This window comes from Falco cherrug, chromosome 3, assembly GCF_023634085.1.
Source record: "Falco cherrug isolate bFalChe1 chromosome 3, bFalChe1.pri, whole genome shotgun sequence".
NCBI lineage: Eukaryota > Metazoa > Chordata > Aves > Falconiformes > Falconidae > Falco > Falco cherrug.
In genome coordinates, this window is record NC_073699.1 from 69,968,660 (window position 1) to 70,112,838 (window position 144,179).

At 42.5% G+C, this 144,179-nt stretch overlaps 1 protein-coding gene across 4 annotated transcripts; it reads right to left on the reverse strand.

Annotated features, from left to right (window-relative positions):
• Positions 1–1,059: 1,059 nt before the first annotated feature.
• Positions 1,060–115,309, reverse strand: ZNF516 (zinc finger protein 516). Of its 4 annotated transcripts, none has more exons than XM_055704632.1 (6): positions 115,141–115,309; positions 68,477–70,503; positions 25,362–26,840; positions 20,422–20,526; positions 19,440–19,507; positions 1,060–1,149 (listed from the first exon to the last, which is right to left on the reverse strand). In XM_055704632.1, exons 2-6 carry the CDS (start codon positions 70,380–70,382, stop codon positions 1,075–1,077), a joined length of 3,633 nt encoding a protein of 1,210 aa, XP_055560607.1. In that variant the 5' UTR covers positions 70,383–70,503; positions 115,141–115,309; the 3' UTR covers positions 1,060–1,074. The 4 variants fall into 4 exon arrangements, with proteins under 4 accessions (XP_055560607.1, XP_055560605.1, XP_055560606.1 ...); XM_055704633.1 differs by lacking the exon at positions 1,060–1,149 and adding an exon at positions 12,677–12,874 and having other exon boundaries at positions 115,141–115,308; XM_055704630.1 differs by lacking the exons at positions 1,060–1,149; positions 19,440–19,507 and adding an exon at positions 11,888–12,874.
• Positions 115,310–144,179: the final 28,870 nt, after the last annotated feature.

Here is a 144,179-nt window from a genome sequence, read left to right on the forward strand (position 1 = left end):
ACAATTTTCCAACACTCCCAGAGCATGCCTGAAACCAGAAACTCACTAAAAAAAACAACTGGTGGGAGCTACACCTCTGCAACAAGGAGACAGGCACAGGCAAAAGCAAACAGCAGGGTGAAGTTGTGACCTTCACACCTGCAGGACATCAGTGCCTGAGAACTCAACCCTGCTATGCTCTTTACTGGTATCGGCTATACAATAAGGGTAAAGATGCATTTACCCCTTTCCCTAGGTGGCTCTGAGATGTTGTTTCTTCCACGTGGAAATCACTTACTCAAAGTGATCTCTGCATCCATGATTGTCAGGCTTAATTACTGCCAGTGCACCATATGCCAGGAGTGAATCCCAAATTTAAAAAGCCTCCATGCCTAGTGCAATATGCAGTAGTCCCTCAACTAAATAAAATCAAGGAACATATATCCCTGCAACATCCCAGCCAGCTCCCACCAAACGCTCTTCAGAATCGGTTTCCAAAATTTGCAAGTAGTGAGAACGATCAAATGTCAGGACCTACCTCTCCTCTCATAACCAAGAGCTGCATGTCTTCATGATTATGTGCATGGGAGTCTATAACTGTGTACCACGGAGGAAGAAAATGAGACACTTCTTTATGACTAATTCAAGATGATGGAGCCCTCATCTATCAGCCCAAAAAGTAACGGCACAAAGGACAAAACCAAAGTCTCCTCTGTTTTCCTCATCATACCATTCATTGCAAAGCACAATAATGCTGGGGCAAGTGTGTGTATTTTTACTTCTTTTGTAAGGATTCAGCTGGCACCTTTCTTAAGCAAGGCAGTTAGCATGAGTAGCCAAACATAGTACCATTTCCCCACAATTATTCATTTTTAAGGACATTGTTTTTGAAACAAAAAGAGAATGAAACTATATGGCATACGCTCCCAGTCTCAGATTGGGTGTGGAAGAAAATAATGGCCACACACTGCTATACAATTAGGTCTGTCTTGGAAAGGAATTATACTGATGTTTTTCTAAGCAATGCCAGGTGGTTTATTCACCAAATAATGAGACACTAAATGGATCTAAAGATTCTTGGCAACTGGTAAATGCTTACCTTGGACTCCCTATTCCTCTCTTCAAGAAACGGTTTGCTTTTCCCAAGAGTTTTCTTAAGCGGCTCCTCAGCTGTGATTAAAAGCAAATAACAGTGGACTGAAGGTTGGTTAACTTATACTTATTTAATGATACAGCTCAGGGAACTGTGAGTGCACATCAGATGTCTCTCACTGATTTAGTAAACAGCTTCAGCCATCAGAAGACTGTGTTTTCAAAGTCCATAATTCTCTTTTAAAAAAAACCAAACACAAATATCCTACTTAAGAAAATAATTAAATTTTGGCTACATTATTAGCAACAGCACAAAACCCATGCAATCCTTCCTCCCTGCGCTGCCGGAGGCGGGCAGACAGCCTCAGCAGCAGAGCACACCTGGGCGCAGGAGGTGGCTGTGTGGGTGCCCGCGGGCAGCAGCACAGCGAGGGCTGGCGGTGCCCATAGCCCAGCACGGAAGACCAGGGAAGCCAGGCTCCAACCTGCCTCCAAAGCTGAACAAGAAAAGGAAAGGCCGTATCTCCATGGGCTTACAGCAGCCTCCCCGCTCCATGTCAACTGTGAAGCGAATCTGCTCCATGTGGGTAAGAAGAAGGACTCTGAGTGGACCCAGCTCCAACGTCTGCCCAAGCGCCACTCATGGTGGGGCAGCCAAGGGCATTGTGGAAACTCTCAGGGTCACCCCATCCCCCCGGGCCCAGAGGATCACCAGCTGAACTATCCCTTTGATCACTGGGAAACACGATGTTTCAACAGCAGCTCTTGTCCCCCTGTATGTCCCCCCACCCTGTGCAGCTCCATCATTGAGAACTGGAAAGCAACCCTCTAGATCCAAAGAAAACCAACCTGGCAACGGTGCACCTCCCGTATATATACAAAGCAACATAACCCATAAACCCGGGGCTGATGAAGTCAGGCTTAAGTGCAGGTTTCTCCGTTTCCCCCACTGCTGCAGACAAGCACCCTGCAATGGCAGGGGTGGACAAGGCCTCGTGGGCTGGGGCAGATCCCAGGGTTGGGAGAAGCACCAGCATGCAGCAGGCAACAGCAGCTGGATGTCACTCAGGGGAAAGGCTTTGCAGAAATGCGCCGTTTTGTAACTACCAGCAGATAGCAAATTGATTAGCCGACAGATTTTTGCTTCCCTTTCTCTTTGTCAATTTAGGGAGCAAAGCACATTATTAAAAAAATTAATGATGTGAAAAAAAAAAATCCTGTGAATAATTCTTCACTTACGGCTTCTCCTCCAAATATTTGGTATTTAGAATTAGTATTGCTTTGGCCATCTCTGTCCACAGATCGCACCCATTTCAAGAGATGACTGTTCACAGCCAGCAATTCAGAATTTCATTTATGTGATTACAAATCAGTATCTATGTAAAATCCTACATCTCAAGTACATCTACTTAAAAGTAATTTCCTAGAATATTTCAAAAAACTCTAAACATACTGAACATTGCAAGGCTTCCCAAGAAGAACTAATTACAATGCCCAAATTAATATTTGAAGAAAATCTTGAAGCAATGGCTCTGTTCTCATTTAAATATGTGACTACTGCCTTTATAATGTGCAAAGCATTATAACCATTTATATATGTTCCAAGTGATATATTACCAAGTTGAACCTAGTTTCCCCTTCTTTTGTTCTGGGTTCATAACCTTGCTGTATTATCTTCCATAACTACAGCCTGCTAATGCATAATTCAAGCCTCTCCTATTGACAAAAGGCGACAGAAAGAAAGAATATTTCAATGCCACTTTCCCACGTAGATAGTATTGCTTTCACTTCAACTGGTATCATTTCCATACTAAAGCCAAATCATTTAAAGTATATTAAGTATCATTTTCACTGCTTCTTTGCAATTGATTTACTGGGACAACTACACCTGTTTACCTCCATCTTCTGAGACTGCTTTATTGCAAGTTTTTTGTTGGGGTTTTTTTGGTGGTTTTTTTTTTTAATAAGATGGGGGATTTTTTGCCAAAACAAGTAACTTCAGTTAAAAACATTATGAGCTCACGTATGACATCAGCTTCACACTAATCTCTTCATTTAGCTAAAGCCTGGCTTTAGGACGGGTGTCAGTTTCCCCAGATGTGGGTAGGGAGCAGGACCGTTTTGCAATCGTCCTGCAGTCCCTGTTCTAACCCCTTCCCTTCATAAAATAACTATGTAAATAGGCCTATATCAAATTTCCGTGCAGTGCATCATAGACTGGAAAACAAATGTGTCCTTACAATCAGCCATGCATCTATGCAAAAATCCCCTTGAAGTTAATGCTGTTGCTTCAAATACATGCAGGTGGGGAGAAGATAGTTTGCCCTTTTTAAACGTTGGCAAAGGATGGAGAACTCCAAAGGCTTTCAGTCTCTTCCCAGAAACAGCTTGCATCCTTCCAACAGTACAGAAGTGATATGGACTCACAGATAGACAAGAATAATTAAAAACCACCATTAAAGGCTCTATAGAAACAGCAAAGTATCAAACTTTCCACATTTACCTGGGCCAGTTAAGATTGTCAAGTTCTTGTGCCTCCACAGACCCCCACTCAGCCCAACATCCTCCTGTTAGAGCATCTTTTGGAAGGATACAAAGGACACAACTTACAAGTGCCTGTAGGGCAGTGAGCAGCTACTCTTCCTTTGTACCAGCCCAGTGGAGAGATTGTCACCGCACCCCTCAGGCACTGCTGTGGCCCAGCACACCGCACTATGCGGAGCTGTGCGGGCTGAGGCTCCTCCATAGCTTCCCACACACCTATGCGTTTAACTGGGCTGTGGAATCCTGCTCTCTCACATCTAACTTGCCCTGGTAGGCGGCCTAGGCTCAGCCCGAAGCCAGACTGCCTACACATCCTACCTGCCCTTGTGGCAAGCAATGTCCACCACCTAGCCAGCACCGCTTGTTTCGTATCTTGGTTGCAGTAAGAGCAGAAGTTCAGGGCAGATTGACTAAAACCCAAGAGTGCCTGGGCCCATCCCCGTGGCAGGTAATGACTTTAGAGCACTGTGTGTGTCCCCTGTGCATTGCACCTCACTTCTCAAAGCAGCAATTCGTTTGCCAGGCGGCATAAAGGCATTCAACCAGTTAAATGAGGTGAGCAGAGAGTGAATTTGCCCTCAAGCCCAGCTCAGAGTCACTTCTGCATGGCAACCCACGTGCAGCTTCTGCATTGCAAAATACCTCTTACCATAACACACCGAGCACCGACAGACACCTACCTAAGAGGCCCTTTATATAATAAAGGAAACTGTAATCTTACAAAAAAAATCTTCCAAAAGCAGTATGAAAAAATATCAGAGGCCCTACAAGCCACCTGTACACCCTGGAGCCACATTTACCAAACCAGCCATAACATGGCCGAGTCAACACCCAGCCAGGTTTACAGACTTGGTGCTTCTTCCCCTGCCACCTCAGTGCTCACCTGTTTCTTGCAAGTTTAAATTCCTGAAGCGCTTTACTCTGGCTACAGTCAAAATCATTTCTCTAACCCCAAGAGCTTGTTTTTTTCTTTTCTAAAAACTCCCAAAGACTCGTTTTCTGCAAAATACTCAGAAAATACAACTTGAGAAACAAAATTAAGGTGGGTTTAATGGCGCCTCCAGCTGTGCCCCATTTTAAAGTCACTGTTAATTTAACAGAACCAATGCAAAGGAGAACATACTCAGTTACCCAATAATTTAAAGTCATGCTCTGAAAAATAGCATTTAGGACAGCAACACTTCTGCCGCTTGGACTATTCCCCCTTCTACTTGCCTCACCTTACAAGACAAGTAATTTCTCCTATCATGTGCTGTCAGAGGAGACAAAATGAAAATAACTTAAGTAACTTTGCAGGGAATTCCTTAGACATTTCTAACCCTGAAAGTGCTAAAACTTCCAGGGGCAGTGCAGGAAATGGAGCAGCCCATAAACAGTGTGTCAGCCTCGCCAGCAGAGAGTGAAAAGCCTATGTCATTTCTGACACTCGCTCACTACCTGTCCTTCCCCTACCCTCAACACTAACTGGCAAATTGCTTTGTCAAACATCACATACAACACTGGGCAAAGAACTAGGTCTATAAAATCACCCATCAGGCCATCTTCAGCAATAACAAATGGTGAATCCACTGGAATTTCATTTGGGTCTGCTTGATTTAACCCTAGTGCTGCACTCAGCCTAGCCCAGGAAGCTCCCACAGGCTCCCTGCAGGCCACTTCTGCCCATCGATGACCCCTGGCCAGTGTCGGGGAGCCCTTACTTGCCCCGGGCGAAGGCAAGAGCTGCAGTGAGCCTTTCCAGAAGTCACTGCCCAGAGCTTCAGTTGCTCATCACGCGCAGGGTCCCCCAGTGAGGCCTGGAACACTTCCCCAGGTAAAGAAGCTTGGGGCCGCTCCTGGGCTGCTCCCATTGTATGCTTGGCACAAAACACAGAAAACCAAAATGTAGCTGTGGCAAAGCAGAGACACCCTCCTCAATGGCAGGGCTCCAGCTAGTCCCGATCCCTTTCAGGGCTCTGTCTTGTGGATGCAGCTCATGGGACATGAGCGAGCTGAGCTTCCCTCTGCTTGCTGGCTGTGAGCTGGGAAAGCAAGCGGGTCAGGGAAGGGAGCCCAAGGAAGACCCATGCCCACGTGTCTCTGCTGGAGAAGCAGCAAGTGCACGGTCCCCAGCACCAGCGCAGGGCCAGTGGCAGCAGGCTGCCTTGTGCCCTCAAGGCAGGGATGGTGAGCAACAACAGACCGAGCACCTGAGCAAATTTCCACGTCATTCCACCTTCTAGTTAGAAATTGCCACAAATCTGCCACTGCAAAAAGCCCCTAGAGCAGGGGTCCTCAAACTATGGCCCCCCAGGGTCCTCAATCCGGCCCCTGGTATTTACAGAACCCCCCCCTCCCCCAACCCCCCCGGCCGGGGTTGAGGGGGGAAACCCAGCAGCCGCAGATGACTGCCTGCCACTGCATCCACGCACCGGCCCCCTGTTTAAAAAGTTTGAGGACCCCTGACCTAGAGCCTGCCAGTAGATCTATTATTCCTGCAGGTACAAAATGCACTTAATACTGCGTCTGCACTAGGCTTCCTCCAGACTGTCTCTCTAACAATGCAGTCCAGGGATGCTCTGTACTCTGTCAGTGAAAAAAAAGTGGGAAAAAGCAATCATTCCCATGTCCACAGCAAGCTTCTGTGCATTTCTGGGAGCATGGCCACACAACAACTGATTTGCCATCTGACAGGAGAGGCAACGAAGAAACCCCAGCAAGAGGGGACGGGATTCTTGGCAAACACCTGATGTGGACTTCTTACTGGCAGAAACTCTTCCCACCACTGCTCTGCAGATGTCACCTACTCCATGATGCAAGCATCCACCTGCATCTGTGTTCTCTAAGGATGGAGAGGAACACATGAAGAAGAAAAGTTTGAGAAAGCAGTAGACAGCAGACTGGTTACCGTTTAAGTCCACGGTCCTCCATGGGTGAGCTGATCTCACTGACGTCCCACCACTGGCTCCCATCTGGAAGAACAGACCCAGACCCAGCGTCCCTGCACCACCAGCATGACTCATGAAAGCTTGTGGTAAAAGCCAGAAATGGTTCAGTTCTCAATCTACCATCAAGGGCGGTCCCTAGCAGAAGCAGGTTTATCAGAGCACTGCTCCAGTGCTCTGTGGCAAGCCGTAGGTTTCAGAAACCACTAGTGGCTCGTTAATTGTCTCAAGCAAGGCACAACACTGCCCTTTCCCAGAAAAGTAAGTTGCATTCTGGAAGTAAGATCAACTGGAGGGCCAGCGTCCCTTTTATTTTATGTCATACCAGAATAAGAAATATTTAGAAAATAAATAGTCATTTTTCTCTGCCTTGACAAATCTTCTAAGATTCCTGTGGTACTTCGGTTGATGATGATGAAGTATGACATGCAAAGATTTTCACTTACAGAACAGGAACATGGGTACCTCACATTTTCTAAACTCTTGACAAGTAACTCACCTTTGTAGATAACACTGATGACACAGGAACAAACAAATCCAGCCATCTGCACTGATCTTACATGAACCCCAACTTAGATTTGAGATACAAAGGATTTCACAAAGGAGACAGCCAAGTGTCTGAAGCCATTTTAATACCGGACATTTTTTCTTAACAGCTTTGAGCATCCCCAGCTCTTTTATCCAATATACTATGAGGCATCTTAAAATATTCTGTATTAGAGAACGCTATCTGAATGTACCCTCTAGCATCCTCAAAGGATTGCTCCAGTTCAGCATCTGCTTAAAACACTGCGCCTTCTTGCCTGCCTTGTGGTTTTTCCCTTTTTCCCTCCTGCTTGGGGCTGATCAGTCTGCTTGTTTCTTGAAAAGAGCAGTATGTTTTTCAAAATGCCCTGGGTATTGGAGAGACCCTTCAGTCCAGCCTCAGCTGGACTCACAATTATAGTCCTATCTCTGGTTCATCCATCAGTCAAGAGAGTAAAGATCCAAAAGGGCATTCCTGTATTTTCTGTCAGAACATCATTCAGGCTCATACCACAAAAGGACATTTTTGCAGCAAAAGATGATCCACTGAGTTTAAATTCTGTGCTTATTTACTGATGTTTCCAATCCATCTCCCCAGACACTGCCTCCGTATTCCTCCCCTCCCCTTCATCCAAATGGAAGCCCTTTGCAATGGGCACAGACCTCTTTTGGTTAGGTTTCAGAGTTTCTGCTCCATCTCCACATCCTTCTGATCTCTCACAATGTTGACTTTGCACATTTTGGCAATGCTTCCACTCTGGCAAGTCTCCTCTAAACTTCTCGCTCCGGTCCTGGCTTCGCCTTGGTCCTGGCCTCAGCTGTGGCCTTTCTCAGACACTGCCTTCTGTCTCCTTACTTGAATTTCAGAGGGTCAAAACAGCCTCTTACTGATCTTTCACGTGCTTTCTCCATCTCCTTTTCTTATGGCCCTATGGGCAACATCCACTTCAGTATTCAAACCTATACAGCTGGGTCATGTTAATGCTCTTGATCCCTCTACCCAAGGCACAATGAAACAATCGCCCGTTCTGCGCCTGCTTCCTAATCCCAACACATCATCTTTTTCTCTCTCAATAGCAAGAGTCCCTCATTTTGACTAGTAACAGGTAACCAGTTTGGAAATACTTGTTTATACCCAACACACAGGGATTTTTTTTTTCTTCCCATCTACAGATTGCCCTTCGTCCACCAGCCTCAAATTAAGGGCAATTTTTTTCTGGGGTTTAGGGTTGTTTTTTGTTCTTTTGGTCTTTCTTCCTTTCTCTCAAAGGCAGTGCTAATGAAGTTGAAGAAAAAAAGATAAATAAATTTTCAACAGCTACTGTCTACCTTGACAGCTAAGGACATCAACACATGGTTGTAGTTCCTCTCGAGAACGCTAGCACACATGCAGCCCCACAGAAAGCAGCTAATAGGGGAGTATGTCTATGCTTTCACTGATCTTCAACTGTTTTACAACCCGAGCTGCTCCACAAACGATCACTTCATAATTTATAATGAAAAACTGAAGTGGAAAGAATTTTTGTATATATTAACATACTCTATTTCATTTGAGCTACTCTCTAAATATTGGGATCAAGCAGGCTTTCCTTACCTACAAGCTCCCAGTGAATCCCCATGAGATTTGCCTCTGAACATTGGACTGCCCTGAAGTATGGGGCTGTCAAACACAGTGAAATAGAAAGGAGAGAGCACAAGGGAAAAGGACTCTATGCAATTCAGTGCTCTCCACAGAACTGCTGGCTTAAAAATACTGGCTTGCAGCAGGAGCGGGAAATTTGACTTGACATAAAATGCAACCTTTCCTACTTTTAACCCAACACATTTTACGTAGCAAGAACTTAATAAAAAAGTTACCTCCTGCTTTGTTCCAACTCTTCTTGCAACAAGATTGCTTTTTTGGGAAAGCCCCAAATATATCAATGAATTCTAGCAATCCTGTTGGAGCTGCCTGAGATACATACAGTTTAAGTAGCCCAGCATCGGAATACTGCAAGGAAGGAGAACAAAACCGAACACAGGCCTGGTCACAAACCTTTTGAGCATGAAAAAAGGAAACAGGGGGATCCACTCCCACTAGTTTTGTACACAATTTTGTACAATGGCTCAAAACGTCACGCACACTCTGATGTGCTGGGCACGACAAACATATGTATGGCCTCCACCACATGCAGTACCCCAAAGCACTAGAAGGCAGCAACACATCTACAGGGATTACCACAAAACATGCATGATGCCAACACCTGAAAATCCCTCCAGTGACAGATTTTTTATCTGACAGTTAATAGTGGAACACGTTTTTGCACCAACAAGAAGATGCCATTTCCCAAAGGATAATTTTCTTAACTAGTAGTTCTCATACAAGCAGAGTCTTCCATAGGATGGGGGCTGCAATTTGCACTAAGGCTTTTCAGTAAGGACTTTAAGTGGTTTTGAAATACAAAACTAAAAACTGTTTTGGCTTTCTAATTTGCTTTCCATTTTGCAGTATGTACTGTTTTATTCATAGCATTTCTGACAGAAGGAATTTCAAGAATTCCAACAGCACGATGGCAATGTAGTAGCTGATTAGCTCCATGGAAAAAGTTTCTCCAAGTTCGACTTTCGGTCAGTGCACACCATTCAGGATACAAAACCACTCTGGCAAGGAAGTCTTTCTTTCACTTTAGCTATAATAAAGAAGATCTTCTACACTCCAGCTATAATAAACCACACAAAAACCAGAGAGAGGGAGAGAGAAAGACAGAGAGAGATGGCAGATACACTGAGAATCTGCAGCGTAGATAATCAAACCCTTTATTGTCTAAGTTACATTAGACTTGCAACACCATAAAAACCTGTTAAGAAGAAGAAACAGTAGATTGGTAGAGGTAGTAGAAAGTCCCTGTAACAGTCATAAAAGGGCTTTACAGGAGCGTGTCATGCCAAAAAAAGTTATCACATTGCTTAAAAGAGCTGATCAAAGCCCACTGACTAAATAAATAAGGAACACAACTCATTTTAAATACTATGGCCTAACTAAAATAACAAATCAATACAATACAGTGATAAAGAAGAAAACAGAAATCATGGGATTCGCTTCTGAAACGGTCTTTAAGGTTGGCTTTCCCCCACCCACTCTTATTTCTTGTTTAATTGAAAACCTCATTTCTGTGCTATACGCAGCATATAATTATTTAAACTGATTTCCCCTACTGTTGTTCTTCATGGACCTAAATTATGATTGTAAACTTTGCTGATTAGTACCCTGGTAATGGCAGTGACAGCACTAGCTTCTCTGTCAAGAGATTCTGGAAGAAAAGTTCCAGAAAGAAGCTTTTGGCTCTAAATATTAACTCGGACTTTCTAGATCAGCTTCCCAAAAAAATACAATTAAAAAAAAAAGAAATTACAAATGTACACTACACTTTCGTGCCATTTTGGGTACATAGGCGTTTTTAATAACTAAAACACAAACAAGTAGGCTAAGCAACTAGCTTTTGTGCATTCCTGAACTGTCACCATTACTTTCACTCATGGAAAATATGACTCAGAAAAGCAACAAAACAAAAGTGAAACAAAAAAACAAAACAAAACAAACAAACCAAGAAAGCTAGTGCAAACCCAAAATAATAATCATTAAGCAACACAGCAAAATATTTCATTTTTTCTTTTTTTTCTTTTTTTTCTCCTTTTTTCTTTTTTTTTTTTTTTTTTTTGGTGTACAATGGAATGTGTCTATGCGACCTCCCTCAAAATAACTTCACAGAACAGTTAATTACAGTCACTTTTAAGTACTTGCACAGACATTCCTAACTACACCGAGACTTACAGAGATTTCTGGTATACATCTGGTGTAATAGCATAAGGAAAAAACTAGTTTAAAAAAAAATACATAAGAAAGTTAATTTGCATTGTTGCAAGTGTTGCAAAGTAACAAAACCTGTCAAGTATTTAAAACAAGTAACAAGTAGTATCCAGAACCAATTACTGACTAGATTTTTAAAAAAAGCAACCCCCCCACCCACCAAAACTGTTAGAACAGAAAGATCACGCTTCAAGGTTTTTTCTGCTTTTTTTTTTAAAAACAAATCTTTGTGTCAGAAGCCCATTTCTACAAAAACAGCACTATTCCATTATTGTATTAAGTAAACTGTTGCTCTCACCTGTATTAAAGGTTAGCATCATTTCTGTACATGTAAAATTATTGCTTTTTTGAAAAATATATTTAGCATGCTAGGTTTTTTTTTTTAATCCATTTCCTGCCTTTACAAAATGTTACAATTTAAAAAAAAAAAAAAAACAAACTAGTAAAGCTTTTGCAAAAATTTTCACAGAACATTTTCTTTCAAGGCAGCAGTAACTTTTGATAATGCATAAAATTATATGTGCAAAATCTGAACCTCTCAGAAATATTACCATCACACATAGTGTCACAGCAATAAGAAAAGAAAATATTTATATCTGTGGAATACATTTTTAATTGCTTGCACTGCATGGTTTAAGAACCTGTTATGTGCCACAACCCCACCTTGAAAACTTGCAGTTAAAGAGTTACTGTAGAAGAGGTATATAAAGCTTTTTTTTTTTCTTTTTTTTCCTAACACCACCAGTGATCACCAAGTACAAGACACGACACATTTATATGAACATTAACCTGCCACCACAAAAGAAGTTCCTTGTCTTTCCAAAACGTCACTGGGCTCAAGGAGGAGCAGTAGCTGGCTTGCTGAACCAAACACAGGAGCAGAGAGTACCTTACAGGCCCAGAGCTCCCTGAACTTGTTCAGTGACACTGTTTCTCTTCTAAACATACAGATCAGCGGCGTTAAGACAGCTGAGCATTTTCTTTTTTTTTCTTTTTTTTTTTTTTTTTTTGAAACGTGAAGACTTCCTTTGTGATCAGGTTGAAGAAAGTAGCCCTGTTACAAAAAAAGGTCCTGAGAGTAAAACACAGAAGCCTGATTTTTTCTTAGTGTTCGACTAGCTTTTCTTTTCCAAAGCAGAATAGAAGCTTTTCTCTGGAAGTGTTTCAATTTCCATATTCACATACTATTAATGGTGCGCAGTCAAGAGCAAGAGCACTAGAAATGCAAGTGGTCCCCAAACTGTAATGAAACAAACCATTGCAGAATGACGGTCTTTCTCTTCAGTCCCTTTAATCCTTCATCAAGCATTGCTTTCTCAGCACCGAATGCCACCTTTTTCCTGCACCCCCCATTCTTCCTCTCTCTGGTTTTGTTTTTTTCTAATTTGCTTTTCAGCATGACAGGCAGTGGCAGTTTCATTAATTAATACTTCTTCAGCTCTCAAATCCTCTGCTGTTTTTCAAATGTATCAAATAGTCATTGTGAGCATCAGGGAGGTTTTTGTTACAGTGCTTAACTTCTTCATGCTGTCCAAATCACATAAAGTTTAATTTTTCCAGTGTCTCAAACTTCTTCTTGATTAATATAGATGCCTTGTGCTGCCACAGTGCTTGCCAACTCCACTGTTTATTATAAAGGAAATAAGGAACCATGGGACTGATTAGTACGTCAATTTATATATATCTTGTGTAGCATCTTCATTTATTTTAAAATGATTAACAGCGCAGAGGCACCCCCCTCCTTGCAGAGCGCTGGTTTCAGTCTCGCGCAGCAGCTCCGGGTGAGGCGATGGCTGGCGGCGAGGCTGCTCCGCAGCTGCCGGAGCAGGGGGTGGCTGCGCGGGGGACTGCTGGTGCTGCCCGTCGGGGTGGGGGCCACTGGCGCGGGGGCTCCTCCGCTGGGGCTTTAGGTTCCCTTCCGGAGATGCATGTGGGTGACCTCCGCAACACCGTGGTCGCCCCCCTGCAAGAAGCATGACACAAGGAAAAGCTCATTCCCTCTGCTCCCATGCGCAAACCCTCCAGCAAGTCCTGCTGGCGTTCGTTACCCTTTATTAGCATGACATACATTAATTTTGGCCCACCACATCAGAAGTTTGGGGATTTTTTGTAAGCATCTCCAGCAAGAGCAAAGTGTGTCAGGCCCACATAAAGTCCCTGATGGACTAGAAGAGCAAGTAAGAGCGTCTGACGGAGCAGTGCAAAAAAGGTTGAGAACAAGGAGGGGAAGAAGAAACCCCCAAAAAGCAGAATTTTGTGGTAGCCAAAAGGGATTCCTAACTAGATCAGCATTTTAAAAAGGCTGAAGCTTGAGGTCACAGAGGCAGCTAAAAGAATAAAAACTGAATTCTTGTGCAGGTCTGCCAAATGCTAAGGCAGCTTTCCCCCCACCCCCCGCCTTGTCATCTTCCTTTTTATTTTTTTAGCCAATTTTCATGAATAATTACCACGTTGAACAAAAAAGCAGGGATATTCTAAAATCAAGTGAAATTAAAGATAACATCATTAATAAGTTGGAGCCTGCAGCTCCCAAGAAAAGCTTTAAAATGACATTTAGAACATCACTGTCAGAACAATGCAGTTTACAATCCTGATCCTAAAACAACATGGCAAGATTAATCTTACATAAATGCATTATCCTTAAGCTAAAGTCTTGATGAAGTGAAACAGACCATTTTAAATTAATGCAACATAAAATACGGCACCCATGTAAAATCCAAGCAAGTTTCAAGCTGTGCCTATGGCAGCCCTCGAAATAGCTAAAGAAAGCCCAGCTCTGGTTGACATAATGTATTAAGTGCATCTCTTTTGTTAATAGATTTAGAAAATTCCTAATTAAACCTGGCCCGAGATTCATGACATTTACCAGTCAAAGTTTGCTTTAAGTCGGAAAGATTTGCAACAAAATTAAAGAAAAAAAAAGCTGCTGTACAGACCACAGTATATTTGAAATGTAGGAAACAGTAACTGAATGAGAGATGTGATAAAACTTCCTTAGTTGGATGCTGAATTTCCTGCAGTAAACCAAGAAAGATGCTTTACATTTTTGCACGGCTGCATCATGCCTGAGAGACAGAGCCACAATTCCAGGAGGAGGCATTCATCATTAAAACGTCTCGTATCGAACCAGCTCTACATACACGGGGGAGTGCAGCAGGGTTTTGCCGAGCCAGGGCAGGAGGGAGGGAGGGGAGGGGATGGCAGGCGCCTTGGCCCGGTTTCCCTGGGTAAGAACTGAAGAAAGGGGTGTAAAGAGCAGCACTTTCGGGGGATGGATAGCCTGGGCAGTGGAGGGATGCCCTGTGAGTCTGGGCACCACCGGCCCACGGACCACGCAGCACAAGGGACCTGTAAAACAGCTAAACCATCCTCCTGCCTGGCAGGAAGGCAGAGATGGGCGGCTGGTGGTGGTGGGTGGGTGGGTGGGTGGGTGGTGGTGGTGGGTGGACCCCTCTGATCCACGGCTGTCCTCCCAGTTTCACTGGGAAACAGCACCTAAGCTCCACATGTGCCAAAGCCCAGCCAGTAGCTCACCCCCTTGTACTCACACCAGCTCAAGGGGCAGTCAGATTCTGAACCAGCTGATACGTAGCTGGATTGAATCCTTCCTAAAGCGAAACCTTTACCATTTTAAAAAGCAGGTTTTCTTCACTTTCAGCATTTTAAAGGGGAAAACCAGCAGATCTTTAAGTGAAACCTATAGCTTCCATGCCAAAAGCTGCTTTCATACCAACTTCTAGGGCTTTTCACCACTTAACAGGAAAAAAAATCAGTTTATGTGCATGTTAATATATTGCAGACAGATTACTGCGTGATGTTGAAATAAATTGCAATGACCAGTTTGGAGCACAGATACTGCTCCGGTTTGCTGGCAAGGGGAAAGTGTTGGGACAAGAACTACAGCTGCTAATCCTATCTATAATGCTCAAACTAACGGACATACAGTACATGTGCATTACTCAGATGCCAATATAGCAGCCTCTGCGGTTCCTTGATTGTTTGCATTATAATCTCCATATGTATGAACGAGATAAATTAGGTTGCCATTTATTTGTTCATTATCTATTATTTTGATTAATGGAATTCTTGTTCTCAGAATAACTATTTAAAAATAACGTTTGCAATAATGAGGACTGAACTATTAATCATGATCTTAAGAAGAAACTCTGCAAGGAACTGGGGCAAGACATTTCATACGAACAAATGTCATAATTAGGACTTCTAACAGACAGTGCTAAAATTTCAAGTAAAAAAAAAAAACAACCCCAAAAACAAAAATAAACCAACTGAACTCAGAAACCAATGGTTTAAATAAACTTCTAACCTGGTTGGTTTGTTGGGGTTTTTTGCGCTCCTCCCTTCTCTCCAAAGTTGCCCTCAGCCTTTCCCCCAAGCTCCTTTACATTATACACGCGCGCGTGTGTGTATGTATGTGTATATATATAATAGTGTTCTCTTGATGGCTCTTTTCCAATCTGTCTATCCCCCAAATTCTGACTATTCACATTTGCGCTATCTCAAGTATTGAACATTGCAAGAAATATTTTAAAATACTTACAGTGGAGAAAATTAAGGCTTATGAAAGAATTTTACCCCTGTCACGCAGGAGCTACATTGCATGCCTCTCTTTCCAGTGAATGAAGCCTAAGAACTGTGGTGTCCACAGGTCTTTCACAGAAAAGACCATCGCTGCCTTCTGGCACAGGGAAAGCTTCAGCCAGAGATACCCACGATACCAACAGTTCCATTTTTTTTCTGGACTGTAACTTTTAATTTATTTTCTGTGAGTAAAAGGGTGTTTTTCCAGAGAAGGAAAAGGTTGGAGTTTGGAGGTTTCACTTGTTTCACTTGCACAAAAGGCAGAGAACTTGGTGTCTCTGCCTCCAGCACTGAAAATATGCTTCACACACATATACTCGCAATTAGACGGAACTCCTCCTTCATTGCTGACCACCAAATCATACCTTTTGAACACCCAATTACTTGGCCCTTAAAATTTCTAGAGCATAATGTTTGACACAGCATGGAGAGAAGATAAACTATATTCCTAAAGCGGGCCAAGTTTTTATGTTTTTAAAAATGCAGCAGCAGAAGTTAAATGCAAGGCATATGTACTAGAGATCGCTACCGCTGCTGTCACCATTTTGCAAAAGCAGGCTACAGACTGACTCCTGGGCTACTGAACACACTTGGGAATTGGCCTTCCGGCTGCAATGCTGCAGCATCAGGAGGCAGTGTCCCTGCAGTGACCCTGTGCTTTAGGAAAACTTTGCTTTGAGAGCTGCAGCGGCTTGGAGATACACCCAGTTGCAGGGACCCCTCTGAAGGGGAGACAGCTTTTGTCTTGCCATGTATAAGCAACCGGAGTACACTCCCCGAATTCATACCTACTAAATCAGGTCTTTGGATGCTGCTTAGTGTATTCCAAATTAAGATACATATTCATTTTGGATAAGCAAGCTTAATTATGTATATATTGGGATATTTAGCATTTATAAGAATATTCAGAATATTCAGTAAGTTTAACATGGCAGCATTTCAAGAGACTCTACATGACTTTGCACAGATTGTATTGACTTGGGGTATGTAATGAGCATTTTTTGTCCTTTACACAAAGAAGAGTAGGAAATATTCCAAAGTTCATGGGAAATTCATTTGATGTAAAAACATCCTCCTTTTTTTAAAAAAAGCATTCAGGTAGAAGTAAGAAACCACAATAAATAATGTTATGAAGGAAATGAACATCTTATTCCCTACGATTTGTTTATATTCCATTGGTGCTGACAACAAAGCATGAAACACAGCCCAGTGCCAATATTATCAAAACTGGGGGTGTATGATCTTCTTTACACACCCCTATAGGTGGCCTATTTTTCAGTGACGCTGAAACCTGCTTCTCCTGTTGGTGGTTCACTACCCTAAAGTAGGTTTCCTATTTAGACACCTAAATATAGATTTAGCTGGCTCATTTTTGAAAAAGTCTGGATGCAGAACCTATTTTTAACATGTGGAATTAGAATTATTCTGTGAGAAAACTACTTTATAATGTAGCACTGTTGTAAGCTACTGTGCTGGGGGACTTTAAAAGCCCTATCTAACATTCGTTCATAGAGAAAGCCTTTAGAGATGATCTTCTGGTTGACTACAGAAGGCAATGGGGGAACTGTGAAATACTAATGTTAATATTTTTATTCTTTAGCAGACTACTCGGGGGAAGATATTTTACCTGTGAGGAAGAAACGTCATGTCAAATGAATCACTTAACATTTAAAAAAAAAACATCTTCCATTCTCAAGCTACTGTACATTCGCAACTATTGTTTCTTGCTCGGAGCATGTGCATGGCACTTCTGTAACTTGAACTGACTGTACACCATAAACTTTCATGAATAGATCTGTCCCCAATTAAGAAACGAAATGAAGACACGAGTGACAATGCTTAAAGTGGGAAATCATAATGTTACCAGAATGCTGCAGGCATCGTTCTCAGTGCAAGCTCGTTTCAGTGCTGCTAAAGGCCCCTACAGCTGCAGGTAGAAATGAGCACATTCCCTCTCCAACACCCAGGGACTGTGCAGGTGGAGTCTTCCGGGGGAACGCAAAGCCTCCTTGTGATGGGAACAAGCAGAACAGCAGACAACTGAATAATCCTATCCGACACAGATGCTGACAACCTGAGACAAAGGCTGATACTGAAGAGCAAATAAGACAAAAGGAAGGGAACCATCTCCTGGAGAAGTGATCACACCACAGCTTCTGTGGAAGAAATACTAACTGGCAAGGGACGAAATGATTCATGAAGCTAACCCCTACCCAGTATTCTGCTGTATTACGAGATGCTGTAACTTCATTAACTACTCTGAAGACAGACTGACATGCACTGACACTGCAAGAGCAACGTACAATTGCCATCCAAGAAGTTAGCCAATAAAATCTTGCACGGCAATAGTTCACAAAGACAAGATTATAAGAAAATTTATTGTGCAGTAATATAACTGGAATTACAAAATTAGTCCAGATGTGGACTGAGCTGCCACATCTCTTTCTGGATAGGTACAGCCATTTCAGAATTTTTTGAAAGGTACTTCCAACTTTAACCTTACATTGTCTTTTCGAGGAAAAAAGCACAGATGCCTTCAGAATCCAATCTCAACTACATGAGACTAAATCATGAGCATGAAAAGATGGAAGAGCATTTTAAAGGTGCTTAGGCTTCTTAAACCTACATTACTAAACTGATGAGAACTAAACATTAGTTGAGCTAGTTTGCAGAGCTGCAGCGTTTCACTGTAACATACTTCTACTCAGAAGTATGTCTTTGCACAGTTTTATTAGATAAGCATCATAAGGACAGCGCTTTCTTCTACTTCTCCAACCTTAGCGTAACTTTGCTGCTACTGTCCCACAAAAGCAAAGCAAACATTGCCTGCAACTACTGAAGTGTTATGCCATCTTGAAAACTTTATGAGGAGAGTTGTTGGCCACTCCTATGGTCTGACAGCAACTCAAGATACTCCTGTGGCAGCAGCTGGGTTCCCCATATAGACTTTGGGCCAGAAAGACGCAAGTGCAACAAAGAAAGTGCTAAGAGTCTCCACGAAGGGAGCTGCACATGAACTCTGTGATGTGGTGGTGCCTGGTGAGGATGTTTACTGAGCAAGTAGAAACCAACTCCTAAACTTCACAAAGGCGGGACTAACATTGGGATGCATTCTTTAAGCATGGCTGAAACCACACACCATCGTTCAGTGAAAGACAGGACAGGGAAAGTGCTGCAGTCAAAATTAAACTAAAGATGTGGATGAAAGGAAAAGTCAGTGACGCTGGAGGCAGTTTCACAATAGAAGAAAAACGCCCATGAGAAAGTGTGCCCTGAAACCCACTTGCCAAACTGGAAGATGGAGTGGGAAGGTCCGGGTTATGACACTGGTCTCCAAAGATAGAAGATACACAAAACAAACTCACTTTAATGGTTTTCTATGTAACATCTTTGTCATGTATAATTCAGAGTGCTGAGAAGTGTTTGTTAAGACAGGAAACTGTATACTAGAAACAGGAAAGCGCACCGTCACACAGTCCACAGAACTGGAGGATGAGAGCTTTTCAAAGGGCAGATACTGGGTATCAGGGTACAAATACTCTTCAGAAAAAGACAGACTAAACATTAATTGTATTGTTACAGCAGAAAACATCTTAGATGTAAAAGCAAATTATTTCTAGGAATTCCTCATGTACTACCTCACTATTACATTATCACTGCGCGTTACAGAGTTACCTATCCCTCCCAGTCCCCAGTAAGACAGTAACACGTTTATTTAAACACTAACTACCTGCCTTACAATTAACTGACTCTCTATATAAGAGACTTTGATAAAACACTTAAAAAATTTAAGAGCTAAAAATCAAGCAACACCACTATAATTTATGTGTGTTATAAAACGGTCCGTGCTTTAGTGATGAGTACTACTGTGCAACTTTTTCCCAGCTACCACATTAAAAACCAAACATCCAATTAATTGTAAAACATACTTGTTTTGGGGCGTCTGTGGAGGTGGTGTGAACTTCAGTACCTCGGAGTCCATTAGACTCAAATACCACTGTGGGAACAAGGGGGCTTGTTAACAGATGAACATTCAAGCTTCGTTAGTGTGTGTACATTATTTGAGACCATTACAGATTAACCACGTTCAAAAAAAAGACACCAGCTACTAGCCTGTGGCCGGAAAATACCAATTTACAGTAACACTTAGTGTAAGAGAGTGTGCTAATGGCAGCCCAGGGCCACTGCCCTTTTTAATTCAGACTTCAGCACTGAAGAAAGCAATCACTGACAACATTAATTATCAGTGTATGTGTAAAGGGACCCTCTTCTTGCATTACTTACCATTTGGCCTCTGTCATTTTGCATCAGACTGGCTTATGTATGCATCATTCACACTTTTCAGGAGGAACCCGCTAGTCTCACTGTCTCATGCAATGCTCAGGAGGTCTGTCGACACTGGTGGCTTTAGCTTTAGCCTCCTACAGTCTCAACCACACACCGCGCCAGGTGAAAAACGGCTGGTAGGGATTTCCCATTTTAGGGCTGACCGGTCTGTGGAAAAATCTCGTTTCCTGCAAAAATGTTCCTGTCAACAGCAACAATGAGGCAAAACAAAGCCTTATGTTGTGCTGAAAGGGGTACTTTGATTTCAATTTGTGCTGGTGGCAAAAGAATTCATTAGCATATTCATTTCTGAGTACCCTACTCTCTAATTAAAATAAAACATTTGCAAACAGACTTATCTTAAATGCATTGCAATTTTATGGAGTTCGGGCGGGGATCAGGTAAGCAATATCCGGAGAACAAGAGCAATAGTCGTAAAAATAAAAAACCTGTCTATTAGATTTAGGAACTGGAATTACTTAGGGTAACATGGTATGTGAAATGTAATTCTTGGCATTTTGTTAGCCGAATCCGAAAGCACGGAAGTGGGAAAGGGAGAAAGCAAGAGCGAGCGTGAAAAGGTACCTGTGTGGGACCTCTGGTGAGTCCTGAGGTGACTGGGTTGGGTAAAGCATTTTCCACATTCTCTGCAGACGCAGTCTCCTTGGCGTGTTTGTGTCCTGAGCATCCCTGTAGTCAGGAGGGAGGGAGGGAGGAGGGGGTGGGGGGGAGAGGAGAGAGGAAAGTTGAGAAGAAAACATTATGCCAGAAGAAAACATCATTAGTATGTCTAATGTGTCATTATGTGAGGCTACCTTCAGGCCCTGGATGACAACTGTCAGCCTTCATCTAGGCACTGGCTGACAGGCCAGGCACACACAGGACTGCAAGAATGCATAAATTACATTGAATTAAAAAATGCTCCCCATGATGTGCCCGCACCAGGACTGGCATGTCAGGTGTGCGCTTTTCAGAGCAGCTGGATCCACTTCTCAGCCATCACCCAGCTTTGTCAAGCAGTACATCAGGCAAATCAAAGTGACTCCAGCGTGGCGGAGACAAGTCACATGGATAATAGGAAGTGAGTAGGACCAGAGCCCGACTGTCCCCCCCAGGCGGCAATACCTCAGAGACAAATGCAGAGCGAGCGGAGCCATCCATCGCAGACTGATCAAACCTTTCACCCCTGCCTACCTGCCTGCCGGTGCTGCTTTGACCCCAGACCTCTGAGGCACAGACGAAAGACATCTGTGAATGAAAGTGTCATTCCGGACATTTTGAGCTGATAGCAGCACAGCAGCCTTCCCCCAGCCCTGGGTAAACATGTTTTCTAGGCCATTAGCATTTGTGGAAAACCGCTCAAACCTCTCCTTTTTCTCCAAAGGTCAGTTTACAGCATCTGACTTAAAGGGCTGGTCTTTGTCTTTTTGCTGCTGATCAAAAAAGACACATTTGACTTTTATTGGGCTTTTTTATTACTAAAAAAAAAATAAAGTATGTTTGAACATCATCTTTTCTATTTTGGTAAAACGGCCTCCTCAGAAGCAAAGAGTTGATGTTTCCATTTGCCAGTGGAATACTTTGACTTTTGAAGAAATTCTCAGATGGTTGTGAGTGGAAGCAAAGTTTCAGCTTTTCTTTCATTTTTTCCCCCCATTACAGCATTTAAAAAGAATAAAATTGTGAACAAAAAAAGGTGGCAACAAAAAACCTCCCCAGAATTGAAAAAAATCAACTGCTGGATGCCAGAGGGCTTATGTGAAATACAGATGCTGTACCTGAAAATGAATGGAAAAGACGACAAGTTGCTGTTTACTCGGCTGGTATGGCACCCAGTGTCCTGCAATGATTTTCACCACAGCATCTACTGGAATGACTGGCTGCAAAAAAACCCCAACCCACTCACAAAATGTTATAAGCAGCGAAATTTTCTCTTTTTATAACAGCACTTCCTGCAGATGGCAGCACAGTCTGTATAATGCAGCTGAACACAGTCCCAGCAATTAAGTTCCTGGCAGTCAAACACAAGATCATGATTTAGGGACAAAACCAGATCACACATACACCCCCCTCAAAGGAACACCACCACCCCACCCACCCCAAATCACATAAATTTCATTGAGAGCCTCACCGTACTATAATGACACCGATTTGCCTTGTACGGCAGTCAAGTTTAAAGCAGATTTTTTGGTCTTTTACTAGTATTTTCCCCTCACTGGCCAGAACTACATCTGCCAACTTGAAAGCAAAGCTGCGTGAAGCGTGTTGACGGACCAGACGGCCTTTGCTGGACCACCATGCCAACTGCTGGGACATGCAGGGACAGGCAGAGCACAGCTCCGCTACCCGCAGTGCGGCTCCCATGGAGCCCAGGAGACCTGGGTTCCTCAGGTGTTTTTTCTGCCACCTCTGGAAAGACATTTAACCTCTCCAGACCCCAGGTCTCTCCCTGTGAAAGGTGAATACATTTGTCTCAGCAGTCATCAAGGGCCCGATCTGACAGCCTGCATGGAAGCACTGCTCCCACTTGAGCTGTGCACGAGGGAAGGTTTAGGATTCTGTTGCAAGCCAACATACCCTGTACAAACACCAAAGGTGAGCGGGTTAAGACTTTCATCTAACCCCTCCCTGGCACTCACTTCACAGTAGTTATTTAAAAAGCAGGTGGGAGGAATGGATTGCTTCCAGGTATATTTGCCATTGTTGCATTTCCTAAGGAGCACCATAAGGCTGTTGATAGTTCAGAGGTTTCGGTGATGGGCATCATTGCCGCAAGACAATAACCCTATGAGTCATCTCTCAGGTTATCCTACATGTGAGCAAAAGAGGGTGGATGACTACAGGTGTTAGCAAGTTCAGGTAAATGAACGTGACTATCTGTATGGGAGCTCCTGCAAAAGTGATGCTCAAAGCTGGTCTCAAAGAAGCCCCAGGGGAAGAGTACATCTGCTGCCATAACCCATCCTTTCCTAATATGGCGATCACAAATAAAATAACCACTATTAAATATAACAGTAAGATCCTCTCTACGAGCATTTGAGAAGACTGGGCAGTGTAAAACAAACCTAGCCTAAGTGTAGTAAGCTTTGTGTTTGCAGCTGCGTGACAGTAGTACGTACAACTAACACAAATGTAAAAGGAAGGATCCCAGAAATAAATCCAGTCTCTCTAAAGTTGAACACTGCACTACCACACGCTAAAATACTCTAATGTGATCCAAGATGAGGTTGTTTACCAAACACCCAAGTCTTTTGGGGAAAAAAAATGTGACAAATAGTATACTGGAGTGGGATTTTTACTTGTCCTTTATGTCATGACTGTTATATTAAGACTAAATTGTTTGATGCATACTGATGCAAAGGGCTCAGTCTAGGGCTGCATTATTTCAGACAAAGTTCATTTACCCTCCTCTGTCTGCAGTAGGTAGGATCTCGTTCCTTCTGCCCGCAGCAGGTTTTTGTTTTAGTACTACGAAAAAGAGCCATCACGCCAATTGGTTTGGAGAACCATCAACAACCTGGAAGTTGTATATAAAATGAAGACAAGCTACATTAAAAAAGAGGTTTCAGATTCCGAAAATTTGATTGCTGTAAAACACCTGGAATGAAAGAAGAGATTTCAAAGCAGAGATGGGCACTAAATAACTTCCAGTTAAAGTGTCTCTGGAAATCACTGCCTGGAAAAAGCATTTTGGCAATAAAATCCCTCTTTTAAAAAGCAAGCAAATAGAGACCTCCTTGGAAACCCTGCCCCTACTTTACTTTGCCCCAACATTTCTCATGGTTTTCCCGGTGCCTGAATTCACTAAGCAAGCATCTAGTTCCTGGCTTTTACTGCTTCCCTCCAGCCCACTGGATCAGTAAGATTTCTCCGAGCAGGCCAACACAGTGTACTATTAAGTAACATCAAGGAGGGCACCCATGTGAATGTACCCCAAGTTAACGGTGGAACAATCAACTGGTATTTAGAGCAGGAAGTGGGCAGGGATTTTAGATAACATTCCTAGGCGCCAGGATGGCAAAAGCCAAGTCAGCTGAACAAAGAGAGGAACACGGACTCCGCAGTTTCAGAAACTAGGCACGTCCTCCTCAGCCTCGTAACAAAAACCAGGAGCCTGATGTTAAGTTACTATCATCACGCAGCCTCTAACCACCTGTGAAATGATCTACTCAATAAAAAAGTCAGCTCCTACACAGCATTACTTTTTAAATGATTGAGCAAAACTGACAATGGAGTGGCTGAAAGGTACACTTCATGGACTATTTCAGACAGATCTTGCCTTCCTGTTTTCTCCCTAAGGTCTTTCACCAAGACCTGACCAAACGCTATGGCTTATTCCTTGCCTCACAGCTGCCAGAGCAGTCAACTTGCACACACCTCCCGGACACTAGACCATAGCTGTCCTTAGACTACCAGCTTCCCAATGTCCTGGGTTTCATCCCACTTGCAAAATGGGGTCACAAGCTCCATTTCACACATGCTTGTGACAAAACAGAGAGCATTATGTTTGGTGAGGACACTACAACGCTGGTCTGGAATGCGTGCTCTTTCCACGTGGGGTTCAGTTCTTGCACAACTTCTACAAAGTGAAGACGCGTACAAATAAACAGGATACTTTACAAATGGTGGGAGGTGGAACTATGGCTCCCATTCTCCCACCCTACACCCCTGCCCCATCTCAACAGCAATAGATTAGTGTGATTTTCAGTTTCCACCGAGACAAACTATTTCTGGCAAATGATCAGAAGAATATGGTTTCAAATGCAAATACATAGGTTTCTTTTTTTTTTCTTTCTTTTTACACGGCAGTTGACTGTCAAGACACAGAAAGAAAGCTCCGATACTTCTTTAGTCCCTGAACGTTTAAACTGGCTATTTGCACAACTGCCTTTCCTGCCTCTGTGAATTAGCAGGCACATATTCGGCCCTACCTCTTTTTAATTATAAACATACAAAAAGATCAAAAGAATAATTTGAAAAATATGACAGCACTCTTTTTGATATGGACAAGGAAGATCTTAAGACTTTTGTCATGAAAGACAAAGGATACTGACAAATTATTATCTCTTGCTGTTGTTGGAAGATTTGTTTGCAGATGAAATTGAACAAAACCTCCAAAATAACATCACAGAGAAGCCCCAGAGGATGTTTACTTTGCCCGAAGCAAAAAGATGATGATGTGTGCCAGCACCAGCATATCAGGGGGATCTTTGTGTGACAGCACATCTGTGTAACTTTAGCCTGCTTGAAGCGAGGGGACAAAGGAACAGTAATACTCCAAGTGGAACCAGATACATTTAACCTGCAACAGAAATGTGACACAGTGCACAAGGGGGGATGCTGCAATGTCAGAGATCAGTAAACAAACCTATTCAAGCCTATCCAGAAATGATAAAAACAATGAACTTGTAATCCCAACTGTTAAAGGGAGAGAAGGAAGAAACTGTGAAACTGTATTGTGGCTCTGAAAAAAGCAGGAACAAGCAAGCTGCGTCCTCAGATATGGAGGCTTATGAAAATCTTACCTGCGTGATCCAGGACAGGGCTGTTGGCACCGCAGGTTTGGTACAACGAAGCAAGGTCCTTTGGAATGTATGTTTTAAAAATATTTAAAATGTCCAAACGTTTCTCATGCCCATCTGATCCCAGATCCTGTTTGCTGGAGTGTAAAGCCGGAGAAACTCCCGCGGTGCTAGGCTGGGGCTGGAGCAGTGGACTTGCTCGTGCTACTGCTGTGCAGTTTGCCAATGTCCTCATCTCACTCCCAGCCTTCACGTGAGACTCCCTCTGAGGCACCAGTGGCTCTTCATGTTTAGTGTACTGCTCACTTTTACACAGAGGATGATACTGTGGTGGTGGGTTGAATTTGGCCTTCATGGAATCAGACACACAGTGCTTACCTGGAGGGGCAAAACTAGTACTTCCTTGGGGAACCACATACTTCTCCACTTGCTTACTGTTGGTGGGCTGCGTGCTAGGCCTGGATATGACCGTTTGAGTAGGTGTTACACTTCTGCTACAGGCTCCCATTTGCATAAGTTTGGAATTTGCTTCATATTTACTTTTTTGTTGTGCTGCTATGCTGTACTGCTCCTGGGAATGGTTTAACTTGGGCTGTCTGTACCCATCCAGACCTGGTAAGCGTGGACCACAGTGGCTGAAGGCATGACCGTCCTTTGACTGATGTGTACTTCCAGACTTGGCAGTCATCCCAACAGAAAGAGAGCTGCTTTTGGACCCTGGCAATGCACTTGGCACTTGAGTGCGCGTAAATCTGGCAATGGGCAAAGGCTGGCACTCCTTACCACCAAGAACAGGAGGGGGGCCGGTACGCCCACTCCTTGCCAGAAAGACCAGGCTGTTTTTAATACTCTTGAAGCCATTCTGTTGAACCCAAGGGGGTACCATTGAGTTACAGCTGATTTTGTGCAAAATTCTTTTGTGCATCCATAAGACTTCAGGGTAGTAGGTCTTGTGACTGCAGAAAGGACATGGGTAGACCATTAAAGCAGCCTGCAAAGATGTGTTCAAATTCTTATTGCATGAATTATCCCTTGTTGATTTTTCACTCAAATCGAGTGGAGCTACCTCTTGAGCTTCAGCACCTTTTTCTATCAGAGGATGTTCCCTGTGCAAGTCTAGCAAATTTTCTCTAGCACGACTAGCCTGCACTTCAAGTGATGTTTTCAAGTCCATGACGATGTTTGAGGATGTCTGGCCCACACCCAAAGCAAAGCTAGCAATGCGACTGGAGCAAGGAAGCCCTTGGCTGTGGTGAAATGCTGGCATCTTCCTGTCAGCAGAACCTTTCAGATCTTGGTATTTCAGAAAGGGCTCCTTGATGACACTCTCCAGTGCTGACACCAAGGCAGGGACCTCTGGTTTAGATTCCCTGGCTTCATTTTCTCTGACATTGCGGCTTCCCAGCTTCGGGAATTCATCCAACTGAGATGTTACCATTGGAGCCTCCTCTTCAGAGAACTTGCAGTGGTATGGCTTTTCATCTGAATGGGACAAACAAACAAACAAACAACATTCCTTGTCATTTTATGCAAAAAGGTGCCAAAAAACCAGAGCAGAATTCAAGACTAGAATAAACTAGCAGGAGAAAAAACAAACTTTGGTATTAGTATCATAATGACACGCTACAGACTAAATGTACTGTATAAGCAAGAAAATCTTGAAATACGACATAACAGTTCAATTTACTTTTAAAGATGACTGCAAAATCTGGATAAACTCTCTAATGCTGCACATTCATGACATTTTGAAGAAAGAACAATTCAATAATATACCCACGCTGAAATTCTGGGACTGTGAGGAAAATAAACCAAGATAATGGAGGCAGATAAGACTGACCTAGTTAAAGGTCTGTCAGTGCTTCCATTACAAACCCCTATTTTCAAAGAGTTTTATAACTCAGCAATAAAAATTGGCTCCATGCAGAAAACAAGCACATAAGCAGGTACAGCAAACTGAATAAATTGCTCACTTAAGAGGGACTTATTCAGTGGCCAAGTATAAAAGATGAGTTACAGAGGATGCAAATTTTGAAAATTTTGTCCATCAATTTAAAGTAGATATACTTGGTTTTTAACATACGTCTACATTTGAGTCCAACTTCAGGAAAATTTTGACCACTTGATTCACTGAGAGATAAGAAAGTAAACATTCTCAAGCCATTTAGATTACAGAATTCAAACCAGACTTTTGAATCTTCTCATTTTCTTCTGAGCTTCTCAGCTCTCCAGAGTAAATTTATCTATTTAACACGTGTTCTGGAAAGGGAACACACTGGGCAGTAATTAAGGCTGTTAGGGTGAAAGAGGAGAACAGTAGGATTTGCTTTGCTGGGAGCATGGCTACTTCTGCCAGCTCTCCTGATGCCAATCTCTCAGAGCCACTGATGAAGCCGTTGAATCCCTCCAAATCAGTTCACAACTCAACTCCACAGAGATTTTCATCACAGCAGTAATGCTTACTGCACTGAATCCATTTAACATGTAACTGAATTGAATCATCTGACAAACTTTCAGTTTCAATTAGCATGCAGTTAATGAGCCACTGCCAGGCAAGTGTAAGGAGACTATGCTCCATCTAAAGTGTCACCAGTTGAAAGTGATCACCACATCTGCAGGAGGGGTGAGAATGGGAAAGGAGTGAACTGCTCTAGAGCTGCATATCCTCTTGCATCAACTCATAAAAGCCAGTGCTTCAGAAAATCACGCGCCGTTCTCGTTAGCTCAGCGTAGTGCCACAGGCATTATTCTGCACGGCACAATGGAAGAAGCATGTCTTCAGCTGGAGTTTCACTGCAAATGAAGTCTACTTAGCCTCGCCTTCATTTCAAGCAAAAAATTCTTAAGCTTTTGTTTAATTTGAGGTAATTAGGTTAAAAATAACCCCGTAGATTTGCAGCCTTGCAGAGCTGAGTGCGCACTCTGCTAAGAGCATTTTCCTTTCAAACCCTCTAAGGGGGGAAATTCAGGGGGGGAAAGCCCCCACAACCCAGAAACTTGTTTTTCCCGTGTTTCAGGAGGCAAGGTTTTGGGAAAGCACATGCCCAGCACTACTAGCCAAATTTACAGTTTGAAACAAAGACACTGCATGCAGCAGTGAAATCTGACACTGCACATCTGTGTTATTTTCAAAGCACATCTGTCAAAGCCCAAAATATTTGTGCTCTTAAATAAGATTTTCAGGCTTCTCTTTATGATCACAAGGAGTGGCTCCTTTGATCACTGCAGTAAATAATACAGCAAAGCAAAAACAAATCAGTTGGTTGTAGGAGTACTCGGCAGAGACTGAACCAACCTACAGGCTACGCTGAGCAGAGCGGGCAGAGGAGGGAGGTGGGGGACCACCACCAGCCCCGCTTTTGTGGCCCTCAGAGCCCCGAGGCTCCGGCCACTCCTTAGTCCATCTGTACAGCCGTGATGAAGGGGTGCATCAGCAGACACCGTTATCCCAGGTTGCTGCGTACCTCTGACACTCCTTGATGATTTCTGACTTGGTCAAAATTTTCATACTGCAATGTTACAGCAAAGAGGACAAAGTTGTACAGCCTGTGAGGTGGCACAGGTTAGGTCTGGGCTTGGTCTTTAGGTCTGGACTTGGGAAGCGGGGGAGGAGGACTAAGCAGAGAGTCAGACCACAGTCCTCAGCAGTCACCAGTATAAAGCCTGGGACTGCAAACCTCGCGGTGGCTACAGGTCTTTTAGCCCTATTGCTTTAGTGCAGCCATCAAAGGAGAAGGGATTTTCCAGGCAGGAAGTGTAGCACAGAGCAGGAAAACTATGAAGACATTTCTCAGGTGTATCTCGGCCTGCAGTTGCCACAGTGCTGAAGGCACACAGTCAGTACAGCGTATGAAAATTTGTAAGGTTATTACAAAACACAGCTTCTAAAACCTCTTCGCAGCATCTTGCTGTATTTAATTCCTCTGATGTCTCACACGAACAGTATTGAACATACTAGGAATAATTTTAAAAGCTTAGATCAGAAGCCTCAATAGCAATATTTGTATTAACTGCTCAAGCTGCACTTCTAGCAAAAAAAAAAAAAAAAAACAAAAAAAAACAAAACACAAACACACACACCCCAAAAAAAACCCCAAACCAAAACACAAAAAAAAAACCCCAAAGCCATACCCCTATCCCCTTCCCTCGAGATTTGGACAGACTTTTCACCTGCAGGCCAACTCACACTTCTTCACCAGCACAAAGCACAGCTTAAGCTTTCCCCTAGCCCTATCCTGCCCTCCACCCAGGACCTGACACTCCAGATATCAATCAACACCCAAGCTGAAACGCTGCCACGTGCCATCCTCCCTGTCATGGGTGGTGGTCCAGGCTGGGCTGCGAGCAGGTAGCAAAAGCCAAGGAAGACGAGGGGATGCAGGCAAGAGCAGGAGGAGATGGTATGCAACCCAATAATACAGGCAGCACCTTTTTAGAAAAATAGGTTAAATTTATTTCTGCATGCTTCCAGCCGCTTGCCCCAGCTGAAAAGGGGTATTAACAATCCTTTTAAATTACTGGTATAAAATATTGCTCTAACCAGTGCAACACAGGCATTACTGTCACCAGAAACTTTCAAGATTTTATTATGGCCACGTCGAAGCAAAAAGCCATGAATGGGACGCCTTTTGCATGATCTCCAGGGACTATAACTCACATTACCCATTGAAAGAGTTCTTGGCTAAGCATGTTCTCACTTTTTATCCTACAGTCCTCATGTTTGTCTCAATTCTTTTGTTTCTTACCCAAAACAGCCATTTACCTCTTTACCGGAGAGTGAGAAAGGTCCTTTTACCTCATCCCTGAAGTGTTACAGTTTTTCTGTGGCATGGATACCTGGCCAACAGCTGAGGCAGAGGAATTGTACAAGGTGCCTAGCTAGGTGGTGACTGCTGACCCCATCTCGTGCCTTCAGTTTGGCCATAGCTTCAAATATTGATGGCATTGCCCATGGGAGAGCAAAGCTGGACAGCATGGAACCCTTACCTGTATGGGAAGCCATGGTCTAGACACACAGGAACATTCAGGGATTCAACCAGTTCTTCAGAAATATATGTAACTGCCATCACTCAGTTACATATCTTACACAGTCAGATGAAGTGACTCCCCTTCCCCATGCACACCTGTCTCTTCGCTCTCTTCCCTCCCCTCACATGTATAAACTCCATTTGTTTCCTCCCTAGATCTGTTTTTCCACAAAACCAAATTTCAGAATGGGCTGCACAGCTGTTTTATTTCATGAGGCTTCCTATAAAGTAAACCAGGCTACAAGCCTGAGGACAATGAAACCATGATTTCTATTCAGAAGTGTAGAACTGGCTAGAAATTGGCCCCTTTTCTGGCTAGCATTAATAGCACTAAGAGTCGATAGGAAAGGAGCAGATGTGATGTGTTTGATTCTTAGTAAACATTTGATAGTGATTTGCACTTTGAGATGAATGCTGTAGCTCGATTTGAAAACTGGCTGCAAATAAATCATGATAAAAGCAAAGGATAACAATGAAAGAAGGTGCAATGTTGCAAAGACCTGTATTAGGTCCTATTTCACTTGGTATTTTCTCTAATGATCCAGAAGAGACTCTAGACAGCACGGTAACTTAAATCGCCAGGAAACATTGCATTTGGCGGAGCTGCAAAAATAACGGGACAACGAAATAATGCACAGGGACTTGGAGAGAATAGAAATGCAGTCTGAAAATAATCAAATGAGATTCATTCTGGGAAAAAAAGCAGGCTAAGACAAGTGAAGGGAAACGATCCAAAAAACCCCATGCAGTGGGAGGGCGAAATCTGGGAAGCAGCAATGTTGAAAATAACAGATGTTACAAGAGATGGCAAGTTAAATATGAGTGTACTACGTGAGGTTCTTCAGCTTAGCTTTCACAAATAAATGTACAATTTATAAAAATAAAATTAAAACTATCCCTCAGAAGACAACACATGATGGCCATGCTGGTCACTTTATTTTTTATGTATATAGAGAGATATATAGATACATATAAACCAAAATACGTATACCATAGCAATAGGCAGTATGTAAGAGCCCAGAATATGCACAATACAATGGGGTATGGCAGGGGGAAAAAATAAAGGTATTTTATCCTTTGAAAGGAAAGTCCAAGAAAAATACTCCATGTCCCCAGAATGTGTGTGCAGATCTGCAAATATGGACAAGTCAGAAGGAGTTCAGAGAACTGCAACAGAAAAGTAACCAGCCAGAAAATAAATATGAAGAGTTAAATGTCCCTGACATGGCTGAGGGAAGACGGGAGGGTGACAGGCCAATGCCTGCAGCCTCCTCAGGAGCGCCAAGCTCCAAAAAGAATTATGTCATCCTGAGCACTGGAGTCTATCACAACAATCAGATATAATTGCACATAAGAAAACTCACAATGAACAGAAAAAAACCCACACTATTATGTGTGTTTGCAGCTTGTGGAATAAATGTCAAGGGCAGAGGTGGAACAGCACTTGGACTGTAAAACCTGTATGGACAAAACACGGATTATCAACACATGATAAAAATTCATTCTTTTCACAGGGAGGCAGAAAGCATGACTTACTCCTTGCCTTCACTCTACCAGCACAGCAAACCAAAACCCCTCATAAGCTGATATCCATACACTACAACAGCATTGTAGACATATGCCAAAACCAGACTTCCTTTTGTACTAATTTCCTATGTGCTTAGCTAAGGCAAGGACTGCTGGAGCATTCAGTGGTGAGCCTGTGAGTCTCCTTAGCAGCAGGTTTATCATCTGAGCATAGGTCAGGCTGTCCAAAGAGACCCAGTATCTGTTTTGCAGAGGATGATTTGTCTTACACCAGCCATGGCCCCTGTTCTAGCTGCCCGCATGTCTAGTTTTCATACTCCACATGCTACCTGCCATCTCCCCTGCTTTCCGCTCTGGCTGCATCACTCGGCATATCCCCAGCGTGGTGGCAAAAGTGGCTGTAAGGTGAGAGACAACTCCTACAAACCCTCTTAGGTCATCTTACAGCCCAAGGCCACGTGCCGCATCTTTATACTTTGTTAGATGTTTTTAGAGGCAGCTATGCCAGCTCCCCAATAATTCCGAAAAAGAGATGACCAAGGATTAGACTGGAGTACTCAGTACTGCAGAACAGGTCAGACTGGCAGGTAAGAGGGTGATACTGAAGGGTAGAAAGCACACGATCAACTAATACCCCTGCTTTCTCTTGGACTAATTTTAGAACTGATGGTATTTTTGCCTGAGGTTTGAGGTTTTTAACAGGGCAGCAACCCAACACAGCTCCTTGAGACACTGGTCGATGCAGGCAGTTCATCAGTCAGCCTGCTCAGCCCTCCCCACAGAGGTTTCACTTCGGCTGTGCCAGGGCAAAAGGGAAGCGATGCCATCCTGCACCACAGCCCGGGAGCACACAGAAAACAAGTCCCAGGAGCCCCAGGAAATCCTGCCTTCACCACATTATCAGCAAGATGTTTCTTCTTTACACCACACTGCTTTTCCTTATTACTTCCCAGCATTTTTTTCCTCTATTTTTGTTGTGGCTAGATGTTGGGGAGTTGCCTTTTCACTTCCAATCAATCAGCTATAGATTTTTAACAACACTACACTTTCATCCTTAGCAAATAAACCCAGACCATGCATTTAGGAAATAAACCCAAATCATGGACTTACCAATCAGAACTAGCAGCCCTGTGGTCTAGTTTGCATTCATAGTCTCCATTCTCCTTTTCTACATCTAAACCTTATAGTTCCTAAAATGACTTCTCATTGACTTTTCAAACTCACAGCCAACAATTCCAGGCCAAGGACGCAAGAGAGCAACTGTCAGCTTTCAACCAAGTATTTGTTGGGAAAGGATGCTCACTACAAAGAAGCATGATCTCACAAGTAGAGAGAGAACTGCAGTTTTGTATCTCTGTGTTTTGGGAGTGGGTCCAGGGAGGGGAAATTATTATCTGACCAATGCAATTTTAATTCTTTTAGGCACCCCAGAGTAATGAAATTTAGCGCTTCCCCCCGCCCGCCCCCCCCCACACACACTTTTCTTCCCAAATGGTACTACCACTGCAGCCACAATGATTAAATGACTAATGCTTGGAGCCCTCAATTCAACCTTTTTTATGATCATGCTATTTTTCAGCTGTTTCTCTTGTACACTTGTTTTCAGGCTTTCCTCTATTGCTGGAACAACGTATGGATTTGTTCCCAAGTCCCGTCTGCTTCATTTCACTAACTTTACCCTCTGCAATTTCCAACTTTACCTGCAAGGTATTTTTTACCCTCACTGTTGAATGCTTAGAACATCCAACTGCCATGCCATGAGTGTGCAAACAGCTGAAGGGCCCCATTATATTTTTTGCCTCCCTTCCCTCTGCAGAACTGGAGGACACCGCAGGGGATGAAAGTGGGACAGGCCAGCCAAGCCCACCACTCCTAATGCTCCCTGGTCGCCATTTGACTAATCTCTCCAGTACTGTCTGGGAGGACATCAGCTGCTTGTGGAAACAAAACCCACTGAGCTCTTACATTATTATCTCTATTATCATCAGAGATATTGATTTCATTCATTTTGCATTTTGGAAAGAATTGGAAAGGTCACTGACATGACTGGGGAAAAAGCAAAAATTTTAGCTGATTAAATTTGAACCTTAACCTTTTAAGATGAATGAAATCTGTGTCTGACAACAGTTATGGTATAGGACATGAAAGACCCCTTTCTACAAGGTATTCCCTAGCTCAGTAAAATTACAAATTCCTTTACACAGCAGAAATGCTTTCGAGTTATGTCACACTTCAAGGAATAGGGTCTTTTAAAAAAAAAAAAAATATTTTTTTTTTTTTTTAAAAAAGGGAGGCCTGAAACCATCCTCCATTGGAACAGCCACAGATGCACATGTCAGCAAGGTTACTGGAATTTCAAGCACAATCAGAAAATAGGCACCAACAAAGTAACTGGGGAACTAGTAGCGAAAGGGTATTGGGTCCAAAATCTGTCAGGCTGAAGTACACGTTGTTAGATACTGGAGGCATGATGGAAAAACAAGTCTGAAAGTTCACAATTAACTTTTCGACTCCAGCTACTTGCATGCAGTTTTTCCTTGAAGGATATTTGGCTTTGTTGTTATCTAGGATACCCATCCTACAAGCCTCCCAAAGGCCCACTGGCTGCAAGAGCAGCTCCATGTGCAAATTATTCACCCCTCACATAGTATCCTTTCATCACCCTCAGCTTCACACAGGTGCACATCAAGTGCAAAAAGCTTTCTGCTGAAGCCCAATCACAAACTCTCTTCTAGGGCCAGGTGCTTTGGGATCTGTCTCCCAGCTATCAGTATCAACCCTTCCAGAGTAATCACAGGCTGCACTTGAAGGTGAGGGAAGGAAAGCATCCACAGCAGAGCAGAGCACGTAACAAAGTGAAAGTGCACGTGTGGGTAAAATGGCTGCTGCTGGCAGTGTGCCACTGTCATGACATTTCCAGTGTTCATCACATCTCTCTGCACCTCCTCAGTGTGATTTTTTTGTAAGGTATTATATATACGGTGCACAGAATTCTGGACAGCAGCAGAGCTAGCAACAACCTACCAATCCTTTCACCTTGGTATTTCTCACAGAGGTCCATGAGAGTAATCTCTGCCCAGCAGCAGGGGAAAAGCCCCATGAAATAACGTGTACTTATCTGCAGGTGAAGCTGTAGCTCCTGTTATCAATAGTGCTTCCAAGTACCTTTTTCACCCTTCACCCACACTAGCTTGACTCAAGGATAGTTAAGACTTCAGTGGGGCTTTTGCTGGTTAAGAAGAAAGCTTTAAAGACCTGAGAAGAGGTGATACCGGCCCGTCCAGCCTCACCCAGCAAGGCTGCAGCTACGCATCCGATCCCCATGTTGTTGACACATCCTGCTCGCATCCCCAGCATGGTCCCTTCTGGGACTGGTCTTCCCAGCCATGCCCCACAGCCCCTCTTTGCCCTGTGAGCTTCCAGAGCATCCCCATGGCTTCCCACCTCACATAGGGCTGCTCCAGCTACAGCTGGGCAAAGCATGGTGCCGAGAAACCAAAGTCAGTTGTCCACATCACACATGGCTTTTTGCAACTGTGCCCCCAGCTCACAGAACTTCAAACCTGCCTTTCTTTCTTTAGGAACGTAACACTAAAGTGCGTAAGTGGATGCAGAGGAAAGGGTCCATCACTCCCACTGACCGACTAAACCAGAGCAAAGGCAGTATTATCAGCTTAAAATGTACAGACACCTTCACAGCTCCACATCACTGTCTGGATCCTGGAAAGTGCTCACCTATAAATTACAGGTAAAATAGAAGGAGAGATGAATACATACATAGGACCAATATGAAAACATTTGCAAGGACTGCTTGCCAAAATGAAAACTGTACAATTTGGCATTGCCTCAAATGTTGCTGCTCATAATATACTTAAAGAAAATTATGGGATATAAAACCCCTGGAATGCTCTGCAAAATTAGGAAGTGATTAGGCCAGATGATAGCAATTTGACTCGTAATACAGCTTTGTCACAATTCCAGAGTTAATAGCAATACAGTATGAACTGGTCCAAAACCTAAGCGGAGCACATCCAGTATGCTCTGTAGCTGCTAGGCATTTCTCCCTGTGTGGCCCTGCCTGTGAAGTTTGGTGCAGGTAGAAGGAAGAAAAAGAAAGGGTGCAAGACCATTAACACAGCAGGATACATAATAACATTTGAGAGGGCTGGATCTGGGCAGAGGCTGTTGTGTTTTCTTAGGTTTTGATTCTTTTATTTACTTCCCCCCCCCCCCCCCCTCTTTTTTTAGTCTAAGGCACAGAAAGGTAAGTGCAATTGGTTTTGATCGATCAGAACTACTTGCAGAGGAGATGGAAAATTATGACTCAGATTTTTAAATATTACTTTTTTTTTTTTTTTTTTAAAGCAAGTGGCAGCCCGCCTGTACATCCACTCCAAACATAGACCCAAACAGTTGTAAATCTTCCTGGAAATTTTCCCTTTCGTTCCAACAGTCGGACTTGCCACAATGTCTGCTCCAGAGCATATTCTTGACCGCCACCTGTTCCTCTTCCTTCAAATGCATTAAGGAGAAAGAGGCTTTCCAGGCCAGGACTGCAGACTGGCAGCCACTCCATATAGCTTAACATTCCTCATCCAGTATTTCATTTCCCCTATCATTTGTTAAGTGTGGGTAGCATATTGCCATACATCATAAAGCTCTTTACTAGAGCTGCTCAGTCTAAAAACAGAGGGTACAGCTGTGCTGTAGGCTAGCATTCTGCAGAAATACCTAAGCTACAGCCAGCAAGCCCAGCATGGTAACTGTGCTACCCCTGTTATGGAAACAAGGAGCTCTGCATGACCTAATTTACCTTGTTTCTCCTGCTGAAGGCCACGCTACCAACTAAGTTCACAGGCTTAAGGCAGTTAAGGACCACTACTGTGCATGTCAGTCACATCAAATACAGTGGCACATCATGGAAAGGTGAACTTAGATTATAAGTATTTCAAGTATGTAAAGTATGCACTTATACTGTACTTGGACAGAAAATCTACTTCCTCGTGTTAGCAATTTTTTTCAGGCCTTCAGAGGAAAGAGGGCTTTGGAAAGAGAATGGAAGAAAATAGGGCTGGAATAGGAAAAGCAAGTCAGATCAAATCTAAGACATATGCTATACAAACTGAACTATCATCACTGGAAACTGGATGCCCTTGGTGAGGGGTGACATTGCTGGATCATAGTTGCCTCCACTATGTGGTGTCACAAGGATGCGGCAGGGCAGATGAGGGGCTGAGCCCAGCAGGATGTGGGACATGCAGAGTTTCCTCAAGGTATAGGAAGGCTCTAAGCTACTGATAGATCAAAGGTTGATTTGAACAGCTCTGCCCTGGATGGACCAAAGGGAACCGGAGCTCCCAGGGAGGATGGGACTGCATGCACAAGGGCAGCCTCTGGCCACTTGGCCAAGGCCACTGACTCGGTCCCAGCTGCAGCTGAACTGCACTAAACGTGCTGTGTGCACACCACACAACCTACAGCCCTGAGCCAGAGGCCTCGAGAGAAGATACTCGGGTCCTGCCTGCCAGACCCAGCTCCCCTCCACCCAGCCGCTGGCTCCTACTGACCACGCATGGCAGGGGTATTTGCAGGTTAGCTAATTGCTAGGTGAGTAGCCTTTCCTTTCCCCTTCCTTTTCTTTCCTGTGTCCTCCCTTGCTCCTTTGTGTAGGAACAGAGGAAACGGTAACAATAACTATGGGAGGCACTTCCAGCAAAGTAAAAGGCCTTTCAGACCTGGCTTGAAACAACTCTGTGACAGCCTTACGCAGATCACTAAAGACATCAGCCATTTACTGGCAACTTCCATAATCCCCTTGAAGAGCTAACAGACAAAGCAGGCTGGAACCTACTGCCACCAGCACAGCGGCAGAAAGGGCAGCTGCCTGCAGGCAAAATGCACTCTAAAAGGGATCTGGAGTTTAAGCATTTTTCGTGACACTTTTCCTTTTATACTGAGAGATAAACTTGAGAGCTCACAAGAGCACCAAAGTTCCGGGCTCACTTAAATTCTTGTTTTTTGAAGTCTCACTAATCTGGAAAAAAACGTAAAGGGAAAAAAATCCCAACTTTTAAGATGTAATTTAAAAGACAAATAAATAAATTTCAGCATCTATTCATCGCTGGTGTATAGGCTTCCCATTTCATAAAAGAGGAAGCCTTCTGTTTGGAAAGGAAGTCAGATGAGAATCATCCCACGGTGCACGATGTAGCTCAGAAAGGTCAGGAAACAAGGGAATGTCTCAAAAACGTGTTGAAAAAGGAAGAACCAGCTGCAAATGTGTTTTAATGAATCTTTCAAATAATACAAACATTGTTATGCTAAAGGAGGATGGGGGAAGAAATCAAATCCATTTGAAAAATGGCAACAGCAACCTTAAAATAAGCTTCATAAACAACAAAATAGTAATTCTGCACCTGTGAGTCTTGATTATTTATATCACAAACTCATTTTAATAAATAAAGAGCTTTGTTTTAATGCTAAAACGTTATTAAATACTGAAATTAACTATTGCATATAGCACATGGCAAGCCTGCCAACTTTTCCAATTAGCACTAAGGCTTAAGCTTTAAATGCAACAGAAGCAAAAGAAATGCTGAAAAACACTGCCACAGGCTGGCTTAATTTGGAATTTCTCCTTTTCAAAAGGATTAAAACACACACACACACACACATCCAGAAGGGCTGGAGAGTACTTCAGCTTTTTCTCCTTTCCCCAGCCCTCATTCTGTTATGCACCTTACAACCAAGCAGGAAAGTATGCTTAAGGGCAACTTACAAACTTGAGTTTGCTGGATAAGAACTTCTACATGTGTACCTGCAGCAGCCTGCAAACACCATTTTGGGCGAGAGGCTCAGTGAACTTCACTGACGTCTCTTGCCTCCATATTGAGAGCAAGCCCCTAGAAAGCAGCATAAAAAATCCCTGCGCCTGCCGCAGGATTAACAAAGGAAGATTTTAAAGTGTCGGTGATCGGCTATCTATATGAGGTGTCCTTAAACAGAAAGATGCCTGCCGCTTCGGTGCAAAGCTCAGACACGCAAACCTGGCAGGCTGGAGGAGCACACTGCTGGGAACAAGGAACAAGCTGCGTCAGTTCTTGGGTGAGGGCTGGGGCCTGGTGTATTTTTGCTGGAAGCAGTACTGACACCTCCCCTCAGGAGCTTAAGTGTTAATTATTCCCCAGCGGTCAGGTCTTATGGGGACCCAATTTTCTGGAAACTCAGGAAGGCCATCTGCTTTCCCAGCAGCACACACAGGTCTGGTCAGAGACACTCCAGCAGGGCTAAACAATGCAATGGGGACGGATAAAGGGAACTGAGATAACCAAAGCACCTCCCCACCCCACCGCCCGAGACCTGTATCAGTTGCAGGGTCTGTTATGCATGTTAAACTCCACAGGAAAAAAAAAAAAAGAAAGAGGAAAAAACAAAAAAAAAAAAGGAGGAGAATTAAGATACCAATAAAGGCAGAGCCCCTCAGATCACCTATATCAATTACTCGCCATTTTTCCACACTCTCCTGCCACAAAAGGCAGGACACCCACCATCCCAACCACAGCTGACTCCTTAAGACTGCTTCCAGACAAAAATAAGACTTGCCTAAAGGAGAATGGGTTTAAGACATTAATCTGGTTAATTCAGATTCTTACATAGCTGAGAATCATACAGAAAACCAGATGTTTGTGCAGGTATTTCCAAAACGAGAGATAAACAATTACACGGTGTGTGCATATGCATGTATCCCCAGTAGCATCACACACAAAAGTACTTACTGCCACAATTACTCTGGCAAAGAGATTAGGCCAACGTCAGGGGAAAAAAAAGTGTTTTCAAAATCCTCTTCAAAGTCAGAATCATTTTAAATCTATTCACTAAGACACATTTAATCCATTACTTAATCCACTCGCACACCTGACTACACACAAAGTCCAGGTGATAATTAGTCTTTACTGCACAGACATTGCATCAAGCCAATTTCAGTTTTCATTCTTTCATTAAAACACACAGCTTCCGACGTGACTCCGAGGAGTTACAAGAGAGGTTACGGGGCTAAGGGAATCACCTATCCCCATGAATTAAGGAATACACTCAGCACTACTAAGGCATACTTCACCTTGGCACCTTCACCTGCATACAGGTAATGCTTTCAGTTAAAATCCCACCCTACAAATTTATCACCCTGTGCAGCACATTTGACATCTTCCTGCCACGAACACACCGTTGCCCGCTGTCGTGTCCCCAAGAGCACAGTTAAACCAGATTTTCAACAGTACACCGCCTACGAGAAAACTGGTATTTTCACCGTCACGGAGAGCGCTGTTATTTTCCCTGCGTGCGCGTGTCAGCCCCTGGCTCGGCAGCAAGCAGGCACCGGGCAGCCGCGGACTGCAGGGCTGGCGGGCAGGCGGAGGAGGAGGGGCAAGGGGGAGCACCCGGCGCCGCCGCTCCGCCCGCCGCCGCCAGGTGGCGCCGCCGCCCAGCGGATGAGCCGCCGCCGCCGCCCGCTCCCCCCGGCGCTGCTGCCGCCGCAGGGGCCGGGCCGCCGCGGGCTGGAGCCGCTCGCCAAGCCACCGCCACACACCTTGCAAAACCGCCTTGTCGCCTTTGCGTTGGGCTACTCCGGGTGCTGCCCGGGCCTCTTGCTCCAAAACCCTACCCGCAGCGCAAACGCACCCCCAAACTAACAAAACCCCAAACAAAACAACAAGAAGAACAAAAAATGCCCACCAAAATACCCCCCAGGTGACAGCGCCCCCACCAGCGGCTGCCCTGGGCCACCAGCCCCAGGCACGGTTTAACGCAGCAGGTGGAACCTCCCTCCCCTCCGTGTGCACGAAGCCACCAGCACCCGGGGCCTCAGCTGGGCCCTGTGCACCGGGGGCCGCTGCCAAAGCTCGGGGGGGGGGGGGGGGGGGGGAATAAAGTAAAACAGAACAAAACAAAAAGCCATCGAACACACCAACCAAACCAAAAATAAGGGCTTACCCCGCAGAAGCGTCCCCAGGCAACAGCAGTGCCACGCAGGACACAGCTCCCAGGAGAGGCAGCGGGTCTCGTCTCCAGGGGGATTCCTCCCTGCTCCACCACCTGCTCGGGCAGCCCTGTTCCTGCACTGAACGTGAGCGGGGTACATGAGCCGTGCCAAGGCACTGTCACACACGTGAGTGCTCACCACCACACTTCCGAAGGACAGGGATGGGACCACCTTGCAGCACTGGAAGAGAACTAGCCATGGGACCAGGAAGGGGCAGCCAGCATCCCACAGATCTTCCCATTACACCTACCACCATCGCTGAACTTGGGAAACCTGGTCCCCTCTCCAGGGAAGTCTCTGAGCTGAGCTCCCCGCCATCCACAACCAAAACCATGCATGCTGTTAGCTGCTGTGTGAGGGGGATGCAAGTCACCCAGTGTCACCCAGCTTGCCAGTGCTGCGGGGTGGGGGGCAGCTCCATCCTCTCCAACAGCAAACGCTTCCTGCAGGACTGAGCTGTGCCAACACATTTAACAATGACAAACCACTCGCCCTAGGTAAACGTGTTTGTGACCACCAAGAAAACAGAGAAAGTAAAAACCTCCTCACAGCTGAAGCTGTGTCTGGTCCAGTGATGTGGGGTGTAATTACAGAAACACCCAGCACAGAGACAGAAAGCATGGTATTTTGATGGGGTCTTCTACATAATGTACTGTATTGTACCTTTTTTCTTTATTTTTTTTTCAAACAAAAAACTCCCTTGAAATGAATAGCCCCCAATAGGCTAATACAGGTTACTTTACAGGAAGCACCATGTTTGCACATGGTAGAAAAGCATCCATTTTGAGGAAAACAAAATCTCCAACACAGAGGTTTTGTCTTTTGTTCAGTGCTCCTGCTATGCAGAAAGATCTCTGTCAAAACAGGTCAGAGTTTGGGCAGTCAGCAGCAGGATAAGGTAATGCCAACCCCTTTCTTTTCAGGGACTCCTTCTCGATGCATGGTAAGCGGTTAGCCTACACGCACCTCTGCAGGCAAGGATTGGCTCAACCTTCCTAACGCAGCCACTGGGGGAAACACAGAACCATGGCAGAAGAAAATACAAAGGCCTCACAAACGCAAAAACCTTTGCCTGCCGAGTGCTGAGAGAAAATACTTGCAGATTTTAAAAGTTCTATAGGAGTGGAAGCACCTTCACTTACATACAACTCATCGGAAAATAAATCAATAAGCAGTAACATGCACAAGAAAACCGTTATCTGTGGAGATGGTATTCAACATTTGCAACCAGGTCAGTTTTTAACTACTCTGGACTGCTGGTTTATGGTCCGAGACAGACAAGCTAAGATGCTGCAGCAACACATTATTAAATTTAAAATATTTGGCGAGAGCGTGTGAACAAAAAAACTTCAGATGTTGTCAAATGTAGTGAGAAAAAGAAAAAAGGATATTTTTATGTTCTGAAAATTCAATTTCAAGCCCAAGACAAAGACCAGGAGTAAGATAAATGGAGCCAACCCTTTACTATCAGGAAAAAAAAAAAAAGAAAAAGAAAAAAAAGGGGTTGGGGGAGGAGTCTCCGATACAAAGGCCTAGGTTAGTTAAAGCAATGAAGGATTTTGGGTACTCCTGTTTTTTAGCACATACTTCATATGCTTTCCTTCACTGGGCATAGCTTTCAGCAGGAAAGTATATTTCATCATGTTCTGCAAAACGTGGAAACACAACCTGTCTCCAGGCACCCAGGTGCATTTGGTATTATGATTGGCATCTATTTTCCATTTCAGCCTACTGAGGAACAAGAGCAAACCATGGACTCTTCCCTGATGCCGCACTTTTCCGTCTGATTATTAGGGAATGGAGAGCAACATTAGCAAAGTCAGAACATGTAATTTAAGGATGTTTTATGAAAGCTTAACAAAAAGCAGTGCTTCCAAAGTAAATTATAAAAAAAGTTGCCTGGTTTAAAGATTTAGGTTTAATTCACATAATAATACTTCCATTATTTCAGAATGGAAGTTCCCTGCAAAATATCATCATAAATGAGCACAGAGCTTACCAGGGACTTTCCAAGGCTCTGTCTTAATTTTGTGTATTTGTTGATGAAATACTGGCTTTCCCAAGCTCTCTGTTGACAATTATCTCCCCCCCACCTCTTTTTAAAAAAAAAAATAAAAAGCCTTTAAAGTTTTCTTTTGCCTATAATTAAGAAATTCTATGCTATGAGGTACCTCTTTTCATCTCGTTTGGGGTTTGCAGGCAGGCTTCCCATGAGAAGGGAATCCTTAGCATGGTTTCTAGACTGTAGTGATCTGTCACAAGCGTGAAAGCCACCCTCCACAGCAGCATGCAGAACTCAGCAGTAAGTGCCCTCTGCTCACCAAGAAGCTGAGTCAATCTTTCAGTCTCTGCTGGGTTCCCACAAAAGGACTTTACCCGAACACTTTTCTCCTTTGCCTTTCCTGTTTGAATCCTCCTATCTTTCTGTATTATCCAGCCTACAAAAAAGTTAATTGTATCTAGTTTTGCCTTAGTCAAAACCATAGATATGCCTCTTGGAGCCCTTTCCCCCACACCCTTCCAGCATCTTGAGAACACATCGTTCTTGCTACTCATCAGTACACTTTCTCTGTCCTTCTGCCTTGCTGCATCCTCTGCTTCACAAGAAAAAAACATTATCTCAGAGGGTGGATGGTTTTGTAGTTAAAGGCATCCCAAGACATTCCAAGTTAAGAGTTTTTGGTTTTACCACATAGTTTAGTCCCATAAAAAACTGTGAGAACGTTGTTGAATCCCTCTGAGATTAAAGCTGTCTATCCTCTAGAAGAGGAGAACTGTTACTTAGAAGCGAGTGTCTATTAGTTCCAACTAACTGAGATTTGTCCTCTACCTGACTCAACTCTCCACATAAGAGTCTCTGTTCAGTTGTGGTCCCTTGATGACCTGCCCTAGCCAGAACAGGGAACTTAATAAGCTGGTGCACTGCCAGTTTTTGGAGATGTAACGCACTGAGAACAGCCATACTGTTCATAACTCGAGTCTTTGTTATCTAGTACAACTGCGTATTTAAATTAGAGTTTGTAGTCTGGTTATTCCTTCTTTCCACTGAAGTTACCCAGTTGCAGTGAAACTCTTAAGTAATTATGTAAGGCAAAAAAAAGTCCCAGCCATTATGAAATAAAAGGTAAATTTAAAATAAACAGCACTTTACACTCTCTTCGCCCTTGTCCTCCCCCTAATATCTCTGAACCCCACTCAGTTTTCCCCATCATTCTTTACACTTTCAGTGTGTTATATCTGTGGTTATGTAAAGTTGAAAAACCTCCTTTAGGCAGTAACTCTTGCTGAATAAATTCATGCTCCCTGATCCTGAACATAAAATTCAGACTTTAATTAAACTACCAGGAATTTCATATAGCTGTATATTACCAGCACTTGCATTGTGCTAGATGTCTTCTTGCTGCTTAGTGCTGGACTTCAAAGTGAAGCAGAGTTTTACCCTAGAAATATTCTCAACAGAAACAACTTAAAACATTTAAGAGTACAGAGTACTTTTAATGTTGTGGTAAAATACAAACCTTGTTTTCAAACAAATCAAAAGTGCAAGTACCATAGCAGCTCTTCTAAAAAACTCTTCATGCTGTTTACCTAAAAAATGCATTTACTGCACTGTTGTACTCCTGTATTTACAATGAGAAGTGCCTTTAAAATGGAGCTGAATTTTTTATGTGTACCCTATTTTGGTTCAAAATTGATCCACTGCTATTGGTAGCAAATCTAAGCTGTAATGTTAAGAACATAAAACTACACTTTTAATAGGAACTGTTTCTATGTAACCTAATTAGCCAGGTTACTATCTGAGTCATCTTGTTACTAGGCTGAAAACCCACGAAAAACAAAGCAATACTTTGTCTAACAACAACATTACTGAATCACAAGAAATTAATTATTTTCTGTGGAAAGCAGTGATTTAAACATTATAATATCACACTGCTACAAACAGTACTTCTAAAATATGCATATTTGGATCTTCACTCATTTTAAGTAGCTTTCATGAAATTTTTCTAGCCTTCATTTTGAAATTAAGTATGAGAAATTTCATGTATCATCATAAGCTCACTTAAAGTTGCTTTCAAGTTCTAGACTGACGGGTTATACAATCCAAGCTGAAATGCACCAGGAGGGGTTGTGAAGAACTTCTCTACCCCTCTGCCAGTCTTCTCAAACCCAAATCCTTCCTGATTTAGTTTTCTCCATCCCGCAGACTCCCTCTGTGAGAGATGGCTGCACCCTCAAAATGGAGATCCACCACTGAACAAGTCTCACCTCTCTTTGAAACACCCTCTGAGGAGGCTTTCCATTCCCCCAAGGCCAGAAACTCACTATCAACAGCCTCTTTTACTGTGATTGTCTTATTGAGGGTGGGTGCCAACCTACCTCCTCTACCAAGCTCCTTCCTGCATCTAAGAGGATCTAAGAAATCCCTTATTTGGTGTGGCCTGTCCTCTAAGACACGAAGACTCGGGGTGATAATGGGTCAATACAATCTAAAGATAGATCAGCCTGCTTTAACAGCTTAAGAGCTGTTACAGGGAGCTGTGGCACGTAAGGCAAAGAACAACTCAGCTCCTGCAAGGTGCTGCTCGGAGTGGCAATTCCCAGCCTGGCCAAGAAATAAATAAGTAGAATAAAAATAAATAAATCTGAAAGAAACGAATACACATACAACTTGTGCTCATCACTATTTTACTACTCGTCACAAAGTTGACCTCAGAGCTGATGACCGTAACTGCACATCCCAGATGCAAAGCCCACGTTTACTAGGTGATGCTGGCCAGAGATAGAAAGGATAAACCACCTCTGCCTACTTGCTCACCGAACTCACTAATTGCTGGCAATGGATGCCATCTCCACCGCATCTCCTGATCATCAGTTTAAAGGGAAAATAGGAAAGCTGTTGGACTGGCAGCTCTTCCCCCTTCCCTTGCTGAACTCCAGCACCGGATCACCAGCTTGGCAGACTGTTACAGGTCTTCACCCAGTCTTAACCTACGTGCCTATCAAGCACTGCCAAGGAAGAGCCCTGACACCACACTGCAGCCTCGGGATACACGGTTTGGAAGAATGCAGAAGCTCGACCTTCTTAATTAGTTAATTCCCCAGAAGGAGTTCTTTCCATGAACATCTGCTCTTGCAGGGAATGTCAAGTTTTGCTGGAAGAACCAAAAGCAGTAACAAATCCACAGTACCCATAGGACTGACATTTTTAAATAAAACTGGCATGATAGTTACAATAAGGGCATTTTTCTTTAAGTGACCTTGTCGCAGCCCATCAGTTTAAGACCCCAGAGGCGGCCCACCTCTCTTACCCGAGGTTGCTAAATCGTCGCTCCTGCATGCCGTTTGCAGATCTGAAAAATCTTTAGGTTTGTATTTTGCAGGGAAAAGGTAATAAAGAACAGGCTATTGCAGGCATATCTAAAAAAACAACCAACCAAACGCAAAACCTGAAAAGTGCTAGTACTGCTAGATCACTGCAGATATTTGGTTCCAACTTCTTTCCGTATTAAAAAATATGATGATATTTTGGACCTGATAGCAAATAATCAAAATTGCTACAGTTCTTCTCTTGTGAGCAAAACAAGTCAGGAATAGAAATGTATGAGCCACTGCCCCATGTGTTCCAGTGGTACTTTGAGGCGCATCAGACTGTACTGAGCAGCGAAGCATCCCTGAAGCACTGTAACTCCAGTTAGAACTCGTAATTCAGAAATCTCCCAGTGACCCCATTATCAGTGTAGCATAGAGAAAACAGAGCTGGTCTCGGTATATGAAGGCAATGACTATTCAGGGAGCTTTAATCAGAAAGAATTTAACTGAACAAACAGCCATGGCTCCCAGAGAAGGGCTCAGTACTTATAAAAATTGAAAGTAGCTGACCGTACGCTTTAGAACAATAAGATAAAATTATTACGCTAAACCCCTTTAATTAATGCATGCGACAGAAGCTGTGATTTTTAAACCCTAATCTCCCTGTCATTTCAGTTTTTAAGAAATAGTAAGAAGCACCCATCTGCTCAAGCTGCCACATGAGGCCCAAAGTTCTGTTCTCACACCAGTTTTGTGCCGGATGTCTCAATAAATTTACTGCTTATTTACATCAGCCAAAACGAAGAAAGCTGCTGATCTCCCAAGTTTGCCCTCCTGCAAAAACGGCCGAAATACATTTTGCTGTTACACACACCATTTTCCCCCCAAAAGCAGGGCCTTGTTCCCCCTCCAAAGAAAAAACCCACAGGGCATTCTGAAAACCCTGACAGATGTTTAATTATAGGCACTAGCAGGCATTATTTTGAGAAGCTCAAACACAGAATGACTGTAGCTGACGACCAAATGGCTAAAGTGTCTGCTGTACCATAGTAAAGCAAAAACTCTGCTAATCCACATTTTGCTAACTCAAACACCTAATAATTCACATGCAAGCAAAAGGCTGCTGGTAGCACAACACGTCTGAATAACCATTTAATAGCAGGAATCTGTGGTGTGATCTCATGTTACTAGGGGTGTATGATTAAATACAGCAAACAGCAGTCAGTGTTATGTTATGAAATATCAAACCCAACTCTTACTCTCATCACCCAAGAACAAAGTACCTTTTGTAATGCAGGTGTCCCCTCTCTTCCCCCCGCCCCCCCCCCAATTCATGAAGTTCATTCATTTAAATAGGTCCTTTAGTCACTGATGTAAATGAACAGGGATCTACAGAACATCTGTGGGCTGTGTGGCAGGAAGAGAATAGAGATGGCACTGCCTTCTCCACTGTGATTTCCAGCTGTTTCTTACAAATTTCTCACTGCTCGCCTGAAAGTTCCCACACTAGCTTCCAATTAAAGAACTTTCTTTTATTCTGAAAGTTAGAAAAACCTATTTTGACTTATTACCAAAAAAACCAAAATAAAACAAAATCTGAAAATACAGACACCTGAACTTGTGACTAAAATTTCTTGGATTTGCCTCTAATGCAGCGAGACCTGCCCCTTCTTTGCCGAGTCAAATACAGTAGCAATTAATCTTCATCCCTCATCCACCTTCACAGCTGAGAGTGAGGTGTACCGCGCTTTGCCATGCTGTTGAATCGTGTACTGAGCACGCAGCAACATGAAATATTGTCTTAACAGATTTAAGTATGCCTCAAAGCACATTGTTCTGACAGCGCCTGGGTCTCCGTCATCACTCTCGTAACTATCAATGATTCTGGTTAATTTTACAATCACAAGAGGTACAAGCCTCCATCTGGTTAGTCTACATATTATTGCAGAGTTGGAATCATACTGATCAACAAAATATGTCGTCCAGTAACGCTCCGTTAAGGTGGACTGGTGAGTGGAGAACAGCCCTACTTTCAGCTATGCTGAAGACCCACGGTGAATACAAGGGAGCAGAGCACAAGGACTCGTGCTGTCCTGGGAGAGGCGCCTGGTGCTCCACTTCTGCCTGGGGAGGCACAGCACAGCAGCTGGATTAGGATTCAGGTGTGCTGGCAGGCCAGCATGGCAACCTAACACATCAGGTTCAGTCTCCTCCATGCCTGCAGCATATACGGCAAAAAGCTGCCACAGTTCCCTCCCTGGAATGAAGCTGAAGGAAAGAGATTTCCTGGTTTAATGCCTGTGACTGAAGTGACCTTGTGAGCACCGGTGGCCTGGTTTCCAAACACTTTTTGTTCCCTGCTTGCACAAATGCCAAGTAAACAGCACCCTTGCCCACAATGGAGTCGTGGCATAGCTGTTACTACAACGCAAGCCACCGCCAATGCCTGTCACCCCTCACCAAGAAGCCCTGTCTCATAGGTCTGATGGGGAGAGCAGCCACAGTGTCACTGCAAGAATCCTCACACCAAGAGTTCCAAGGCTACATCTGTGCCAGAAGCCAAAACCAGACACCCACAGGACTGTCGGCACGGATGCAGGTATCCCGGCAAGGCTGATGTTTGTGTTGTTACACCCAAAACCTCCTTCCTCTACACAAAACCCAGTTCAAAAGTGCCACTTGGCTGACACTGTTGCATGTGCACCAGGTGTCCCTTCCACTAGACCTATACTGATGACACTGCTATAAAAGCTAGCACAGACAATTCTGCTGGCAGAGCCTCCAACACAGAGTGCATCTAGGTCTCCTGCAGAAGAGATATTTCTTGCTCATCTTCCAATTTCAGGTTACTTTTGGCTGTTGTCACAGATCAGGACTCCCCTCCATCCCCTTCTTTCAGTACAGGGGCCAGTGTTGATTTCTCCAAAGTCTGGCTGAATTTTATTCTTACCTTCTAAATATGTCCTTCATGTGAACTGGTAAGCAGCATGTTCAACTGCAGAACTACATTTGTGCACATTTGTAGCTACAACACATTCTCAAATCAGCAAAAACCCAAATTACTGTGCTTATAAGCAATGTACTCCATAAGCAAAACAAATACAAAATTAAAGAGCCTTTTCTCATTTTGGACTTCAGAAAACACTTCTCCAGTAGGACACCGAGTAAACTGATTTAAATGTTCTTTAAACTCTAGCTTATTCTGTAATGCTAAATTTGCATCTGAGGCTCTTCACAGCCCAGTATACACAACATAAGATTATACAATGGAACTCCCTTATGCATATAGTCAGGAAGCAAAACACCTCAACCCTCGCCATTGTTTCAATCTGGGTTTTTTGTATTAATGAACCAGGCAAACAGAAACAGGCAATGAGCAAAAGGCAAGCACCCCTTTTTTTCTCTCCTTTTGTGGAGAACTCCCGCACAGCTCTACTCACATCTACTCACCACCAGCCACAGTACAGAATTCCCCAACCGTATTTTATTTCATTCACCTAATATTACTCTAAATGTCTGTAAGAAGCTTGTTATGATCCCACTGAAGTCACTGATGATACAACTATTAACCTCAAAGGAAGGAGAACTGGTCCAAAGAATATAAACAGGTAATAAGCAATAAATTCAGAGCCTCTCCCAGCTCTGGACAGCTGGAGTTTTTAAAAACCCAGTGGCTTCATGGCATAGGCAATGAAAACCAGGTTATAGAACTCAGCAACAGGAATTAATAAAAATGACCAAAGGTCATCTGTAGCCTATCAATCACTGTATCATTTACAGTTCATATTACAGTAGAAAGGTACGAATGTTGTCAGTGTCGTACACTGGCTACTCAGATCTATCATGAATAATTGATAGAGGTTATCCATTTGAGTCCCAGCCTATTATTCAAAATTCTAATCCTGCCGTTCACCAACAGTAAAGAGCACTGCAGATGACGGATGGAGGGGCACTATAGGGAACTATTTTCAATGATGCAAGCAGTGATGAGGGAATGCAGGTTATCTGAAAACAAAAGCTGAATTTTTCTGAAACCGAAGGCACTACCCTTTGTGAAGCAGCAAAAGCAGCATTTCATGTCTACCTATTTTGCAAAAATTTGCTGTCAATAATAAAATACGTCAGCTAAATCTGAACCCGAGGTTTCAGTTTTAAATCTCTTAAAAGCTTGGTTGTTTGAGTTGAAGGCTGGGAAGCGCATTTGCCTCACATTCCCTTATGTATTTTGCATTGAGCATCTAGTATGCATCTTACTAATAAAATGACTTTGACCTACAATCAAGGAATAAAGAGCCTTACTGTTACAGACCAAGGTTTTGATGTAACTTTTTAAGTAAGTAAATAATAAACCAGGAATAGCTATATTTACAAAGCACAGTGGATACCTGAGGAGCTAAGACTTGCAGCACAACCCACACTGTATTAACCCTAACACAGCCATTACCCAAGTAACTTTCTCCATGACAGCATTAATTCCAACAGTAGCAAATGGCAGCATACCTCTGAAATCTGGAGCAAGTTTAATACACAAAATAAGAATCTACTACCTGCTAACAGTCCTGCTAACTAAGCCTTGTAAGATAGGGCAATTTATTTACAGTTCACCGTGACTGAAGAACCACCATCTTGGACTCCCCAAGTCCATCCTGCAGGGTGCTAAAATTTCGTCTTAGATTTAAGGTCAAGCTCACTGAGCTGCCTCTGTATGGTTTACAATGTCAGAACAATCCTTTACTGCAATGACAGCCTGAGACATGGAATGGGATTGTCTAAAAAACAGCAGCCCCACTGTTTACTCCTTACAGCAGCAGCTCAGCAGCAGCATTGGAACAAGCCAAAATACAGTTACATCCTTTGACAAGCACCACCTGAAACGCCTTCCTTATCTTCACACATCGCAGGACCCCAGGACCCAACAGAAATGTAACATTTTTCCATTAAATGAGAGGCAAGTAGTCAAAAGAAAGACTTCTATGAAAATTCAGGGACACCAGAGCCTGCTTTTAATTCCCACTGCTGAAACACAAGGCCCTGTCTAGACACCAGCCTTAAGGCGCTCTCTTTGCATATAAGGCAAGCCAGGGTATACTGGAAGCGTGAGGATTGTCAAAAAACCTGTTTGGGCTTTGGCAAATTAGTAGTATATATTCTGTAGACAGCACAGTTCTTAGGCTTATGTCTGACAAGCAAAAAAATGCTACAGTCTTTTTGACAAACTTAAACCACCCTTGCCAAAAACTATCCTCTCTCCAGCTCACCCTGCTAGGAAACTAGGCTGAAGAAGGCTTTGTTCCAATCTCCACTTTTTCCTACCCAGAGATAAAACTCCTTTTATTTTGACTGAGTTTTGGAGCCTGCATACTTTGGTCTTGTGGACTCCAAGGTCAGTAACACTGGTTTTGTACCTGACTTCTTACAACCTCCCATTTATCATTTACACCAATTCCATGCTGCCACTTTTTGACTAGAAATGAATTAACATCCTGCCTGAACAGGACAGCAGCACCCACTCTTTCATGCTTCCTGTAAATCGCAGAAGCAATCCCACTCCCATCTTCACTTTAAAACATTTTTCTCACACCAAGTTCTTGTACAACAGCTTGCATATAGTGGTCAGGATGTAGACACCTTACACATGTACAGTTGGTGGTTGCTTTTGATGGGTCAGATTCTCAGCTACTCCAGTCCTGAGGCTTATGGATACAGAATTCCAGGCAAGCGGATGAACCCGGTCTGAAACACCACTTTGGTGACAGGATAGTTGAAGAGACTGAACAGTTTTCACTAAGAAATTCACAGCTGAATTGGCTGAGCCCTTGGTACGGTGGCAGGGTGGGGAGAAGGGAAGACGGAGAGGGAAACAGATTTGATCGCACACAAATGATTTACCACTAACTTAACTCTGTTGCTTCCACATAATTCCTCAGCTAGTTACAAAGTCAAAAGGCCCATGCAATATTTGACATGGACAGGCAAATACAAACAGCAACATCTAGTGCATCAGTTGTGAAGATTGCCTTTGCCTTGCGACATCTGAGCAAAACGCAGTATCTAAAGGCCAAATCAACTTCCTAACGTTGGAAAAAACTAACTGCACTTAAAATGAAGCCTAGTAAAATTACTGCATAATCAGAAGGCAGTCATTTATTAATATGTGACGATCGTATATTTCTGGGTTTTTTTTAGTTAGGGTTAGATCTGAAATATGAGCCTTATATGGAAAGAAGCTTTGATGATTGTCATTTATTTGGGAAAGCTTTTCCAGCCTTTTTTGTTCCATGCAAATGATCTGAACGTTTAAAGCATTTAAAGAATTTCATATCTAGGTACTAATAAAGAGATGTTATCTTTTCCATTTTTTATATTTTTATTAAGCTTTTAGTGAAAATGTGGCTTCTGAATTATAAGTGATTCAAAAATAATACATATACAAGCAAGAAGCCATTTTCACAGTCTGGCAAGCAACACATTTCCATAAATAACAAAACATACAGGGTCATAATATCAGCTGTTCAGCAATTTTTAAAAGTCTTAATGCATCTAATTTTGCAGTAACTATTTGCCAGACTGTTTTTATTTATGGTTTGAAACTGAATTTAGAAATGCTTTCCCTGCACTTTAAACACTATGCTTCCAACTGACTGGCTTTCTCTCTGTTTTCTCTCTCGGCTTCTATGTATCTGTGTCCACACTGAGTGGATGATACTGGCCCAGAAGCTGGGCTTACAAAGGTTTGTGAACATCTGAACCTGCTTCCCATGCATTTGTACGTGCAGACTGCATACACATGGGCTTATTTGTTTGCATACATGGTCAGCTGAGCTGCCCTTACCTGGCTGTTCAGATGCATAACATTAATTGCATTGTACATCAGCTTTAGATAATTAGACACAGCTGTATGTCTGAAAATAGTAACACGCAGTGGGAAATCCTGCTGGAAGATTCTGGTCATAAACACTTTCATAGTTCTCAGATACACCATTATCTACTCCTTATCTCCCTCTTTTGATCTCTATTTAAATTTTTCTTTTAGTTTTCCCTTGGGGACTTTAACAAGCATTCCACTTGAAAACGATCTTGTGACACTGTCACTCACCTTCTTTCTAATAGAAAAAATCATTTATCATATATATGTATATGTAAAATTCTGTGAAAATGGAAGCTGTTTCCTTAAAAGAACCAAGGAAAAAGGGGGAAAAAAAAGCCCAGCCAACAGTATTTTTAATCAACTGATTAAAAGAGCTGATGGACAAGAAAAGGTTGGGGTTTGTGGGGGTTTTTTTCTTTTAAATTACATGCATTTCACTTATTTCTCCCTCCCAAAAAAACCCTGACAATTTTTCCAGAAAAAGACCGGAAGCTCCTCTTCTGGGGTGGAACACCAACAGAAACACCACAACAAACACCAAAATTCTCCCAAATCTGCTCAATTAATCTTCTTCCACAAATGTAAATTACAAGTCATGTTAGCTTAGAAGCCGATTTCGACAGTCTCATCACCTCATAATTCAGGGTGACTAAAAAAAAAATTCCATGTTACATTTGTTCATGAAAATTATGAGACTATCTGTGTTACTTCTCATCTGAACATACAAGTCACGTCTCGGACAGCTTGGAAGAATGGCTTTTTTCATTTTGTTGTACTGGCGAGAGTGTTTAAAAATAAAGGGGAAAAAGATTATACTGGCGATCACGAAAGCATGAGAAGTCAATGGGCACAAAGGCATACACAGAAATAAATACAGTAAAATAAAAATAAACATGTTTATCCAATCTGACTGCTTATCTGGCACCCCATAACCAGAGTACAGTATTAGTTTAAGAGCATAATCAAGTGATTTCTTCATTGGTTTCAGGAGTCCAGATACAGAAGACTCTATGAGAAGAGCTGTGATAACACATGTTAACCCCAGAAGTTAATGCAGAGAATATCCCTTTAACTGTGATGAGCCAAGATATTTTTTTTCTTCCTTTTTTCTAACTGCCACTAACGTTATTTCTGGTCTTCTGCTTCAAGTGAGCACCAAGCTACTAGGGGATTTCCTAAGTGGGATTACCCACGTTTCTTCAGTTCCTGCTAGCTGCTTACAGTTGCACCTGTGACAATTGAACAGAGTTGGCTGTCAACAACCAGCAGCCAAAGGTGAGGAAGTAGCAGAGCGATTTAAGCTCTCTCAGAAGCAAAGCACGTGGATGAAATGTACCCTCAGGGTGGGATTTCTTCTTTTGGCTGAAATTGGTAAGGACTTCCAATTCCTAAAAAAGAACAGAAAATCTAAGCTAGCCTAAAAACTTCCACCTTTTTGTCAAAAGAATCTTGGTTTTCTGTTCAGCTTTTGCTGAGGTACAGTTACAGTACAGAATATAATTAACCCCTGAGTAAGGGAAGAATGGGAAAATGGTTTTCCTTTTCTTCTCAGGAAAAGTCTTTTGGGGTGGGGGTGGGCGTCAAAACAGAACAGCACCACAAAGTAAAGAGAGGAGTAATTAAGCTTTCATAGAACATCTGTATTACATTTGCACATGCACTCACTTCCAGGGAAGAGACAGACATCAAAACTAATGGAGAACATCCCAACTCTCCGAATGTGGGAAGAATGCTGTAGCCTTCCCAGCTGCAGTCCCGAGACTGTAAAACAAGAGATCGGCAAAGGAGCCCATTTCTTCCCATATTGCTTTTACTGTTGTTTTTTGGCCAGGTATTGTTACAAAGTTCTTAAACAGATTCATCCTACTGCTCCATGTACGAGAGACTTATGTACACCAGGACTACTGGAAAACAACAGCTACAGAATAAGCTTCATCATCTTCTGGTTGTTATGCACAGTAATTGGTTCCAGGGTCAACACTGTGATGCCACAACAAAGGGCTATAGCTTAAGGGTAAAGAATCAACAGCAGGAGTTAATGGAAGTTCTGTTACTATATAAATGTCCCCAAAATGAAAGAAAGGCAGGAAAAAAAATGTTCTGTATACACAAAACTGATCATAAATCCAACATGCAACCTTAGCTCTCAACAAGCTGTTAATTTCATTAAAGGAAAGAAACATAGCAAGTACTTTCAAGTATCTGTAACAAAAAACAACACGTTAAGATTTTGAAGCTGGTTTGACAAACAGTGCTTGCCATGGGTGTCAATTTATTTGTGTGAAAAAGATAAGCAAAAAAAGGTGTCTGGAATTACAGTATTATTCATAAAATACCCATTACTAGGGTATAGGCAACTTTGTTCAGAACATACTGATTGCTCCACTAAGCCTAAACATCTGGGGCAAGTTATGTATCTAGCTTTAGTGCCTTTGAAACATCATGCTATGTTTAAGCCAAGAGGTCCAGCCACACCAGTTTTAACAGTCATGTTTTCAAAGTCCAGCACTTTATCATTTTGAATCTTCCCATTCAATGACACTTCCGATAAAAATAAAAATATTCTTTTTCCCCACACACCAGGAAAGTGAAACAGACATAGAAGAATTGCAAATACCTTCTTTCAAGGTATTTCTCCCAATGTATCAATTCTCTCCCAACACTCAAGCACTCAGATGAAAAGGCACAAAGGAGTAATTCAGTCATCCTTGTGATATCCAAGGTAAAACATTAAGACATGCAACATATCAAAACGGAATCGCTCACTTGTACACTTTGCTGTTATCATTTCCCCTTCTTCCCTTTTCGGTTTCTGATGTTCTCAGGATCCAAAAGAAACTTTTACCTGTTTTCCTTTCACCTGCTTTGCCACCATGCCCAGCTTTCAGCACTGGGACTGCTCATGCAGGGTTGTGGCAGGGGCACCATGTAACCTCCTGCCCTGATGCACTCTTACACCCCAGCCCGAACAGGATGACACTCAGCTACGGCACCTCCTTCCTCAGTGCTCCACTTTCTCTCCACATGCACTCTGCGGTCACTCGTTTCCTTCCTTGAAACAATACTCGTTTTTTGAGCACCAACTGCGCCCGCACAGGCTGACTCCCCACAGCATGCCAGCCCTCCCTGGCACGGGCTGCTCCAGGCCTCAGCCGTCCTGCTGGCCCTTCTCCCACTAGTAAGCTAACACCATGACACCACTTAAGCAAACACAGCACGCTTACCTCCAGCTTATTTCCTTATGCCATTGATTCAGCTTTTTTCCAAGGCTGTTCCTAAGGCTCCCATTTGCTACCATTCCTACATAAGCCACTGATGGTTTGCAGCCCTCAAGAGCCTGAATCCAGACTAAACCCTTCAAGATAAACTCTTCCACTGCTTCCTCTGATGCGCAACTGCCTGATCACTGCAATGAGCTGGATCAAATGGCAATGCCCCCAGCCAGGTCCCACCTACCACCCCACAGCCCCCAGCTCTCGGCAGGGCCAGCCTGAATGCCCGGTTCACCCACACCACCGCTGAGGTACATTGGGAAATGGCACTTTGTCTCACTCTAAATTCAGACCCTCAACAAAAGAAATTTAGATCAGTTATCTTACAATGTATATGCTGTGTGATACTTTTGATACTCTGCATCAGACCAAACATAATCAACATCAGAATGCAAATTCACAGACAGGGCAGTTTTTTCAGAAGACCACATTTCTGGCTTGCGCTTTTGCATGCCCCTGCTCCCCACTCCAGCGGGGATCTCTGGAAAGCTGTCAGCATCAGACGACTGCCTGGAAGTATCAATGAGCTTCCGGAAGAAGTTGTTTACATCATTTGGATGCATCTCTAATAATAAAACATCAGCTCTTTCCCATTTTTATGTATTAGTCTATAGTGGCTACATACACTCACACACTTTCTGAATTTCTGTCTTGCCTTTCTCAAACCTTTTTCAGCTTGATGGAGTTTTTAATTACACTTTTGGCCCATTCCAACCTTCACCTCCCTTGGTATCATGTTTCTTTCCTTTTGGCTTCTGAAGGCTTCAAAGAAAGTTGCAAAACTGGAATTTGAGTAAATACCGTATAAAGAGTACTTTTTCCATGATGCCTTGGTTGACTGAACTCAGTATTTCAGCTTACTAAATATATCCAAAGAGGGTTTTTTAAAAAAATATATCTTGCACTAATGTAACTGACCAAGAAGGGTCAATCTGGCAGAAAATGTTACTAGCACATAAAATTTCATTATGCATTAATAACACTTCATTTCCATTACAAGCCTTAATATTAGGCACTTGCATGCTGATAACACCAGGAATAAAAAAAGCTAACAGCTTCACTTACAAAATAAAGTAAGTATGTTGGAATTAGAATATGTCACATCTGTATGAAAAAAACAACTCTGCATTTCCACACAAATAACTGAATTGAGGCTTCCTTGTCAAACATATTTAGCACTACAGTAGGAAGTAGTTGATCCTCACTTACATGCACCCATTTTTCTGTCCCAAAACAATCCAAGTAAAGATTAATTTTTTCCTGTTACAACTTTACTTGCCATTCCGTGTTTCACTTTTTTTTAAGGCTTCTCCAGGCTTCAACAGTACTTAAGGTTAAGATGTTTCTGGGAAATTGCTGTGCATGTGGATACAGGCATGTGCAAGGACAAGAAACTTCTGCAAAGTATTATAAGGGGTTTACGATTAATGTGTTCCATGTGCAGTGTAAGCTGTACTTCCCGGATTCTCTTTTAAGGGAAGAGAAGGATCTATTTGCTTCATTATCTAGTAAAAAAGGCTTTGCTACCTACTGAATAAAGGCTAAATCACAGAAAACTGAACACACCTTTGGTACAATGGTGCTACATACCTAGCAAAAGATGGAAAAGGCAATGACCAAATGCAGCACCTGCTCCACTACCTTGGGGTACAGCAGAGATGGGAAGAGATGAAGTCTTTCACATCCCACTATCATCCTGATTCATTGCACTCAGTCTTTCACCATCACAACACTGGCATGCAACCTCTATTGTTAAAACACACAGAAAATGTTTCAATGAGGGGATAAAGAAAAAAGCCATTCAGACCTGAGGTTCACATTTCTGAAAGAAATCATATATTTCCCTTGTGGTTGTGCCCCACCCCCCCAAATATTTAGGTTTTGCTGACAACAGCTTGCCTCAAATGCTATTTAAGCAGTAAGACATCATAAGACATATGCTATCCTGAGATAACACACACCTCTGAAGTGCTGTTAGGTGTAGCTGATGCCTTGAACTGCCTGATGAATTTGTTATCTCAAAGAAACATAAGGTTTGGGTGTGTCTTATATTACAAACTAAACCCAAATTTAGTCTTAAGAGGAAAAAAAAAATGAGTGATTTTGTATCCGAGAGAGAGATCTGACTTGGAGTAACTACCTCTAACTTATGGCTTGCAAAAAAAAAGAATAAAATTACAGCTGTGGTATGACCAAAAAGTCATTATAGTGGCTATGTATTTTTCTGTTATTTGAACTAACAGAGATAATGAAGTTTGAGATTACCAAACTGGAAAACACAGTTCTAAAAAGTAGGAGGGCAAATCTTCCCCCATGGGTTCTGTATGCACAAGCAGTATCTCATACTATAAAATCCATGTCAGGCAAGCACCCATATCCAAGTTACAATAAGCATCCACTGAGAGAGTACTTTTGTCTTTCACATGGACACTTTCTCAAAGCGATTCTGCACTTTAAAAGGATAGTGTTGGATTTTTGCCCTTAGCATTACTGAAGCGTAACCAAATCCATTAACAGAGTATCCACAAAAGACAATTCTAAGACTTGCTCCTCCCCTAGTCTTATCCTGTGTAAAGTTTGCATACTACAGAACATTTCAGGATATGCAATTTACACTGGCATCAATTACTGAGAAGAAAGATTTCTCTATTCTTCTCTAACCTCAAGCCATTAGGTGCCATGTGGATCAACAAAGTAGTTAACAATGTCTCCAACCTGACTGCTCACATACTTAAAATCGAGCCAGCAGTTATGAGTATCACTGGATCAGGGCCAAAGCATTCAGCAATTTGCCAGTTCAAACCCATGCTGTCTATAAAGAAGGAAAACAAATTCACCATGAAAGTTAAGTTGCCTACACATTTACAAATCCATTCCAGCCACTGAAAATCATGTCTAGAGATGGGTCACAAAATACGGCACAGTAGCAGTCACACGCCGACTGCAACAAGGATCCAAAAGTCTCATTCAAGAACTAGGGCATTAAAAATTATAATTAAAAATGCAAAAGTTTTCCTCCACAGTTTCCATAAAATTCACTATATGCTTTTCATCTCCCTAAAAAACCAGGCTTGCTGCTCATAAATCTTGTAGGCAATGAAAAGAAAACTAAGAGTAAAAAATTTACTGATGCTTCCATTGTAAAGGGTTCCCTTGAATGCAGCCAAGCTGGTCTTGACTTTTACTGGTATGCCTGGTACCACAGTCAGGCCCATTCAAGTTAAAGCAATCCAGTGCCTGGCATGAGACTACTGGGTTAAAAAGTAATGAAGTGAAGTCAAGTGAGACCTAGTAAAACTTGTATTTGTAAAATGCACCTGCAGAAAACAAATTATCTGCCAACACTAGGCTAAACCACGCATTATTTTTATACCCCGTGCTGCCCTGGGACTCCCCCAGGTTTCAGGTCCCACAGAATTTATCCCACCATATCCACTGAGAGCATCTACTGCCAAATCTAACCTGTTTAACAAAGAAAACCTGACTCTCAATTTAAGATGGATGAAGGGCAAACTGTGAACCATAATGTTAAAAGCAGCAAAAAGATTTAACATCAAAGACATCTACACAAGCCCCTCGTTAGCAGTCATTTACAGATCAGTAGAATCCCACTAAACACAGCCACAGCACTACTGAAATACTTGGAAATCAGATTGAAAACACTACCATTGCAATTTTCATTGCCTGACTCATTTTAGTAGCTGGGAGGAAGGGAGTCCTTGATCACTAATCAGAAACTGCTAGAAAATAAAATCACTACACAATATGATCTTATGACTGTGAATGTCACAAAGCAGTATTTCACACGCTATAGCTTGATGTAATAGAAACATCCAGTACTAAGAAATACCAGAATTGCTAAACTGGCTTTAACAAGGCAGCAAGGCCAGGGTAGGTGTCAAGAAGTGAGGATTTTGAGAAAGCTGAGTTACTGTGCAGCTGGATTCCCAAGTGCATGTCCCTATATGCAGATGTTTATAATACTTGCTGAAGAGCTAAAAGCCTACTATGAAAACTGAACCCCTGCACAACTGACTTAAACATAAAGGGGTATTTTTGAATGCACAAACTGAAACCAAGATGGCTAATAGCTTTCCACCCCCTTGGAAATATTTTTTTAAAAATGCCTGTGCTTGGTAAGCATGGAATGGAGATTGTCAATTCAGGAAGGACTAAACATAGACACAAAAAATCCTTAGAAGCAGCTGTTACAACATTTCCAAGTGCTCTGGAAGAAGTATGAAAAACTAAATCTTGTTTTGGGCAGCTTACATAAGTTTCACAGCAAAGCTCATCCTACTATTACCTACCTCTAAGAAAACACACCCACTTCCTTCTTTCTAACAGGTAAAATAAAGGCTGGGTAAACTTATCTCTTCCTTAACATCTTGGTACAGACTTTCTTCCAAGCTGAGACGTGCTTTGCTTTGGTTGCTTGTACCACAGACCTACAGCTACAATAAACTGTCTAAACAATACTTCTGTCTAATTGTGTCTCCTGTTATTGCATATAGTAACTTGCAAAAAAGGAACACTAAGAATTAAAGCTAAACATAGTAGAAGTATCTTTGACATACTGTATCAAAACGCCTGGCACAAAATTATTCAGTACTTAAACAAGACCCCCACTGAAAAGTTTGCAAGGAATAAAAGCAGTGCAACAGCAGCTGGATTAGTAACTTCAAAATGCTGCAAAATAACTTCTCTTTGAGCAACAACAAAGGCCATCTCTGTTGTGAGAAGTCATTCATCTACTAAAGTACCTCAAGCTCAGCCAGCAAGCCTTAGTTCTGACTCGAGCTGACTGCATGTTATCTGTTCCTCATCACCCTGCCCCGTTAAGAGAGGAACTTGAATTACTGTTTAATACTCTTGCTGGCCACCCACATTACATGAGACTGAGTAAAACAGGACCTAGTAACGCAGAGCATGGCAATCGGGAACAGAGTGGAAATTACCCAAGATGCCTACAGGGCAATCATTAAACATTCCTTAGGTGGTATGATGTCAGGGTAACATAGAGCATTAAAGGGTACAGACTGCATTATCTCAAAGCACTGCTGCCTTATTCCAGTCAAATACTTTTTGCATGAGCTTCCTGAAGCACAGCTCCCACTATCAGCCTGAAATAAAGAAGGCCCAAGTAACATCACGTGTGAGGTGCATGTGCCAAGGGCAGTTTTAACCACACTGTTCCATGTTCTATGGCTCTTCTGTCTTCCTCTCCCCTTGATACACACACTTCAGTGATTCCAGCTGCCAGAATTTTTCTTGTTACCCATTTCCTTGGGACCATCAGTGTAATTTCTCTTTTGTTCTGTTCTCTCAGTTCTTCCTCCCATTCATGTTAACCCACAGTTAAACAAAAGCAAAAAGCTATTGCTAATGGCAGCACCACAGGAATATATATACTCACATGTAAGAGAGAGATCCTCTGCAGTCCTGAGGAGCATACAAGAGTTCAAAGGGGAGGGAAGATAACAAAGTGCCACTGTGGTCAAAAACGATGCTTCAACCTGCAGTGCTTTGCAGAGAAACTTCAGATCATGAGAAAATACCACATCACAAGTGGCTTTGCTACCCACATCAGGATTGGTCTGTGTGACTTACAGCAAGGCAGATATAAAAGAGAAATTTCTGAATGGCATCATTAGACGCGTTCAAACTAGGTAATTGATCTAGTCCTGATCCCCCAAATTTTGTTTAAGGAACAGTTTGAACTTTCTAAAGTCCCAAACAAGATCTAATGGATCTTAAGTACAGGGTCCTTGCCTCTGCCTAACTTCTACGATCTGAATCATCAACTTGCTGTATTTTAAAGTCCAGCATTAATCCCGCTGGTGTTAACAAGCAAAACAATTAGTTTGGGTAGTAACTTTGAGGGGGTTTTATATCCCAACAGCCACTCCTCGGCAATGCTAAAATTAACTGGTAAAGTGTGCAATCACAGTGTAACGTTTTTATCTTTGTGGTACAGATCTAATCGAAGCCACCAAGACATCGTTCTTCCTTGAAACTGCCTCATTTCTTGGAAGCTTGATGCAGTAGTTACCAATTGTCCAGCACTCAGACATTCTCCAATTTATTGTATGCTTATTCTACAAAACAAATATGCTAAGTAACTTCAACATACTTAAGACTGTGCATACAGAACAAGATCTTCATTTAGCGTAAAATGCCCCAACAGCACTGCCCTCAGTGGCACGATACCGTGGGATTTACAGTAAAGTGAGTCTGGCACGAGAAGCATCTAAAGTGTAGTTATTTGATTAAGATATATAGTAAGAATGTTTGATTTTTAAATAGTGGAGAGGACTTGCCTTGCACACAGAGGAACCATTTCTTCATATGAAGCAGAACAATGAAATCCTGGTACTGGATACTGGCAGCTATGTTTCATGCAATCACTTTGGCAGCAGAAAAAAACATTTACTAGGACTATCTTCTTCTCTTCTTTGGAGTTACTATACATTTTTATTTTTCTATTTTCACTTACTTAACTGTTTTACTCTTACTGTTCCACTCCTCCCCCAAATTACAGCCTTGCCATTTTACTGGAAACCTAAAGCAACTCTGGACAGTTTTTACTTTTATCTTAAATCAAAAGCCTTACAAAAGTAGGCACTTTCTGTTGAAGTTCCAGCTCTTGGTTTTGTTGTAATTTATAACTGAGCAAAACAAAGTCCAAATTTATGCTTCATAAATCCCCTCCTACTCTTCTTTCACAAAACTTCCTAATGTTGTTATGTTTCTGTTCAAACATTCCAATTTACATATGGGATTTTCTTCTAACAGGCCTAGGATAAATGGAATGTGTTACGTTCCCCTGTTTGTATAATGTGTAAGCAATTCACAGGCAGCAGTCTCTTCTTCAATTTACTAATAAAGACACTAAATCAGTGTCTGGCTGTGAATTTCTGAAGGGTTTTTAAAATGTAACAAATGCAAACAAAGAGCTCCAAAAACAGGCACTGCCTTTTTTTTTTTTTTTTTTTTTTGGCTTAACTTAAAACTAAGGAAGGAGCTAGGAGTTCGGTCAATTAGCAGATTGCTAACAAGCCAGCGGGTCCCCTGGCTGGTGTGGACAATGCAAGCTCCTTTGCTGTCTCCCACTGGTGTGACTACTCCAGATTTGGTTTTCACATGGAAATCCTGTTGGAGTTACCAGCCTCTGAGTGTGGGGCATCACAAGGCCTCACGGCTTCAGTGCAGGACACCTAGCACCCCGGCACTGCCTTGGAGGGTTGGAACCCAACACCATCCCACAGCTCTTGTCAGCCTTCCCTCCTCTGTGAAACCTCATCGCACAGCACAGCTCCCCTCACCAAGGTCCTTCTCTCTGTCCTCTATTCCCCTTTTTCTCCTCCCTGCACCCTACTCCATCTCTTGTCTCGCCCCTTCAGGGAGTTCATCTTCTCCTGAGTCCCACCACACCACCACCAACACAAACCAAATGCAGCCACACACCAGTTTTGCATTCATTGTTTGGGTTGTTTGTAGGGGTTTTTTTGTATCCTGTGCAATCCTGCCTCTTGTGCCGACCTCATCTAGCCAGACTATGAGCTCCCAGGGCCTAAAGCTATGTCTGTATGGGGCCTAGCGTGCCATTTCTCACTCACCATCAGCCCCTTCCCACATTAGCCAACCTAATAAAAACAGCATGTGTTGAGTAAGGGTGAATCAGTCCCTCCTTAAAGCATTTCAAAAATCCAGGAGTCCAACAGAATGAAGAAAAAAAAAAAAGAAAAGAAAAGGGACAGAAGAGGCAAGAGATACAGGAAACAAAATGGACAAGATGGTTTTCACTGGAAGTGGCATTCCAAGGTGCAGCACCCTCTCCTTTCCCTGCCATGCTACCCTGACAAGGTCAGGCTAGAAGTAGCATTCCTCTCCTTTATTCCTATATAACACTCCTTTTCTTTTTCTTCCCCTGCCTAGATTACTTTCAACATTTACTTTCTGCCCTATCTGGCGCTTACATGCAGAGAGAAGTACCTTCATGGCACTCCCTTACTGATGGGGCTCAGCAAAGGCCTGTGATATACCCCAAGTGGTACTTAAATCGTTTTTACTTCTTCATCTTCCCACCTGCCAGCAGCAGTTACAGCCTCAAAAATTATACTTCCTTCTTCATTTCAGGACTGGAATAGTTCATAGTGCCTAATGCAACAAACTGTAACACCATCACTGCTAAACACAGCATGGCAACGAAAGGGACCCACACCAAGCCGTAAAAATACTCATCACCGAATTCAGCATGCAGGCTGAATTATTACTTTGGCGTTCCTAAAACTAAATTTTAGTTGAGAAGCTGGAAGATTTAAAAAAAAAAAAAAAAACCCAACACAATCCTGTTTTCCCTCCCTCTTTTATCAACCTCTACTCCCTCAGTCATACCTCCAGGGTACTTTTTAGTTCAAAATGAAAATCACACACACCCCAAGAAAAAGCCTCAAGCTGGGGAAATGCTGAGCAACAACTCACAGGTGCTTCAAACAGAGCTGGATGCAACTCAGTGGAAATCCAGGTACAGTTTGCTAGTGGCTTGATGCCAAATAAAAATGAAGATTCATCTGAGGCAGGAAGACCTCAGGAATGTTCAGACTCTGCTCCTAACAGCAAATGTGCTCTGAGCTACCACTTCCCACATGGCTGTCACACAAAGCACATACACCGTACACATATATCTCTGTATGTAAGGTATCACACATTACACCACGTGTGACTCTAGAAAACTAATTTTTACCCTCCTCCCAACAAGATGGAAAGAACCTTGTAACCAGCTAGCTTACGTCCTAGCAGCTCATAAGCAGGGTTTGCAAACACTACCCCCATGCCTGAGAAATCTGTACATAGACAGCAGTGACAAATTACCTATGTGTTAGGAGCAAAGAAGTGTCTACCCTAGAGGCTCTCAACCCCATTTCACATGTAAAGTGCAACTCTTGCTCTTCTCCAAATGAGCCCTACCAGTGCTACCCAGACCCTTTCACCCTCAGCCCCAACATCTGTTGGCCCCCTGTGACTACAGAGGTGCACTGCCAGTTTCCCTGCTGCAAGACACTGTGCGTCAACAGGACTACTCAGTTTATTCCGAATTAAACACACAAAAATGTACTTTCATCTGAGTCAAGGCCACAACAGTCAACCATGCCTGGTAGTCTCAAGGCCCTTTTCTGACCCGGGATAACATAGTAATGTGTCAATCAGGGGAAAACCAGTAAAAATAAGAAGGGGGGGGGGGCGGGAAAACAAACCCACAAACAAACTCAGATATTATATAACCTTACGAGCAGCACAAGATTTTCCTGACCATAGCCTGAGTAAAAACAATACCACAGAAGGCACGTAGGAACAGGAACAGAAGGCTGCTTCCCACCTCTGCTGCAGAGGTATACTGTCCGTGGGGCTGGAGCATGGCTCTTGATGGAAAAGCTTCACCTGCAAGAATATCTACAAAAAGCTGCAGCAGAGGATAGCAAACCACAGCACTTCTAGGACAAAATGTGCTTCAAAGCCATACCAGAACACCTGATTTTAGCAGGGGTGTGCATGAGGGCAGAATTTGGCCTACATTCTGTACACCTTAAGTTTCTCTCTGTAGTGGAGGGAAAGAAAGCCTCTCAAGTTAAAGCAGCAGTCTACAGAAGCGTAAAACTAATCCTACAGCTTGCTGGATATCAGTCCCTTAGAAGACAATATAAAGGCAGTGTTAGTAAATCTGCATACCAAAAAGAGAAAACTGAGAAACTTAAGTCTTGAAAATTGACCTATGAAAGTCCCTAAAAAAAAAAAAAAAAAAAAAAAAACCAAAAAGCCAACCAACGCCAACTCTCTCAAATCCAAAAAATCTTTGTCATGTGTAAAAAACGTTCACTTCATTGACACAATGATTTTACTTAAATAAACTCTAAGAAGCAAGGGTAACATGTCTCTTGGTTGTAAGGTAAAAATGTTGCTTATTAGCCAGTTAAATACTTGATAAGCTCTTCAGCTGTGATGTTAGCAAATATAAAACGCAACAGCCACCCTCTAAGCCCACCAATACAAACACACTCCTTTTCCAGGATATGCCTTTATTTAGGCCCATCAGTCTGCTGCTGCTTTACAGTTAAAGAAGGACCAATTTGGCACCTAAACAAACAAGTTTCCAGGTGTTGACTAGTGACACTGGCTAACCCAGTCACCTTAATTCCTGTAAGAGAAACTGCTGTGTGACTTTCAACTCTCACCTTCCACTCCTACAACAAGAGCTCAAAGCTTGAGTTGAGGCAAGAAGCAGGATGGGTAAAGAGATGAGATGGCTCCTCTTCTTAGAAATAAAGTGCTTAGTACAGACAGTGCGTAAGAACAGCTTTCCTATTTGAACATCAAGCAAAAAAGTTCTTCTGTGTTTTCAGCCCGTCTCCAGAAAGACTGTTTTCTATCACAGCAGTTTCTATAAGGGCTCTGTACATTACAATGGTAAAACATGGCAGCCCCATTTAACTCCAGACAAATCTACAGTTTTATCACTACATCTTGTGTCAACTACACCGAGGTGTTTCGGGCGGCAGCTGATGGATTTTCACACAACGTTAAGTATGTATGCTCCCATAAAGAACTCTGTTTAAAGTGTCCCAAAATCCAACGGCAGACGGGAAAGCCACATTTTGAGTCTTTTAATTGGGCAAGTAATCACAGTGAAAATGTTTAAGTCAGCTTGTCGCTAGGCCTTTTTGGAATTGTGGTTTATGGAAAGGGCAAGAAAGTATTAAAAAAAAAAAAGGGGAGTTCTTGGTTTAATTTACATTTCTGTTCTAGTGTGCACCCAATTTGTCCACTGGGGACTTGATCCAAGTTGTAGCAAAATCAAGTTCAGGACCGTCTTGTAAGTTTAAGGACAAACAGATGGGGTTAATTTTTTACAATTTCAATCCTTTGGAGCTCACTTCACTCTATGCCTTACATTTTGAAAGTTATATTGCCAAGCAGTGTTGGCCCCAACTTCAGTTGTCCTAAAGACATGGAACTTTCAAGAAAGAAGTGCAATGACAGAAAAAAAATAAATATAACTAACATTGCTTCAAAACTTTATGAAAAACATGTAACGATACACAATTCTGGAAAATGTTGCTTTGCTGCTGTGGGGTCTGTAGCCAGGAGAAAGCACAACATTATGTAAAATCCTGAAAGAACACAGCTAATTGAATAAACCCGCCCTCTTCCACAATGGTGCAGATTACTTCATCTGTGACGGTCTTGAAAATGTGTTTAAAACTCTACAGATAACTATGTTCTTCACAACAAAAGGAATGAAAATGAGAGGACAATGTTATTGTTCACCAAACAGAAAACAAAAAATCTGTGCAAGGCTAGTAAGGAAAGAATGGTTAATCTCACATTTCTAAAAGGGTATTATAAACAAAGAATGGTGAACAACAAAAATAAAATATAAAAAAAAAAAAGGATACAAAAGTGCTTAATGGTGTTCTTTTAAATATTTACTTTGCTGCTATTTGGAGAATAATTTGTTCCATTTAGCAGTGTTGGACTCAAAGGACTGCATTAATCCAGAGAGATTAATTATAGCCTTTGGAGTTATAAACACAATTTGGAAAGTGAAGCAGAGAAGAGGAGAGAGACACCTCTCACGCTGGCAATTAACAACTTCACATGCTTCAGGGCTGCACCACACACTCTGTGCCCCTACTACACCTGCACGCTACAAGCAGAACAGTGTACAGGACACCCAGAAACTGGGGAAAAAAAGCCAGAGACATCCAGGGAAGACATTACCCTACCCTACAGTGTTGCTATAGGCAACTAAAATCCTTCTCAGGTGTCATTCACCAAAATACAAGTCCACTTGCACCTTATGAAGATGTCCTCTGATCTTGCTTTTATTACCTGCACCAGAAACAAAAAGTCATCATGTCGAGACAAGCAGCAGTGCTCAGCAGACACGGGACCCCATCTGCACTGCCTTTAAACCTCTCATGTGCTTTCACGCATCTCTCCCTCTGCTCATCACCATGTCCCACTCTGGGAGACACAGGGACCAGTGACAGTGAGCAGGACAAGGCTGGGAGTGATCTTACCTAGTGAAGGGTTGGCTGCTCCCTCCTCCGAGCTCTCCTCAGCCCCCTCCTCCCCCAAGCCAGAGGTGGCCGAGTCCTCCGGGGCGGATGCAGAGCCAGGGGTGCTGGGCCCGCTGACAGACCCCGAGTCTCCTTCCTCGCTGCTGGAGCCGTAGCGGTCGGGCTGGGGGGCTGTCCCGCCCTCGCTGCAGCTCCTTCGCTCCTTGCGGTGCACCCGGGAGTGCAGCACCATTTGGTGGTAGGTGCGGAAGATCTTCCCACACTCGAAGCACTCGGTGGACTTGTTCTGAGTGGCCCGCCGGCTCTGCCGTGAGGCGGGGCGGTAGTCCAGGTCCCCCTGGGCAAGAGGGCAGCTCTCCGCTGGCGGGGCACCACCAGCTTTCTCCGGGCGCCCACTGGTGCAGCTCTTCTTCTTAGGGTTGCTGGAAGAGCTGGGCAAGTCCTGGTCTCGCTTGCGCTTCTCCTGGTTGACGAGGATATACTCTCTCTTATCCTTGTCATAAGTCACGTCTGCATCCGCCAGGGCCTCATCCCATCCCACATACTTCACATACTCTGAGGGCTCTACTACTTTTCCTTTGGTGGCCAGCTGCCAAGCTTGGTAGCTACTGACCGGATCCAGCTCAGCTACTCTTTTCCCAGGCTGTTCTCTTGTAACTCTATCCAGCCCTACAGATGGCCTTAGACTGAGACACTGCAAGAAAAACTGCTTCGTTACCGAAGAGCTTAGGCTCCCATCAATTAAGCCCTCGGCTTTATCCCCAGCACTGCCCCGCTGTGCCCGGTAGTGAACAGCATTATGCGCTTTCAGGCTTTCCATATTTGTAAACAGATTTCCACACTTGGTGCAAACTTCGTACAGAGACAGGCCGGTCACAATCATCTCCTCCTGTATCACGTCATTGATAGTGGCTATGAGCTCCAAATCATTTTTTGGTTTGTTTTTGCTCCCGGTCTTGGGGCCATGCGACTTCATATGGTTTTTGAGAAACCAGGGTTCTTTGAATCTCCTGCCACAAATGTGGCAGCCGTGATCAAATGACCCCCTGTGCTTTTTCATGTGAGCTTTCAGGAACCAGGTTTGACTAAAGGTCTGACCACAGACCTCACACGGAAACTCGCCTGTGCTCAGCTCACTCTTGCAGTTTTCGGCATAGGCCTCCCCATTTGGGACCTGAGCTGTTATATGGTCCTTCTCTATGTGGTTTAACAGCGTCTCCTCCCTCAGGGTCATGTAGCTACACAGCCTGCACTTGAACGGTTTGTGGACCTGGTGCAGGTGCTGCTCCAGGTCCTTCTTCCTTTCAAATTTGTTTTTGCAGAAGGTGCATTGATAAGAGGTCAGCTTGCCATCCTCCTCAGCTGGCGCCACCTCTATGACCTCCTTCTTGCTGCTTCTCAACAAGATCTTGCTGCTATCTACCTGAGCAGTACCATTCAAGATCTTGTTGCAGGCGGACGTACTTTTAGTGGGGCTGGTGCACCCACCGAGGCCCTCCGAAACGCCCATCTCCCCCAGCTGCCCTTCTCCCATCTCTGCCTCGTGCCCCTGACTTAAAGTGCCTGTTCTGTGACTACGGATGTGGATCTTCAGGTTGCCCTTTTGGGAAGCTCTGTGATCACAGTATGGGCATTTGTAGGGCTTCTCACCCGTGTGCTTCCTCATGTGCTGTGATAAAGAGCTCTGAAAAGGGAAACTTTTACCGCAGATGCAGCAGCTGTGGCACATGGTCTTATCAGTATCCATGTCATTCTTGCTTAGCTTGCCTGGGCTGGAGGATCTCCGTAACTCCATTTCTGCCCCTCTACTATGATCCATCTGTATCACTGCAACATCAGGTGAGTGCGGCAGGACGACAAAAGCATGTCCGGCAGCAGAGGAGGGCTGGACCACGTTTTCAATCATACGGTTCTGCAGGGAGATGTTTTATTGCTTCATTCTCAGAGTAATGTTTCTCCTTTCAGCTGCTGGAGTCCGAAGCACCAATTTATTTCTGTGTGCTCTGTAAGCAGATGGCATAGATCACCTGAAATAAGAACAAAATCAGACAAAGGTACAGAAATTGCATAAGCATGTTCTTAAATATGTTTAAACCTCTTCATATTTTTAATAGAACAGCTTCTATCACTCACCCCACATTCAGAAGCACGCAATACTACAATTTACTGCACCAAAAAGCAGCAGCTTCTCCTTTTGCTGATATTCTAGACTTCAACAGCAAGCATCATTAATAAGCAAGTAAAATCCAAAAAAGAGCAAACAGCAAACATTCATTTACATACACTGACATCACAGTGTCTTTAAAAAAGGGCAAACTCTAAAAATATTTTTTATTTTAAAACCAGGCAGAAGTGGCTAAAAATACACCTTAAATGAGGAAAACATTTCTTGAGGGAGTTATTACACTTTAAATCTGTGGCTTTACCATCATGTGTAATTTCATGTAAAATACTTACTTGCCAAAGATAAAAGGCTTTTCTAGAGACTTTAGCAAGTATCATATTCCTGCTGGCAACTGCATTACTTTGTGTCTCAGACAGCTCTGCTGTGCCTGATGTGGCATGCACAGAGCAGGCGCAGAGGCTGACGACGCTCAGTACTTTGATTAGAGAGAAAACAAGAATCCAGAGCCTGACACAAGCATTCAGAAAAAAACTATTTCCTGACGGACAATGAAGAAAAAAAAAAAAACACCTCAAAGTGTAATATTTAGTCTCAATCTAACAAAGTCAACTGATAATGTGTGTATGTATCAAATGATCTTAAAAGTGAACAATTTATGTCAACAAGACACACAGGAGACCACAGCACCTCAGTGAAACAGAATCTTAACCATAAGCAAACAAACAAAACAAGAAACAGCTTTGATTAACAAAACAGATTAACAGAAGTCTAAAAGCTTTTGTATCTTGTCATGATTAAATGCAAGCATCAATATCTGCCTCAGCAATGCCAGCTGCAACACACCAGCAACTCTCTACCTTGTATATGCAAGAACCCACGGTTAAGATCTCCATAGATTGCTTCATTTCCCATTACCACACTGTAAAACAAAAACCTTGCCCCCTTCCTATCCTCATTAAATACTACAAACACCACATGGCTAAGATCAAAGGATACTATATTCTCTAGTAAATAGGGAACCAACCCATTACTACATTAAGAAAACATCAGTTTCTTAAAACATCGCTAAAAATGCACCGAGCAATAAAAGGACTCTATAGTCACACATCCATCACTCGACATCTATGACAATAAAGAGCTACAGATCTACAGCTGCAAATTTTAAAGTTTCTCATTGTATTCACCTCTGAGCCTCTTCGATATGTAAATAGTCTAACCCCATCACCAGCAAGAGCCTAACAAAAAGCAAGGTAAAACTGACGCAATACTCATCTCAGTTACATTATAGAGTAACTTCATTGTGTTTAAGTTAATCTAGCCCTTTTATATGCTGCAAGACCATTTGTTTCTGAGTTTGATTTTCTGTGTATCTAGTATCTATTCAGTGCGTGAGGAGTTATCAACAGCACCTACCCAAACTACTTTTTCCTCAGAAAGCTGACAGTAGTAAGTAAGGGACATGTTACAAATGCAATTTCCCGAATGAAGAAATTTTATATATGAATGATTTATTATGACTGAAAAAAAAAAAAAAAAGAGCAGATCAGATCACACTAATTCGGAAGTCCATATGAGCAGGCGGTTCAGAAGCAAGTGTATCTAAATTAATCTCTGAAATTAGCCACTTAAAACCAAACTGAGGGGCAGCCTCAGAAGAAACTCCCTGGGTATATAAAGGATGAAAGCCACTGGAAGTTGTGGTGAACCTGCCAAACAGCACATACAAATGCAGAATGCAGTTTACACAGCAAATTTATGGATGAAACAATTCAGAGTTACACCTTACTTATCTGACCCATAATCTAAATCTGCCAAGTAACAAGCCATATTGTCTTATAATCAAAGAATTAACCTAAAACTCACTAAATCCTGAAAAGAAACACCAGGGTAACTTCTTGAATTTAACATGATTGCAAACTTGAACAAGCAACAGCTTCTTCTGAAATGTTCTGCACCACTGCAGAAAAAAAGATGGCAAGCTTCAGGGACAGATTTTCCCAGGGATTTTATACAATATTTTCTACATCATGCATTTTCTATACTTTATACCAGTGAGAACACTGCTTATTGGTAGGCTGAGTTTTTGACTAGTGACCTTAGTTTGGGGGTTGGGTTTTTTTTTTTTTGTTTTAAATGTAGATCCCATTTTAACCAAACTTTCTACAGTGTTTCCTGTCTGAAAGTTCAAAAGAGCTTCAAAAGCCAAACTTAGACAAGAATGCTGTATGCAGCAGTTCAGGGGCATGTAAATCCAGAGCTTCAGAGTCCCTCTGTTTACTTGGCCACAGCTTCCCTGCACCTAGTCTTGACATATTTCACTTTAATTATTTAGAGTATTTTCATTAATGAAACTGAGCTATGAAAATGAGGATATGAAGAAGGCACTACTTGTAAGATGGATATTAGCCCACTCACAGCTCACAGGAGATCCCTCTAACCCTATATTAAATGGGGGGGGGGGGGGGATTATTTTATTATTCTAAAATACTTAATGGAAGCATTATCATCTTCAATATATCAAAAAATCAACCAAAATATTCTCAGAAAATTGTCTCATTTTCATTACTTTAGCTTAGCCAATAAACTGCAATTTATAACTTTAAAAGTTGAAAGACAGTATTCCTACATTTTAATTATCTGAATTCATACACATTAACAGAAGTCACAAAATTTCAAGCTTGATCTTCCACAGACAGAAATTCCAGGGGGAAGACAGATGTTCATCCAATCTAAGTTGCACTGTGTGGAGATTTTTTATCCTTTAGGCCTTGGTAAATCGATGGACACAAACATATACAAACAACTTACAATTCCCCTCTCACATCATTTGAGTACCACTTAAAAGGAATTCTTTTAGAGGGGCTCTTTCCAGAACAACAAAGCCAGCATTCATTGGAAAGAAGGAGCAAAAAACAAAATAAAACCTACAACTTTCGAAAAAAAGCTTCAAATCAGAAGACTGAACTTAGAAAATGAGGAAAAGACCATTTGTAAAGAACCCTACTCAATAGAAAATAACATTATGGCCTAGTAATTTCCACCTTATCGTTAATTACTAAGCAATTATTTCAACATCAAAGATGGCATGGGGATGAAAGACATCAACTGGTAAATCAAATTACACTGATCACTCTTCTGCTGCCAGTAAGATTTTGCCATAGCTATTTCTGTTTCTTTCTAGCTGACTGCAATGATAACAATTATTTGTATTTTGAAATAATTAAAAACCTGAAAGTGCTGTGAAATAATTCTCTTTCAGCACACGTGGAATATGGCCACCTCCAGCTACCCTAAGGCTACTAAAAATGTTTCAACTCTCAGTGTTTTCAGGTAGTAACCAGTAACCTTTCATTGCTTTGGTCCAAGTTCACCCTGCAGTTCCTTAGCACCGGCTTGTCACACAGAATCCATAGTGGAGCCAAATCCAGCCAACAGATTTCGCCCAGACTGTCACAGCACGGAGATCCCCCACTAGCACAGAGGCAAGCCATAGGGAAATGCAAGTGAATGTGAACTGTAAATTCATATATAGTCTTTTAAATATTTTGTGTGTTTTAATGGCATTGCAGCCCATGGCAAATGCCATACAACTCCTTGAGCTGGGGGTTGATACTCTAAGGGGCATATAAACTAGATTCACTTCTTTTTGTTGAACTAGGGATCAGCAGTCCACAAAAGAAGTGGCTGGCCAGTGTCGGGGAGGCATTTTCATCCCCTTTAAAATACACTGAGGCACTTAACGTCATCGCTTGTTTACATGCAGGTTTGGTATATAAAGCAAGGTGGAAGAGAAACACAAAGACCCAACAACAGGAGGTTGCGGCATGCCAGAAACGTTTTTGCTCAGCCAAATATTTTAGTTACAAGGCTTGTTCCTGCACCCACTGCCTCACAGAGAGTCTTTGCCTTGACCCACATGGGAGCAAATAAAAATAAGACTTTTTTTTTTTATCCTCCCACCCTCTGAAAGGAAAACAAGTTTTCCTACAAGCTTGAGCCACGTATTGTCAGACTCAACTCTATTTCAAATGTCTAGGCATCAAAACTTCTCTAAAACTAACTCAGAGTTCTTGGCTTGAGAGAAAATACATTTGGCCAAAGCAACCTGCTCTCACTAGGGAGCCTGGGTGACTTTGCCAGCATCAGCCACGACCTCCCCAGCAAGGCCATGGTAGTCCATCCCGGCTGGCAGAGTGGCAGATACACTGGTGCATAGTTGCATCGTCCTCACAGCTCCTACAAGACTCTCACATAGTCTTGACGTGAAGCATGCATAAAAATACAGAGGAAGATCACTTTAAATGAAACAGAAGCACTCTGAAATACCTATTCTCTTCATGCCACCTGCACATCCTGGAAAAGGACCAGGTACACTGTGAGGACTCCCCGCAGGGCAAGACAGACCCCTTTAGGGACCTTTTATGCCTCTTGGAAAGAAATTGGAAATAAACAACACAAGGAAATTGAAAAACAGAATGCAAGATACCATACTGAAAAAGTAATTGCAAGTTCATTTCTTACATACAAATAACCTGTGAAGTGCAGACAGAGGAAACATGAAAGAAAATTCCTGTTCCAACATACAGAAGGCTATACATTCTTTTTTAAATTCTCTATTAAACCTAACTTTAAAAATTATATTGCATGGGCTGTAGTGGCAAGAAGGGAAAACTCTTCAGTAAGTAATAAATAAGAACATAAAATCTGGGAAGCTACACAGACCTATTCAAACAGCACAGTGAATATTTTAAAACAAACTGCGTTCAGTTTGGGTGTGAGTATTCCAAGTCTCATGTGAAAGATAAATGCACTAGAGAAATATCACCCCTCTAATCTCCAAGATGTTTAAATATACACTGCAATCACTCCACCGTGTTCCCGTGCCAAAAGAAACAATGACTTTTTAAAAAAAAAAAAAATAGACCAACACTGTGAGGCATGATCTTGTGGAAAAAATATCTTACTGAAATTCCTTCTAGATGATGAAATGATAGGACATAACATGTAAACATCGCAGTGAATTTGAGAAAGTTGTATCTTTCAAAGAACAGCAGCCTGGACAGCTGATCTCTCCTGATTTGAGAAGGCTCAGGTTGCCCCAGAGCCAAACTCTGCTGTTCAGAGTGAAGAGGCCAGAAGAGAGTTAAGTGCAGGGAAAGAGTGGATGAAAGACAGAATGTTTTACAAGTGCGACACCAGCCTTCGTGCTCACTGGACCACAGAGACCTTTCTCCCCCTCCCTGTCTTCTCCCCAGGCTGCAGAAACACGGTCCTTCACACACATCAGCCTTGCACTACCTGAACACCCTCCTCCTCATTTTGTGGTCGTGGCTTCTTCTGAACACCCAGATCCCATGAGGGTCATCAGTCCACCACCCTGATTAAAGGCTCCATCCTGCCATCCTCATTTAGGCACCAGTCCTACTGAAATGCCTCTTACAGACCATGTCACTAGCCTAAAGACCCTTTACTGCCTCAAGCATCCTTCAGACTACACCAGAGGGTAGAAAAGTGAGCATATGTTTAAATAGTAAGCCATACCTGAATTTGCAGGAAATCCTGGCATTCTGCAACCTACAGACTAAACTTGCCCTTAGGTAAAAGGCAGCATACTCTGAATTGATTTTCTGAGAGTAATCCAAACTAACCCAATAAAAAGCTATCCAAAAATCTTGTGCCAGCTGTAGAAGGCTCTCAAATTTTCAAATTTCTTCAATTATTAAGAGCAGCAATCTTGACAACAGACCTCCTGAAGTTTGTTTAAGCTTGCCAAAACTGACACAAGATTGGAAAGGAAACATAAAAAGCTCCTGGAAAAACAAACAAGGAATTTCTATTAGTCCACTTCCACTTAGGCTTTATAAAAACCTTCAGCAACATTTTGCAATACTTTTTTAATTATTTTAAATCAGCCTTCCCCTGCAGCTGGGGAAGCTCTTCCCACTTGAGAAGTTTGCTGTCTGAACCCTGAGATATTATTTTGAGCTTCACTAAATACATCATGTGTTTTTGTGTCTTTCTCCCTCCATGAGCTAATGACATTTTGCAGCAGGCTTCAGAGCAGCAGCCAGGGCTGCAAAAGCAGAGTCGGGCCTTTCTCAACCAACACCACACCCTTCGCAGAGGAAAGAATACACTGAAATAAAGATAAAAACATCAATGCTGGAAAAGCTGGAGGTAGGCATTTGCAGCAAGGTGATCTCTCCCAAAATAAAGTCAGCAAAACCTCTGCAACCCAGATTTTTTGTGGCTCCTCAAGAAGCAATTGAGGAGTGAGAGGGGTGAGCGCTTTTGCACTGGAACAGGGTATGTTGAGAAACACAGGGCTGTCACCCACTCAGTACATATTTTGTGTTTTAGTATACTGTGCGTGTTTGTCTTCTGGGAGACAAAGAAATGTACTTTATTAGTTACACTGTAGTATTCTAAGCAATGAATTGAAATATATCATTAACATCCAGGACAAGCTTTATCTTGCTACCAAAACAATGGGACTATTCTTTGAACAAATTGAGGGGGAAAATCCCATAATGACAATGAAGAGTTCCTCTCCCTAAAAACTGCGCTGCACAAGAGTAACAATTACGGGCTTATATTCTACAGACTGGGGTTGCGAATAGCTGCATGAAGTGATGCATTCACTATTGGGAGAGTAAGTACCATTGATGACAAGGCCTTGGGGCTTCTGCTGTTCGCAGACCAATCAATAATCCATTATGAACAAAATACATTTCCCCTCTAATATGAAGAAATGAATAAAAGGGAACCAGTATCACTAGTACTTTCATGGAAAAAAACAACAATACAGAAATCACAAAATGCCATCACAAGACTTAAAACCAGTGGTGATGTCTAACACTGACAGACCTACCCACAATAACCCTTTATTTTACAGCAGTTGCTGGAGACCACTACACTATAGTCCACAATTAAAAAAAAAAAAAAAAAAAACAAACCAAAAAAAACCCACACACAAAAAAAACCCACAACCAAAAATCACACACACACCCCAAACAAAAACCACACAAACAAAACCCCAAAAAACCCAACATCTTTTAAAGACAAAATTCTTTCAAGACTACTTATTCTGGCTGTAGGACAAAACAAAAAAGCAACATTAATCTTTCAAGGCAAGAAGATAAAACCAACTTCACCCAAGTATCTACCAGTTTGCTGCAAACTATTTTCTAACGCAAGGTAAAAACTTCTAATTAAAAATAACTGTCCAAATGTGATTGGTCAACCATAACAAGACTTTATTGCAGCAGCTGTGTTACCATCCAGACACAGGGCCCTGAAATTGTTCTCCCATTGTCACTGTCACATGCTTCGATACAATCAAGAGAGGATGCATTTAAATAGCACAACCATAGCAAAACTCAGCATCCTCAGTCCAATTCCTACCTAGACCTCTCAACACAGCACCAGAAGGATGAAGAGGAGAAAAGCTGTCCTGAAAAATGACAGATGAAGTATTTAAATTTTAAAAAAACAAAACAAAAAAAAAAACCAAAAAAACCCAAACACAAAAAAAAACCCACCAAAGCAAACAAAAAAAACCCCACCCTGATTTTTTTTGATGGGTAACAGTAAATTACATCCAAAGGAAACATTAAGGTCAATATTACTAATGCATAAGGCAGTCTATGTCCTTTTTCTGAAATATAAAGACTAGTAGTTAAAGTTGACCTCACAGGGTGGGGGGCTAGGGGGAATGAATACACAATGTGATTATTGATCAGCCCTAGAAAAGCCAAGAACGGCACTCGTGCAGATGTGATTTTTTTTTTTTCTAGGGTCATTAATGATATATGTTGGAAAGTCAAAGGCTCTTATTTTGACGTGCTGTAACAGCATCACTAATTCTGAATATAAGCATCATCTTAGATTCAAAAAATTCTTTTAAAAAGCAAACAAAAAAAGCTTTCCATTTTACTTCAATGTAACAATATTGTGTTCCTATTTGGCCACACCCACTGAGCGAGTTACTTTAATGTCTTCATATTCTCAAGTACTGTAAAATAAAAGTTGAAACAGCCACAATTCTGATAGTAGGAAACCAAACTATGTCAGTTACAAATACAAGCAAAGTCACCTCAATACTGTGTATTACCTCCTTACTCAAATCAATGGCATTGATGCTGTCTATTCATGCATGTCTATAGAGATGCACATATACATGGGCAGCACAGCATTTTCCCAGTGTCCAACAGCACTTTTATATTTAATGATCTTGTTAGGGTTCCCACTGCAAAGCAATCTACCCAGACTTGTAACATGGCCATTTTAAATCTTCAGCATGGCAGCTGATTTCAAACTGTATGGGCAAGGTATTTTCCTGCCAGTATACTGTTACGTGCTCAGTTTGTATGGTAAAAAGGGGGTGGGGGGGTGGGGAAGTATCTTGGTTTTATTTGCAGCATCATGACAAGGAAAAAGTTAGTTTTATTTTTACATTATCTGCAGAAGGACAGGGACTGGATCATCAGCTGGAAGAAAATGCAGGACTGCAGTACATCGCACACACATACACACATACCCCTTCTTGCTACCCCTCTCATCTGCCCCATCAATGCAAGCTACACACAAACCACATCCTCAGCTGCCGTAAGTGCACACAGTGCCATGAAATCAATTTGTATCAAATGAGAAGCTATACCACTAGCTAAAACCAGAATGCCTTTGTGCTGTCTCAATCAAGACCTGAATGCAAGAAAAACATAAGCATAATTAAAAGTAAACATTTTGAATTGTTGATTTCCTACCCTAGCAAAAGTTAACATGAATCAATGTTGCCGTAAGTGCCCAAATTCCTCCCTGTCACAAACTAACAAATACACCAGTAAGGAACAAACTTCAGTGTTTTAGTACATTCATACAGCACTAGTGTAATGACTTGCCCATAGCAGACCTCAAACTTAAAAACCTGTATGTTTAACACCAAGCAAATTTACTAGCTCCAGCTATGTGTTCAGCAGGTCAATGGAAGGTAAAGATTATTTCTAGGGTGCGTTGCTATGAAATAAGCTGTGTGGAGAATTAAGAAATTCAAGGTAATAAATTAGTTTCTCTTATACCTAATATATCCTACTGCTCCAATTCCTGCAGTAAAATCATTACCTTATAAATAGAAGTGTTGCCAAGCGTTAACCTGTTAACAGATTTAGAATTATAACAGTGTTGTTTGATTAACTATTAAAGCCCTACTGTAACAAAAAATTATTCCCAAGTAACACCGGCAAGTTGTTTGTCTACTTCCCACCCACCAGTATTATAAAGGAATTGTAAAGCACTGAACCAAGCTTTTTGGCTAGACTTCTCTCTTCCCAAAATCCCATTTTACAGAGTAAAAAGATTGCAGGGGTGGGGGGTGGGGAGGAACAGAAGGAGAAAAGAAAGGGCAGAGGGGAAAGGGAGAGAAACAGTGCCCTGAAATACAAGAAATAATCATACGCAATAAGTCATAAAAGCATTCTGTTAAACATTACCTTCTGAGACAGCACTGTTTAGCACTGAGAAGCAACGCAAAACTCACAAAACACACACTGCCAGAACCTCATTTTCCGTTGTTAGGTTACTTATTTTTATTTATTTATTTATATATATATATATATTAAAAAAGTATTTCCCTGTAAGCTCTTGCAAATCACAAACCACCATGGACAACCTCTATTTTAGGAAGCTTTCTTAAACATATAAGAACTTAAGCAGGTAATTAAGACTTTCAATCACAGTTTTTCCATTCTCTGCAGCATTTCTGAATGTCAAGCATGCAGAGTATGCCCAGGCCTGAGCGCAGACACTCTGGACTTCAGAGATACCAAACCAGCCAAGCTGAAGCTTGCTTTGACCAGCTGAGACTCATGATCCACTGTGTTAAACTACACGCAGCTCTGGCTCTGTGACACCAGCCCCAAACTGGCAGAGGACAGTGCTAAAGGCAAATGGTGGATAGCCAGTGTCTCAGAAACACCTTCATTTTACCTCCTTTTACCTAAGGTACACAGTACCCCTGGAGATCATTTCATCCACAAGTGTAACTTGTAGTAGTTCAAAAGAGGGATTACAAGTTTCTAAGTTCACCAGCCGTTTTAAAAGATGAGAAGGTGTCTGCTGTTGCTTCACTAATCCATTAATTCAATTTAGTTTTCATCATTAAAAGCTATTTCCCATGCATACGTGGTACACCTAACTTCAAAATATACTGAATCTTGTGCTGGTCCATCACAGGCAGCACAGAAAAGCAAACAGGTGTAGTCAGTACAACAGAAGTGACATTACCATAAAGCACGAGTTGACTTACACAGTAGCGTAACTACCTTTTTTTTATTTCTTTACTTTTTTAAACACAAAGGGCAGAAAGCAATAGTCTTGTATACTGAATTAATACAAAGCACAAAACGTCTTTTTCTGGATTTCAAAGCTCCCAGCCAAGAGAAGAGAAACTAAACCCAAAACTGAATCTTTCAGCTGTCAGTTGATCCAGCTTATTGTGGTATGAAGTGCTGAATTATCTCTGTGGAACATCACTGCAATGTATCATTTGAAGAGACAGATTCTATCTGCTGCTTATAAATACAATTTCAAGGCACATTTTAGCAACCCTGTTAACTTTGCTCTCATTACAGCACAACGTAAGGCATGCTTCAGATTTTGGCAGGTCAGGACATTTTGGATATCACAAGATAAACCCTGACAACTCTGTTGAGAATTACTCTGCCTTCCTTACATAAACATGTACATATACATCCCCTCCCCTTGCCATTTAATCAAAGACTTTGAATCTTTGGGCCATCCCCTCACCTACAGTGTGCAAGCCATCTCCCCAGAAATCCAAAGATGGGCAGAAATCTACCCAAGTGCAGAAAATTATTCTGTGTTACATCCGCCAGTAAAGAGAAGGGCCTGGATGAACATCCATTCCAAAAAACATTCCTGAGCTCACTGTAAGCCTTGGAAACTGGAAGGTAGAGCTAAGAGCAGAAAGGAAGCAAAGGAACAACACCCAACCCCTGTTCAGAAACACTTGTACAGCCTCAGCACACAAATGCTGAACAACTACTTAAAACCAGAACAAAACCCCTGAAATTATCATTCATAGGACAGCAAGCAAGCAAGTTTGCAAAAAAGGAAGATCTGCTACACAGGCTGTTGCCACTTTGTTTATTTTTCCATACACTAGAACTAAAACTCGCAAGACAAATCTATCAACTGGTAAGACAAACACAAATTACACACATTAAGAACATAAAAATCTGTTTGCATCACTGAATAATATAGACTTTTTTTCTCCTTTCAAAGAAATGTGTCTATGTACCACACACACACACCAACACCCTTCCCTCTCACACACACTGCAACAGAGAACTCAAGACACCGTCATTAGTGTATCTGCATCACTTCATCTTCTGCTGCAGCCCACGTCCCTGTCCATCCCACTCGCTCCCACACCACTTCTGCAGCACTGACCTCCTTACTTCCACTCTCCTACCTGCTCCACCCCACCTCCGTCACCAGCATGCCTCCAAGCCCCAGCTATCCGCACACACCGCCTGCCTGTCAGATCCCTTCTGGATCACCTGCAGGCAGCTGCCAGGTGTGCTGTCCCTTTCCCTGGCCACTGCCATCCCGTGGACACAGTTTAAAGGCCACTTCTTTCCTCCACTCCTCCCTTTCTGTCTGCTCCCTCTTCAGCCCTGCTCTCTCAGTTCTCCCCAACGCTTCTGCTTCTCCCAGAAGCACCTCTGCCTGCTTCTTCCTCTCAAACCTGTTTGGGCCCTTCATGACTAGGTGTTCCATTCAGGCTGTCCCTCACCTGCACGGCTTTGGTACCAGCTCACTGCCCCTTGTTTGCCAGGACATTTCAGCACGAGCTCAAGTGCCTTCTCCTTGCCCCTTCTGTTCTCTTCCGTACAAGATGCCCATTCTTCTGGCTCTTCTATGTCCTGTTACTACTGAGTCATCTCTGGCCACCAGGTTCATAACTTGCTCCCCCCTCTGGTCTATTAAATGCTGCTAAGAGCACAATGCTCTCCCAAAAATCAAAGGATGCCAACAGCCAGGTCAAATGCCTCACGTCTTAGGTTCAAGTGCCATTCTTCTCTCTCAAGGACCTCCACAGTGCCACCCTGCTCTCTTTTGTGTGGGCAGTGATTCACTCTCCCTAATGCATTTTTTGTATCAGTTTCCCACTTACAACCTTGTGTTTTGACACTGCATTTAGAACTGGGTTTTTATTGCTTTATTCATTCTTAGAAGTGTATTTTCCACAAATGGTTCAAAATTATTTTCCAAAATTAAATCCCTCCCTTAAGTTTGTTGGGTTTTTTTCCCCTAATGCACAATACATGTAGTACATATTGCTATGTTCTAATTGGTATGTATAACCCTCAAGGCAGGGACTTGAGATCTTTTATACACTTTTTATACAGTGCCAAATGTTCCGACTTCAAATAATTTCTAAGAGTAAATTATTATTATGAAGTCAAGCTTCACCTTTTCAAAGAGTCACAGTCCCTCTTTTCATCAGAGGCACAGCCAGAAGTTGAGAAACCAAGATTCTTTCCCATGAGCACCAGAAGTAAACTAAACTCCTCTTCAGCCTACCAAAAGTTCATCCCTTACTGAACCAAAAGGACCACCTAACAGTAAGGAAATGAACAAAGCATAAATCACATGTCACTAACCTCTCACCTCTCTGCCTTTCTGAAAAAGGTTTCCAGCCAGTTTTATCCATTTACAGGATACTAATAACAACAAGCAAGAAGCCTAATGACAAATTGTAGGTGCCACATGCCACCAAAGGAAACACTTACCTCTCCAGTTCTTCAATTCACAAGCAACTGGAAAGAAGTGGGCTATAAGGAGCTTCAAATTGAAGTGTAAGATCCCTAGTGGTGAGTCTCACTTAAGTGAGGCATTCTTCTTACAGGGGTGAGTGCTTTTCTACACCTGGGACTGTAACTCTGATTTAAAAGCTTTCCAAACTCACCTTCCTCCAGCACGTGCATGCTGCTTTATACCACATGCTACTGTTCTGCAAATAGAAATACACTCCTTTACTTTTCAGGGCAATGCTGAAGCAAGTAGATTTTCCATCGGAGAAGTACAACGTAACTGTGACTCTAACTCCAAAAGCAGAATATGAGCCACACTGCTAAGTCCTTAAACCTGTTACACAACAAATAAGCATGGATTATGGCGTGGCTGGTTCATTATGGGATGTTTTGTGATGTTATTCCTAACAGAGAAATGCTGTTTGTCTTAGCCACATATATGAAAGACGATTCTCCTATTTTTCATTACACATCTTTTTTATCACTTTCACTTTTCTGCAGCTCACCTATTTATTACTCACCTACTCCCTATTTAATATATTTTTACAGCATAGAGTGCTAAGTAATCATGATGTAACAGCACAGTATTATACTTGCTCAGTATACAAAAAACTGCTTGCACTATAGTTACTTGATATTTCTTACTATCAAAATAAGATATAACTATATATTATCTTCAGTACTCCACGGCTACTCCACTTACAGTGCTGAACACAGAGCATACAAATTAAAAGAAGCAATCTACACTGAGAAGGTTTTTATTTCAGTAGAAATATCAAGCAAAACTAATCAAAAATGCCTGACTATAAGCACATTTTTAGGCAGGTGTAATTAATTTTGGCAGATTTATAATAGTCAACTACAATGTTGGCCAATACCTTAGAGGAATTTGGGGTGGTTTTTTTTTTGTAACAGGTTTAGGTAAGTACACCCATATTTACTTCCTTAGATAATGGGTACATTTATCAAAGTCACTGTTTATAATCTGAAGAGAAGATTTCATCACAAGAAAAAACTTTCCATATTAAAAATAAAAATCCCAGCCTCACCACTTGACTAACAGTAAAAAACACATTCTGTAAAGAAAAACACACATAGCATTATTACTACTGTGTATGGGGTCACAAGCACAGCACCTTATCTATAATCATGTATTTTCTAAACATGAGGAAACTTTCTTCCTAAAACCCATGTATCAGGCTTGTAATCAAGTAGGACAACTCCTTTCAACATCACAACTCTTAAAATGCAGCTTTACTACTAAATGGTAAGTGTATCATTCCTCATTCTATCACACTTCTCTACTGATAGGCTTTCAAGTACCTCCTGAATTTCCTATGTGTGATTAATTCAATTAACATATAAAGTCAAGGTGTTATTTAAACACACTATCCAAAACCAGGTATAGTTAAAACTTGCATGGAAAGCACAGTAAAAATGCTTATAGTACTGCCAACTCAGAGCACCAAACCTCATGGGTCAAGCACTCAAACATACCTCCAAACACTTAGGAGAGGTTTTTTAACATAACTTAGCTGTGGATTCTCTTATTTGCCTTTTGAGCTTTCACAGTACACTCAGTCATGTCTCAGGATTCTTCCAACAACTGCAAAGCCAAGGAACTTTCTGTTTTCAGAGGCTTACACCTTCTGTTTTGCAGCCACCAAACTGCAGAAAAAGAGGCTGCAGGAAATAATCCCAATCTTCTCCATTAACAAAATCATATGAAGTGGAAACACCAGAACTGAAGCAAACTGAAGTGGCATTCCCTTCCTCTTCCACCTCACCCATGAAACACCCCTCAGAAGGCTATGGCAGCTTACCTATAAGCATCTAATGCAAGAGGACAGAATAATTCCTCAACATACTCATTTGGTAGATGGCCAAATGTACACAGCATGCATAGCCCCCTCTTACATGCAATAAGAAAATCAGGCCAAAAAAACCCCAATTACTTTATTTGGTTCAGAAAAATAGATTCAGATATAATGTCTGAGATGTAGGTTCATAAATATTTTCCTTAATCCTTGCAACTAGACTTAACAAAATTAAGAACACTAAAGATAAAATACAGTGTTAAAAAACATCTTAATTTGATGAGCCTGTGTAACCATAAAAAGATCAAGGTACCCGCTGACAGACACCCAGTGCCATATAGTCCTTGGTCCCAGCTACTTCTCCTGCAGGACACTAGTCTTTTGTTTTATCTGCCAGCTGCCCTGTAGTGCAAATGTGGCACAAACATTGCAAAACCTTGAATGGTACTAAAAATACCTTGATCTTCTGCCAGAATGTTTCTAGTAAACATAAGCCTGAATATAAGTAGAATAGATGGCGATAACACTATTGTAAGACAAGACAGCTCTGAGGGAGCAGACAAACCCCACTGTGTCTCACTGGGCTTGTCATCTGCAAAACTGAGTCTGTCTTGGGTAACAGCTAAAGCAGCTGCAGCAGCTGCTAACACCAAAACCAGTCAGAGGAAAGGACTGGGTTGTTTTGACCCAAATTATCAGGTATCCCATTAAAGAGAAGTCAACAGGCCAGCTCTTTGAGACACACTAATGATAATGATGTCGGAACATAAAGGTCTGGATTAGCATCTACTTCATCATTATATTCTCTAGCATATCTTCACCTTCAAACTTGCGAAGACAACATTCCTCCACATGCTGCAGACTATAAACCAAAGGTACAAAGGTGGTCTCATGCTGGTACCTAGATGCCTCCTCATGCTGGCTTCCAGATGACTGGACCAACCAAGGCTGATCCAGCCTCTGAAGCAGCGTTTGGCCACCAAGAGGCTCTACCACAGAGCAACATGGTACTTCTTACACAAGGCAACTGCTCTTCGGGAACCCCATTACAGCAGTTTTATATAGTGCTTTTACTCCACAAAATCTCTCATCTCAGGGCTAGTGGAGAGATTGCCAGCTCACAGGATACACAGGCACACTCGAGGCTTTTTTGGTTACAAACTGTGAGTAAAATTCTAACCTGTCAGACAGGTGTCCATCCTGACTTACCACATCAACTTTAGTGGAGTCACTGCACATTTACACCCATACCAGAAGGGCCACACCAGCTCTTCAGTTTTTGTTTTTAAGTGCAAAACTGCCATTTAACTCCTTTATACACTTGCAGTTACTTCTCTTGGTACCACCAGACTTCTTTTTAAACCCTGCCACATTTGCAAACGGACAAACTCACGAAAGAAAAGCCTATCCAAGGCTAAGAAACCTGCAAAGACATGACCTCTAGGCTTAGGAATTCATTGAGCTGCGAACTCGTCAAACTAGGAGAGTACCCCAGGAGGAGGTACCACCAAAGGCTTGTCCCACTTCTCATGCTCCTTCCTCAAGCAGCCACCACCAAGAGCTGTCAGAGGAAAGACAGCGGAGCACACGAACCTTCAGCCTGACCCAGCTCAGACCCTCTTATGTTCCCATGACTATTAATAACAAATCTCAAGCCATCTGCTGCTGTACAAGAAAAGGCTGAAGGCCTCCCCATGCTCAGACTGTACAGCCCAGCCACCTCCAGTTGAAGGGAGGGGAATTGCTTTTATGTGACCGCAGAATTTCAGGGCAAGCCTTATCTTTCATAGCAAGTTGCAAAACAGCCAGCACCACCAGCATCTCCGGCAAAGCGGTGCGAACACGCCTCGCCAAGGTAAAGCTGACTCCCTTCCCTGCCTTTTTATGAACATATGCCAGGGGTCAACAGTCTCCAGAAAAGCTGACAACACAACTTTCAAGCTGGGAAGGCAAACAGTGCTGCTTCCCCAGGACATAAAAAAAAGCTCTAAAACCACACACACATCGCCTCCCACTCTGCTACCTGCTCTGTTTCTGTGCCACAACTTCCCGCTGCAGAGGCTGCCAGGAACATGGACACTTTTCTTACTGTGATCCAGACACTGCCACGGATCCCTACAAGGAGCTTCAGAGATGTCCTCCTTGTGCCTCCACTGAACTGACTCAAGTGACCAACTCAAGCCAAGTGTCTTGCACCCAAAGGGGAGGAACAGATATCAAAGAGAAAAAACGTACGTATATAATTGCAGAATTTTGTTTTCTTAAGCAATGACATTTTAAAAGATGTCATAAGATTTAAAGGGCCTTCAGTACCTGAACACCATTAGATCTGAGTGAATGGCACGCTACTATGAAGAAAGAGAGGATATCATCAGTGTATTTGCACGCACTCACACCAGCCTTCACAGCTTTCACTGTATGACCAACAGTTTCTGTTTGAAACAGTGAAACTCATCTGTAGAGATTTTGCAGCTAACAAGCATTTGATTTCACTTTCCAGCAACAATACAGCCATCGTATTACAAATACCATCAAATGAAATTTTAATTATTTTCTAAGAGTCACTTGGTAGCTGTTAATGAAGGCAAACTGTTAGGGAAATTCTGCCAAAAGAAAGTAATGACCAGATGTGTATCGGTGCAGCAAGGTCTAATATAACTGAAAAACAACTTTAAATCATTAAAGAGTCAGTCCCATCAATTACTAACATTCATCCCAACAGTCATTTTAAAGACTATTTCCTAACCCAGAATCTGTATTAGCCCTCAAAAAAGTAGTTTAGAAACCATGAAATGTATGTAAATATCTGAATAAGAGAAAGAGCAATAATTTTAAAGGTTTTCCCCATTTAAATCTCAAATTGTTTTCAATAACTTCTATTAACCTCTTTTTACAGCTTTTCCAGAGTTCATCATGCTTCCTGCAACCCAGAATAAAACAAGCTGCAGAGATGTCAGAAAGCTATAGATGCGCACTAATTGCACTACGTTAATGAAGTCTGTCATCTACATTAACATTGTAAATGAAAACGACACAGGCGGATCGGGGGATCTGCTTGCAATAGTTCGTACCTCGACTGCCACGCCTGTGCGGCAGCAGCTCATTACGGCAGTGAGCTATGCGACACGAGCTGTTGCTAGGCTCTAGATACGGTGTCACTACTTATACTGCAAAAACAGCGATTTATAGTCCAGCTTAGTTTTAAGGGCACAGTGTGAGGCTTTTGAGAAAAGACTCACATTTTGTACCGGTATTATTAGATTGGTGTTTTTCACAAAGCCAAAGTGAGCTATGTTTCCCTATGCATTAAATAACTGAAAGGCGCAACTGAACAAGCAGCTTTTATCACCTTACGTTTCCTTGTAACGGATCTGCAACCCAAAAATACTCAAACGACTGAACTCCAAGGCATAAACCCACAGTATATCTTCAGCACAGCACACAATACTGAATTTAAAAGCTATTTAATTTGTAAATGCTTTTTATTAGAAGAATGCTTATTGCTTCACTGGTTCCTATTCCCATGTCTCCAGCCTATTGAGCAAATAAGTGAAACAACATCTATGCATTTTATAATTAAGTTATCTCCACATTATTGTTCCTGTTCTCCACTGGTGAAAGCCCTAAAGGAAGAAATGCAGCTGCCAAGCACTGAAGGTGATCTTCATTTAAAGTACCTTACAGAACAAAGGCTGAAGCCAAAAGTTGGTTTTATTCATTCAGCACAATAAAATATTCCCAGGGAGAGTCTCCACAATGATCAAATATCAATCGTCAAACATGCACAAAATCACAGTTCTTCACCCTTCAATTTTAGTGTCCACAGGAAGATTTCCTGGAAGTATTACAATTGTTTTTATTTACAATTAGTTGAATCACTTATCTAAACAAATGCAACCAATAACTGAAAAACTACATGCAAGGATTTAATTAATCTCTTAGTGTCTTGCCCTGAAATTTGTTCTAACATTCTTTCAGCTGGCCAAGAGAAGCAAGCACATGTCAAGGTCAGAAAGAAATAGTTGGTTCTTGCTTCATCTGAATTCCAGTTCTGGGCAACAAAAAAATGCAGCAATTTAAACAGGAAACTGGTTTGATAGTTTTGAATTCACCTTTTCCATGAATGGAGAAGCAACAAGCAGTGAGTCTGCCTGCTTCTGTCTTACTTCATCATTGAGGGAAAGGAAGAAAAAAACATTTTTAAACAAGCCTCAGATTTAGTCTTGCTGGAGAAGACCTGCAAGCAGTGGCTGGTTTAATAAAGCTATTCTTCAATTAAGTACATGAGATGTAAATTGCAGAGCAAAGTAGTATGTTGCTTTCCTAATACTACAGGGTTTGCTTCTAATACAAACTGGACTCTCTTGTACAAAAAAAACCTGAAGACAATCAAGTGCAAGTGCCACCAGGTCACCACTCATTGTCATGTATGTCACTGTAGTTTCATTGACATTGCAAGCACTGTGTGGCTTAACTTTGGCTGACCTAAAGCTTAACTGCTGCGCTATTTTTTTTAATCAATTTTATTGGAAGAAAAAGCCATTTTATAATGGACACTGTTCATATTTGGTACCAAGATGACAAAGCATGCACAATCATGAGGATATTTCCTTAAAATCTGAGCCACTACAGTAGTGATTTTTAGGGGGAAAGAATACTTCCAGCGCCATCACTTCCTCGTAAGAATAGCCATAAGAGAGTAGACCAATGCCCCAACTTCAGAAGACACAAAGTGACTCAGAAGCCGCCAACGGCACCCTTGTTTGAAAAGGCGTCTTTCCTGACCATGCTTTGAACAGCCCTCTTATGTCATAAGCCGTATGTCACAACCTCTCCATTAGTTAGCCTGAACTGTACTGTTTCACCCTGATAACATCTTGGTGTAGCGAGTTCCATAGATGAAATGTCTTTGAGGTCAGCTCACTCTTGCACCCAGTCACATGAAGACATCTCCTTTCACTCAAGCATTGCTTCAACTCCACAAACTATTACAGGCAACATTGGTTTGGAATGTAGGTTCAGTGTCAAACACTGGTAAAATAACCTGAGCCTAATACAACCTTTCCTCAATAACTACATTTACCTTGAAAGCAATGTTAAGCCAGTTTTACAATAGAGTAAATTTTATATACTTGCATGTGCACAGATACACAATACAGACAGCCAAAGAGAAGTGTAAATTGACATTTTCAAAGTAGCCGAAGAGACTCAGGCATGTTATTTTGGAGGCTCCTTTGAAAACTTCATCTGTGCTTTTTGCAAGCCTCCTCATTTGCTTTTTTTGAAAAAAAAAAAAAAAAAAGTATCTCTTGCGTGGGGTGAGGAGCAAGAGAGAGGCATGAAGGTTACAGAGTGAGTTTTTGAAGGAAGTATTTTGGTCTACCCTTTAGTGCGCGGGGTTCAGTAGGCTTTAATTGCTACTTTGTAAATGCCCTATTAAAATTTAGTAACAAGAACTATTCCATATTCTCTGAGGAAATCCATGATGTTCTGAGCCACACACCTTGTCCGTACTGTACGGCACTATTACAGGGTGCATTTAAAATTGCTAGTTTATAAATAGTTTCCTAAAAGATGTAGTCTTAGCATTTTCATGTTTTGTTCTGTACTGCCTGAATAGAAATACCTGATGCACATTAATCTATAGTGTCCTAAAGTGGCCTGCATTAGAGAAAGCCTCGTTCGTTTCCTTGTTCCTCATAAAACCATTAAACTGCTCCAAATGGTAAAGTCAGCATCTCATAATTATAATTCTAAATTAAGTCTTTTGTGTTGTTATTCTCCAGGAAAACTTGCACCTACGTTTTACAATGAAAGGAAAAGTATCAAAATAGATCTTACTAAAGGTTTATGAATTAATCCACTGTATCACTGACGAAACATGCACAAAAGCCAAAACCTGTTCCATTGCCACGTTCCTTTTTTCCTTCTACAAGAAAAAAAGCTGACCTAAAATGATTTCCCTTTCTGAAACCAAATGCAGAGGGTGGGCTGTGCTGTAAATACAGGCTTTTCAGATATTTCAAAGAAAAAACAAAACAGAACAAAAAAACCCTGACATTATTAAGAACGGAACAAAGAGAAACTTAAGTCATTAACTGAAACTTTACACAAACCCCAATTCTGCAAACACTTATGCAACAGAGGAACTACATACACATAAAAAATCTGATTAAATCCAGTGGGGCTATTCTTACTTTCAAAGCTACCCATACCTATTAAGTGTGAGTAGAATCATGTCACAGTAGATTTAACAAAAAGTTTAGTCAGAGATTTCCATGTGAAACTTCTAACGTTTCTTCCAAAAAGGCAGTACTTCAAACACTCAGTCAAATTCTACTCATCTGCTCTAAGCGAAAAACCCACAATATTTAAAATTAAACCTGAAATCTCCCAAATGATGTGCAAATATTTTTCAAACAGTTAATTGGCTCTGGAGATATAAGGTTACTAATTTAGACAAACACTTCAAGTCTCAGGTATCTCTATAAACCATCATGCCTAAGTACTTAACAAGAAGTTGCTCTTCAAAGTGCTTATTACTGCAATTCCCATTGACTGCAATGGGATTCCTAATTACTCAGCTCTTCAGAGTATGGGAATACTTAATACCAGGACACAAGAGTGCAAATTAGAGAAATCTATAATTAGGACATCCAGATTTTACAGTTTTTGTCTGAATAACTAATTTGTGCATTGCTCTAGAGATGATAAACTATCAGACACACACACACAAAAAAAAAATAAACCCAAAACCTTAGAAATTATGACACAATAAAAAGCACACTCCCTTTGAAAGAATTGTACAACAGGATGCCAACAGAAGACTGAAACTTTGCCACTATATGAATAATTTTTAAAAAGAAGATCAGAAATATTCTTAACCCTCCAAAATATATTCAGCCAGCACAAGGTGCCAGTGCTTTCTCAACAAGCATTAAACAGAGGATGACTTCACCTGAGAAGTCCTTTAATCCTTCCTGCATTACTTTGTTGTCTAAGCACAGAGCAAAAACTTCCCTGTCGCATCTCTCCCTGTATCTGCAGACTACATTCTCTACAACTTGGATGCAATAAGCTGCAGTTCATTTTTCAAATGTAGAATCAATACTGTTAAGTGGAATCTGGGGGGGGTTGTCCCCCTGTATGAATGCTTGCGACCATTACTGAGTCATTTCTCACCTGCTACCTTGCATAATATCAGCGTCTGCTCTTTCAACCTTTGCCTTTATTTCTGCTGCTTATCCACTCTCAGAGCCTGCTTCCAGACTCATTTTGGAGGCATGTAGTCATAGCAAGGTAATAAAATAATTTCTTTGGGATGATCACTTTGTGCTGGGTTAAACAAACAAAAAAAGCACATCAAACATCGAAAAATAAAAAAGTCATTCCTGAGCTGGACAACAGGGATGGGGTGCAGAACAAAGCCCCCATAATCCAAGGAGAAATGATCAGCAACCTGCTACACCACACAGAGACACACAGGTCTATGGGGCCACGCGAGATCCACTCAAGGGCACCGAGGGAAGTGCTCACTGAGCCATTTTACAACAGTCCCGGCTAACTGGGAAAGATAGCAAATGTGACACCCATCTACAAGATGGGCCAAAAGGAGGATCTGGGGAACTACATCCTGGCTGCGGTGCTGGGGAAGGTTATGGATCATCTTAAGGCACGTACAGGACAACCAGGCAATCAGGCTCAGCCAGCATGGAGTTATGAAAGGCAGGTCCTGCTTGACTAACCTGACTTCCTTCTACAACCAGGTGACCCACCTAGTGGATGAGGGAAAGGCAGTGGAAAGGTTGTCTACCTAATCTTTAGTAAAGCTTGCGACGCTGTTTCCCACAGCATTCTCCTGGAGAAACTGGCTGCTCATGGCTTGGACAACTGTCCTCCTGCTCACTGAGTAAAACATCTGGCTGGCTGGCCGAGCCCAAAGAGTAGTGGTGAATGGAGTTACATCCAGCTGGCGGCCAGTCACAAGTGGTGTTCCCCAGGGCTCAGTACTGGGGCCAGTTCTGTACAATATCTTTATCGATGATCTGGACATCAGGATTGAGCGCACTTTGCAGGTGACACCAACTCAGGGAGAGACTGTGGATCTGCTGGAGGGCAGAAGGGTCTGCAGAGGGATCTGGACAGGCTGGACCGATGGGCCAAGGCCAGTTGTGTGAGGTTCAACAAGGAGAAGTGCCGGGTCCTGCACGTGGGTCACAACAACCCCACGCAATGCTACAGGCTTGGGGAAGGGTGGCTGGAAAGATGCCTGGGGGGAAAGGACCTGGGGGTGGGGGTGGACAGCTGGCTGAACACGAGCCAGCAGTGTGCCCAGGGGGCCAAGGCGGCCAACAGCATCCTGGCTTGTATCTGAAACAGTGTGGCCAGCAGGACAAGGGAAGTGATTGTCCTCCTGTACTGGGCACTGGTGAGGCCCCACCTCGAATCCCATGTTTAGTTCTGGGCCCCTCACTGCAAGAGGGACATTGGGGTGCTGGAGCGTGTCCAGAGAAGGGCAGCGAAGCTGGTGAAGGGTCTGGAGCACACGTCTTAGATGGAGCAGCTGAGGGAACCGAGGTTGTTCAGCCTGGAGGCTTAGGGGAGGCCTTATTGCTCTCTACAACTGCCTGAAAGGAGGGTGTAGAGGGGTGGGTGTCAGTCTCTTCTCCCAGGTAACAAGCAACAGGACAAGAGGAAACCAGGGGAGGTTTAGATTGGGTATTAGGAAAAATTCCTTCACCAAAAGGGTGATCAAGCATTGGAACAGGCTGCCCGGGGAGGTGGTGCCGGAATCACCACCCCTGGAGGCATTTATGTAAGTCGTGTAGATGCGGTGCTTGGTGACATGGTTTAGTGATGGACTTGGCAGTCCTGGGTTAACAGTTGGACTTGATGACCTCACAGGTCTTTTGCAACCTAAATCGTTCTATGATTCTATGATACTTTCATTGATTTTTCTTCTCCTCAGTTTTAGGGTGCTAGTGAGTCAGCTCCCACATGAAACTGATGCTGAAAAGCTGTCAGGAAACTATTCATCTCTTGCAAGTTATTAAGTGTTGCAAATGTTTATGTTTTAATTTAGAAAAATTATCTGTTACCAATACTCCAACCCTCTTAATCACTGATTTCTTAACATAACACACCCATAACCAAAGGAGAAATCAATACACGTTTGATAATCACCAAACATAAATTGCCCATTTTTAGTATTGATCAGCAGCTTTTTTTTACACGTGCAATAGTTCAAGGGAATAACAGGCACTTGGCAGTATCAACACTGCGCTGACAGAAAGAGAAACTGGCTGGCACTCATGCAACATCATGTCAGTAGATACCATGTCCATCAAACACTGACAGTTTGGCAGATCAGGCACTCTCTGCCATAATGTCATAATGACTTCAATTTACTTCTCTGCAGCACCCAAGGGCTGAGATTTCATCAGCCATCCAAGTCTCTCCTCTTCAAGAACAAGAGTCTCTTGCTTTTACATCCTTGACAGCTCCATGTATTTCCTTAAAGTTTCCTAGCAGGCATAACCAGAACAATAAGAAACACGAAGCTGTTACTGCTTCCCTCGTAATTTATACGAATAACTGAAGTTTTATTTAGCAACTGAAATTTCACGCTCAAAATTCAAAGAGCGGCAAGTTTCAAGTGCTGAAGAATGAACAGAAACAGAAGAAGGAAACTCAGTAAAACCTGCTGGCGCAGCAATTTTTACAAGCCCAAGGTAGGTAGGGCTGCCTACATGCCTAACTGAAGACAAAGACACTACAGTTTGACATCCAGAGATGTACTTCCATCCATCAAGAGGAGGCAGTAACAGTTTTCATTGAGGATGGGCAGCAGCCCAGAGATCAAGCCAGCACTCATTCCTCTCCACCTGTGGATGGAGGAAAGCACAAGCAGCTGCTGAGTTCAGGCCCCAATGAAAGAAAACAGGTATATCACTGCATATGAGGTCACCAAGATGTCATCAATCAGAAGATACTCAGGTGTTTCCTCATAGTTAGTCACATGCTGTAACAGGGACAATGACTGTGTCAATTAACAGTTGAAACAAAATTGCTGTCCAAGCATAAAAATGTTAAAGGGTCCTTAACTTCACTACACCACTGTTTTTAACTAGGCAGGTATCTTTGCCTCCTTTTCCTTTCCACCTCTCAACTCCCTCGGGTCTTCTCTGCTGGCCAAGATAATTAGTTCAGTATTTCACATGGTCTTGAATAGTACAATTTGAATATTTTCCTTCAAAACTTAACAAGTGGAACAAAAAGAAATGCATCAAGCCTTTTCTTCTGAAAGAACAGAGAGACGCAGAATTGAGACATCAAATACGGGTTTCTGTATGCAATTTCTGTTTGCCACAGGAAACATTTTCTTCTTGTAAAGCACGACAGTTCAACGTACACTTCTCTTAAAGTGGAGGTAAAAAAAACCTACCCACCTGAAAGCAAAGACAGGGGGCGAGGACACAGTCTTTCCACTAGAGGACTTCAAACAAAAACGTCTCATCACTTCCAGTGGAGGTGAGCCACCACCTCCACACCATATCCCTGCCCTCCCACAGCTGCAGGATGAAGGCCTTCATGTTTCCACCACTCCCTCCTCTGCCCCTCCGGCAGGGCTCTGCCCACCACTGCATGACCGCTGCAATGAACAAAGACACCATGCCACAAGGGACAAGGGCTCTTCTAGGAGATTTGGTTGCTGAAGAAGCCTGGCCCATTGGGCTTGAAAGGATGGATAAGAGACCCACACAGCATGAGGCACAACTTCCATGTTGGTGGGTCACCATAAAGGAAATGATGCTTTCACTTCATTTTGCACTACTGCAATGGTTACATCCTATGCGCAGAGGGGGAGAGGGGAAAAAAAAGCTTGATCTTATCTTCAAATTTTATTTTAAAAACATAAATCAATTTCTCATTCACCTAATAGCTTTACAAAATGAAGTCACAAGAAAAAATCCTAAAGAAAAGTTTATATACTAGCACACACCACTACAAGTGATTGTTACATAAATACAGAATAATTACATCTTAATTCCCTGCTTTAAGAGACAGATCTTGTTAATCTAAAGAAGTATGCAAACTCTTTTTTTAATGTTGTAAAACTTCTCCAGATTATTAAACCAGTAAAATCAGGTACTGCATGACCTAGCTCAAATATGCTGATGCCTGCTACTCTACGGGATGCCTCACCTGTCAGTAACCACAGGAAGAGTAACTAAGCACTGAAGTTAGTTACTGAGGAGTAACTAAGGACAACTGAATCTGACTGCACCCTGGTGACTGCATCAACTTGGCCTCACCATGTTTTAGCACAGTTGCCAACTGCTACATCCCAGCCAAATCCCTTCCTCCTTACCCTTGCAAAGTTGCATAGGACATCTAGCACGTTAATGATGTCTCACAGCAGACCTGGTTTTCACATGTATCAGTGTCAAACACACAAAAAAAAACCCAAACAAACAACAACACACCCACACCTCTCCATATCCACTCAGCCAGTCCATAGCAATCCTTTTCTGAAAGAAGAGGTACAGCAGGCTGAGGAACTGACCCAGCCCAGGGCCTCTGTTAAGGTCACCTCTTCACCAGCAGTCACAGTGAAGTGCCATCTCCATGCCCAAGTACATATACCATTGTGCATGAAAAAAAGAACACACCCCCACAACTCTACCTTTGGCTGGGCAAGAGGCTATATTCTCTGAAGATGACCTTGGAGCTGAACTTTGCTTTCAAAGCCTGAAAGTTTTTCTCCTTTCACACACTGGGGAAGATTACATGTCCATACATGTCCCCAGATACTGACAACACAATTTAGTGAATACATCAGTCTTGCTTATGAGCTTTAGTATGTGCACATTGCTACCGAGACCACACAACTGAGTAACTGCTCACTGTTATTTTCCTTCTGAGACCACACAACTGCTCGTCTATGAAAAAAGCAGCAAATCCAGGGTAAAATGAGGTCACCTGACACTGCAGCCAGCAGTTCCCTGAAAATGTTAAAATACCATTTTGGTTTACACTAAACCTTTTAAACTTGCAATATGATGTCCTTCACCTAGAACCTTCTAAAACAAACATTTCCTATGAAAACTAATCACCTCCTCCAAAGATAAACCCAATGCTGATACATACTTTTGTAACATTTATGCTGTTTTCAGGAGGAATAGTTAGGTTTTTTAATAAGTAATTCTCACTGGCTTCTTTGCCTTGGAGTCAACTGCACACCAGAGAAGAGTCATCTTTGCCGTGACACCTGCAGTGACTCTCTCCAAGTGCATATGCAAGCAGACAGTGTCAAAACATGCTTCCTAAAGTGATGCCTGAGAGAAGTTTTGGCCAAAAGACATCCATATAGGAGTTGCAGCACGAAAACTCAGGGAGGGGAGCCGCGATGTGCTTCCCTGCTCAACTGCTCCTACTGTCACAACAGGGCACGTAGAGCACTGGGGCAAGATGATCTGCCCTATGCTATGTCAGCACTGCACTTACTGTTTCATTTACCCAAGCTGGCACTTCAGCTTTCCTTCTTTTGCCTTCTCCTCACTGCTTCCAGAAAAATCTACAGGAACAAACACTCCCAGCTGTTCCTTCACGTCCCAACCCTGCACCTGCAGCAGACACACTCTGCCACCCTACAGGTACCAGGTGGAAGCCTCAGCCAGGACCCAAGCCCCCAACTGACATCAGCTGCAGAGCTATCCTCCACACTGGTATCATGTTATACACCCAACTAAGCTTTCAGGTCATCTTAAAGATGACAGTGTCCCTTTGGATAACTGCAATGCTACCGTCTGGGCTGCCTGAGACCCCTCTGATTAAGCGTAAGTTACAGCTGAGCCTGAACATCTTGAAAAACACAGCCAGTGGGGAGCTGTAAGGATCCAGACAGTTTATAGATCTGAAAACTACATCTGAACATTCAAGTGCTAAATCTGGTGCTCAGGGGCACTGCAGATTTGTGACACTTCCAGGAGGACTCTGAATCTATAAACTAATGGATGGATTACACTGATATATAAAGGGGTTTCATGCAGTAGACAAACTGTTTCTCCTGCCACGTAACATAAATTACCTGGGTTTACACCCTAGTTAGGAACGTTTCAAAGAGAAGCAGTTTATTCTCTTGAATAAGCAAAGCAATTATTTGTGCTCTAAAATTAAGCAACAGTGAATTGTTAGTTGTCTCTGAAACTAAACCCCTAGCTGTACAGACTGACCCACATGAGCAAACCTTTGCAGTCACTTCAATAGGTTTCCAAGTGGCCACTAGTATCTATCTGCCTACACAGATCAGCTTGCCAGCCCAAGGCCGAGTATTAAATTACAAGCTTTGTACTCATGGCACGTATGTTGATTAAATAAGTAAATAAATATAGATCCATTTTATTATTGGTAGCACAGGAACTCCATGCAGAAACTCCAAAAACCTCTGAGCTCTCTCTAGTATTAGTTTAAAAAATATCACATCAGTAGCATCCTTTAATGTTTAAACCGAACAGCCACATTCATCCCTGGTTAAACTCTGCCAACACTGGAAATGAACCAGAGATTAATTTAGTTCAGTGAATCTGGCTTTTAACCTAGACAATAAAATTTACTTTTATAAAGACTCACATCCTAACTGGCAATGTAAGGATGCCTTAGGGTACGCTCTGGTTCTTGCCAACACCACGTATCCACCTCTGTAGCTTTAAAATAAATCTGTGACTCTTGTTTCCACATGTATAGGCATAGACTATGCTTATACTACCAAAAAAATCAACACTGACTTCCAAGGGTTAATAATACGATGCTTGCTAATGTATAACCTCAAAACTACAGATAACTACAAACCAGCTACTTCTGCAAAACTGGAAGTAGGAGAAGGGGAGGGGGAAAAAAAGAAAGAAAAAAAAAAGGAAATCTTCCACTCTTCACCAAGATGAGAAAAGCAGAAATACTGAACAAGTATAGGATTCTGAAGTCACTACATTAAACTGCATTCTTACCTTTGGCATTATCATACACTTACTGCCATTCTAGTGAGCAAGTACATTTTTCAACAATACTTAGCGAGGCATCTTCTGTCATATTTGGGGAACTACAGAGAACAATCCCTGTTTTCTAAAGCCATCATCATGATACCGCCTTCTTTTTCAGCATTACCTAACAAGTCTGGTACTGTTTTCTCTTAACAGCTGACCTGTACTTTTAACAAATTCACAGAGCATGCAGGTGTATGCCCAGTATACACAGAGGACCAACCTGGACTGACTGCACCCCAAAATCTCCGTGTCAGTGGGTAGCGATGGCAAAGAGTCAAAAATTCAGCCTGTGATGCGAAAGAGGAGGCAAGGGGACAGAAGCACATCACAGCCTGCTGTCATAAACACAAAGTGTTGTACATCACCATGCACGGCCAAGGAGGCACTTGAACCTATGAGGCTGCAAGTATTCTATTTGCCTGGTTTTAAGCAGATGGCCAGCATCACTAACAGAAGTGAAACTAACAATTTCACATTTTTCAAGTCCCAGTCTGGTAATAACGACACTTTGTGTGTATGGGCGCGTACCCAGACAATGCCAAGCTTAGGATTATTGAGTCATAACACCGCCCCACGGGGCCAGGCTGGGTAACCATTGCTAGCACCAGCTAACTCTTACTCACAAGAAAGTGCCTCTCAACTCAGCAAGACTCCTCTGATGAGTAAGCGCTCACTGATGTCAGTAAAGATTACTCAGTGAGGGCTTTGAAGGTTTTATTTTGTAGTAGAGTGTGTGTGTGCACATGCACAGGAGCAGACATGACTACCTAAAAGCCATGAATTCACCATCAACCTACAAGTCAGTATGGGTTACAGAGAAAAGCAGTCAGAAAGTGAGATCAATGACCCTATGCCATGACCTCAAGGTAGGAATATCCTCAGCATAGGCTGTACCTACCTACACCAGGGCTAAACATGACTCGGGGAGTACAGGGCTGAAGTCTGCAGAGGCACAAGGCACATGCCACGAGCATCTCTCCTGCCCCTCAGTCCCCTGCCATCCTGCTTCACTTTCTATGCCACAGTGCATATTCAGCATGCCAAGCGCTAACCTCTAGTCTCATGTATGCTGATGTAAACCTAAATTAATATGACTGAAGTCAGTCAAGAAACACCAATGAAATGCAGAGTAACTGAGCAAAGCTTAGTTTCTGGGGTCAAGCCGATATGTCCTCAAGTTACAGAATCTGTATCATTTTCTGACCAGTATTTAGAAGAAATTACAAAGCCATTTACATGTCCACGGGATACGGCACCACTTTACTCCCAGCTGCGCTTCTCAGAAAACACATATAAAAGTGAGCTTTGTATCTGTGCGTATTTACTATGCCACACAGCTCTTACTAATAAGCTGAATTACCAAAATCAAAGAAAGTTGTTACTGCTGTTTGCAAAAGCAGAGTATCTTCGCAGTGAAGGAAAACTGCCTAAATAATACTTCACCCCACAGATGAGCACTGTACTCAGCTGAATACACCCATGCTACACAGCACGTCAAACTTTTTCTTCCTTGGTTGCTCTCATCACTTGTGTGACTTTTCACTGTCACCTTTTCACTACTAACCCTCTGTAAAAGATACAAAGGTGGCTGATACACAGATGAACCACCCTCATTTTTTCAGGCAGCTGACAGGTTAATTTCTGGGATGACCCACGTACCTTGGCATTGACCACATTTCTAGGCACCCACTGAGTGAGGAGGATTAGGAACCCCACAGTGTCCTGCAAGCCTGGGGCAGGACCAGTTCCCTGCACAGAAACCGACCAAGTTCGGAGGATAGCAGAAAGCACTTCCACAGCATCAACACACAGGCAGCCTTCAGTACTAGGAAGACTGTCACCAAATTTTTGCCTTGTGTTGTGGATACAAACACCAGCTGAGGATCAAACGCTGAAGTTGGCTTCCCCCCTAATCTAGTAAAATGCACAGTAAATTAAATTCTAATAACTTATTATTGTGAAGAGGGCTATGATAATTAACAGACATTTATTAGCGTTTAATTTGACAGCAGATATGCTTTGAAGAATTTTAATGACCCATTAATGGATTCACACAACCACATGTACACAGAGAAGATACAATCAAGTCCTGGGACTGTTTCCTACTATGTTTTGTACACATCCCAGAACAACAGCAACAGATCATCGCTACTGGGTGCCACTGTATGACAACAGCTATAATTATACTGTCCTGATAAATCATAATCTTCTGTAAACCTAAACCGCTGACTTTGTGTCAGATAAAAACAGATGCCTGCCGTGTTCCCACATACCTTTACCTGACCATCATGTTGCGGTTTGATTTAGAGGATGACTGTTAGCAAAAGGAACTGATGAAAAGTACAGAAGCTTGGAAAAAGGAACTGCTGCATGTCCTAATTTTATCTCCTTCACAATGCTTAAAACATGAAGTTATTACTTCTTTTTAAGAGACCAGAAAAATTATACCCAGCACATTCTTTGCAAAAGTAATCAGTGAAGGCCGTAGCAGTAAAAGTCACATCTTGAAAATGTGCTTTCAGGACAGATTCATGATTATCCACAAAAAAGACAGGGGATGAACAACAGACTTCCCAAGCGCTTTTTTTTTTTTTTTTTTTTTTTAAATGGCTGGTTTTGCTGACACACCTTTCAGAAACCTAGCTGGTCCTAACAAATTCTATTCATTCACAGCAATTTCTTTGTTTCCTTCTTTAAGGAAGGTTGCTGCCAGTGCTAAAAAATAATCAGCCTTAGGTGGCTGTCCGCATCCTGCCTGCCATCCTCCCAGCCCTCCTATGCAAACAGCCCAGTTTCTCAGCGTAGCCACACGCTTCTCATGAGCCCTTTGCAACGTTCACATCGCTCCCATTTTCATCCTGAACACAAACCTGCTTCACTTCATATCTCTCCTTCATAAACTCTCACGCTCAACATGCCACATCCACCCACTCAACCCAGGTCTCCACCACCTTCAGGTTTTTAATGTTGACACCACCTCAAGTTCAGAAGCGTGCAACAACCAGGCAACGGGGACTGCAGAGCAAAGTAGATCAGGGGGACAAGAGGCACAAGAAGGGGCTACCATAAACAGTGATTTGTACAGTGGGAACCAAGTCTTAAGTCCCTTAAAGTAACTACACAAAAGAAAAAAATTCAGTTACTTCACACACATGCGAACACATGTGCTTGGCCAACCTCCTCTTCTTCTGCTTAACATCTCGTCTCCATAACCACCACCACCATTATCTGCACTGTAATTTTTCCCAGTACCCATGGTGATGGAGCAGGACCGCACATGCTAGGCACCAGGTATCTCCATATCTTGCTCCTACACAGCTCTGAACACTCCTGTCTCCCCCTTGTGCTGCTGCAGGATGGCAGAGACCACCCAGCAGGCCACTGACATGGGAAATAATGAGATCCCAGTTAGACCACGTTACCCATCCCAGACAATGGCATCCAGCAACACTGTAGAGGGACACAAGGACTGGGGGAGCTCCAGCTGCCACATCAATCTCACCACTCATGAAGAAAAAATAGCACTAAGGGGCAACAACCCTTCTACTAGTTACACAGATAACCAGAGATTCCTGAGGAAACAAAAGACACTCACCTACCAAAACCCAGTGTCCCTAGGTACAGGGGAAACCAGTTCTCCACCTTCAACAGTCTTTATGGACCTCCACAGCTCCTCCAAACACCCATTTTCTCCTCCCTTATTTCTGCATGGTCTTGTTACATTCTCCCTTCCTTTAAGGCTGTGTTCAGCTCCTCATACCCTGTGTTTTCCTCTTTTGCGGCCTGCACCATCTCCCTCACTGCCTCTGCCCATGTAAACGCTGATGCCACCTGTGAAACGTGAGAGATCTTTACAAGTCAACGAGCTCATCTTTGCACAGCTCCACTATCCCAAACACGAGGTGTAAGCTAGTGGGCAGAATTACACAAAGAGTAACTCTGGGTACCTGGTCTTCAATGAACTATGCAGAGCTGCTGTAAGACTCCATGAGGAAACTCTTGAGTTACGCTACTCAAAATCTACTAGACCCTTAACATCACAGAAGTAAAGCAGGGATAGCTGTGTGAAGAGCATTTTTATTGCTCCTCTGCAAAATTATTTTTCATCTATCTTTTCCACATTCATATACCCCTACACAGACATTTTTTCCAGGAAATTACTGAAAAAATTCACAAACTGAAAACTTCATTTTCTGTATTACAGTGAGAAACTGAGATTTCAGGCCTTCAAATACTGTTCTGTTCTCCAAAGTGTAAAATACACTGAACAAAGCAGAATAAACTGGGTTTGTAAGAACAGAAAAAATCTTTTTTACATCTAGCATCATCTGAGCTGTCACACTCACACTTTTCATCACCTTGTCCTTTTTCTTAAACGTGGAAGAGAGTTTAGTTTAAGAGAGAATGTGTCCTCTCCCATGGGGACAACAGAGGACAGAAACTCTCCTGAGTGATGTTGGTTTGTTTTTTTTCCCCTGTGCAGAGGTAGTACCAACTGAGAGGGCAGTGTTCCCGAACCTACTGAGCCAGCAGGACCGTTGAAGGGGTCCCTACACTCTGCAGAGTAACCTGCACTGGTCTGCACAATAACCTGTAAGAGAGAGGACTCAAACCAAAACCTCAGACAAGTTTCTTGATCCTGCCACTGCCCTGGGCTGCTCATCCCTCACCATGTCCATTACACTCTCTCCCCCATCTCCCATGCTCTGGGAGCACAAAACTCACATACAAAAGAGCCATGTTAAAAGGACAGCCTTCCCCTTCAGTCTAGTGATACACGCCTTGATGCCTGGGCACCAGTGTTGGAGCCCGCAGGAGGCTTGGACAAGATTTTTGAAAGGGGGGAAGAGGACCCGGGCTTTAGAAGGGTAAGGAATTAGCCTGATTTCTTACATCTCAAGGACCCCATTTCCTTCCCTTTCCTCTGCCTACTATACCACTGGGGACCAGCTGGTCCCCAGTGGGTTCCTCTTTAGCTAGTACCATCCATTCCTCTCTCAAACCAGGTTGGCATTTCTCTTCTTAAACTTCTTGTTCTCCCCATTCTTTTCTGTCAGAGCCAAAGAAGCAAAAACAGTTACGAGTCTCTCCATCAATCTTCTTCAGTGCTCTAAATCTAGCTAAGAAGTTGCAGAAATCTTCACCTGCCACTTCATTGCATTTCACTTGGCAAGTACTGAAAAGCCAATAAATATCACTAGATTATCTTAAGCTGTACACCAGGACAAGGTAGGAAAGAGTGTGAAAATCACAGTCTCTCCTGAGCTAGACAGCAGAAGGAAAGAGTAATATCTGAAGGACTCCATCTCCATCATGGCTCTCATCTAGAGGGGAACACCCTGCTTCGCAATGCTATGCCTAGCTTAGGTACAAACGTGTGACCTGCAACATACAGGTGGCAGTTGAAAGATTCTACTATGCAGGGATACACACAGAGACAATTTCTTTGCAGGTTAGAACAGGACACACAGAAGTCATCAGCCTATTGCTCAGGTTGCACATCATACACATTATTGTGACTAAAAAATGCTGTAGCTTTTGCACTGAAATAGGAGATGAAACAGCAGACAGTTCAGTAACAAGCATTTAAAGTTTTGTGCTTAGTGGCCTGCATGAATTTCACAGATTACCTTAGCGCTTTCACTGTTTTTCAGACTTCTAACAAGCCAAGCCACCCCTTTACAATACCCAAGCTACTTAGACATCTACCTCAAGAGCATCAAAATCTGAGGAAAAAGGCTGCCCACAGCCTAGAAGATAGTTCTGAGCTCCAGATACACTCCTTTTAAGTGCATGACACTGAAGTGAAATATTAGCAATCCTTGCTTTTTGCACTGCTTACTTTTGTGATACAAATACATGGCAACCTATAATCCCTAATCAACCTAGAAAATAAATGACTGATAAACCAATCTGCTTGTAACCCCATTAACAGATTCTGGCTCCAGTATCAACAGGGTAATTTGCTGAGACTATTTTTAATCCTGACTGCTAAACCATTAATCCCACGATTTCCACATAGTATTCCCACCCACCCCACCCCCCAATTTACCCAAGGTTACCAATAATTTTGCAGCAAAATGAGAAGCAGATAAATAACTAACATTTGCAAATACACACCGCCTGGCACTGGAGAACTGAGGGACTCCGATTACTGTGTTGATCCCGTTAAAGCCATTACTTTCTAATTGGAAGGAGTCATTCAGAAGCAAAGCTGTGTGTCTGGCATGTCACTTGACACCTGGTATGTACCATTCACAATAAGATGAACTCTCCAATAGGCCTGCCACAATGAGAAGTAGGTTATTTCATCATACCACTAATAGTCATGGCTCGCTCTACTAAAATCTGTTCAAATTTAATGGGACCGGGGTTATCAACATAAATTGTCACGTTTTCTCAAACTTGATTCTCCAAGTATCATTATTAATGTCAATATAAATTATGCATTGAAGATCACAGCATTAATTACAGAAGTAAAATTTATCTGGGGGGAAAGAAAAGAAAAAAAGAGACAGAGCAAATCTAATTAAAGTATTTATAGATTTTGTACAGCTTTTCTCAGTAGCGATGAAAACACTTCTCTAAAAATGGTCTTCAAATAAGCATTCACAGAGTCATAAAAACAGTATCAAGAAAGTACTGTGTTAATCAGCTAAAGGTACAGTTACACACAGGCTGTTACAAAGGGGCTGATGTGATACTACGTGAGACTGGTAGTTTATTCAAGGATGTATCAACGTGCCATCATAACAATCTGGAACACAGACCCTTGGTTTCATTAAGCAGCTACACACAGGAGAAAAAGCTGTATTTAGTTTTGGAAGGGTGGTGTTTAATGCTCCTTTCAACTTCTACAAATTACAACATCAGCCATTCCTAATTGGTATACATTAGTATTCAAACACCACGTTGAAATTAGAAGCTTAGCAGTTTTCTGGTACGCTTATAGATACTTCACACAGACATGTGAATAACCTTGTTGAAATATTTCTGTATTCCAAGGTTAAAAGAAATGACTTTAAGAGACAGATGGTGAGCAACTGGTACCTCCCCGAGGAGTACCACCGACTTTCGGAAGTTCTCATGCGACACACTGTATGGGGCTAACTCCTATTTACCACACGCCTTGGGACTTCCAAGTAGAGCCCCGCCTCCCAAAACCCTAAAGATACACATGGCTAGGATGGCAAGGGGAAAGAGAGCCTAAAAATACAACTCCCAGGGGCTCCAAATCCGAAGAGAAAATAAGAGATCTTATTTCCCTAATTGCATAGTTTAAGTCAATACCTTAAGCTGCCTGATTCATGGTTTTATCATACTTGTCGCTGCCAATACTGGTACCAGCTCATGAATACAGGTGCCTCTCAGTCTACCGCAAGGGAAGCCAGAATGCATCCATTAAAATAGACAACTAAGAAACCTCTGTGCAAAGAGTGGAGCAAGAGCAAGGGAGAAAGTCTTCCCAAGCACATCCTCAACCATCAAAGGAGCAGCTCTAGTTTCAGCCAGCAGAGACCGTAACACCTCGCCCTGCAATCTTATACAACGCACCATGTCACCAGCTATTGTTCGTAACTCTTCCCTCGAATTATTTCAGCATTCAGAGACCAACTATTTCTTAAGGAAATTATTTCAGAAGGAAAAAAAAAAAAATTTGCTTACTCATGAACCCAATATCATCAGAACAATGAGGCAAAACAGCTAAAGACACAGTTACATTGCACAACCTTAAATGCATCATTCATTGTACATTTCAGAAAAAGAACATTCTGAATCACTGAAATAAATCAGAGCATAAATGTGACTTGTTGTCATTTCATACAATATGGGTTAAATGCTGCCATATGGTGAGTACACACACGTTACCCTTTTAAAAACAAAGAACATGGCTAATTTCTTTCCCAAATCTATTTTTACATAAACAAATGTGATTATTTTAAAACAAGGTTACAATTGTGACCAGAAAACCTCAATTTCCACCAGCCTCTCTTTCTTTACTGAAAACTAATGCCACTTCACTGCTCACTATCTTTTTTAAAAAGACAAGGAAAAATTACTATTAAGTCCCTGTAATAAGCCAATACAAGCATTTCTATGCAGTGTAAAAATACTGACAAGCCAACTCACCATTCTTGATTTTACCTGCCAGAAAGGCAAAGCATGCGCGTGTGTATACAATACATTAAAACTCACTGATACATGACCCGATTTTCAGCAAACACTCCCAACAGGACCTGCCCAATAGACAGAGCTCTCATTTTCTCTGCAACCCCCAGTCATATACTGAAATACACAGTTTCAGTACACTCCTAACAAAAAAAACCAAAACCAATAAAAAAAATAAAAGGACCAAAGCAAACATGTACGAAATACATGCAGGGTAGCTGGAGCAGATGCTGTTGGTTTGAAAATTGTCTGTCTAGCCTCTGTGCTGAGTATTTGTTTTTATCATTATACTATAAAGGAAACATGTCAGGAATCTAAAAATAGCTACAAATTGTAATTACATATGCTTTGTAGTTTCTGTTTTACTTTGAAAAGAAGATTAAAAGCTAGATGGTTCCAGAAACTGACCTTAAAGATTTCGGGAGCCACGAAATTATTCTACTTTGCAATTTGGAGTACACTGCTGGAAAACATTTCCTTTGGGAGTAAACATGACAGCAATACAGAGGAGCAAGCTCCTGACACCATACAGCAAGATGGCAAGAAAGAAAAGGGAGAAGAGTAAACAAAGAAAAAACTAATTTCTTTAGAGATTCCAAGAGTGTCCTGATTACGGATGTAATACTATAAGCTTTAATTAGGAGCTAAGTGCTGTGTGCTAAATTCATCCCCACACACAGCCTTGTAAGTACAGTGCCACGCTGCTAAAGTTACCTTGGGTTTACCACGACTGTACAACAGCAACGCCAGGCCTATGGCTTCTGCAACAGCCATAAGGAAAGCTGGATTTTGTTGAACAAGCATTAAGCTACGTAATATCCTGCCAATACAAATTAAATTATTTTCCATAAGCAATCACTTTAATGAAAGGTTAGCAAAAATGGATTTTAAGTAGTCATCAGAACATAAGTAGTTCTGAATCCACAGTAGAAAGCCTCTCTTCCTCCACAACATTTGACTTTAAACAGTTTAGACCAGTGCTTTCATTAACAACACACCACGTCAACAGCCACCGTCCCAGTGTCCCTGCAACAGGCACTATTTGCAATGTTAGCTCACAACTTGGGAGCGGTAAACAAACGAATTATCTTACAGCAGCCGTGTGCTACTGCTATAAAATACCTGCTAGAACTTATTAGGCAATAAATAGTTTGGCAGCAACTTAAGAGATGCAAGCATTGTCAATCCACACACTAATTTAAGCTCAGAACATATGCTTAATGCCCCGAGTCCGTTTGCATAAGTGCTGTTGCCGTAATGCAGTTTCAGGAACGCAAGGAGAAACTGCTAACATGAAGTGTGTAACAACGTTGACGGGCCTCTACAGATAACCAAGATGTAAACAACATCAAAAAATGAATAATCAAGATTGAGTAATCATCACATCAGAAAAAAAAAAAAAAAAAAAAAAAACAACCCCAAACATAAAACCAGAGCTCATTGGCTTCAAATAGCAAAGCAGGTTCAGCAGATCAAGAGACCGAGCATTTGCTGACTAACAGTTAGGTAATGAAAGTAAACATCTGCAATGAAGTCATCATCCTAATGAAAGCCATGGCAATGTTAACTACCTGGACCATAATCCACGAGCATGTCTTAATGCGGGCTCACTATCGTAATATTTACTAGGACTGCTCCTGCTGGAAAAGGAAAGGAAGTCTCACTTTTAACACAGAAGTGTCAATCAAGAAATACTGCTGTTAAGTCCTTCTAACTCCCAAGTATCGTACTGATGATGCCCAGAGTTATTATGCAATTACACTCGGTAACTGAAAAATAGAATTTTACCTTCAGTGACTGAGTCAGAACAGTTTTATCCTAGCACTGAAGTGCATAAACATCTGCAGCACATAAGATGCCTGCTTTGAAAAAGCAATGCTGCTCCATGGTTCAAACATTTATTTTGCAGATATCTAATCAAATAAACGTAACTTTTTTTCTGGGGGTTTGGTGTTTGGTTTTTTTGGCCATGCAGTGATTAATTATCTGGATAATTCTATGGCTGCAGAAAAAAGCAAAAAAAAAGAAACAACCACTGTAATAAGTTTTAGCTGATTAACTGCCGATATTGTTAAAGATTTCAGACTCGCCTACAAAAGTTTAATTCCACCCAGAGACAGCCTCATGTACCTCCCAGCAGTCAATGGGAGTGGCAGGCGTGCTTATTAGGGGACAGCACTGAGCTCACAAGCAACAAGGCAATTTATAGGATGTTTGTGCATGCTCTTGCGCAACTGAGGAACATCACACAGCTATGAAAAACAGTAATAGTCCATTTCCCCTTTCTGCACAGAAAGCTAATACCCATTCAGGTTTAAAAGGTATGTATCTGCAAATTCACACTTGTGTCTCGAAAACAGGCACATTTTACTTGTAAAATCTGCAAGCTCAGACAAGTTGCTTCCTGCAAAACACAATCACTGTATTTCAGCTTTCTATTTTGATGTCTTTAAGAAACAACATAGTCAAACCCAGCTTTCCAGTTGGAGTACACGCATACAGCCTTCATCACTGGTCTCACAAAAGCCTATGCACTGGCTCATTTTGCATAGTCTATGGAATTCTAGAGAAGTCCTGGAAGTACTTGGCATGAATGTAAGCCTTCACAGAAGTGAGGCCTTTCAAAGTTAACAGGTTTTGGATCACACTGAATACAGATGCCCTCCATTAGATAAAACCTCAGTATAAAATTCACCAGTTAAGATCACAAATAACTGTAGATAACTCTGTTGGTAGCCACCTGTATGTAAAGACATTAAAAAAAAAATCCAAATAAACAGACTACCTAAAGTTTGCAAGAGTTGGTGACTACATCATTCATCCGTTGACACACTCCCAGCCTGTCCCCTCCCCTACCAGCTACACAAGCACCCACAGCAAGGTGCATTTTACCCTTTTGTCAGTCAACTGAAGCCAACGTCCCTGCTTCCAAAGCAGATCTATAATGTTAAGACATACACATCTTCCTCTGATAAAATGAAGGATGGCTGTACTTATGGGCAGTTCAACAGGCAGAGATTCAGAGCGATGGCATAATCGTTTTCAACCCCTTCATTGAGTACTTCTGTACCGATAATTGCTATTATTAAATCTTGGTGACAGCACGGTACTATCACCAACTATAAAAACATACCATGAACCTAATTTTTAAAGCAATGACATTAGTCACTGTCACAGGAAAAACTTTAATCTACAGAAATCGAGTGTCACTGCTGTTGCTCCATTCCAGCCAGCCATACCGTCACTGAGGTCACTTGCAAATAACAATAGGTACTTTCACCTTAGTGCTGTAAACTGTTTTATTTTCTATGATGCAGAGAGTAGTTGTTGTTCACATTCATGGACGGACTGCACGCAGCTCCTGACGCATATTGTTTTAGTCGCCTAGAGCAATTTTGAAGGTCGCGCTGAGCTCAGATAGGAGCAGCGCTAACAAATACCATTCCTCTCTTTAAACATGTTTTGGATCATTCCTTAAGACAATGTTATTCTCACTGGTGTTAATTTTTTCTCTTTTCTTCTTTTGCAAGCATTCTCTCTGTGTATTAAACTAACAGTGTAGAAGGGGGATATAATGCCCTATTGTCCACACAGACCACACCGTTACTTATCACTAACTACACATCACCTCAACACCACTCAGTCTTACAGGAACTGAAGGCCTGAAAATAAATCCCAGGCAAGAATTTTTAGAGATATCTAAAAAATATTTTATGCCAGGAGCTAGTAAAGGTGCACACCGCACCAGTAACACAAAGCTCCACACAAATCACTTTATTGTACAGAGCTCATTCAAAATGGCTATGGCAGCTACTCTACTGTGAAACTAAAGACATCTCCTGGAGTAACTGCACTGCAATAACCACCACACCACAGGTGCACCGACACAACTTCAGCTTCCAGTTTTACTGGGGGAAAGCTCCGAAAACCATGGTGGGTGCACAGAGCAGCACAGGACCAGGCCAGCCAGCCATGGGTTTGCTGTGACAGAGGTGAAGGACATGCCAGCAGGAAACCAAGCAGCAGCACTCACCGAGAGACAACTTGTCCCAGCCAGCTCCCGCAGACAAAACTACAGCAGCAAACCTCCCCAAAATACTCCCTGCCTCAGTAAAACTTTTGCTCCCATCACCACCACCACTCCTCCCAGGTGCCGCTCTCCCCCCAGAAGACCCAACACCTCTTGCAATACAGTTATTTTTGGCCTGCTAACAGCAGCCAGCCTGGGGGACAAAAGGGGGGGGGGGGGGGGGGGACGACGGGACGGGGGACACCAGAGGAGCTGGCATGCAGCTGCATCCAGCGCCCACTACCACCCACACCCATGCGTGGGACACAGGCCCAGCACCACACACTTGATGTGGCACACTGATGAATACACGTATGCACCTGCCTCAACAAAGCACCCCCTGCTCCTGTACGAGTGGATACACACCTGCAGCCAGGGAAGCCCCATCCCGGCGTGCACACGTGTACCTGGCCCCCGCCATACCCAGCAGGACCTGCAGGCACACACATCTGGCTCACCTGCAGCGATGCAACATACTCCATCCCTGGCCCTGCACACGTGCACACACACCTGTCCCGCTTGCACCACCACCATCACCCCTCCCAGCCCCACATGCACCTGCCCTGCGTCCAACAGCGTGCCCCCTAACATGTCCACACACACCCTTGGGCCCCATCCACACGCACACACACACCCCCCCGCAGGGCTGAGGGGCAGATAAAGGAGAAGCAGCTGCAGGTCACTGCCCCTCCCTCAGGGTCAGCATCCTCCCGCTCGGTCCCCTCCCGAGCGCACAGGGCCTTACCACGCTGTGGGAAAACAACGGTCACACATCAAGGCACGCAGACCCCGACACCTACACGCCACGGATGGGAAGGGGGGCACAAAGGAAATCCTACAAGATCCTGAGAAACATACACACACCCCCAAACCAATCCACCTTATGCCGTTCAACTTCTGTTTAAAATTATGCTTTCCTCTTTTCTTTTCTTTTTTGGGGGGGGGGGGGGGGGGGGTGCGGGGGGGGAGCCAACGAAATACACGGTTGCCAAGTCGAGTTAATGAAAAACCCTTTGGCTGTTAACTCATTTAGTGCAGCAAGCATGAAATAAAGTCCGTGGCACGGGGCCAAAGCGCAGCGGCCCTTTGCGGGGCAGGCTGCTGGGACCTCTCCCCAGCCGCCAAGGAACCAGGCCAGAACACAGCCGCCAGGCCATAGTTTTGAAGAGCTGCGACCTGCCCGCAGAATCAGCAAACCAACCTCAAAAAAAAAAAAAAAAAAAAAAAAAAAAATCCCGATAAAATTTTTCGTGAGAGCACTTCTGCATCCACTTCCAAGAAAAGCCCAACTCACCCAACCCCACCACCCGGGGGGAAGCGGCGGGGGGATGCGAACAGCGAGGCTCGGGCGGAGGGTGCGCCCCCCGGGCAGAGGCTACGGGCAGCGGCGCGGCAGCTCCTCGTCCCACCCCGCCGCGCCCCGACACCCCGGAGCGGGGCCGGGCCGGGCGGTGGCGGGGGGCGGGGCCGGGGGCGGGGCCACCCCTGCGGGGCGGGGCGCGCACCAGCAGCGGGCGGGGGCTCCGCGCCGAGCCGGCCCCGGCCCCCCCGGCCGCGGCACCCCGCGCCCCTCCCTGCCGCGGAAACTTCTCCGCTCGCCGGGGAAGAGTTGGGCTCCGCGGCCGCGGGCGCTGCCGGTGGCCTGGGGCGAGCGGGGGGCGGCGAGGAACGCCCGGCGGGGCGGGCGCGGGGGAAGTTGCGCCTCTCCCCAGAAAGGGACTTTGACCTCGCACCGCTCGCCCGCGGACCCCGAATTACGTATTTTTGTCACAGGTCGGATCCTAGCGCGCGTCGGCACAGTGTCTCATTTATGAACTCACCAGCCTAATTTCATTATTTAATCATGCGCCCAGCAATCGTGTTTCCTTAAGAAAGGACTGACCTATTTTTGGCTGGAGATAAACGATCATGTTAACAGATGTTAATCTTGTAATCTGTTTTTCCTGTAAGCACTTCGCATACCCGCGTTTCAGACATTAAAAAAATAATAATATTTTTAAAAAATTTTCCCAAACGACTTGACGTCACGATCCAGGTCTTAAAAAAAAAAAAATCTCGCAATGGTTTCAAAGACATTAAATCTTTTTCACTTTATAAATGCTGATTTGTTCTGCCTCAACTCCCACAGGCTTTTATTTGCATTTCAAATTCCACAGGTTACACCAGTCGCCTTTTCAGAAAATGTAAACCAACAATAAGGCAGCAAATGGGGGGGGGGGGGGGGGGGAGGGGAGAGGAACCCTGCATCTGGATTAAATAAATACCAGAATTAATGTTTAGAAAGCAGTCCGAGCGAAATTATATTTGCACGTCCAGTGCCCGAGCGCCACCGTATCTATAGGGGTAATGTAAAGGATAAGCTGTGGGCACACACAATGCGCGTTCCCCAGAAGATCCCTGTCTGATGCTGGCAGCTTATTAACGCTCCTAATAAATGGTGCTGACTCCAAACCGACACTTTTCGGCTTAAAACACAGGGTTTGTCTCCAGCAGTTAATTGCAGAGGTTAGCTGGTTTGAGGGGAAAAACAACGGCCGGCTGTCATGCCCCGCACGCCTCCCCACACGTACTGCCTCTTTTAACACCCCACCTTGTTCCCTTATAGCAAAGTTTACCCAGCCAAACTTTCCTCAACTTGCCCAAGTACTTAATTCGCATTAGGATCGCGACTAGGCGCTATGCTAATTATCACCGAAGATAGTAGCGGGGGGAGGGAGGGAGGGACGAGGAGGAGGAAAGCTTTTATAGCACAAAATGTCTGGAACTGCATTATTTCTATTCTTCTTTTCTCCCCCTCCCTCCTTCCACTTCCCTCCCCTCGATACCCCCCCCCCCCCTTTTTTTTTACATATACATTAAACTCCCTGCCTCTCTCCCCACCCCACCCGCATCAAACGGGCTATTTTCCTCTACTGGAAATAATCGCTCTGGAGACATTGTCCTTCGAGCCCTTCTCGCTGTCTATATGGGCATAATTGTTTTCTCTGCCCGCCCACCCCCAACTTCCTTTGATAAACTGTGTACTTCTGTAACGGGGATCACGCAGCGATCGGCGAGCAGCGGAGCGGCGAGCAACTCAAAAACAAGGGGGGGGGGACACGGACGGACACCGCGCATTTCACGCTGACGCCGAAGCAACACTACCGGGGTGGGGGGGGGGTGGGGGGGGGGGGGGGAGTAGAGAGCAAAAAACCCACTTAATAATTTAAGTGGCTACTCGGGGCTCGAAGACCCAGCACCCACCTTCATTAGCCGAAGCATTTTACTTTAAAGTGAGGCAATTTGTTCTTTGTTTCCTAATGGATTAATATCGCAGTCCGCCCCCCCCCGCCCCTGACGGAGCGTACAAAGCCAAAAGGCCCCCCGCACCCGCCGGCCCCCCCGGCACCACCACTGCAGTAAAGCCGACCTCGACCTCCTCCTCCTCCTCCTCCTCGCGAAACAGCGCAAAGTTACCATTTTGGGGCCGCTCCGATGACCGGGGGGGGCCAGTCCCCATTCCCGAAGGCGGGGGGGGGGGGGGGGGCGCGAAGTTTTTTTTCCCCCAGGGGCGCAGCCCGAGGACCCCCGCCCGCCGGGCCAGCCCCCCGCCCCGCCGCCCCTCACCTCCTCCGCTGCCGGCGGCCGCGCTCGGGGAAGGGCGCGCCGAGCCACCCGCCGCCCTGAAGGTGAAACCATGCGCCGCATGCGAGCGGAGCGCTGCACATGATCCGCCGAGCGGCTCCACTGGCGCGGGCGGGGGCGGCCCGCCGGCCCCCGCCGCGCCCCACGCCCGCGCGCCGCCCCCGCCCGCCGCGCCCGCGCCCGCCGCGCCCCGCCCGCCCCGCCGCCGCCGCGCGTCCCCCGGCGGCCGCAGCCCGCGGTCTGCCCGGTGCGGGGCCGCACGCCGGCCGCTATTGTCTGCGCGGCGCAAAGTTGGGGCGCGGGGCGCCGCCGCCCCGGGGCCCCGCCGGGCGCTGCGGGAGCGGGGGGAGGCCGGGCGCCGCGTTGTGCGGGCGCGGAGTCGCGTTCCTGCCCACCGCCGGCCCGGTTCCCACGTACCTCCGCCGCGAAAGGTGCGGGCTGGAGTTGCCCCAGATGCATTTCTATTAGAAACTTTTTTTTGTTTTGTTTTTTTGGGGGGTGACAAATTCCGCTGGTAAAGTATTTATGGATCTATTGAAATGCACAGAAACAACAACATTAAAGTCCTCAATCAAGATCAAAGAGGAATACTGTTCAACAGCCACGCCGGGGAAGTTGAAAGACCTCCGAACAAATCAATGTGCCATATGGCTTTTAAAATAAAAAAAATAATAAATAAAAAAAAAAAAAAACAACAAAAAAAGCAGCATCGCTCCTGCGTCTGAAAAGTTCAGTCCTTGCTTTCCTGCGTGTTTGCGAAGCTCAGTTTAATCACGCCAAATATGTGTGCCACGGGCGAGGGGAGTATGTTTAGTCTCGGCTGGAAAGCCGAATTTAATCTGCCGAAGCTCGGTACTAGACATCAAGGGTGTGGAGGCGGTTTTTTTTTTCTCTTTCTTTCTTTGTCTCGTAATGTGCGATGACGTAGAATTGACAAGGAGGACTTTTGACGAAGGGTCGGTGTTATCTCAACGCCTCGGAGCGCCCTGGGGCCGCCGCCGCCGCGGGCCGGTGGAGCCGCCCCCACCCCCGGGCACCCCGGCTCCGAGCCCCCCGGCTCCCAGCCCCCCCGCTGGGGCCGCCCCCCCCCCCCCCCCCGCGCTGCCCTCCCGCTCCCCCTTGCACTTGGGACGCAAACTGCTCCCGCACCGCTGGCAACGAGCAGAAAACAAAATTGGGGCGGGGGGGCGGGGGGGGGGGGGCGGGAGGCTCTAAATCCTGCCCATTCCAGCGCTTATTACCAGAACCCTCGGAATAAAGGAAAGGGGCGGGGGTGGGGGGCTGCGAGCGAGAGGGAAAGTTGGTAATGAAGGATACACGAATCATAAAATGTAAGCTATGTGTGATTAATGATCTGCACTAATTTGAATAGCAGGCGTGTTAAAGGTCATTGACAATTGTTGCTGCTTTCAGCATGAATGCCTGAGTGGGATGTATTTGGGACAATCAAATTTAATTCTAATTCACAGGGAAAAAAAAAAATTATCGGACGTGCACAGCAGCTGGTCAAAACACGGAGAGGATGCGCTTTAAAAAACGCACTTTGCCCGTCCTTCAAAGGCAGCTTCATTACATTGAGGCAGTGTTGTTAAATGCCTCAATAGTAAATAATGTATCTGGAATGTCTGGATTTTGTTTCTTATGCATCAGCATCTTTCCTGCACACTTTTCCAATCACAGGCCAAATTGTGTTCCCAACGACTCCAGACTTGCAGCATTTTGTGGGAATTCTAAGTTCACTGATGCCAGATTTACCTGCGAGTGGACTGGAGCAGATGTCACCTCTCTGAGCTTGAAGAGTTCACCCCAGGCACACGCCTGCAGCACAAGAGTGTAGATTCTCTAATCACAGTTTATATAGTAGTTTAGCGGGTTTTTACACAAAGAGCAAGAAATCTATTATAAATCAGCATTCCTAGGCAGTATTTAGAACTACAGTATTAAGCTAATAATTTCCATATGGTGAAAATTGACAAGTCAGAGCAATGAAAGGTACATGTGACTTCCCAACTCCTCTACCTAAAAATGCGATTTTTTAAGACCGACTCCTTTTCTCTCATGATCTGTGTAGATTCTTTTCCTTAGACAGTAAAACGTGAGCACACACCACACAGGGCTTGCTCTATTGCTTGATAGAGTAATGCTTAAAATGCTTAATATTTTCCATATTTGCTTCCACAGGGCCCAGTCTTGCACTCCTTGTTCCCATTAACCAAATAGGATACTGAGGCTACGGGGGTGGAAGGACTGGAGAACCCATCTCAAGCTTCGTAAGTAAGGGGTACTCCACTTTAATGGAAAGGCAATTAAAAATTCAGAAGATGCAGAGACTTTAAAAACAATCAAGCGGTATATTAATTTCACGGAAAGTCACTAGCAGAGTTCCTCTGTCCATGTAATTTTAAATAGGAGATTTTCTCACATTTCTTCTGCTGAGTCCAGCGCTTCTGTGTTTTGAAAGCAAAGCCAGAACAGTATAAGAATTTATAAACTTAAAAGATATGCAAAATACATTTGCATAATATCATTGAAGTCCGAAATTTCAGATAGCAAAGATATTCTTAATTTTCAAATTGTTAGTAACCTACCATTACCGTGGGTGATTAATCTGTTTGCAGATGCTGTTTACCCATTTCATCTTTGCCAGAAATCTTCCAGGAGATGTCCTCCCATTTCAAATTCTTTAAATTACAGTATTTCGTATGAGAATGTCAGTGATATTAATGGCTCAATACATGTTTTGCTATTTATAGACTCACATGTATAATAATTCTGGCTAATGAAATACTTGGAGCAGGAAAACATTTATTTACTTTTGCTATGGTCTAATAAATTATTTGTTCAGCATTTGGGACCAGGCTTTCTCAAGTTAAAGAAAATGGCATTTTGATGAAAATCTGTGTGGTGACTTGTCTGCATAACTTAGCCTTAGGAATGATTGGTGGAAGTTTAGATAAGAAAAGGTTCCCGAGAAACACCATCGTAGAATAGCAAGAAAAAAAAGCCGTCTCTGTAAAAGCAAAGCTGAAAGGATGTATAAATGCTTCAAGGCAGGCAAACAAGCCGAGTTTGGATTACATTTTATGTATATGTGAGAGAGAGAGAGTGTGTGTGTGTGTGCGCGCGTGTGTGTGTGTGTATACATGTCACATCCACAGATATATTCAGTGATATGTAATCTAGGGGAGTCAGCCACTTCAGCTGTCGCTGTATGCTTACTCAGGTTTTGCGCCAATGACTGTTTTTCATTGTTACAAATCTACCTGAAATTTAGAGAATGTACCTAAATAATGCTAATCCAGGATGTTTTGTGGCTCTCAGTTTTTCTAAGGGATCTGTCTCTCCATGTCAAGACACCGACTAGTATTTTTCTTGGGGTCTCCTGTCATAATTGCCTCTCAGCGACCCTTTCTAAACACGGCCCTTAGCTTTATAGTTGGATCTCCAGTCCTGCCAATAAAACAATATGTATCTATCTTTATCTAAACCAGAGGTTTTGCTTTCAAAGCATGCTTGGGTCAGAAATAAAGAGCACACAAAGTCTGATGACAAATAATCCTGTATTAGACTTCGCATTGTAAACCAGACTTTTTCTTGGTGTGTTTGGAAATGCAAACAGCACGTGCAGAAGTTACGAACTGGAAGGCACTGGCAGCTCTTAATACCCATGTACATCTGCAGATCACTGCACAGAAATGTTCCCAGTGATGCTGTTCTATAAGAAACTAACATTTCTGACGCCAGTTAAAATGGGCCATTCTAACAGTGGTGTGTTTTCAGAGTTTATGTGAGTGGCACAAATTTCACTCTGTAACAAAATGGTTTCAATCAATAACAAGCATATACTCCTAGATAGAATACACCTACTGCTCATGTGCACCACAAAAATCTTTCTGTCTTCTTTAAAGTGCCTCAGGAGCTGTGCCGTGTCCGGCTGCTTCCAAAGTTTGTACTACAAAAACACACCATGACCCAGCAAAGTTTTGCATGCCACTGTATTCTGGGTCTGTACGGATTGAGGTCAAGCTCTTGCACCCCGTCAATTTAGTCAGGTGTAAATCTAGTGAACGGATTTGAAAATAATTTGCCATTTAGAGAGCTGCACATATTTTGGGATCTGATGAATCTATTAACATGTAACTGCAATAAGCGACTGGGGCATATCTGATGACAAATTGTATGGGGTGTCAGGATGTGGTCATATCCTCTTTGCCTTCTGCTCATACAAGTTGTCCCCTTGTTATTAATGGAATTGCTTTAATAACAAAAGACGATAGGTGTTTGTCTCCATCATCTCGTTTCTGGCATGTAATGAGATTTTCCTTATGGCAGAAATAATTCAGAGACGTTTCTTGAAGAATCAACGTGTTTAACTCTGCTGTCTTTCATATTTGCCCCTACCGTCAACACAGTTGCTAGCATATACCGTAATTTTGATTTTTGTGCTTTGATCCTCTCAAACCCACGTGTTTTTTTACATAAAGTTATTCAACATCACTTTTACAATGACATCAAGGAAGAGAGCAGAAAAAGTTAATATTGCAAAGTAAGTACAGCCTCAGTGTACATGGTTATTTTAGGTTCATGCTAAATGCTCTATATAGTACCAACTTTTCCAGCCCTGGCAGTCAGATTTTCTCACCCATATGTAATTTTATAAACTACATCACGGCTTCACAGCAGGTAGAGAGCCCACAAACCTGTTCTTAATTTCAGCTTAGCTGAAAGAATCTCAGCAGCAGCTGGTTTCAGAATAGCTGATACAGACTTCCACAGATGTGGCCCATAATAGGTTCAGAAATAAAAAAGAAGTAGGCCAAAATGTAGAATTTAAAATTTAAAGGAAGACAAATTCAATAAGGATGCCACTTTTATAAAGATTTTTTTTATATATATAAGAGATTTTGGGGAGGGCATATTTCTGTGGCCTGGGGTTTTTTCATGCTGTCTACCGATCATAATACTGCAGTACGCTGATTTTCTGGCAGGCTGGACCTGGCTGTTAGCAGGCTGCGCTCTCTCGAAGCAAAGAAACAGGCTATTTCTGAGTTTGTGTCACCTCCCCTCCCCCTCGCCCTTCTTATGTTCCTCCAAGCATAACTGATAGTACTGGAGTGCTTGTGCGCTTTTTCTAACTGGACCAGACAAAGAGGTACAACAGCTAAAAATGACCTCTGATGATACAGCGAATGTGCCGCTGGATAAAACTGGGGAAACTGGTTGCTAGCTAAAACAGTGTGTTATTTGGTGATGTTTCACAAATTTGAAATAAAGGAAAACAGAAAATAGTTTCACAAATGTTAATTTCTGGATTTTAGCAAGGGGAAGGCTTTAAACGATTTCTGTACCAGCATGGCAAATGCGTTCATGTACTTACTATCTTCTGCTGAGTAAAAAATACCTCAAAAGTAAAAGTGGAACAAAACAGTCACTTGTTCTCACTAACAAAATTTCCCTTGACATTCTGTGCAGTGGTGTAAGTGTTTGAATAATCTTGGTTTATATGGTCTTTCAGCTCAGGCATGCGAGGAAAAAAGAACTTCAAAAAGAGAATATTTTACCTGACATGTACTATTTTAAGGCTTCAGTAATTAAAGAACTGCAAAGGTCAAAATAGCCATCAATATCATGAGCAACAGAGCAGAAGTAACATGTTTAAGAGGAAGTTAGTTGGTTGGCTGTAACATAATATGCCATAAGCACTAGGATGTGGATCTGCAACGACGAGCAGCAGAAGAAACAGAAAAACTTAAACAGCATCAGCTATTTATTTTGCTGAAAGCACATGAGAACTCGCAAATAAGAAATAGAGATGCTTTCGAGTCTAAATCCCAGATTTTATTATCTCACTGCAGAGATGCTACAACCTGTACTGAGGTCTGGCCACACAGATCCATTCACAGGCTAGAGAAAAAGTTTGCCAGTGCCGTCTAACCTTTCAGCGAGCCAGACAAAAACTTTGGGTTTAGAAGCTCCCAAACTTTTTTTCAAACCACAACTGTGTGGCATTTGCCTGTTTTTAGCATACTACTGCCCACCTCTTGAAGTCAAATCATGAAATACTAGATCAGGGTGGGTATCTAAGATGTTGCTGTGTATCTGCTTACTTGTAAAACTATGTGTTTCAGCCTGTATTTCTGAACGGCATAAATTAAAAATGAGTAGAAGTACAATAATTACGTCTGAAGATGCAGCAGTTTGCAACACTATAAGTCATAATAAAGATGCACAATTCTGGAGAAAATTATTTTGAGAACAGGAACTCTTCCAAAAACTTCCCACTATTTCTTTCATTGCTGATAGACCATTTTTCTTCCCTGTACATTTTTATGCCAAATTGGCTACTTTTTTAATTTCCCCATAAATCACAAAAAATTCATGACTCGCTTTTCTACATTTGGATCCACAAATCAACCGAGTGAATTTGTTCTACTGAGAGAAAGAGAAGGAAGCAAATGCCCAGGTTTATTAGCATTAAATTGTTGGCATAAAATTGTCCTAACTTTTAGGAAAAAATTGCAGCAGGCTTCTAGTTTGTTGCTTCCAATGGGTTTGAAAGACAGAAGTGAGTTAAGAGAAGTTGGTCCACTACAGACTTTGTGAGGCATTTGCCTTTTTCCCCTGTTAAACTCCAAAGCTAATAAACCCGGAGCATTCACTAACAAGTGAGGCACTCATGTCAACAAAGGCCTTACTTAGAGACGGCGAGGTTTTGAGAAACTTCTGTGGCAAGGATTTGAAGATATTTTAGTCATATGCAGCATACTTTGAACATGCACTTTTGCTTCTCTGTTTCCTACAGTATAATCCCCTTTGCTTTTCCCCCTCTGTGTTTTAAAACGAGCACAGAAAAGGCCAAGTGTTAAACTACACTATTTAATTGTCCAGTAAGTACACAAATTCTGTTCAAATCAGAACAAACTTTCAAGCAGACAGAAAGGGGTATTTGGATTTCTGTTTTATCACGGAAACCCAGCCGAACACCAGTGTGGCGGGGAATATAGCCATATCAGACCAGCAAAAGGTTCCTAATGTAGCGAAGACCGCCTCCCCCCTCCTCTTCGATGACGCTGGCTGGCATAGCTTTTACTATCGGAATTGTTTGCAGAATAACCAAACTAAAGCAGCTCCCTACGTGGGTGCCTTGTTCAGGAATAAGCAGCACATTTATTCTAAAACACTTATCTCGCTTCCTAAAGAGATGAACAGGCTATTGGGAGATATTTCTTCGTTTTGAATGTTCTTGTGGAGCAATAGCTCATCTCGTTTTTTTCCTTCTATTTACATTTTCATTTGCTTCTCTGACAAAAGCAGAGATGTACGCACTCAATAAAGCAGTTATCACATATGCCAGAAACTCTTAGGTTCCTTCTACTGTGCAAAAGATTCCCGAGTATTGTTTTTATTGCAAAGGATCCCATTAATATCAATGGTGCAAGCATCCTGTTTGCTCCTAGGGGCTTTATATAAAAAGGGTTACGCTTAATAAAGTCAAATGCAGTAGATCTGCTCTTCACATCACTAGTATGACAATGTTCTCATAATACAAGATGTACCGTTAGTCATTTTTATTTAGATATATGTATATACTTTTATATATATATATATATATATACACTTCTATTGCTATGAGGTATGTTGCCATGTAATATGCCACATGTTTTCCCCCAGGCATTAGAACATATCATGCCAAATCCGTCTATCATCTAAGGAGTCCAGGATCCTATTTATTTTGGTGGGACTTGGTGTAATAAAAATAATACATTGCAAAATAAGCGTGGTAACAACACCGCCAAAAACGCTTGCAGAATGATGCTGTCAATGTTGTCCAAGCCAATGTTTCATCTCTCCAGAGGAGAAAGATGCATACAAGTGTGTACTGGCAACCCCATTTGGTGTGTCTGCCTGGTCACTAAAGCTAAAGTTTCTGTTTGTTTGTTTGTTTGTTTGACAGAATTAAAGAGAGTTGGGTTCACCATTTGGTGCTTAACTCCCTGAAGGCTCCACTAGGTAGAACTGACCTAACATATGCATCTATACTTCCATAGTCCAGACAGGAGAGACAGCATAAGGCATAAATGGGAACAAGGGGTCAAGGGGCTCTGAAGAGAGGCCAGGAGCCCTCTAGCAGCACTGTCTTGCTGTGTAACCCCAACCACCGTTACAGTGGTCCCAGTGCCAAGTCCCTGTGAGGTTGGTGACTGGAAACTGGTGTGAAGAGCTGAACACGACCTCATGTTCCCCCCGCTGCCCTCAGCCGTAAGCACCAGCAATGGGTGGCCGGTGATATCTCAACCATGACCATGACCCGGGGAGTTGCTCTGCCACAGAACCCAGAACAAAGCTGGCTGGTTTTGCAGACCCCTGCCCCACTGCCCAGGTCAACATCTGCTCCTAAAGCCTGCTCTGTTCCCACCTCCGTCTCTTGGAGAGGCAACGTGGCAGAGCATTGACAGTACCTCAGCACAATCCTCGTTTCATTGACAAGCGCCTCTGCAAGGAGTATATAACTATATTGCTTAGCTTACTTTCAAGAGTTTTCTACTCAGAGTCCGCACCGCGCTGCTGTAGGGCAGGCACAGTAGCCATAATCTGGTTATAAAAAAAGTGCCGGTGAATGGGATATTTGCATGAATGACCTCATTTTTCACTTGCTCACTAGAACATTTTTAAAAGGAAGTATTTGCTTGGTTGGTAGCCAAGTGTTTTCTCCTTGACTACCAAACGTGTTTAGTCCATATTAAGGGTAGAATTCTCTCTAAAGTTCACCGGTGGTTTCTAGACCCTGAAAGATTTGCATGCAAGAGACTGACAACAACAACATTCTTATTTAATAATTTTCCATCATATTTAAAAAAAAATGTGGTTTTCCAGATCCTGCTGACTTCCAACTGCAAAGTGGAAAATGTCCAAAAAAGGCATTACTTCATCTAATGCCATTTATTTAGCACACATACAATCCTACTGTCCTTGTTCTGCTTTATCAAAAGCAAGGGGATGTGTGACTAGTTTGTATAAGCTGAAGTTAAACAAAGTTCTGCTTCTCTGCACGTGCATAAGTGCATTCAGCAGCTTCTTCAGATGTACAGTTAATGGGAAATTCCGTGGGTTTTACACTTAAACTTAATCAGAGATATAATGGAAGAATGTAACCATCAAAGCTATTGCGGAGCCCTCCTCTCCCTGACCTTTGGGCCCATGAACCCATGAATGAGTTACATTCATCCACATACTAGCGCATTTTTTTCATCGCTAATGCAAAGCGGGTTTAGAACTCCAACTATTAATCTAGGTTGAATTTCGGCCGGTTGCTTGCAAGTAGATACTAAATCTTTACCAAGGGTGTGTAAGACTTGTCCTCTTATCACCCTGAGCAGCTTGGGTCCCCGGTGCAGGGGCAGGCCCGGTGGAAGAGCCCACTGCTGAGCAGATGACTGAGTAGAGAGGAAGGACCATGCCACCCAGCAGAGCTGACATGGCTGATCTTGATCCAAGGTGATTGCTGGCTGGCTGCAGCTGCATCTGCACCTACCCACCTGCGGTACAGTGCGCCACGTTCCCTCTCCCCGGGCACCGCCTGCAGCCTGCTGCAGCATGGGAAGTGGGAATAGCGCATCTCGCAGTGCTCGCAAAGCGCTGTGCCAGGTCTGACCCCTGTTGCAGCTGTATATACTGGGTTTGAGGGGGACTCCCCGTTCGCACAAGCCAGTTTTTCTCTCTGAGCCTCATTTTTTTGTAGCTGCAAAATGGGCCAGTACATTTAGAAAACTGCGCTCACTGCTGTCGTAATGAAATACTCAGACCTTTTTTGACCCCAGCAGAGCAAACCATGGCACAAGTTATGAATGGTACCTGTGTTTGGAATTGTGTTTTGGCATTTTTACCTAACACAGCGCATAGCAAGGGTTATATCCATCCAACAATCTCTGCCAAAGTGTTTTTGCACCTTCCTTGAGTTGGCTGTGCAATCAGAGAGAGGCTGTCACACAGCTAAAAAAGAACAAATATACTTTGAATAGAACAGAAAGTCTGTCCCGAGACAAGCCAGAGTCAAAAAAAGGGTCTAATAGCAATCGAATATGGGTTAATTTAGTTTCTTTCAGTACTCCAAGGTGGCAGATCAGGAAAGCATAAGCTGAGAAGTGCTCACTGAGATAAAGACCTCTAGGATAAAAATAGCCTCATCAATGCAAACTGAATAAGAACCGAAAGATTTAATGGTCCAATCGAATTACACTTAGGGGCTTTTTCAGTGAAAAGTTAAACTTTTGTTTGTGTTCAGATTTGGGAAGTGAATAAACAGTGCCTGAAAGTAAAGAAAAAAAGTATTCCTGAGCCCCATTGATGCAATTTAATTTTGTTGTTTAAAAAAAAATAAAAAAAGAGTACCATCCAGACACACCTGTGTGCCAAGGTTCGACCTGATGCAATTTGATACAGGTGAGATATTAAGCCCCGAAGACCAAGTTAACAATGGAAACAGTGGCAGACTGTTAACAGCAGTAAGGGGTAGTGGCTGCATTATAACAGTAAGTAACACGTTTTTGACAGGATAGTGGACAACTGATAAACCCCCGAACCTGCCTGCTGGCTGCCTTTAATTTGCCTGTAGTTTGTTTAGCAAGTGAGACTCTAAGAGTGACCTTATGTTTACTCATTAAATCTGCAAGTCACTTCATGGGGAATTAGAGCAGTAAAGCAACTAGAATATTTTTAATATCAAGAGCGTTTTGCCTCGTTTCTTCATTGTCTTTGTAATTTAAATATCCTGTTGTGTAAGCCTAAAGGCAGGAAGTGAGCTATACAAACCCTTACAATAACAGTATTAGGTTGCAGATAAGCCCATGTGCTCAGTGGTGTCGGATATTTTTTTTTTCCTGGGGTAATAGAAATTTTGCAAAAGCTAGAAGAGATATTTTCTCTCAGAAACACATTTAAAATTTTTCAAAATAAGGTTTGTTTGTTACACACACCAAAAAAATGCTTCCCTGATAACAAGAAATTACTTTGGTCTGTAATGCCAGGCTTTAATTATTTAGCTTCACGCTGTATTTGTGTTTCTACCGTGAAATCCAAACCTTTTCAGCAGGCAGAGACGCGGTGGTGGTGTAGGTGCCTACCTATCCTCTCTCTCATTCTTTTCCCTCCATCTCAGCACTGTTTTAATGCAAATCAAACCCCTGGTGTGTGCATAGCTAGCGCAGATATCCTTACACTTCACGCACCTGGCAGTCAGCTTTCCTGCTAAGGCTGCTGCTCAACTGGATCGTTTCCTCTCATGGTGATTACACTTGGCTCTCTGCAATAAAGGACAAGAACTTCTTTACAGATGATAAACACAAGCCTTTTTTCATATATATACACCTGGAATTATGGGACCAAGAAAGAAAGTTCTGTTAATGGTAATATTTAGAATTTCTCAAATTAATCAAATAATTTTTGTAAACCTGATACACAACTAGCATTTCAAACTGTAAGCGATCCATGTAACCTACCAGTGCTGCATTTAACAAAAGTAGGACATGATTTCTGAATCTATTCTCCTTTAATAAGATTATAATCCTGACTGTCCTGTTCTTAGTGCAGTCAGAGCTAGCGTTGTTGCTGAGTGGCTCACGAGCAGTAGGCTCATGGGCTTGCATAACTCATCCCGAATTACACACGGTGACTATCTATAGGTGATAATCTTGAACATGATAAGACGTTTGATCTTTGCATATATTTACACAAGCACATTTGCACCTGCATGGCACATACATGTCTGTATCACATGTACAGCATTATGTGTAATGGGATTATTACATTTGTGCGTATGTGCAGTGTGAAAAGAAAAAGTTGCCTGACACTTTACCTTCATAAACCAGTCTTCACAAGACAGCTACATTTTATCAGAGTTTAGCTATGTCTGCTAATTTGCATGTGGTGTCTGCTTCAGGCCCAAATTCTAATGAAAACTTCAGCCAAAACTGTTTAGCTGTTTCTGAAAGTGAGGTTAACAGAAACCAGTTTTGCCCATCATTAAACATTCTGGATACTCTCTGGGAATTTTTCTAGCACCTCCACAATTTGAAGCCAGAGTCTGAAAGATCTGAAGAAGCTCCCTGTACTAGGGCTTTGCCTTTTGCTATTCTCGTTATACATTTGGCTGTGTTATAAGTCTGTGAAAAATCACAGTTTGCACATGCTCCATCACTACCTCTTCTATTGGAGTTGCTAAATTCTAGGAAGATTCTGCTGTAACTGAGGATGCTCAGGTTTCTTACAGCTGGTAGCGCCAACAGAACCACATATGCCACATCCTCAGTTATAGACTAGTGTCCTCACTATTCCATGCTCGAATATATTATTCTAGGATAGATTACAGGGGCAAAGCCAAAATTTCACTATAGTAAGAACTCAGAGCAGTAAGGTTGGGATGAGTTCCAACAGCAACTGCTAAGAGGGTGGTAAATTAATTTGTGATCACGAAGCATTCAAATATTGCAGAACTGGTCACCACAGAAAATCTCATGAGTATTTTAATTATTCCTTTTTGAGAGGAGCGTTTAAATAGCATACGGTAAATAAGGCATGGGGTGACAAACTGCTTTGAAAGTAACAAAATATGCAATTGCTGCTAATTTCTGAAACTTAAATGATGCTTTGCAATAAAATTAGTATGTGGCTGTGCAAATAAAGGTGATAGCATAAAGCACACATACAAAGGGCTGAGTGACCAGACACCCGCAGTATTGGCACTTTCTATATTATTTTGCCTTAAGACAAGACTTAAGAACACAGTAAAGAACCTAGTGCCTTTAATGTGTTTATACATTTATACATTCACATGCCTATAAGAGAGCTTGCCTCCAGTTCGAAATAATCAAATAATGGTGGAGCATGCAGTGATTAATAGTTAATTACATTTGACAGTATAAAAAAGGCAGGAATAGCTAATCTCAAGTTATCAGAGATAATTATTTACTAGACAGTATGGTCAACCTACAGCATAGAGCTTTCAGCTATCCGCCCTGCCCCCCCCCCCCCCCCCCCCCCCCGAATATTAAAATCTGTGATAACCAGAGAAGTACAAAGCGAGGGGCTTTCTGGAGCTTCCATTCATGTCTCAGCTAGCTCTAAACAGAACAAACAGGGCGAACTGTCTACAATAACCTCCTCTTTGTCTTCACCTCTTCCAGCTGCAGCAAGCAAGGAGCTCCATTTTCAGCTATGGAAATGAACTGTGATTTCATTTTTATGAGATCTAATTTCAGTAGCCTACTTTGAATAATAAACAACTATTAACTTTCAGAGTGCAGAGGAAGATATACAATTTTTAAGTCACATCCTGTTTCAAGGACCCAGGATATAAACTACTTAAGAGAAATCATAGAAACAAATGAGAGAGAACAAAATTGTGGCTGGTACAGTCAGCTTGTCAGCCTTTCTGCACTCCTGCCCTTGTAATTATATATGTCGGGGTTGATTCCCTGACTTCATTTGAGACCTCTTGGGGGAAAACAGAAGTAACGTAGCGGAGAATCATGTTCTTTTCCCAACATTTATTTTTTGGAGGACCAGTCTAGTGTGGTGCTTAAAAACCTCACAATAACTGCACAGAGCTTACTAGCTTGTTGAAAGGGTGAGTATGGTACCACTTGTACAGTGTTGTTTCCTGATAGCCCATTTAAGCAGGTTTTAGTGTTAACTTCAACTTCTTAACAAGCTTAAGTACAGCATCACGTTTGATTTGGTTTTGCAAATGTCTGGAACTTTTCATGTGGAATTAGCAGATCTCAGTCTCCAAGCCTAATGAACTCAGATAAAACTCAGCAGGATGTCCTGTTAGAAACTAATTTTTTTTTTTTGTGCAAAGACAGCTCTTTGGTCTTCTTTTCTTGCATTGCATTTGTTGACTTTTCTCAAAGGTTCATAAGATATCAGCTCTCTTATTGATCTGCTCTAGAGTCATTTGAAAACATAATTTTGAAAGCAGCATTTCAGCACCTCTCCTTATTTGATTTCTTTGCTGTGGCAAACAGTGGCACAGTTTTCCAGGGTACGCTGAAAATCAATGGGGCTTTTTTTATTCTTGATAATACATATTCTTTCAAATCTTTACATCTGTCTAATTGTATTTAAAATGCCTCTCTATATGTTACATTTTCTGCTTTATTTAAATCTGTCCTAGGATTCACATCCCTTCACTTTAATTTAGCTACAAATTGATTCTTAAAGTATCACATTTAATAGCCTTTGGGGTTTGATGCGCAAACTATTCTGACGTCTATTCATAGACCTTTATAATGGGACCCACTCCAGTTTATCCCTTGAACTGTCAGGCTCTTTGGGAAATAATAGCTCCTGACAGTTGTAGAGTTAAAATATAGGATTAATGATCAGCTTTTAATGTGCAAATGGGGTATTCAGCTTTTCTCTTACCCATCTTATTTAATGCAAATTCACTGTTGAAACAGGTAGCATGAGTTGCTTCTCTCGCTAAACATAGATTAATCTATCAGGATAAATTCCTGAATCAAAATAGAAATTTAGATACACACCACAAAGTAAATACAGGGCACTACATTCATGCTGACTTATAACCAAGTATTTTTTCCTCTGCCAAGTCCGTAATTTATTTTTAAGGTTTCAAAACCTCACTTTCACACAAAAATAAAAATAGCTGTGCATCGTGGCAGCCAATTTAACCAGCAGGAAGGAGTCTGCCCTTCTGTATTAAATACAGCTGTAGAAAGCCCCACAGACTTTGATTTAATCGTTTCCAATAGGCCAAAACAATCTGCTACCTGCACTTAGTAAAAAGTAAAGAAAAAAGAAAGGGATTTTTATAGCTAAGCATGGAGCAGTTCACATGTTTTCATTTGGAGATTAATAACGTTTGCTATACTGGTCCTTAAGAATCTCATGGTAATTTTCGGTTGCAGCATGCTATTAAAAAGCTGTCTACATATACAAAATTAGACTATTTTAGAAAATGTTATATCCTTGTGTAATTGGAAAATGCATTTTAAATTATGTTATAATAAGAAGCATTTGTCCATTATGTTCTGCAGTGATAAGCAGCACTGTGTCCGAGGAGTGGAGCATGGGGAGGAGACACTGGATTAAAGTGACATTTAGAGAACCTTGCACCTTTCTTAGACTATCTGGAAGAAAAAGGATTTGAGGGTAAGTTAAATGAAAGTAAAAACATATAAAAATAAAATAAACACTGAGTCATTCAGAAAAATCTTTCATATTTAAGCCAGTTGCACACCTGCCCATACCTCTCTAACAACCACTAGCTTTCCCAAGAACATGAAACAGAAAGGTGTCCCTCAAGATATAAAACTTAATCCTTGCAGTGCTTGAGTACCTTAAGCTGCCAATAAACCAGAGTGAAGTCTGTTGTCTGCAGTTATTCCTTTGAAAGGAGTAACATCAGAGCAGCAGGCAGATACAAGTACCCCAAGCAGTGAAGGAAAGAGGAAGAACAAGATGAATATGCAGCCCTTCACATACATGCGACTTTGTGTCTTCTCTTATTATTGCTTATACCTTTGCATACATGCTTTAACACACCAATGGAGAAGATTACAATTAACATTATTTCGGAAACCTGGTTCCAACAGCTCCTAAATGGCCTCCAGGGATTTATTTTGTTGTTTTGATAACAGTGTCAATTTACTTGGACATTCTCCTCCCCTCCATTTCTAAGAAAGCAAAGCAATCTGTCATTAATGCTCTTGAGAAATGTAAGCTACATTTAAATTAACCTCACAGATATTGTTTATAATATCCCTAGCTATTCTGTTCCTAATTTTCCATTGCCTTCTACCTTGTATTCACAGCTGTGCAAAGCAAGTAAAAAACAGCAGTCAGGTAGCAACGTTTTGCAGACTTGCTGCATTCACATTGCTTGGGTGTAAATTAGGGACAGTTCAGCAGAGAATTGGTGGCTGCAGGCATGCTGATAAATATATGTGTGTATATATATATATATATATAAAATAACCATAGCAGGCAGAAGGTCACCAAATGAACTAAAGCTGTGATCTGGCACTCGATGGGCCGGAGGGTGCTTTAGCTGCCCTGTGCAATTACTGGTTCTTGCCAGCAACTTATTCCTCCCAAGTCCCCCTGCAGTATTGTCCTGGTTGTGCAGTAGGCTGGATGGTGGGCCTGATCCCCTGGGGAAAACAAACAAACAAACAAACAAAACACCACCCAGAAAGGATAAAATAGACGAATAAATATGAAATATAAAAATTAACAGTGATTTTCCAAGGTATTCAGCTCCCTCACCCATTTCACTGCATGGCAGGACAAACCAGTACAAGGCCAAGGCCAGCATGAAGCAGTGGCAGGGGAAGGGGAAGAGGAGGTTCCTGACAGCCTTCCTGAAAAGTTGTTCATCAAATTATGCCAGAAGAAACCAGAGTATTGTAAATCCTGGCCAGCAACCTGCCTTCCATGAGAGGCGGGAAGGTAGCAACAGAGCTACGTCTCAAACTACACTCTTTTCACGTCTTGCTGCCACTATGTCTCTCAGGCTTCCCCAGACAGAGGGGGAGTGATGTTTTCTGAACACAAGGTATTGTTGTGCTGCAATAGATACACTGGGAGGCAGTTTGTACTCTGGCTCGGATCTTTAATTTTCAGCATTCTGGTGTTTTTCGTTTACACTGGCTCCAGAATGCCCTCAGTTTACAAAATGGTTGTCACGCTCAGTGGAAGTTAAATCCACAGGTTCTAAATTATTTGACTGTTTTCTGTATTTTGAGAGAATTTTCTCTGGAGTTACGTTTTAATATACAGAGATGGCTTTTTTTTAGATTTTCTGCAAAACCCTTTTGGAATTCACTTAAATGAAAAATTAGACCTTGCATTTATCAAATTTCATTGATTAAGTCACTCATGGCTGATTTGGTTTCACAGTAGCAGCCAGTAAACCTTAATATTTCCTTTCTAGCTTACCTGTTGGGAGTTTAAAAAGTGCAGCTCACAACAAGACAAAAAAGGTTTACTAATCCAGTGAGATTGAGTTTAGAATTCAAGTAATGAAGGGGAAAATCACTGAAAGCCAGGAGCTGCAATGTATGTCAGAGGGCCGGTTTGGGGACTGGGGTGGGGAAAGAGGGGTTCCAAGGAAGAAGGAGCTGCTGATGGCTCTGGAGACTCATCCATTTGAAGTATTCCAGAAAACAGATCCAGCAAAGCTAGGAATCACAACCCTTTCCCAGACACCCCCATCATTCATCAGCGCAACAAACTCCAAAAAAAGCACCTGTGAACCAGAGGACTCTTAGTGTTTCACTTCATCCTCAACACACATATTGTGGCTAATGTTTGGGGGAAAAAAGGGATGGGCCTTTGATATTGGGACATCTGTCTAGTAGCGCAGGCAGCAGCATGAACTAACGTGAGCACTGAATCCCAGCCAGCCATGGGTTTGAAACCCCACCTGTCCTCCCCCTTTTCCCCAGAGCTTACTCTTGCCGTACTAGGAAATAAAGGAATGTTTCACATACCCACCCAATTCAATTACGCTTTTATTTTTTTTTTACCCCAGCTATTAGCCTAAAAGGAAGTCAGGATTCAATACACTTAGAAAACTGGAATATAAACTTCTGTGGCTCATGGGGAAGATGACCCCCACCCCAGCCCTGTGCAACTCACGGCTGCCCTGATTTCACGTGGCAAAGTGGGCATGCTTGAAGGGAAAGGTCTCTCCTAGCTCAGTTTGGTCCTGCGGCCATTCTATTGCCCAGCTTTTGTTTTGTTTTGTTGTTTTGTTTTGTTTGTATTTTCTGACCTTGCATAACTTTAAAATGGCTGTGCATAATTTTTTGGACAGTTTCCATTTGGGGCAGAGACCTTTCTTGGCAGGTTCAGCAAAGGCTGCAATTTAATAAATGCATTTCAAACTCTCTAAAAAACAGGCTTCGAAGTGTTCAGATACCAGTTTCAGCATCACTGGGATCACTACACAGCAGAGGATGTACAAGCATGTGTTATTTATGTTTGTCTGCAGTTTTACTGCTGGTTATGTGCTGTTTGAATATAAATATGGGGTCAAATTCAATCCAAGTCAGTGCTAATTTATGATGATATAAACCCCTAAAGGGGACCTCTGAGGTGGGAAATCTGTTGGTAGAGGAATTAACCACAACCAAAACCAACTGTATCCCCTTTGTGGCAGAAGGGGACCTCCTGGGGATGGCAGCAGCTCCCGACATTGGTTCTGCCAGCTGGAGGAGTTACAGGACGTGCTGACCCAGCACGTCTCCCACAGTCTCTGTAAACGGCCATAAACTAAAGCAAATGCCTGCACACATACCAGTGAAACGTCTGAAGGGGGAGGAGGACCCAGTGGGACCTTTATCTTTTTAGGGAGTGAATCCCACTGTGGCATGGGGGACTTGGTAATGCAGGAGGGGAGATAGTATGCCAGGTGCTGCCCACTTCTGCTCCCCTGCATGTGGCTCACAGACTAATAAAAGCTTATTTATTGCTCTAGCTGACAGCAGAAATATAACATAAGGGCAAATACGTATAAAAGTGGTGATAAACAATAGCATAGGAGAAAACAAATCTAATCAAATCAGATGGGACAGTTCACAGGGCAATTGGATCTTTGCCTTGTCACAGGAAAGTTCAGTCCTGTGGTGCTGAAGGGAATTGATTGGCTTGTATTCTCACTTTTCCTAAAAAGTCACAGTATAACACCAGCAACCTACAGGGAGACTGAGAAAAAACCAGCCAAACTCCTCTGAGGCTTCTCTCTCTCCCCATCCCCTCGCCTGTTATTTTTTAAAACAGAGAAAAGGGCAAAAGAGCAATCCTTGTAATTGCTAGCTAGTAAATCTAACTTCAATCCCTAGTGAAACAATGGGACAACTAGTTAAGGGAGGGGGGAAGGGGGCAGAAAATAATGGGGTCATGAGCAATTAAAAGGTTTGGCCAAATCCAACCTTTGTTTTAATGTAATTTTAAATCAGCAGAACTATATCTGGGTTAAATTTAACTGCTTAGTTTTTTGTATTTTCTTAAAAAGAAGTAATGCCAAAGAAACTCATTTAGTCTGGTGGAATTAGAAGATGTAGTGGGGAAAATATTTTTCTTCTTGCTTGCAACAGCTGTTAAACTTCAGCATGCAAACCATACAGGAGAAAAAAAAGCCCCTTTCTTAAGATTCTAGTATCTCTTTCAGTTCGTCTAAACTGTGAAAAAGCTCATAATAAAGTCCTAGTCCCTCCCTTAAAAGCCTCGGACCCCCAAGCAGGGGGAAGCCAGGTTTGGCATTCTTGGTATTACCAAGACTGAAAGAGATTGTTTGGTTTTCCTGTCCCTTTTGCTCCCCCCCACTTTATAAGTCAACACATTTTCCAGCTGAATGTATACTCTGTGTGCATACATATTTATAAAAGAAAGGGTCACAAATCCCAATTTTTATAGAAAGGAAACCTTTTTACATTACGTTTTAAAATTAGCGAGGACTTAACACTGCAATACAGAAACTGCTCCTCTTTTACACAGCCCCTGGCAAGACATCCGGGGATCAGTTTCAAGACAGTTTAAACTGATAGAGCTAGTGAGGGTCCTCCCTGTTCCCTGGGCCATGCCACGCCACATGCTACTAATGCACAGAAGTGCATTAACACCACTGCTTATCTGACCCCTTATTGAGCCCATTTAAACAAATAGCCTCTTCTTAATTTTTTTTTTCCTCGGTTACTTTTCAGCTGGTTTGAGACTTTAAAATGAGTCACAGAGAGGTCAGGGGAGTACCAGGGGCAGCAAAAAGGCAGGGGCTGGGAATACGTCACCAAGTCCCAGGTGAGGCTGGCACGGTAGCAGCCACTGAGAAGGGTCATTGCTCCTCATCGGTGAGCATCACTTCTTACACTAGCCAGCTTCAGTTTCTCCCACTCTCAAGGTTTATTTTGAACAATTTCACCTGGATCAGGAAATGAATCCAGCTAAAGGTTATCTGAAACAGGCTGTTTTTCAGCCAGATCTGTTCTCCAGTCCAGCTCACTGGGCATCCATGCCAGCATAGCAGAGGCTTTTGAAGAGCAGAAGCAAGAACGGGCAACCAGGAACAGGGGTGTGCTGCCCCCTAAAAAGTACACTGCTTGGAAACTGGGGCTGTTTTGTGAGGAAACAGTATCGCTGCTCAGGAATATTGAAAATGCTCTGTATTGAAAAAAAAGTAAATTTTAAAATCTGGTCTGTTTGTTGCAGACATGTCTATTAATGACCTTCTAACCAAAGAACCAGGTTTGAGCTCACTCCATTTGCTCTCCCCCCATTCACTGCTGCATGTTCTCAGCAGACAGCAATTATCAACCCCAAAGCCAACAAGAATGATGTCATTTTTAATTCATCAAATAACAGGTATCCCAAGGGTATCCTTCACCAGAAATGTGGCAGTCCTGAAACCAGTTTTGGCTTTGGTGGAGGGGTGGTAACTTTGTGGCTAAAAGCTGGTGAAAACTCGCAAGTCATCATGGAACAATGACTCTCCGACTGTCTCTGCAATGATAGGCTACCACCGTGAATAACAGCTGACATTTCAGAGTCAGGGTGACCGTTGGGTATTTTCTAGCTCCTTTTTTTCCTAACCAGTAAGTTTCTGAATAACTGTGAGATACAAGGTAAAGTATGTTGAAGACATCAGATTACCTATATGCCCGATGCTGTCATTTTAACCAAATTGTTTTGCATACGGCCTGATTTTGTATGAGGATGTCATAAACACGTAACCTATTGCACAACGTTGTTTTTAAGTCTGACAGCAAAATAGATGAGCTCACAATATGATGCAGAGAGTACGTGTTAATTCTTCCATAGGCTTACTGGATTTATTCGGAGAAGTTACTGAGGCTTCCTGCAAAGATTGTTTAATAGCTTCAGTGGAAATAGTCAAGCTTTCATAATAATACTGCTGAACAAATCATGACTTTCTAATATCCAACCAAAGCCTGATTACACTCATTGAAATACTAATGTCAATATTTATTAACTAATATTAAAATCACTGTCGTCTCGTTTTTGCAGTTAGTCAGAAAATCATTACATATCCTTTTTCAAAAATCATTGACTTTTCCTTAGCATGGAAAACTATTATCAGTCTTTATAAAATATTTATGGCTTTCCTTGACATTCTTATAATATCCCTAGCAGAACAATCAGCATTCCTTTCACTGAAAATAAGACAAATCTTTTCTCCCTAAAAAATAATTAATGAACTAAATGTAAATGAAACCAAGCCAGAAAAGTAAAAAGCTACAGCTTGTTCATCTGCTGTTTCCTCTTTAGGAAAAATCAGAGGGATCTCTTTTAGCTACTTTATTACTATTATTTGCGGGGAAAAAAGAAGCTGTCTTGAAGTGTCACTGAAGGGCAGATTATTATTCATTTCACACCTAAGAATATGGAGAGTATTATTAGACTAAATGGAGGGGCTTTTTAACAATTCATTGGTTTTTCTATGTCCTTGATTGTTTGTACTACCGTTTCTTCTTTAACAATACGCCCCCTCTCTGAGGTCCAGGGCAGGGTTATTTTCAACTAAGTGCTAAATCACCCATATTTTCATTAGAGACTGCCAGAGCTCCATATGATCTGAATGAAACATCACACTGGCATGCTACTCTAGTCTTACTTGATGCCGATTTCCCCTCCTATAACTGGTTTAGAAATCCTGATGTGTCAGCTTTCATCTCTCTGTTTGCATTTTCACCTGTAAGATTAAAAGGGACACCCACCCACCCATTCACGCCCCCACCTACCCATTCACACCCCCACCCACCCAATATCCCTGCAGTGAGCCATGTATCAGCAATGCCCCTTGTTTAGTTTGCAATTCTGCTTTTGTACAAACTTTTCACATGCAATTGGCTCGTTCCAGTTCTCTGTGTACTTAGCTGTATTGCCATGGCAATAGGAAAAACATGATGATGCAGATTTGGAGAGAAAGGAAGGAAGGAAAAAAAGAGATAAAACACCACTGTCATCTCAAGGCTAGATGAGGTCAGAATTGGATAATTTATCCGTGATGTTAAGAGACATGCAATTTGAAGGATCAGAGAGGTTAAAAGGAGTCCTGAAGTGGAAAATTTCCAATTCATAAACATACAAAGATGTTCAACATGAGGATCTGGATTTCCCTAAATTGGGTCAAATAAGTCAGCCTGCACTCAGGCAGGACACATGATAAAAATCCTTGACTAAGGAGTGGGGGATTTGGCTAGCACTTTTTAAAGCAGACATAGCACAGAAATTAAGATTGAGCTTTTGTCTTTCTGTTTAAATAATGTAAAAATATATATTTATATGCATAGATATATAATTTTACATTTTTCAAACATTACTTTCATATAAATTAGTTAAATAGCCTTTTGCTATTTAGACAAAAATGGTCATAAAAATAGGGTTTTTTCCCAAATTTCCAGCTATTTCTATCTTTTGTGTTTAAAATTATTTTGGCTTAAGTATAATTTCCCCAATTTTTGTATTTACAATTTCAACATCCTGATGTGTTGCTATTCAAGCATCTAGAAGCATGGTGAGTGGTGAGCCAGCCCAAGTGTACGGAACAGCACAAGAGTTTCACCAGAGAGTTCAAAGTCTAATCTTGCGGTCATTTACTCATGTGAATACTTTCAAGCTCAATAGCATTACTCTGGTGACAATATTACTCGTACAGAAATTGAACCTTTTAAATGCTTGCACACGTGAATAACTATGTATCTGAGAGTCTTCTGTAAACTACGGCCTTGTGTCAAGTTAACCATATGTAGATGTGTTTCCAAGGATGAGGAGGTTCTCAGGGTGATGATCCTGGGGTTTTATCAGAATAAGCCTTATTGACCACTGTATGAATAAAGGGTCATGCATGTGATCAGGCCATTAGCAATGTGCAAAAATTCCACAAGCAATACTGATGAAATGTAAATCTAAATTTCGAAGAAAATGCAGATTTGATTTTTTTAACAGGGAATTTTAAGATGAAAATGTCTCTTTAAAAGTTCACTGCAGCAAGATCAGTAAATATAAATAAAACATGTGAAGCATATTAATCTTAGTAAAATTGAAGAAGCAAGCTGTCAATGACTGTCAGACACAATATGAACTGACAGTTGCATGGCTTACTTGTCTGACATTGGGATCGTTACCTGTCTGTTTCTCTATCAAAGTACCTACAGGGAATACGAGTTTGCAGATTGCAGGCATGGGTGGGAGTGGGGAAAGGGGAAGAGTGGTTAAAATGGAAGCTTAATGACAGCTGTGAAACATATGTATGGAACATATTCATTAGGATTAATCATCAGTCTTAAGGAATGGCTTACGTCATTCGTTATCATCATTACTGGAGAAAAGCTTTAAACCAGCATCTATAGCTTTCAGATCCCACTCCTCCCTCAAATCAAGCTCAAACCTGACATTCAACCCTTTTATGGCTGCCACATAGACAAAACCTATAGCTGAAGGTTTAATTGTGTTCACATATTAATACAATTTACAGGGAAGGGTCAGAGAGTAGCAGCAGATCCTCACATGAAAGAATGCTGCAGGCTTCTCCACCCTCCTCTGTCAGTCAGGCTCCCCTAGCCAGCCACCCCCCTCCCCCCCCCCCCCCCCCCCCCCCCCCCGGGGATAACACAGAAACCTCCTGGGTCCACCTGGCAGATCAGGCAGGAGAAATGACTCACGGGAACTGCACTCCCAGGAGTCCATCCTGGGAACAGCCATCTTGGTAGGAGTTGATTATTCATTGAAACTATGGCGTGAAAGGGTGACTGGGGTCATGGAGAGCATTGACCGTATTCCCTCTAGGCTGTCAGGATGGTTAAGGTTTGCGAGATCATTTACGTGATCAGGGAAGAACTGCTGGGGAAATTTCTTTTCTTGGCAGTCCTTTCCTACAAGTTTCTCCACCAAACAATTCAATGCACACCTGCAAGTCCTTGCTGAGGGTTAAGAGCAGTGGGCTAAGATTGTACAGAATCACTAGAGAAGCTCGAGGAAGCATCATGCTCACAGGAGCCAGAGGAGAAAATGGGTCAGGCCCATGTCCAGACAGAATCACTGACCCACCTTTTTGGACAATTGGGTGCACAAAGTTGCTAATGTATGACCATCTCCCATAATAGCAATTGGCTGGAGGGCCTGGGGCCAGGCTGGCACACATGCAGGCTGCACATGCTGACTTCTTGAAGGACTACTCGATGCTATAAAGAAAGCAGATAGCATTGCATGCAAGAAATTCACCACGGTGCATTTAACCCCTAAGGAGCAACTATAACCAGGCTTGCAAGGAAGTTAGGATCCCATTAGCTTAAGACTTTGGAAAGCACATCAGAGAAAAGTTAGGAAAATTCAGCTTTTTCCTCTTCAGATCTAAAAGTGCACCTTCATATGCTCTGAGAAGCAGCAACCCACAGACCCAGCATTCCCATCTTCCCAGGCTGGATGGCTTGGCCAAAGGCCCCTGTGGGTCACAGGAATCTTACTGGATAAATGCTGACTAAACCAAAACACAGTTGGGTGAACAACACGAACTTTTTCTATTAGATTTTGCTTGGTATTAAAATATGTATCCATTTCACTCATGCTGAAAGTCTTCACATCCCCTTGTCATAAACATTCATGCAAGAAAATAGTACTAGTACATCTTTATGGAAAATTTTATGCACATATATACTGAAGGCTTTCATTTTGAAATGTATTTCTTGTGAGGCTTCAGACAAGAAACCTGATGAAGGTTGCATTCGTCCACTGTAGGAGCAGAAATAATACCATGTGAAAAATCACCATCAAAAATGCAGCTCTGGTGGCAAGTATTTAATATCAGCTAGAGAGTAAAAACCAGCTCACAGGTAGAATCTTTGCAGCATTTATCAAGAATTTTAATAACAAATACATAAAAAATAATGCAATCTCCTTCTAGCTGTAGCTTGTTAAAACTTGACTGAATCTCAGAATTTCAGCAGAACATTACATTAAAATTTCAACTGCCAAACAAAAATAAACCACACTGTCAATGATAATTTATGCGGTAGAATTTCATGCTTTTCAGCTAGTTCCACCAACTTAACTATTAGAAAAAAAATCACACTTACAAAGTGCATTCCAAAGGACTCCCTCTGTTATACCACTGAAGATGAAGAGAATGGGTAGAGCAAGTGGAGGAATCTTCACTGACCCCATGCAGCTTGTTTTGTTTTGCTTTTTTTTTAATGAGTGCAAAACTTGATCTCACGCTTGATAATCTCCATTAAAATTCACTGAAAAGTAAAGAGGAAGAAACATGTATTTGCTTTGTCTGGTGACAAAAATATTGTCCTGATATTTATGTTTACTAAAATATACATAACTTTTTAATATTAACACAGTCTAGATGATAAAGTACTAATTTTCAGTCCTTCTTTGAGTACAATTCTCATGAATAATTGTATATAGTTATTTCTACTATGGCAGCATCTGTAATTGGCAGCTACAATCTCTTTATAGGAGACACTTTACAAAATATAGAGGGAAACCTTGTCCCTAAGAGCTATAGTGCTGAATACACAACTTCAAAGGGAGGAAACCATATCTTCTGATTTCATATTTGCTGAGGATACAATAGGGTCAACATCATGACTGGAACATTGTGTAACAAAGGTGATCTCCAAAGGCATACTAGCTCACGCGAAAGCAAGAAATAGTAAAAATTACACAACCCATTATTTTACATACCTTTTCAGACTGTGGACGAAGTGGATTTTAATGTGAGTTAGCAGACAGGGACTGGGTACCCATCATGATTCGTAATCATCACCAAGTCCTGAGCAGATGTTAGAGGATCTGGACTTGCTATTGTTCTGCGTACAGGTGGAATTCTAACATATAAAAATTCTCAATACTCCCACTTGCATGTCATTGCAGCATATGCGTGGAATTCTTAGGGTATTAAAAAATGCAAGTGCTTAATTCGTACTGATTTAGCAGAATACCAAACTCTTTGGGACAACAAAAGCAAAAGTTTCCTAAGGTTATGGCCATAATTTGTATGGAGATTTCTTCTGCAGTGACGGGGCATCCAGGCAGTGACTATAGGCTTTCCTGTCTCTCTCTCCCTCTTCTCTCTGGTGTCAGTCATGGTGTACGCGACCAAAGTCTGTCTGTCGGTGCAAAGGATCTGATCTGGGGACTGCAAACAGGTCTTAGTAAGGGTCACAGAAAGGCATAGATAGGAAATGGAAGACTTTTGGGGGGATATTTTTCTAGTACATTCTTTAAGCAGCTATAGATACAAGCCTGCTTTCATTCTCTGCCATGCTCTTTGGCTTGGGTTTTCAAATAAACCTAAGAGAGTTCAAATCTCAAATCCTAGTGAGCCATAATAATACCTTTCTCTTAGCCATACTCCTTTCCCCGTGCTTTGATAACCAACCACACTAGTCCTTTAATGTTAAGAGGAGACTAGATGTTCAGAGGTTCACGTGGAGGAAAAGCCTGCCCGTTGCTGAAATGGTGTGATGTGTGATGCCTTTCAGTGAAGTCCATGGGAGAAGATCACCATCACAGCATCCCTCCTGCCTTCCCTGGCATTGCACCCTGTGCAGCAGTAAAGGACACGCACAGTGCTCGCCAAGCGCCTGTGAAACTCAAGAGACTGAAGGATAGGCTCTTGCAGATACTGCAGTGCTTAACTCCTGCTCTACCTAAGTGGTGTAAATACCTTGTGCTCAAATAGATTGTGGAGAGTAAGAAATTGGCAGGCAGTGGGCAGGGAAGAAGCACCCCTAAGAACACATGATTTTGAATGGAATATTTAGGCAGATGAAGAGATTTCTCTCCTCTAAAAACCTGATTCACAAGGGATTTGTTAGCTTGGGATCAAGGCTTTATAACCTCTTCATAACCATGAAGATGTGCTCTCATTAAGGCAGAAATCATCCCTTTTACCCAGCAAAAATTTGCATTTGCACTAGACTTACTGCCTTCATCCCTGACATGGTAAAATTCAGCCTCTACTACTGACGTGCAGTTCTGCAATGTCTACTTGTCACCATGGGCTGCTGCAGGGTGTGATGTACCACCTTTTCCCTAAAGCTGTAAGAGAAACCACAGTGCTCCTTAAATTGTCTTACAGGTCTTGCTAACACAACTGGCCCAGGATGCTGAATGCTCACCTCCTACACCAGTGGCTGGACATCCAAATATAGTCAGCCTAGGTCTCAGAAGAGCTCAGTGTCTTGAACTGAAGTCACAGAAGACATAGGTCCTCCACACATTCTTTCAGGAACAAAATACAGGTTTTGGCACCTAATCTAGGTTTAAAAATTCTCTCTGAGATCTGAAAAAAACCTTTCTTAGTATAGCACATTCTAGACGTATAAAGTAAGTTTAAAATACACTTAGTTCATATTCCTTACTTTTCAATTAACACATGTCATTCTAATGATTTGTCAATAAAAGTAATGCAGAGACTAGCACTGACTTCAAACTTGTCTGAAACTATGAAAACAAACCATGACTAGATGGATAGGATAAACCCAGAGTGTTTCTCAGGTATTCATGGACATACAGATTTGACCTCAGGATAGAAAAAGAGGATTGAAAGGAATTGGAGACCAAGAGAAAAATATGACTGAGGCCTTGTTTCTGTCACATTTACATAACAATAACAAAATCTGTTATTTATATGAAACGGTATCTTGACTTGTATACAATTAAAGCAATATAGGCAATGACATTCTCCCTCATCTGAGATTTTTGGAAATACTGAATATTCACTTATTCTTAATGTGTTTCTTAAATTGATAAAGAGGCAGAGCTGGCCTCTACATAGGCAACGGTAGGAAATAAGTGAATCGTCGGGTTCCTAGGAAATGAAACCTAGACATTATTGTACTTTGCTAGGGTTGCGTGCCCTATTCAAGACCATAAGGTTTCTGTATGGAACAAGGAAAGTCTCATAAACACACATATGCACACCTTCCTCTCTGCTCCCTTATTTACACATTTTATATGTGAACCAATAAAGCACACATTTTTCTTCTACACTATTCATATTAAGCAGAGTCATGACAGATTACTGCAGACTGGTAGAAGCTTTCAGTGGAAAATGCTAACCCATCTGGAGTGTTGAAGATCACCTGATTGTTTCAAGATATTTTTAGTAAGAATGGTAGTTGGTCTATAAATTAAAAATTAAAAATCTCTGTCCTCTGCCAGATGCTTTTACTACCTTGTCAAGAACTTCACATTTTTCCCTGTTGGTGTTAATAGGATGGTTTGAGGCTTAAGTTTTTACTGGAAGGCAAAATACGGTTTATTCTGTGTTTGATAGGCAATTTACATGTTGATGTACACTTCTCCATCTTAATGATAGCTCTATAAACCTTACAATTTTGTGGATTAGGAAATAATAATCTGGTTTAGACTGTAGCAAAGTACATCATTGTTTCACTCTGGAGCAAATTCTGGGTTCAGTTTATAATTTTTTTAATATATATTCTAATCAATTATTGTTGATTTTACTCACACGGATAGTAACCTATTGTCAAGGACCTGAGCCTAATTGTACCAATAGCATGAACTAGTAGGCAAGTTTAAAACTACCCAAAACTGTACTGTGAAATCCATATTTATTATTCAATTCCTAAAAAAGTCCTAATTCAAACTTCTAGTGATCCACAGAAATAGGTCATACCAATGTGAAGTTTTTCATATTGGTTGCCCCATCATTATTTCAAGTGAGACTTCAAGCCCATCAGCATCTGACCTGAAGTGTCTTGCCTGCGTCTCACCTGCTGAAGCTAATGGCAAAGCATCAGCAAGATGATGATGTGCGCATGGTTTTCTCTGGGTAGGTGCCTACCATAAGGAACTACCTTCTTTCCAACAGTGAATATACAATATACAACTTATGTATTGGTAACACTACCCTGCACAGGATTACACTTTGCAAGAATGAGATTTTTCTCATTTTGTGTTCCCATCTCTGCAGACTTAATTCCTATCTCCTGTCACTTTCTCCTGTT

What these genes read in the sequence shown, in the direction of transcription:
- ZNF516 (XM_055704630.1), bottom strand. Translation starts at nt 70,382, where the DNA reads ATGATTGAAAACGTGGTCCAGCCCTCCTCTGCTGCCGGACATGCTTTT. An exon ending in AGCAGCCAACCCTTCACTAG is followed by an intron (nt 26,841 to 68,476) that starts GTAAGATCACTC and finishes TGTCCCATTCAG; the next exon opens with ATGAAAAGCCATACCACTGC. An exon ending in CCCTGTCCTGGATCACGCAG is followed by an intron (nt 20,527 to 25,361) that starts GTAAGATTTTCA and finishes TCCTGACTACAG; the next exon opens with GGATGCTCAGGACACAAACA.